The sequence below is a fragment of the Dendropsophus ebraccatus genome, chromosome 8, assembly GCF_027789765.1.
Source record: "Dendropsophus ebraccatus isolate aDenEbr1 chromosome 8, aDenEbr1.pat, whole genome shotgun sequence".
In the NCBI taxonomy this organism is placed as follows: Eukaryota; Metazoa; Chordata; class Amphibia; order Anura; family Hylidae; genus Dendropsophus; species Dendropsophus ebraccatus.
Genome location: NC_091461.1, coordinates 89,189,912 through 89,334,090, shown reverse-complemented (window position 1 = coordinate 89,334,090; position 144,179 = coordinate 89,189,912). Strand labels below are relative to the sequence as shown.

The following is a 144,179-nucleotide window of genomic DNA, read 5'->3' as shown; positions in this document are numbered from 1 at the left end:
ATCCTTGAAACAAAATGGAAAGCCTAAAGAATTTGCAGTATGGTTTGCTGTATATGGATTTTACCTTAATGCAAGAATACCCTACCTTGCCTTGGATAGTAATCCCAGTAGATGAAGGAGGTACAGGAGTTTAGAGGGGTTATACCTAGGTTACAACTTACCACTAGAGATGAGCAAACCGGGTTCGGGTTCGAGTCGATCCGAACCCGATTGTTCGGCATTTGATTAGCGGGGGCTGCTGAACTTGGATAAAGCTCTAAGGTTGTCTGGAAAACATGGATACAGCCAATGACTATATCCATGATTTCCACATAGCCTTAGGGCTTTATCCAAGTTCAGCAGCCACCGCTAATCAAATGCCGAAAGTTTGGGTTCGGATCGACTCGAGCATGCTTGAGGTTGGCTCATCTCTACTTACCACCTATCCACAGGATAAGTGTCCAATCACGGAGACCCTCACAATTACGAGAATGGGGTTCATGAATGCCCATGTTGGAACAGAGTGTTCAAATATGTGCACTGTGGCTCCATTCAAGAACTACTACTGAAAGTATCCATGTGCAGTCCTCAGCTGTGTTCGAATCCATAGAAGTTGAATAGAGGCGCTGTGCATATATTCGACCTCCTCTCTGGGATCCTAATTTTTTCATAAGTCAAGGAACTAGCTTAACACAATGTCTATGAGCAGCATTTACTTTATAGAAAAGCTCACTTTCATTGAACTAATAATATCTCTATGCCATGGCCCGGGGTGATAGAATGTTATATGGGCTCTGGTGTTTGTACTGGAACACTTGTCACGGTGGCTAGAAGAGATGTTACCCACCCCCGGGCACACGGGCACTGGCACTTGTAAGGGTAGCACAAGGCCACACCTTGCAGGTGCAGATGCAGCAACAAAACAGCAGCATCCAGCACTTATCCAAAGATGACTTTTAACGAAAAACTTTAGTGCAATACAATTGAATAAACTCAGAACTTGACAGGTGCAGGTGACAGTGTGTGAGGTAGTGACTGAAAAAATGTGATGTTAGGGTTGACTTTAGAGAAGGTATAGGGAAGGTTTTAGGGCCTAGTCCAAGGTAGAACTGTACTCCAGGATTAGTGTAGAGAATAGTAGTGAAGAAGAAGAATATTCTTACTCATCTATATACAGGTGTATGACCACCTTCTGCCCAACCAGTTCAGAGAGAGCCAGGTTAGGTAGTATGAGCCCTAGGCCTTTATGATTGGGCGTAGCAGACTCCCCAGGATGGCTGTGCGAAATCCAGTAAAATACTTCGACTTTCTGCTTTGTCTTACTGTGGATGAGTTCCTTGACTTTGGTAACTGTCCAGAGAATTTTGGGTGTTCCCTAGAGGATGGTTACCCCTCCTGAGAGATAAGCACTGCATCTCTAGGGTATCGTTTTCATAAAAAGAATCTGTGGCTTTTCTGTAGACCCTGACAAGGGCACTGTCCCCCCTGGCCCAGGTATCACTGCAGTACGGACTCTCTGACTAGCTTAGTCTGTATCTCATAGACTAGGCAAAAGACTACCCACTGGGAACTAACTGGACTTTTATAGAGGTCTAGGGGACTGGGTCTAACCTCCTATTGGTGGGGCTTTGTAAGAGAGTAGAGAAGGAAGAAGTGTAGTTGTCTGAGGGCTGTATGTGGTACCTGCATCTGTGATTGGTCAGAACTAAGAACATACCATACAGAAGTTAACCCTTCACCTTCAGCTGTACCAATACAAACAGTTTAGGGGAGAGTGAGACACCTAGTGGCGAAAGTACAAACAGCAGCTTCATCTGTTTTGTGTGACACCTGACAGAGTTACCTTTACCTAGGTGACATAATACTGAGGGGACCACTTGTACGGGGAAACTACATCTGTGTACATAGACCTTTATACATATCAACACAGATTGAAGTATATGGACTTATATCTTTAGACTAGCAGAAGACTACATGAGCCATGATTCAGTTCTCATTATTAGGCTATGCTCCCACTACGTACTGATAAGCTCAAACAACAGCTGGATATAATTATCAAGATCATTAATTCCTGCCATAGCTAGTGTTGAACAACGTCCGTTCACCCAGAACGGCTGTTGTTTATACAGAGTGGGAACATAGCCTGTGGCTATGTTCACACTACGTATATTTGAGGCTGTATGTTTGAGGCTGTATAGCAACCAAAACAAGGAGTGGATTGAAAACACAGAAAGGCTCTGTTCACATAATGTTGTAATTGAGTGGATGGCCGTCATTTAATGGCAAATATGTGCTGTTATTTTAAAACAACGGCTGTTGTATTGAAATAATGGAAGTTATTTACCGTTATATGGTGGCCATCCACTCAATTTCAACATTGTGTGGACAGATCCTTTCTGTGTTTTCAATCAACTCCTGGTTTTGGTTGCTATGAGGACCTGACATGAGGACCAAATACAGCCGAAAATATACATAGTGTGAACCCAGCCTATTATAGTGTAACTAGGCCTGGATATCCACTATATAACCATTTCTGAAGAAAGGGTATAGATTCTGGAACCTAAAGAGTTACTCCTTTAGCGGAATAATATTCTATCTGCCAACAACAACATTGTGTTGGACACAAGATTTGCTGCAGTAAGTATCAATCTTTCTATGAATTCTATTTCACTAGCTCTGTTATGAATGGCTGTTACATTCAGCAGGTTAAATATTGGTCTGTGTCCGGGGGCAGCTTCTTGCCCAGTTGTGGATGTTTACCCCATCCCCAATGGGACTACTGTAGTTCATTGATCACAAACTGCCCATACATAACCTTGTACAATCATAGGTCTGTACTCTCCAGGAGGCTCCTTGTAAGTAGGTATCCTTTTCTTGGTTCTTTTTCCAAACATGCACATCACTTTACGGTATGTAACATTTAGGTAAGCATAAGAATTTTATACAACGGTTTAGGCCTAGCATCAGTTAAATATAACATTCTGTAAAATATACTAGCTACTTGGGTCTATACTTTTCTTAAACAATGCAGCATGTTTACCATAGTAGACACATTAACCCATGCCATGCCAAATAAGCTTAAATATATGGTTTAATATATTATGTGATGTGGGGACAGGGATGTATATTCCTGTATTAAAGATTAGGTATACAGGGATGGTACACACAGTCCAATGGAACATGCAATAATTTTTTTTTTACATTGGATTCATAAAAAAACTTAGCTACAGACAGACAGATTAAGTTAACAGAAAGGCTTACCTTCTTTTTGCTTAGATGGATTGAACATTTTAGTCCTTATAAAATCACAAAACTTAGAGAAAGGAATCTTCTAAAATAGTCACAGTTCAAACATAAACTCTCCAGCATTTGCTTAGCTACAGTCTTACAGATTCTTTCCAGACTTCTGAACAAATATTAATTTTACAGTTGAAAGATGTCGTGGCAGTATCAGTGTTTTTGATCTTGAAACTTTCGTTGAACAAAATATTATATTCAAAAATTTTAACTAAATATAGTAGTCGCCAATTGGATAAATAATTAAGAAACTTATCTAAAGGACAATCAGCATTTAGTAGAAGTAAAACAAATCAAAAGAAATGGAAAGAAGCATTTATTACATTGAGAATAAATATGTAATAAGACTAATAAACATGAATTCACATTTGTAATACAATACCGTATTGATTTAAATGGTTACAGTCTTTTAAACAACTTCCTTCCATTTCATAGCCTATGTGATTTCTAATACTGTTCATCACTTAATTAGTCAAAAATGACCCCTTGCCACTGTCATCACTAGGTGTGTAAATTGTCTGTAATCTACTGTCCACTGACTGTAGTCAGGGAAGATTTGTCTCTGGTAACAGCTATATCAGGACAGCCTCTGCATGCTAACCCTTAGTTTGGGGTCTCAGCTCTGCCCGTGATTTCTGCCCCTAATTTCTGCTTGTGGTTCCTGCCCGTTACTGCTGTCGATGACTACTGCCCTGTTTCCAGCCGTGACTCCTGCTGCAGTACTGTCTGCCTTCCTGCCTACATGTCTCCAGCTTCACCTCACCCGTCACCGCTAGCAAGCCAAGCCAAGGTGAGCGACCTGGGGCCACCTGCTGCAGCAAGTCCAACCCACCTTGCAGTGGGCTCTGGAGAAAATCAGTTGCCCCTTAGACTACGCTCCCTGGTGCGGCAGTCGCCATCACTAGCAATGCCCCGGCAGTCTTTCAGGAATTTTTTAATGACATATTCCGAGACCTTCTTTACTCTTGTGTCATCACATATCTGGATAACATCCAAGTATTGAGGTGCCTAAGAGCCAATCGCCTCTACGCCAAGCTGGAGAAGTGTATGTTTCTGCAATCCAGCCTTCCTTTTTGTGGTACATCATTTCCCCCGTGGTCTGCAGATGGATCCAACAAAGCCATTGGTGGTTCTTAAGTGGCCACACCCCATTGGACTTTGAGCGGTACAATGGTTCCTGGGGTTCGCTAACTATTATCTGCAATTCCTTCCCCACATTTCCACTTTGGTCGCGCCGATTGTGGCCCTGACCAAGAAGAACAATAATCCCAAGCCATGGCCAGACGGAGCTGACCAAGCATTTTCTGGGTTAAAACCTGCCTTCGTCTCTGCACCAATATTGTCACGTCCAGACCCTGCCAGGTCCTTCTTCTTGGAGATGGATGCTTCCTCGGTAGGCGCCAGGGCAATGCTCACCCAGAAGGATTTCTCGGGAAAGACTAGCTTTTTCTCCAAAACCTTCTCTCCTTCTGAGCAGAGCTACACCATTGGGGATTGAGAGCTTTTGGCCATCAAATTGTATCTGGAGGAATGGCGCCATCTCTTGGAAGGGGCAAATCATCTGATCACCATCAAAGCCGATCACAAGAACCTCCGCCATCTTCAGACAGTTTAGCATCTCAATCCCATAGAAGCTAGGTGGTCGCTCTTCTTCTCCAGGTTCAACTCTGTCATTCACCTCCATCCGGCAGAGAACATAAAAGCTGATGCTCGCTCACGGACATCTGATGTCCTGGCAAGAAGACGATCCTTGTCACATCATCCTTCCTGAGCGCCTGGTACTGGTGGCTGCCTCAATTCTGCAAAGTGTCCCTCCTGGCAAGACTTATGTGTGCCCAATGCTCAGGAGATCCGGGCATCCTGGAGCCCACAAGAGCAGGCAGCTGATTTCTCGTCACTATTGGTGGCCAGGTCTATCCCAGGACATCAAGGAGTACGTGGCACCTTGTACCACCTGTGCCCAAAAGAAGACCTCCCATCTGAGACCAGCCTGTCTGCTTCAGCCTTTGCCCATTCCAGATCACCTGTGGACATAATTTGCTATGGACTTTTACTGACATTCCTCCTACTGCAGGCAACACCGTCATGTGTGTGGTTACAGACTGGTTTTCCAAGATGTCCCATTTTGTGCCTCTCCCTGGTATACCCTCCGCTCCTCATCTAGCCTTTTTCTCCAACACATCTTCCAGTTGCATGGGTTGCCACAATATATCGTTTGGGATAGAGGACCTCAATTTTTTTTCCAGGTTTTGGCTTGCCCTCTGTTTCCAAATCCAGGTGAAGCTAGACTTTTCTATGACCTATCACTCTAAGACCAACAGGCAAATCAAAAGAATTGTCTCTGCCCACCAAATTGTCTCTGCTTCTGTAGATGGAGTTTTCCAATAACCATCTGGACTCACGTTTCACAGGCACATCTCCATTCTTTATAGTCTACAGGTGACATCCTCGTCCTCCATTACCTCTGTCTACTTCTTCTCAGGTACCTGCCGTGGAAATATTGGTGATTGGAGATTTTGCATCCCTCCTGATGCATGCAACCCATCGGATGAATCACGTGGCAAGAGGAGACCTGCCATAATCTTTGCTACCAGTGACAAAGTTTGGTTGTCTGCCAGGTATGTGCAGCAGAAGATCCTATGGTTCCTTGGACCACTTATGGCACATCAATCTAGTTGCCTGTAAACTCCATCTGCATCCCACCATGCGGATCCCAAACTCCTTCCACATCTCCATCCTGAATCCGGTGGTCCTCAACCATTTTTCCAGGAAGCCTATCTCTCCTCCTCCGCTGTCTCCTCTGACATCAATGCTGTCAAGGACATCCGAGCTATGAAGACGGTTAGAGGGACACGGTTTTTTCTGGTTAATTGGAAGTTTTGGTCTGGAAGAGATGTCCTGGGAGCCTGAAGCCAACATCCTGCATTGGGAGCTCATCAAGAAATTCTTATAGGCAAGAAGAAGGAGGAGGCCAAAGTGGAGGGTACTGTCACAGCTGCGGCAATGCTCTGGGCTGCTGCCGCACCCGCTCCCCAGGCTCCTTCAAGAAAAAAATTACTTTTTTCCTATTCACAGTATAGGAAAAAAGTAAGGGATTGCAGGGGTCCGACCTCCGTACCCCCCACCGATCTCCTTATCGGCCCCATATTCTTTGGTATAAATAGAGACGCAGGTACGGCACGTGACCTGCCGCTCTATTGATTACTATGGAGCTGCCGGAAACAGCTGAGTAAACCGGAAGAGTTTTGCACTCAGTTCCCTCTGGCACTTCCATAGGAATGAACAGGTCACATACTTTCTAGTAACAGTTGATTTAAAAAATATATATATTTTATTGGATAGCCCTGCAGTTCCCAACATAAACATTGGTGGCAGCAGAGAGACCTGTGTCACCCCTTACCACTCATTGTATAACAGTATATAACTTAAAAAATATATCATTATTTTAAATATAATTATGCTACAAAGTGATATAACTTTATTACTGTAATATAAAAATGTTATTCTACAAATTGTTACTCTCCAAAGAACTCCCTTAAGGGGGAGCGGTCTTTATAAGGAAAATTTATTGGTTATTCATATTTTCTTTTTGGTTTATGAGCCATCCAAGTAGGGAGGAGTTCTTTTGGGAGATTGGGGAGTATATTTGGCAGCAAAAATTTTTCAAATTGTTTGCATTTTTTTTTACATTGAAGTCACACCACATGTGTGAAATGACCCAGGGGTATATTTTGTAAGTTGTAATTTTTTTTTTACTGTATGCACAACTAGCTGTGCATTTTTACTTTCAGAATTAGAAAAACCATTCTATATAGGATATTCCTTGGATACAGTTTATTGCATATTTATGATTTTGTTTCTTTTAACTGTTCCATTTCATATTCCATTTATATCACTGTTGGATTATATGGGCAGTATGTTTTTATTTGGTATATATCTAATAAATCAGCTGTTCAATACCCTACTGAGATCGCCAGAAACTTATACAGATTTGTAAATTTCTTCTACTTTAAAGAAAACTACAGCCTTCCAGTATTTATCAGCTGCTGTTTGTCCTGCAGGAAGTGGTGCATTCTTTCCAGTCTCAGCTGCTCAGCCGCGATTGGCTGAGCATAACTGTGGTCGTTCAGACCGCTGTGAGTATGTAGTGAAAGGGACCTGCCAGGACCTGACAGACTCGCAGCGAGATTTACGCTGCGAGTCTGTACATGTGGACAGATATTAGGAAGAGCCCGGCACTCACCAAGTAGATTATGCTTCTTTATTGTAGTGTAGCAAACATATGGTACAAGGACGCGTTTTGGCCAAGCATGGCCTTCATCAGCTTAGGGGTGTACATGTGGACAGACCCTTTAAGTAAAGTATTTAACCTGCTGCTATATGCCTATAGCGCACTGGATTCTTAGGATTGAGGTAAGTTTCTTACTTTGTTGTTGGTGCCATTCTCGGAATATTAGCAGTTTATTAAATATGCTAATGAGGTGTTTTGGTGCACTGGAGTGGGGCTACCTCCCTCAGTGCACTGATCCGCCCTGTTAGGTGGGGCGGGGTAGCCGTTGTAGATTGGTGCACTGAGAGTGGTTGTGTACCAAAAGAAAAAAATCCCCTATCCACTTTAAAGGGGATAAAAAGCTGATCAGTGGGGTCAAGGATCAGCAGCTCCATAGAGAATGAACATTGCATTGACTGTGCATGTGCAGTGCACACAATTTGTTCCAGGAACAATTTTGTTATTCTTGTGATCAGTGCAGTACACAGTAGTGGACCCCCGCTCATCAGCTTGTTCAGATGGAATACTCCTTTAGGCTATGTTCACACTACGTATATGTCCGGCCGCATATTTTCGCGTCCGGACATATACGTGTTAAACTCCGGCCGGGAATTTATGCAAATTGCGGCCGGCTAGGTACGGACCGCGAACTTACGTCCGTAGTCTACTTACGCTTCCCGAGCGCCCTACGTAGCGATCTGACAGCGATCTTTTACTTGGAAATCTTCGCCTAGCCCCGGACACCCCACAGAACCTTTTGGATCGGCACAAAAAGCTTGCAAAATGAAGAAATCACCACTACGTACGGGACCACATGTTACGCAACGGGCGTAAGTTACGGCATGTTCGACCTCAAACAATGGTCTGGTTCATTTTTTACGGCGCCGCGTACGATCCGGGCATAAGTTCGTACGTAGTTTGAACTGTGCAGCTGTACATCGTATACTTTCCATTGTACGCAAACTATGTAAGTCTCCGGCCGCTTATTCACGGAACGCGCTACGTCCGGAGACTTACGTAGTGTGAACATAGCCTTAAGTATACTGTCTGAAGAACGTAAAGCCCTACCTCATAGTCTGAAGTTATGAATGCAATAGTTTTTGTTCTGCATAAATTGTCTGGAAATTAAAAATGTCTGAATATCATTTTTTTTCTACAGAAACCTTAATCCAAGTGGAGACTTTATTCACTGTAAAAATAATAGCTGAAAGTGAGCAAAGTCTGATTATACCATAGAGGTCTACATGTACATCATTTCTGATTATGTTAATGATATTCACTGGGTCACTGACTTGTACATCTGGAACTTTGTCATGTCAGAAATAAACCACAATGAGGATGTGCAAGGAGCCTAGGTGCAACTTATATGCTGGTGTACATGTCTATGAAGTAACTATTGGGCCCCATTACAAGCTTAGAAATGCAATATTACTCCACAATGTCCACCTTTAGCAAAAAGGAACGTAGAAAGCTTATGATTATTTAGTTTTTCTAATGTACAAATAATATCACTGTAATGGGATAACATACAAAGTAATATCACAGTACAAGTATAATGCACAAATAATGTCACAGTAATGGGATAACATACAAAGTAATATTCCAGAACAAGTATTATGCACAGAGCAATGTCACTGTACAAGTATAATGCACAGAGTAATGTCACAGTACAAGTATAATGCACAGAGCAATGTCACTGTACAAGTATAATGCACAGAGCAATGTCACAGTACAAGTACAATGCACAGAGTAATGTCACAGTACAAGTATAGTGCACAAATAATGTCACAGTACAAGTATAATGCACAGAGTAATGTCACAGTACAAGTATAATGCACAGAGTAATGTCACAATACAAGAATAATGCACAGAGCAATGTCACTGTACAAGTATAATGCACAGAGTAATGTCACAGTACAAGTATAATGCATAGATTAATGTTACACTACAAGTATAATGCACAGAGTAATGTCACAGTACAAGTATAATGCACAGAGTAATGTCACAGTACAAGTATAATGCACAGAGTAATGTCACAGTACAAGTATAGTGCACAAATAATGTCACTGTACAAGTATAATGCACAGAGTAATGTCACAGTACAAGTATAATGCACAGAGTAATGTCACAGTACAAGTATAGTGCACAAATAATGTCACAGTAATGGGATAACATACAAAATAATATCACAGTACAAGTATAATGCACAGAGTAATGTCACAGCCAAACTGTGTGATATATAGCACAGGGATGCCACAGTACTAGCATTAGTACATAGTACAGGTTTCATTATTTATAGCTCTGCACCTTCTGTCTAACTTTAGATTGACCCTTTTAGCTTTGGGCCCCATAGCACCAGCTTTTCCTGCTACCCTAGTATTTATGCCCAAGTGCCTATACCTAAACCGGATCTATAACCATTAACAAAGACCTTTGTGTGAAACCAGTTGGAAATAGTTTTTCTTGCCAACATCAGTGGGTGAAAATATAAATTATCTGTCAGAAATCTCTACCAGTGAAATCAGTGGAACATTTTTCTCCAGCCACGACCTTTATTGCTTGCTGTACAGTATGTAAGAGGCACTGTAAACAGCCAGTGATACTCTCATCTTTGGCTATTTGCCATTGCTGTTGGCATGTAAGTATTATGACCCCGGTAGTTAGAAGGTTACCCAGACACAGCTGAGGCTTACATATTTTCTTGTACCAGTATTACATATATTTATTTTTTCATATGTATAAAAATTCTGTTCTTGATTAAACAAAAATTGTATCCAAATGAACTGGTGCCAGAGAGTTATACAGATTTGTAAATTACTAAGATTTAATTCCAGTCTTCCAGTACTTATCAGCTGCAGTATGCTCTGCAGGAAGTGGCCTATCACCATGACCCCTATCACTACAACCCTATAACAGAGTGCAGTTACATCCAGTGACTCACAGGGGACGTCTTCTCCTATCAGAGTCTGTCACCGTTTCTTTTTCTCTCCATTCCGCGTAGGCTACCTTGAAGTCTTCTCCTGGCTGTGAATCCTCTCTCCAGAATCTGCCAGACAAATATTTAAGGCTCCAACACATCCAGTAGTTACACCCCCCTGTACCCCTAAATAGTAGTTACACCTTTCTGTACCCCTATATAGTAGTTACACCCCTCTGTACTCCTATACAGTAGTTACACCTCTCTGTACCCCTATATAGTAGTTACACCCCTCTGTGCCCCCATAGTTTAAGGGTGTCCCTGTGCTATATAGACCCCTGTGTGCTCCCCCAGTTATATACAGCCCTCCTGTGCGTTCCCCCAGTAGTATATAGACCCCCCGTGTGCTCCTCCAGTAGTATATAGCCTCCCTGTGCACTCTCCCCAGTAGTATATAGACCCCTGTGCGCTCCCCCAGTAGTATATAGCCCCCCTGTGCGCTCTCCCCAGTAGTATATAGCCCCTCTGTATGCTCCACCAGTAGTATATAGCCCCCCTCTGCGCTCTCCCCAGTAGTATATTGCCCCTGTGCGCTCCCCAGTAGTATATAGCCCCCCTGTGCACTCTCCCCCAATAGTATATAGCCCCCCTGTGTGCTCTCCCCCAGTAGTGTATATAGCCCCCTGTGCGCTCCGTAGTAGTATATAGCCCCCTGTGAGCTCCCCCAGTAGTATATAGCCCCCTGTGCGCTCCCCCAATAGTATATAGCCCCCCTGTGTGCTCCACCAGAAGTATATAGACCCCCTGTGCTCCCCCAATAGTATATAGCCCCCTGTGCGCTCCCCCAATAGTATATAGCGTCCCCTCCCATATAACATTAAAAAACAAACACTTATACTTACCTGGGTCCACGCGTTCCTCTTCTCTTCACAAGAGTGTGGCCTCTTGTGACCGCAGGAATGGGGGCTACAAGAGTGACTGACAGGGAGGGAGCCAATGGCTCTCTCTCTGTCAGTGCTGCTGCTGAAGGTAGCTATGAGCGCTTGTTACGAGCGCTCATAGCTACAATGTACAGAGCAGCAGCGGGCGGCGGGGGGGGGGGGGCTGCAGGGGGTGCCATGGATGGGTAAGTAGATTACCCATCCATGGCGCTCCCCCCTGACAGGCTGGTGGCTGGAGCCCTGTGCGACCGCAGTGGTCTCACATAGCAAAGGCCGGCCTGCGCGGGGGCCCTTTAACCAGTGGGCCCGGTTCACATACACCTTTTGCCCTCTGGTTAAAGTTGCCCTGATGGGAATGCCCCTTTTAACACAGTCACATGTTATTTTAGTCCTCATTTTGAACCCCAATTTGTTCAGCATTTTTTTTTCTTTTTTTTTACAGAAACTAGGAGAGGAACCAACAAAGAGAAAAGCTATAATAGAAAGTTTGTCACCTTTTCTATGTTTTGGACTACTCCTGGTCCTGGTCCAAATACTGACAGAAATCCTGTATGTGCACATAACCCTAGCAGAGTAGTTTCTATCTTAGCCAGTAGACAAGAATGTGTGTTAAGAACATCTAACCTATTTCTTTATTCCAGGTGCTTTGCAGTCAAGTAGTGGAATATGTTAATATCTCTAATGTGGAGAAAGGGTTACTGCAGAAAGCTGTTGAAATTTTTACTTTTTGAATCCTCCCCAGTGTAAAATTTTTGTTTTTATTGCGCTCTTGCCAATTTCCCCAAGCGGCAGTACCGTGTATTATTTTACTGTTGCTAAGACAGTAAAGAATTCCAGGATAATGGATCCCAGGGGCTGCTGATGAGGTCAGCTCACCATTCTTGGAACTATGGATTAATGTTACTGCACTCTTAAGGGTGAACAGTTTGCTGCTGTGCCGAACTGAGCAGATGTGCAGCTGTTTTGTATATAAGGTGATAAGAAATTAATTTAAAGGGGAATTATGGTTTTAGCAAATAAAGGTTACTCATTGTGTGATAAAAAGCTATGCAATATTCCAATACACTTTCTCTAACAGTTCTTCAAGGTTTTCAAGACCTACTATATGCTTGTTGTCATTCAATAGGAGTATTCATGATTTGCTTCTAGTGGGAAGGAAATCTGCCCTGGTCATATGACAGGCACACAGGTGCAGGGCTTCTTACCGTTACGGAATAGTTATCAAAACTTGTTAATGCAACGAGCTGGGCACCTGTGTGATCATCACATGACCATGACCAATTTACATTATCCTCTGCAATAAGAGCAAAGGAAAGTTGTCTCAGTCATTATTCGTACAGTGGTTCCTCAACATACGATATTAATTGGTTTCAGGACGACAATTGTATGTTGAAAATATTGTATGTTGAGACAAAAATGTAATGATAATTGGTTCTGAATCCCCTAAAATGTCACCCCAAAATGAGAGAAAAATAAGATTTAAAGAAATATAAGCAAATAGTTTGTATGGATAAAGCAAGTTCTTACAGTCAGAAGGAGATAATGGGGACTGTAAACAACTTTCTAAGTAGAAGATGGGAGTGTCTTCAGGGTCCTGTAGAGATCACACAGGGTCCCAGAAATATAAAATGAAGCCTCCCCCAGCTGGTACACAAAAGAATCAGCTCATCCTGGCACAGGTAAAGAACCAGGGGCGGTCTTGGCATTTCTGGGGCCCCAAGCGAAGTTATGTCTGGGGCCCCTTCCCCTCGACACGTGTTCCAAAACAATTGACCACTGTATGTTGCCCCCAGTAGTATATACCCCTTGTGTGCTACTGCCAGTAATATATACCCCTGTGTTTTCCCCCAGTTATATATAGCCCCCCGTGTGCTCCCCCAGAAGTATAAAGACCTCATGTGTGCTGCCCCAGTTGTATATAGACCCCCTGTGTGCTGCCCCCAGTAGTATATACCCCCTTTGTGCTCCCCCACTAGTATATAGGCCCCCCTGTGTGCTCCCTCAGGGGTATTTAGCCCCCCCTGTGTGCTCCCCCACTTGGATATAGACCTCCTGTGTGCTCCCCCACTTGGATATAGACCCCTGTGTGCTCCTCCAGTAGGATATAAACCCCCTGTGTGGTTCTCCCAGTAGTATATAGACCCTCTGTGCGCCCCACCAGTATTATATAGACCCCTTGTGTGCTGCCCCAGTAGTATACAGACCCCTGTGTGCTCCCCCAGTTATATATAGACCACCTGTGTGCCTCACAAGTAGTATATAGACCCCTGTGTGCTCCCCCAGTAGTATATAGCCCCCCTGTGGGCTCCCCCACTTGGATATAGACCTCCTGTGTGCTCTCCAAGTTGGATATAGACCCCATTCTGCTGCCCCAAGTAGTATATAGACCCCCTGTGTGCTGCCCCCAGTAGTATATAGACCCCTCAGTGAAGCCCCAGTAGTCTATAGCCCCCCTGTGTGCTCCCCCTGTTATATAGCCCCCCTGTGTGCTCCCCCCATTCATATAGACCCCCGATGTGTGCTCCCCCAGTTAAACAGACCCCTGTGTGCTCCCCCTCCCATATAGTATATAACACAATAAAACAAACACTTATACTCACCTGGGTCCGGGCGTCTCCTCTTCTCTTCACTCTTGTGGCCGCAAGGAAGGGTTTTCCCTGCAATCACAAGAGGCCGCACTCCCCTTGTCCTGGCGCCGATGCTCCAGTGATGTCACTGGAGCGCCGGCACCACAAGGACAAAGCTGCCACTTGTGACCGCAGGGAAAACCCTTCCTGCGGCCACAAGAGTGACTGACAGGAAGGGAGCCAATGTCTCCCGCCCTGTCAGTGCTGCTGCATGTAACTATGAGCGCTCATTACGAGTGCTCATAGTTACAGTTCAGATGGCAGCAGCGAGCGGGGCAGCGGCCCTGTCCAGCGGTGTTGAGCACAAGAGCGGGGCGTGGGGGCCCCCCTGGATGTTGGGGGCCCCAAGCGATCGCTTGGGGTGCTTGGTGCCAAAGACCGCCACTGTAAAGAACAGTACAGGACATGTAGTATCACACTATACTGTAGAGAGGAGATACTAGACACACACAGCAGTACAGGACATGTAGTATCAAAATATACTGTAGAGAGGAGATACTAGACACACACAGCAGTACAGGACATGTAGTATCACACTATACTGTAGAGAGGAGATACTAGACACAGCAGTACAGGACATGTAGTATCACACTATACTGTAGAGAGGAGATACTAGGCCAGTGATGGGCAACCTTTTGAGCTTGGTGTGCCAGCATTCGGCAAAAAAACTTGTATAACTCGGATGTTGTGTCGCTTCGGGAAAAAACTCCATAATTTTGCGCTATTTATAGTTTAAATAACAAAAATATGTAATTGTAATTTGTAATTGTACTTAATAAACCCAAAAATATTGTCTAAACTAAAAACCACAAACACATACTACCCCACCTGACCCCCATCCCTCCCCATACACCACCCTTAACTGACCCCCATCCCTCCCCATACACTACCCCACCTGACCCCCATCCCTCCCCATACACTACCCTACCTGACCCTCATCCCTCCCCATACACTACCCTACCTGACCCTCATCCCTCCCCATACACTACCCTACCTGACCCCCATCCCTCCCCATACACAACCCCACCTGACCCTCATCCCCACATACACTACCCCACCTGACCTCCTTACCCACATACACTACCCTACCTGACCCCATCCCTCCCTTCACACACACACACACGCACAGACAATACCCCACCTGGCCCATACCCTGACCCCAATCCCCCGACTCCCATCCCTCCCCACACACACTTACAATTCTGCTGCTGTCCAGGATGCGGGCTGTGGCACCAGGAGACGACGCTGGAGGCAGTAGCAAGACAAGGCTGGAGCGCTGCATCGCTGTGGCTGGCCGGACGCAGCTACTGTGCCGGATGACGTCACAGTAGCTGCGTTCGGGCGGTACGTGGGGCGGGGAATACGTGGGATCAGGCCGCACTGTAAGGCCGCCGGGCTGTCCTGGAGTTTGCATGCGGCCGCATACCTTTCTGTATGCGGCCGCATGGCGACGCGTGTGCAGTACACAGCAATACAGGACATGTAGTATCACACTATACTCTAGAGAATCACTATTAGACAGCCAACCAGTGCATGCATTTCACTAATACTGGGAGTTTACCAGTAAAATGGACAGTTTCATTGGTTGATCATCTAGTTTTCTTTTTACATGTGCCACAGATCCTGACTGTCTGTAGCATTGTATGTTGAGTCTGGTCTCAAGTTACGATGGTCCAGAAAGGAACATTGTATGTTGAAAATATTGTATCTTGAGGCCATTATAAGTTGTGGGACCACTGTATACTGTTTCAGGCAGAAATTCAAGACAATGTTTCAATGAAAAATATATACATATTATCAGTTTGTTTAGGTGTTTACTATAAAACCACTTAAATAACTTGGTCAAAAGAGTTTTCTTTTAATTCTATGAAGATAAAAACGGAGAGACTTTGCTGCGCATCCACACACTATACACTGATCCACTGCATCTCAGCATCATAGCAATAATGGCTGCCACACAGCACCACATCCATACCATGGTATGGTTATTGAAAGAAAATGGTGTTCAGGTTTTGGTAACCATTTCAAAATATTTTGTTCTTGAAAACTATTTTAAAAGTCTATCCCCCGCCCGCCTACCATACGCCACCAGAAAGGCACAGATTTTTGCGCCAACTGGGTGGTTTGCTCTATGGCGTACGCCAGGGGCACATTGAAGAGGAATCCTTACTCCTTTAAATTTGAATGGCCAGGCTGGAGGACACATGAGAGTAACATAGGAATTTTACAAAGAAGGCAACATAATATGAAGCAGAAGGTTGAGGAAGGCAGACTTCTTCACAAATGTCTAACGCATTTCCCCGAAAATAAAACAACCTCCTAAAATAAGACACCCCAACTACCCTACCAATTAGCCTAAAGTACGGCATCCCACCTCCCCGAAACTAAGGCACCTCCTAAACTAAACTAGGGCACCCCTCGAAAGTAAAGAAAGTAAAGTGCCCCTCAAAGGTAAGGCCACCCGACGCCACCAAGGACTCACCTAATCCCCCTCATGGACCTTCACAGCCGAATAAACTGGTCCATAGCCCCCATGTCCTCCGCACGTCCCAACGCACACCGCTGTACACTGCCGCTCGACCCACCAGCACGTCCCCCGCTGCTGATGTGCTCCTGCAAGAAAGTATTCCGGGGGGATGTCTTATTTCTCTCCCTCCGGCTGGGGGGAGAGAAATTAGACAAAGACCGAAAATAAGATATAGAGGGACATTTACTAAGGACATTTAACAAGAGGGAGATTTAAAAAGTGGGCGCTAATCCTGGATTATGCGAACTTTTGGGTGAATACTTAAAACAGGCAGATTAAAAAAAAGCTGCATCTAAAAATATTCACCTGTCGAATACTGGTTCATAAATAGAACTTAGACCAAAAATGGGTGAAAAATGCAATTATTTACCAAAAATTAGGCGCAAACCCCTTGATAAATGTCCCCTATAGTTTTTAGGCATAAATTAATATAAGACACGTTCTTATTTTCAGGGAAACATCACACTTTTCCCTTTGGAATTTGGTAGGAAGGTTTTTTCTAGTTGAGCATGACTCCAGAGGTACTTTTGTAGAACAAAGCAGAACCAAATTAGCCATTTCCTTCCTTTAGAATTTTGGTGGTACATGCCACACAATCTATTGGGAGCCATATGAATCCATATCCAGTCCTTCCGCAAAATTTAAATAACTAGGAGTTATTGGATTATTCCAAAGAAAAATATTTTCAAATCGCTTGGTGCCATAAAGTTACATAGATTTGTAATTTACCTCTATTTTGAAAATCAAGCATTCCAGTACTTATCATCTGCTGTACAACCCAGAGAAAGTTGTGTAGTTCTTTCCTAAACAATACGGTGCTGTCTGCTGCCCCCTCTGTCCATGTAAGGAAAGTCCAGACCAGGAGAAGGATTTGCATCCTGACATGGACAGAGGTGACAGCAGAGAGCACTGTGTTGTTTTGGAAAGAACAACATTACTTAGGGCCCTATTACATGGGACGATTATCGTGGGAAAAATCGTTATATTGTTCGAATTAAAACGATGATCATTCTGTGTAATTGCAGGCAACGATCGAAAAATCGTTCGTATGTCGTTGATCATTGATTTAGATCTGAACCTAAAATTATTGTTAATCGTTCGCTAATAGTTCGCTGTAATTCCAAATTTGTTCGCTTAAGTTCCGCATTTTTTTCATTAATCGTTCAGTGTAATTGCACATTGTCCATTGTTTTGCTGGGATCAGAAGCCATAAACGGTCATAGTAACGATCGCAATAACGATTGTAGTAACGATCGTATCTAACGGTTATCGTTCTGTGTTATATGGTGAACGATTTCAGGTTACCAATAAACAATCTTGTTTGCGATCGTTTATTGTTAGTCATTAATTGTTAAAAATCGCTCCGTGTAATAGGACCCTCACTCTAGGGTGTTATGATTGCAGCTGCCCAGCTGTTCCAGAACTATAATGTCCATCATGCCTGGGCAGCCAAAGCTTTGGCCTTTTAGGCATGATGTGAATTGTAGTTTTGCGACAGCTGTGGGGCAAGCCTGACACCTGTCCTCCAGGGCATACAGCAGCTGGAGGGCTAGAATTTTTTAAACAGTAATTAACAAATCTGTAAAACATTCTGGCACCAGGTGCTTTGAAAACAGTTTTTCTTTCTGTGGAATATCCCTTTAAGTCTATAGCCAGCAAGAACAAGCAATGAACTTAAAGCTTCTTTGGCTCTATGATCTTCAGTCAACATCTTGGTCATTGGTTTGATATTGCTACAAATGCTGTGCGCTGTTTTAGTGCATCCAACAACTGGCCTATGCTGCAGATAATCATGTTTTTTTTTTTAAAGAGATACAAACAAGAGAGCCTTGTGCAGAAGTTTTGCTAATTTTTTCCCCACTTTTTTCCACTTTCTAATTCTTTGAAAGTGCCAGAGTACCCCTTTAATAGTTTTTTTTAAAATCAATTAACATAATGCAAGGTAAATGAACAGAAAATATTCTAAATCACAAAAGTATTTGGTGTGACTACACTTTGCTTTCAGAACAGCATCGGTTCTTCTAGATATACTCGCATACAGTTTTTGAAGGATCTCGCCAGGGAGATCGTTCCATATAATCTGGGAGAACTAACCCCAGATCTTCTGTGGATGTCGCTGCTCATATTCTTCTGTCTCATTATGTAATACCCGACAGACTGGATGATGTTGGGGGCCATATCATCACTTCAATGACATTGTGTTCTTCTTTAAAGATAATTCCGGCTAAATGTTTGGGGTCGTTGTCCTGCTGCAGAATAAAAATGTAGAGCCAATCAGATTTCTCCCTGACGAAAGGAATCCTACTTTGCAGCATTTTGCACACCTGCCTAAAACTTTTGCACAAGTACAGTATATAAGGAAACTAAATGATTTTATTTTCTACAGCTAAGAAAAACAATAAAAAGTAGACAACTCTCTTTAATTCCACTTGTACCAAGGTGTCTCCTCTGTGAAGAGGAACAGCCGGAACTGACATTGACTCCTCTGCCTTCCATGGGAAACACATGGTCCTAGTTCACACCTAGGCAAATCCTTGATGAGGACAAATGAAAAGGCAGTCCCCATCTGTAAACATCTCATCCATGTGTAACTTTCCCATCATTCTCTAAATTAAATAAATAGTATGTTCTGCCAGGTGGTAAGGTCACAGCCAGAAGCTGAGAATGGTCAGTCCTGCGTAACAAACCCACTCGGGAAGATTGCTGTCTTTCATTTTCAGCATATTTACCATGGTTCATAACTATGACGTTAAAGGGGTAGTCCACCAAAAAAAAATTTCTTTCAAATCAACTGGTGCCATAAAGTGCCAGAGATTTGTAATTCACTTCTATTAAAAAATCTTAAGTCTTCCAGTACTTATCAGCTGCTGTGTGTCCAGCAGGAAGTGGTGTATTCTCTCCAGTCTGACACAGCGCTCTCTGTTGCCTCCTCTGTCCATGTCAGGAACTGTCCAAAGCAGGAGCAAATCCCCATAGAAAACCTCTCCTGCTCTCCAGACTGGAAATAATACAACTTCCTGTTGGGCATACAGCAGCTGATAAGTACTGGAAGGCTTGAGATTTTTTAATAGAAGTAAATTACAAATCTCTGGCACTTCATGGTAGCAGTTGATTTGAAAGAAAAAATTTTTGGGTGGACTACCCCTTTAAGACCTAGTGACTATAAGCACCATAACAGCCCCATGTTTATAGGTCAGCATCACAACCTTAGGGAGTTCGGGGAAAATTCATCACGCCTGTCTTAAAAAAGTCTTTGCTGCCCACACACCAATCATCGTGCAGCTTCTATTTCACCAGATCAGTAGGAAAAAATTAAAGCTGAACTTTCACCTAGATAGTGTGCCCTACAGTTTACGTACAGGTTTACGGGGCAAAAAAAAAAAAAAAAGACCAGAAAAGCACATTCTTTTGAAATTTACATTAGAATGCATAGGCGTTTTTTAAGAGTTTTTTTTTTTTTTTTTGCTTTGTAGGTGTTTTGTTACGTGAATTTAGAAAAATTTTTTGGCTTTTTTTTTTCTATGTCCAGAGAACCCATAAAAGCTTCCTATGTTTTTTACATGGCAAGCAAGGGATGTTTTTCCTATTATTATGCACACTTAGGCTGCATTCACACATCTTGTAAAATTGGCCGCAACCCTCACTTAAAAAAAAAAGACATGTCCTAGTGCAGAATGCGGCACAGGTCCCCCCCCCAGCAGAGATCACAGGAGCACATAATGTGCTCTCCTGTCAGCGCATCTGACTACTCACCTACTTCCCCAAGCTGGCCGGCTTACATGTTCAACAGAAGTGGTGTGGACTATGCTGCCTTCTTCTCCCGGCAGAGTGGTCCGTGAATGTAAGCCAGCCGGGGGGGGGGGGGGCAGTAGGTGAGTAGTCAGATGCGATGACAAGAGTGCACATTGGGGGGGGGGGGGCTGCACAGATAGGGGATCCATTCCGACATCCTCCTCCGGATCATGGCACGGATCGTGTGAATAGGGCCTTACTGTTTGTATGAGCTGTTGTTGCAGAACTATAATTCCGGTCATGATGGGAATTGTAGCTATGCAACAGCTGGAGGGCCGAAGGTTCCTCCATCCCTGCACTATAGGGACATCTTTCTTTCTTTTTGGAGGGAAGCCAATCTACATACACTAAGAAGGCATCATCTCCTTAATGGAAAAAAAATGAGGTTTTCCAATGGACTTTTTCATTGTAGGTGAGGATGTAATAGAAATTCCAGTCATTTCCTCTACTATTTACAAAGTTAACTGAGGGCTATGTACATTAGAGGAAGGAGATGCAAGGGAAATATGCCTCTGCTTCCATTCCGCGGTGTCCAGTTGAATCTAGCAGCTGGGCCTCTACCCTGAGAATTTAATAGTTTGGGCAATTCTGCACAAAGCAATACAAAATATGTTTACTATTTTTTATTTGAGAAATTGGAAAGTGGGGGGGGGGGGTTAACTTTTATTATTTGATAGGATTGTTTCATATTTTTAAAAAATTACATTTATTTGCAGTCCTACATGGAAATTTTATGAATAATACCATGATTGCTCATAGAAATCAATGCAGTACATAGGTACTGCATTGATCGATCCCATCTACAATTGATTGCTACATGCTGATGCACCCTATACAGAAGACACAGAAGAGGAAAATGTAGACGCCCTTTAAATGCTGCTGTCAATTTTGACAACAGCATTTAATTGGTTAATTGAGGGCCATAGTCCTTGTCTGCAATCACATGTGAGCCCTCTCTGTTCCTCCTTAGGGACACCATGATGTACCAGGTACATCATGAGCTCTTAAGGGGTTAAAGGAGACATACATGAAAGTGTTTGTCCAAAATGTAATGTAATAAAAAACAGCCAAATAGTTAACGACTCTAGTGTAAAATAGTGGAAAAGTTATCATTAACCCCTTAAGGACAGCGGGCGTACATTTACACCACCGCTGCCTGGGCCTTAGGGCAGGAGGGCTGCCGCGGTCCAGGGCTATAGAGCGGGCTCACAAGCTGAGCTCGCTCCATAGCCAGTGAGGACCGTCTGCTATCTGCAGCCAGGCCCTCACCCTAAATGGCGGGCGTTTAAGTGTAAGTGACCGAAGCATCTCCGGTCACTTACCAATCGGGATCCCCACAGCGTGTTTGTGGGGGTCCCGATCGCACTGCCTGACTGCTGGAGGTCTGCTGCTCACCTCCGTGCAGTCCGATCTTCTGGTAGAGTCTGCCACAGGCCACAGACAGGCTCTATCAGAAGATCGCAGATTACACTTGCAGTGATTAGTGTATTTAATCTAATGTATGTAAGTAAAAGTCCCCTAATGGGACTATAAGGCTGGGTTCACACTATGTATATTTGAGGCTGTATTTGTGAGGCTGTATAGCAACCAAAACCAGGAGTGGATTGAAAACACAGAAAGGCTATGTTCACATAATGTTGTAATTGAGTGGATGGCCGTCATTTAATGGCAAATTTTTGCTGTTATTTTAAAACAACGGCTGTTATATTGAAATGATGGCAGTTATTTACCGTTATATGACGGCCATCCACTCAATTTCAACATTGTGTGAACAGAGCCTTTCTGTGTTTTCAATCCACTCCTGGTTTTGGTTGCTATGAGGACCTGACTTGAGGACCAAATACTGCCTGAAGTATACAGTGTGTGAACCCAGCCTGAAAGTGTAAAAAAAAATCTATAAAAGTTTTAAAAAAAGGTCCTAAAGCCCCTCCCTCAATAAAATTAAAAATCACCCCCCTTCCCATTTTATACATAAAACACATAAAATAATAAACTTAAATGGGTTGGCCACTTTATAGTAAAATAGGTCAGTACAAAGTATTAGTAAGTGTGCTCACTGTATATACTGACAGCAGCTCCCTGTGTACCTCATAGAGCTAAAATCAGACCCTCTCCTCCAGGCTGGGCTGCTCTGCTCTGTTTTGTTTTTGTCCATAAAATGGCTGACATGGAGGAGCATGTGACCAGGCACTGTCCACTGTGTCCTCCATAGACATATACAGGCTCAGTGGTGGACACTGGGGGGCGGGGCCTGGTCACATGCTTCTCCATGTCAGCAATCTTATGGACTAAAACACCACAGAGCAGGGCAGCCCAGCCTGGAGGAGGGGAGTCTGATATTAGCTCTATGAGGTACACAGGGAGCCGCTGTCAGTATATACAGTGAGTACACTTACTAATACTGTACACTGAGCAATTTTACTATTGCTGCCAACCCCTTTATGGCAAACCCCTTTAATTAACATGTAATATACTATAGCATGCGTAATTGTCCGATCTATTAAAATAAAACAATGTTATTCCTGCACGGTGAGTGGCGTGAACAAAAAGCGTTAAAAAAACTAAGAGAATACTTTTTTTAAATTACTTTTTATGTATAAAAAAATCATTAAAAAGTGATCAATACGTCTGATCTAGAAAAAAAATGTTACTAATAAAAACTAGAGATCTTGGAGCAAAAAATTATCCGCCATAGGTGAAAAAAAGTGCTTTAAGGGTCACAATAGGGCCATTTTAAATAAACCTATTTGCAAAAAAAAGTCTTACTGCAAATAAAAATAGTACAACGTTAGAAAACCTAGAAAACATGCATATCGCTGTGTTCAGACCGACCTATAGAATAAAGAAAAAAAATGCCAATTTTACTGTAAAGTGGATTACGTAAACATGGAACCCCCCTAAAATTTGCGGAATCAAATTTTTTGACCCAAATTCACCCCATAAATGATATTTTGGGGGTTCCGTCATTAATTTTATGGCAGATTGAAAGATACCATTACAACGTACACCTGTTCCTGAAAAAACAAGCCCTCACATGGCCCTGTAGGTGGAAAAATAAAAGTGTTATGGGTTTTAGAAGGCGAGGAGGAAAAAACTAAAACGCAAAAGTGACAATTGGCCCGGTCCTTAAAGAGTCACTGTCGTATTTTTTTTTTTTTCAGAAATCAATAGTCCAGGCGATTTGAAGAAACTTTGTAATTGGGTTTATTAGCCAAATCTGCCATTATCTGCATGTAAAAAGCCTTTTCCCAGGTCCCCCCCTCCTTCCTCTTTTTCATCCACTCTGAAAAATCTGAAAATTGTGACTTGTTGCAGGAGACGTCCCCTGTCTGTTCTAGGGAGAGGGGAGGGGGGAGGAGGAAGGAGGGAGTTAGCCGGCAGCAGAAAGCAGATAACAGAGGATTACCTTTCCCTGGTGTCTAGTGGGGGAGATCGCTCCTCCGGGACGTTGTCGCCGTCCCTGGCTCCGCACTCGTTTACTTTCGGCTGCAGCAGACGGAAGTAAACGAGTGCCTATCTCATTGATCTTTGCTGTATATCTATACAGCAAAGATCTCAATGAGAGATCAAAGTATATATACTAGAAGTCCCCTAGGGGGGCTTCTAGTATAAGTGTAAAAAAAAAAAAAAAGTGTTGTTTATAGTAAAAATCCCCCTCCCCTAATAAAAGTCTGAATCACCCTCCTTTTCCCAGGTTTTAAATAAAAGTAAACAAATAAATAAATAAACATGTTTGGTATCGCCGCGTGCGTAATCCCCCGAACTATTAATTAATCACATTCCTGATCTCGCACGGTAAACGGCGTCAGTGCAAAAAAATCCCAAAGTGCAAAATTGCGCATTTTTGGTTGCATCAAATCCCGAAAAAATGTAATAAAAAGCGATCAAAAAGTCGTATATGCGCAATCAAGGTACCGATAGAAAGAACACATCATGGCGCAAAAAATGACACCTGACACAGCCCCATAGACCCAAGAATAAAAGCGTTATAAGCCTAGGAATGGAGCGATTTTAAGGAACATATATTTGTTAACAATGGTTTGAATTTTTTATAGGCCATCAGATACAATATAAGTTATACATGTTGTATATCGTTTTAATCGTAACGACGTGAGGAACATGCATAACAAGTCAGTTTTACCCCAGGTTTTTTTTTTCAATTTCACCACACTTTGAATTTTTTTCTGGTTTCGTAGTGTACCAAATGCAAAAATTCAGCCTGTCATTGCAAAGTACAATTAGTGACGCAAAAAATAAGGGCTCATGTGGGTTTCTAGGTGGAAAAATGCAAGTGCTATGGCCTTTTAAACACAAGAAGGAAAAACCGAAAACGCAAAAACGAAAATGAGCCCCGTCCTTAAGGGGTTAAGGTCATGTCAGGCCCGGTCCTTAAGGGGTTAAAGAGGTTATCCTGCACTACAAAAACACGGCCACTTTTTTCCAGAGACAGCCCCACTCTTGTCTCCAGTTCAGGTGTGAATTGTAATTAAAGGACAACTCCGGCGGGACCCCCCCAAAAAAAAAAAACACAGACACACACAGACACCATACTCTCCATCCCTCCGGTGACGATCGCCACTCCATTCGCCCGCCGTCCGCCTCACCGTCACCTGCGTCCGCCGTCCAGCGATGTCTCCTTCTTCCGGGTCCATGAGAGAGAAAAGGCTGCCAGCGCGCTTGCGCACCGGCAGCCTTTTCATTGGCTGGAGCGCATCACATGGCTTCCAGCAAGCTCAGCCAATCAGGGCTGAGCAAGCTGGAAGCCATGTGATGCGCTCCAGCCAATGAAAAGGCTTCTGGTGCGCATGTGCACCAGCAGCCTTTTCTCTCCCATTCACTCTCAATGAAGACGCCGAGGAGGAAGAAGACCTGGACCGCCCCCCGGCTCTGACATCACCCGACACCAGAGAAGAGGACCGTGACGACCGTAATAGGTAATGTATATATTCTTTAACTTCCGGGGTGGGGGGTCGGGGGTCGGAAAGTGGGGGAAGGGGGCCAGACCGGGTATTTAACCACATTACAAAGTTATATAACTTTGTAATGTGTGTTAAATAAGCCCAAAAATTTTTTCGCCGGAGTTGTCCTTTAAGCTCCATTCACTTTAATGGAACTGAGTTACAAATCCCCACCCCAAACTGGAGACAAGAGGGGTGCTGTCTCTGGAAGAAAGAGGCCATGTTTTTGTAGTGCTGGATAACCCCTTTAATATCTTTAAAGTCTAGAGTAGTTAATGTATTGATGGCAACAACCCTTATGATTTAGAACAGTGCTTCCCAACCTTTTTCACCTTGGGGCACCCCTTAGAAAAAAAATGTAGTTTGGGGCACCCCTACCAAATAATGTTCTACACAATATAAAAACCGCCATTCAGGGACTCACAGGTGACGTCTTCTTTGATCCGAGATGTTACTCTCCATTTTCTCTCCATCTGGTCCAGACCTCCGTGACGACTTCTTGCAGCTACGTTTCATCTCTTCAGAACCTGCCAGACAAACATATTAGGTTCTGCACATTTCTAGCAACTTGCTTCCCTTTCTCCCTCCTATAGGCTCCCAAACTGCCCATGCTGTGCCCTCAATATAGCATTCATGCCTCCTGCTGTACCCCCCATATAGTAATAATGCCCATGCTTTGCCCTCAATATAGTAATAATGCCCATGCTGTGCCCCTCAGTATAGTAATAATGCCTCCTGCTGTATTCCCCATATAGTAATAATGCCCATGCTTTGCCCTCAATATAGTAATAATGCCCATGCTGTGCCCCTCAGTATAGTAATAATGCTTCCTGCTGTATTACCCATATAGTAATAATGCCCATGCTGTGCCCCCAATATAGTAATAATACCCATGCTGTGCACCCCCATATAGTAATAATACCCATGCTGTACCCCCCATATACTGTAGTAATAATACCTATGCTGTACCCCCCATATAGTAATAATGCTCATGCTGTACCCCCATATAGTAATAATGCCCATGCTGTACCCCCATATAATAATAATGCCCATGCTGTGCCCTCTCCCTGCTCTGCCTCTCCCCCATGCTGCCCCCTCAGTATAAATGGCCCCTGCATGCTGTGCCCCCACCTATACATAAAAAAACAAACATCCTGCTCACCTAATCCGGGCTGTGTGGCTGCTGTTCTTCTCTTCGGGCTCCATCTTGTGAGCTGTGGGGACGGGACCTCCGGCAGATGTGATGACGTCACATCACGACGCCTGCCGCAGAGGTCACGTCCCGGAGTCCCATAAGCTGCTGGCATGAAGTGCCGGCGGCCTATGGGAGTGAATGTTGGAGCAGGACGCTGACAGGTCCTGCTCCTACATTCTGCTCAATTGAATGTTCTGCCTGCTCACTGTGTGAGCGGGCGGAACATCAAACCGATCGGTATATCCCTAGAAGCTGCGCGGCCGCAGCTTCTAGGGATATTAAAGGGACAGTGTCGCATTTCTACCGGGATCCCGCGGCACCCCTGGCGGGTTCTCCTGCACCCCAGTGTGCCGCGGCACCCCGGTTGGGAACCGCTGATTTAGAATATTAGACTTGGTTCACAGACAGAGTAAGGCTATGTTCACACAATGTATTTTTTCGTATTTCTACGCCCGTTATTGCCGATTGCAACAACGACTGTAGTTAATACGAGAAAATACGCTGGCCGGGTGTCTATGGGATCCCGGCTGAAGCGTATACACATAGTATACGCTCCGGCCAGGACCCCTAGCGGCACCGCAAACAACTGACAGCTGTAGAAAACCATGTCAGTGCACACTACGAAGTGAGCGGCTCCGGCCGCACAGATAGATCATCCGGCCGGTACTGCAGTACAGAAGTATTTTGCTAATATTTTAGGCCATGTTCACATGGCGTAAGAGACCAGCCTGTCTCTGAAAGGATCATCCCGTCTGGTCTCTTACGCCATGTGAACATGGCCTAAAATATTAGCAAAATACTTCTGTAATTTTGAGTGAATATAAAACAATGTGTGAACAAATAATAAAATTATCATTTCATACTTACCATCCTCTGTTTGAATTTCCCGCTGGCCGCAATCGCCGTCAGCTCTGGTCTTTGGCTCTCCCTCACTTCCTCGTTCCAGTGTAATGAATTGGAGAGAAAAGGCTACTGGTGCGCATGTGCACATGTGGTAGGGCTGCTGCTGCTGCTAAATCAACTGTAGATGGGAAATTATTAAGTTTGCAATTTACATTTATTGTTTTGTTTTGTTATCATGGAAACCACTTCCTATGTTTTGACTATTTTTTTCAGACTTAACACAGCAAGTCCAGTGTTTTCCAGATCAACTGCACACTCAAATAAGGCAGTCATGTGATTGATGGACACATTGAGCTGTGACTCTCTGTACTGGCCGGGACTTCATGTGTTTAGTCTCTTTTTTTCAACCAGCACAAGACTAATAGCTTTGTTTTACAGCATGATAGCAAAAAAAAATAAAAATGTATATGGCGAAAAATGAATGTATATGGCAAACTTGCTTTAAATGAAATATATTGTTGATATACACTTTATGGCTATGTTCACACTGCGTACAATTCCGTCCGCAGTTCTTACGCCGCCGTGCGTGTGCGGCTGAAAGTATGGGCGGGGGAAAAATCGACATGTGGCCGGATGCGTACGCACCGCGAACATACGCCCGTAGTACAGTTCTGCTTCCCTAGCTTGTTTCGAAGCGATCTGAGGCAGGTCATTTACTTTGAAATCTTCGCCCAGCCCAGTAAACCACACAGAACCTTTTGGATCGAAAAATCAAGTTCAATTTGGCTGAAATAAGTACTTCGTACGGGACCGCATGGAATCCACGGCCGTGAGTTTCAACATTTCCATCCTCAAACAATGGTCTTGTTCATTTTTCACAGCGCCGTATACGATCAGGCCGTAAGCTCATACGTAGTGTGCACTGTGCAGGCGTATATTGTATACTTTCAAGCGAACGCATCAACTTTAAAACTACGTGCGTATATTTGCGGTTCGCACTACGGACAGATTCATACGCAGTGTGAACATAGCCTAAGGCAACGTTCACACTACATATATTTCAGTCAGTATATTTCAGACAGTATTGCAACCAAAACCAGGAGTAGATTAACCCCTTAAAGACAGCCAATTTCGATTTTTGCGTTTTCGTTTTTTCCTCCTTGTGCTTTAAAGGCCATAGCACTTGCATTTTTCCACCTAGAGACCCACATGAGCCCTTATTTTTTGCGTCACTAATTGTACTTTGCAATGACAGGCTGAATTTTTGCATAAAGTACACTGCGAAACCAGGAAAAAAATAAATGTGTGGTGAAATTGAAAAAAAAAAACGCATTTTGTTTATTTGGGGGAAATGTGTTTTTACGCCATTCGCCCTGGGGTAAAACTGACTTGTTATGCACGTTCCTCAAGTTGTTACAATTACAACGATATATAACATGTATAACTTATATTGTATCTGATGGCCTGTAAAAAATTCAAACCATTGTCAACAAATATATGTCACTTAAAACCGCTCCATTCCCAGGCTTATAACGCTTTTATCCCTTGGTCTATGGGGCTGTGTGAGGTGTCATTTTTTGCGCCATGATGTGTTCTTTCTATCGGTACCTTCATTGCGCATATACGACTTTTTGATCGCTTTTTATTACAATTTTTCTGGATTTGATGCAACCAAAAATGCGCAATTTTGCATTTTGGTTTTTCTTTGCGCTGACGCCGTTTACCGTGCGAGATCAGGAATGTGATTAATTAATAGTTCGGGCGATTACGCACGCGGCGATAGCAAACATGTTTGTTTATTTATTTACTTTTATTTATAACCTGGGAAAAGGGGGGTGATTCAGACTTTTATTAGGGGAGGGGGATTTTTACTAATAATAACACTTTTTTATTACTTTTACACTTATACTAGAAGCCGCCCTGGGGGACTTCTAGTATAAGTGCACTGATCTCTCATAGAGATCTCTGCAGCATAGAAATGCTGCAGAGATCCATGAGATAGGCACTCATTTACTTCCAGCTGCTGCAGCCGGAAGTAAACGAGTGCCGAGCCGGGGACGGCGCCATCTTGGAGTGGTCCCCGGCCGGCTTCAGAAACGGAGATCGCTCCTCCAGAATAACGTCCCGGGGGAGCGATCTCCGCCACTAGACACCAGGGATAAGCTGAATCCGGTAATCGGATGCAGCTGCCATGTTTGACAGCTGCATCTGATTACTGTATTAGCGGGCACGGCGATCAGACCGCGCCCGCTAATACCTGCGGTCCCGGGCTACAAGCGGCACCCGGTGGTCGCCGGTGGTCGCCGCGCGGCCCTGCTCTGAACTCCCTTACCGGCAATAGGGCGTAAATATACGCCCTATGTCGTTAAGGGGTTAAAAACACAGAAAGGATCTGTTCACACAATGTTGAAATTGAGTGGATGGCCGCCATATAACAGTAAATAACTGTCATTATTTCAATATAACAGCCGTTGTTCTACAATAACAGCAAATATTTGCCATTATATGGCGGCCATCCACTCAATTTCAACATTGTGTGAACAGTGCCTTTCTGTGTTTTTAATCCACTCCTGGTTTTGGTTGCAATACTGACTGAAATATACGTAGTGTGAACGCAGCCTGAGACTATGTTCACACTACGTAAGTCTCTGGACGTAGCGCGTTCCGTGAATAAGCGGCTGGAGACTTACGTAGTTTGCGTACAATGGAAAGTATACGATGTACAGCTGCACAGTTCACACTACGTACGAACTTACGCCCGGATCGTACGCGGCGCCATAAAAAATGAAGCAGACCATCGGTAGTGTAACATGCGGTCCCATACGGAGTGGTGATTTCTTCATTTTGCAAGTTTTTTCTGCCGATCCAAAAGGTTCTGTGGGGTGTCCGGGGCTAGGCGAAGATTTCCAAGTAAAAGACCGCTGTCAGATCGCTACGTAGGGCGCTCGGGAAGCGTAAGTAGACTACGGGCGTAAGTTCGCAGTCCGTACGTAGCCGGACGCAACTTGCGTAAATTCCCGGCCGGAGTTTAACACGTATATGTCCGGCCGCGAAAATATGTGGCCGGACATATGCGTAGTGTGAACATAGCCTGAAAGTTATAATCCAGTACATTTTAAAGCCATGGTGTGACTCGTGCTGGATGATCTTAATTTCTGCACCCGTGTGCTTCCGCATCTAAATTCACTGCTGCACATTGTGTGAACTGACAGGTTCTCTGCGGCCGCTATTCAATGAATAGCGGCCGCAGAAAAGTGATGTGCCGGTTTTTTTGTGTGGCCGCTAGCGATTCCGGCCAGAGTGTAAACTATTCCCTCCAGCTGCAGCACAATGTAAGTTAAGTATTAATCAAGGCTGTTGTTGCAATTTGGCAACAACGGCCATAATTAATACTTACAGTAACTTACATTGTGTGAACATGGCCTAAAGATATTTAACATAAACCAGACAGCAAGTATTCACATACTGATTGTTTTCTGACCACATAAGATCTTCCAGAACTACGACATGGAGAGAAAGGAGCTGTTGCACATCACACCTATGGCTGACACTAATGCCACTCGGCTATATTTAAAAACCAACGCCAGGATGTTGGTATATAATTTGATCAAACCATATTGCCCCATGTACCACGTGCCGGTTTCGTGGTTCACATGGGTCCCTACACTATCTCCACACTGTGTCGGTCAGCAAGTGAGTGTAGGGACCCATGTGAACCAGGGGACCTGCACGTGGTACATTAGTCAATATGGTTTGATCAAATTATATACCAACATCCTGGCATTGGTTTTTAAATATAGCCGAGAGGTATTAGTGTCAGCCATAGGTGTGATGTGCAACAGCTCCTTTCTCTCCATGTCGTATCTTTCAGAACTACACTTGTCTATATCAAGAGATTGTGTGTCAGTATACAGATGTAGGATGCTAGCCCTTTCTTCTGGGTGCTTCGCTTAGTCTGGCCTTTCCCCACTGACCTATCTGGCACCGGAGCCCTTCCAGCTTAGCTCATTGGATCACCAAGGCACGCAAGCTCCCTCCCCACGTCAAGGTGAAGGCACCAAGAGGGAGCCTCTACACCCTTACCCTGATTTCCCGTCCCTTAATTTACCTTTCCTTCACTAAAACTCACCTAGAACTCCTTAAACTGTGAGCTCTGCACCCTTCCCAGGCCTACTCCAGCCCCCTAATGCGGACACTCCCTGCACCCTCCCCAGCCCAGGATTGCTCCACCCCCTAATGCAGACCCTCCTGGTGCCCTTCCCAGTACAGGCTAGCCCCAACCCCCCAATGCAGACCCTCCCAACACCCTTCCAAGCCCATGCCCACCTCAGGCCCCTAACTTGAACCCACCCAGTGCTCTTTCCAGCCCAGGCCTGCCCCAGCCACCTAAAATGGACCTGCCTGGTGCCTTTCCCAGACCAGGGCTGCACCAACTCCCTAATCCCAGACTATCCCGGCATCCTTCACAGCCCAGGCCCATCCAGCCACCTAGCATAGATCCTTCTGGTGCCCTTCCTATCCCAGGCCCGCCCCATCCCTGTAATGTGGACACTGTCTGTGCCCTTAGGCTTCAGGGACCTCCCCAGCCCACTTATGTGGATTTGTCCAGTGCCCTCACCCAGTTCAGGCTTGCCCCAGGCCCTTAACGCTGATCCTTCCAGCACTCTTCTAAGCCCCAAGTCAGCACCAGATCTTCCATACTATACACTCATTCCCCAGTATGGCTACATAGGCCTGAGGAAGGTCGGAAGCACGACCGAAACGTTGCCCGTAGCATTACTTTTCTACTCTAATTCGTACTACTTGATCTGGTTGGATTGTGGTATATGATTTTCTTCTGAATAAAATTTCACCAGCATACAATCTTCTGGGAGTGCAGTGCTTCTGTTCATAAGCACCCTAACATGGACACACCCGGGGCCCCTCCATGCCCAACCCAGCCCACTAACATAGACCCTCCCAGCATCTGTACCAGCCCAGGTGGAGCCCAAACTGCCTCAGCATCACAGGGGTGCCCATTCTAATGGAGACAATGTCCTCCATCCGTTTTCAGAACATTGAGGGGCCACTCAAAGGAAAGGGGCAGTCGAGGGGAGTCTCTTTAAATATAATAAGAGAGATTATAATACTGGCCCTGTTGCCCATAGTAACTGATCACCACCCAGTTTTCATTTTTGGGGAGCTCAGTACAAGTGCTGGGATTGGTTGCTATTGGAAACAAGGAGGGTTCTTGTATTTATACCAACCTTAAATAAATTAAGTCAGATTGATTAAACCGCTGCTTGTTGCCCATAGCAACCAATCACTATGCAGCTTTCTTTTTGTATTTTGTTCTTCATAAATAAGAGCTGTAGTTGGTTGCTATGGGCAACAAGGAGAGTTTTGCTTGTAAACAGTCTTATAAATGTATATTTATTAGTATAAGATGCTAAGGAGACATATTGTGCTGTCATGTGGAGGAGATCAGTAATGGATGGAGGATGTGTGGATCTCTATATAAACTCAAAAGACTTAATTATGTCAACCAAAAGGAGTACAGAGACCGGGGCAATATGGGCAGAGAGCCCGGAGTCGGTATTATGTCTGTGGCCCGTGTGTCGGTGCTGCTCCTCCTGGTTCCCGTAGTGTTGTGCGAGCCTCTGGTATACAAGGACTGTGGCTATGTTTGAGGGAAGCTGATCAGTGTGGACGTGTCTCCGTGCCCTTAACAGCCATGCCCCCTGGGCAGCACCTACACCATAAATGTCACCTTCACCAGTGGTGAGGTCACCCTGAACTCATAAAGTGTGGCCTCCAAAAAAAAAAAAATAATAATAAAAAAACATACCTCCCAAGTGTCCCTCTTTTGGAGGGACAGTCCCTACTTTTAACCCACGTCCCTCTGTCCCTCTTTGCCCCTTACATGTCCCTCTTTTTGATCTAGAAATGAGATTTGCATTAATAAACTTTTTATGTTGCTCTAGAAAGTATCTGGTTTCTTACTGTATAATAGACCCAAACTTGCATATTATTCTATCAAGTTGGATCCTAAAAATTATTATATTTAGATGAATCATGTGACATTATGTCCCCTTTCACTCATTTCACACATGCAGTACTAATAGCCACATACACACATCTGTAGGTGTTACGGATCAGATTTGGGGACATGATCTGAGCTGCAGAAAAAAATTCAAGCCATTGTGTGTCCATGTCACCTATCTGACTGTGGGTCCCTGAAAATGCAGACAGTTACGGAAACACATTTGTATTCTTGTCCGCCATTGTGGGTCCACAGTTACAGACAGGGTTACTGATGTGTGAATGGGACCTAAGGATCCAGTCACACATACAGGATCTGCAGTAGCGGATCATACTAGGTCCGTTTCAGGCGGTAGCCTGGGGCCCTGATCTCTTGGGGGGCCCATGGCCACCCAAAAAGACATACTTTGAGTGAAGGATAGTTTCCTGGCTACAGTTCTGCCATGATTTGCACTAAAAAATGTATTTTTACAGCAATTTTGCACAAATCAGGGCATCATGACATTATCCATCCTGTACTATAAACACTACACTAGTGCTACCAGAGGTGGGGGGCCCAGGCTTGGTGAACAGCCCTGGGCCTATGGTAACGTTAATCCACCCCTGAGGATTAACAGCCTATTGTTTTCAACACACAAACGATGCATTGCGCAGCAGCACCAGCTAAGAAGCAGGAAACAATAAATTGTTAAAAATTCAATACATAGCATTGCAGTACAACACAGGGATCTCTACACTATCATCAAACCATGTTATATAGTTACCAAGATTTTTTTTCCCAGGGACACTTTGGCTTTGACAATGAGGGGTGCAGCTTGTGTGATGTGTGTAGAGGTGCGGCTTGTGTGATGTGTGTAGAGGTGCGGCTTGTGTGATGTGTGTAAAGGTGCGGCTTGTGTGATGTGTGTAGAGGTGCGGCTTGTGTGATGTGTGTAGAGGTGCGGCTTGTGTGATGTGTGTAGAGGTGCGGCTTGTGTGATGTGTGTAGAGGTGCGGCTTGTGTGATGTGTGTAGAGGTGCGGCTTGTGTGATGTGTGTAGAGGTGCGGCTTGTGTGATGTGTGTAGAGGTGCGGCTTGTGTGATGTGTGTAGAGGTGGGGCTTGTGTGATGTGTGTAGAGGTGTGGCTTGTGTGATGTGTGTAGAGGTGCGGCTTGTGTGATGTGTGTAAAGGTGCGGCTTGTGTGATGTGTGTAGAGGTGTGGCTTGTGTGATGTGTGTAGAGGTGGGGCTTGTGTGATGTGTGTAGAGGTGGGGCTTGTGTGATGTGTGTAGAGGTGCGGCTTGTGTGATGTGTGTAGAGGTGGGGCTTGTGTGATGTGTGTAGAGGTGCGGCTTGTGTGTAGAGGTGCGGCTTGTGTGATGTGTGTAGAGGTGCGGCTTGTGTGTAGAGGTGCGGCTTGTGTGATGTGTGTAGAGGTGCGGCTTGAGTGATGTGTGTATGGGTTTCGCTTGTTTACATGTTTTATTCTTTTCTAATTTTTTTTGCTATAAATTGTGTATATTATACAGTTAGGACAACACAAGGGAAGCGGGTTTGTACAGCATAACAGACATAAGGGCTACTGGTGTTCTATTCTGGGGTCTGTAATATGCTGGGGGCCTGATACTGGGATCTATAATATATTTTGAGCCTGATTTTGGGACCAAAATTCTGGGGTCTGCATTATGCTGCTTTGGTGTAGATTAAGATGGTCTTCTCAGCTGTACACATCTCCCCCGCTCTGTAGTGTCCTTTTTTTTTTTTACTGCAGCATGCTATAGGTATGGTATATTGTAGGTGTTTAAAGGAAACCACTCAGCACAAATTAGGCTAATATGGTTCCCTGCAGCACAGTACAGATCTATTGTGCAGCTCATGGAGCACACCAGCCGCAGGCACGAAGCAGTAGCTTTACATAGGGGAAAAAGATGTCTTCTTATACCAATTAAAGTAAGTAGAGGGGCGACAAGTTGTCATCTAGTCACGGCTCTCTGCCTGTCAGCACGCCGTGTGGGGATGATTGACAGGCAGAGAGGCCACTAACATAAACCAGACAGCAAGTGGGCCCCTGTGCTCTGCAATGCTAGGGATGAATTTTAGTCCCAGTCCAGCCCTGGAAGCTGCCATTCCAACAGCTCCTGGTTCCTGTTCATTACTGCTTTTTCCTGGTTTCTGCAATGCCTCATCCTTACAGGAACTGCCCTGCTCAGCCACCGACCACAAGAGTTTCTCACCTCAGTAATATACATACACACCAGATACCTTCATATTTTGCTTCAGCTTTGGCTGTCCAGGCATGATGGGAGTTGTAGTTTTCCAACAGCTGGAGGACCAAGATTCTCTACCCCTGGTATAGGGGATAATTGTCAGATCACAGGGGGTTCCAGAATGAGGTCCCAAGTCTTTGTTATGAATACTGCTGCATTTATTATAAACTCTAGGTCCTGTTCTAAAGATTGCAGGATCCCTGCAGTCAGACTCCCTTATCCACAGGATAGGTAACTTTAACTCGGAATATCACTTTAAGGTGCCCACACATAAGATAATGGTTGGCCAAAAGCACCAATTTTGGCTGTTCATTGTCTATAAATTTTACATGAACAATCATTTGTGTTGTGATAGGCTAGCATGTGCTCTATACCTGTACTGTAAACAAACAAACAAACATTGATCTTAGTCTAGCATGATCATTCATAAGAATAATCCTATAGGACATTAATTGGCCACATTATGGCTGATCATAGTCCCATAGTATGGCTTTAGAGTGTGTTTACTCAGAATCGCAGCAAATCTGCAGCAGATTTGATGCTGTGTTCAGTTACTTAGTTACATTGATATCAAATCTGCTGCGGATCTGCACCCTCAAATCTGCTGCGGATCACATATTTGTGAACGCACCTGTTGGCTAAGTTCACACAACTTAAATTATCAATTAATCACAGCTGTTGTTGCAATTTACACTTAGTATACGCTCTGACCGGCATTGCAAGTGGCCGCAACAAAACCTGACATGTCAGTTTTGTGCGGCCACTATTCTATGAATAGTGGCCGCACAGAACTGAAAGTTCAAGCAATGGAGAGTGCTGCTCTGGCTGCACTTTCCATTGTGTGCAATAGTGAATTGTGTTGCGGGCGCACATGGATGTGCCCGCATCCCAATTCAATAGAAATGAAGTTTATCTGGCCGGTGCTGCAGTACGGTGTGCGGTCGGGCTGGGATAAACTTCACTGATACCGGCCATTTTGAGACACGGCCGGGTCACAGAATGGCCAGTATCTTGCGCTGGGTGAACCCGGTCTTAGGGTGGGTTCACACTGAGGAATCTGCACCTGAGCGCATCTCCGTCTGTCCCATAGACTCCATTCTATGGTCCTGCGAATTCCACCCTCTGCCGAGAGAATTGACTGTGGGGCAGAGCAGGGGGCATTACTATGGGGGCAGAGCAAGGGTCATTACTATGGGGCAGAGCAGGGGCATTACTATGGGGGCAGAGCAGGGGCATTACTATGGGGGCAGAGCAGGGGGCATTACTATGGGGGAATGGCAGAGGGGATTACTATGGGACAGATGGCATTTTTATCAAATGGAGGGCACAGCATGGGGACTCACTGAGGAATCTGCGCCCAAGCACATTTCCGCCTGTCCCATAGACTTCATTCTATGGTCGGGCGAATTCCACCATCTGCCGAAAGACATGTCAATTCTTTCGGCGGACGGTGGAATCTGCCTGTGAAAAGAATGGAGTCTATGGTACAAATGGGAAATGCGCACAGGCGCAAGCGGGGGCGAACGATGGAATCCACGGGAACTTTTCCGCGCAGTTTCCTCAGTGTAAACCCACCCTTAGGGTGCGTTCACACCTACAGGATCTGCAGCTGATTTTCTGCAGCATATTTCATTTAAATAACTGAACACAGCATCAAATCTGCTGCAGATCTGCTGCAGATCCTGTAGGTGTGAACACACCCTTAGGGAACGTTCACACTTACGAGAACCGCAGCGTATTTTCTGCTGCGGATCCGCAGCAGATTTCATTTAAATAACTGAACACAGCATCAAATCTGCACCATCAAATCTGCTGCGGATCCTGTAGGTGTGAACGCACCCTTACAGTGCATTTACCAACCACATCTGCTGGAAGTTTGTTCCAAGTGTCTACCACTAAGTAAAATAACATGTGGAATGGCAAGATCCCTAGACAACATAAAGTGACTACTGGGCTGCTGGAAGTAGTTAGGTTGTCCTGAATAAAGTTTGGGACTTTTATTAAAAGAAGTGTGAGATCCCCCAGGAGCTGATGTCCCCTATCTCATGCAGTTTATATGGAGAGGAAGCTGCTCCTCAGATAAGAGCCCTGTGTGGCTGCAGCCTGGTTACTCATTGAGAGGAGAATTCCTAGAAGAGTGGGCTGAGACTACAGGAAGAGCTGGCTGTCCTGGCTGTCTATGCAGATGAGCTGCCGGCTCTGACCAATCACAGCAGGGTGTGGGCGGGGCAGCCAAGTCACATAGCGGATTGCAAAGAATAAGGGAAAACTTTAGCAGAAAGAAGTTTGCAGCAATGCCCTTACTGAGCTCCCTGCCAGATCCCTATAGGAAGGAAAGATAGGGGGGCAGGAAGAAGGGAAGGAGAGGAGGAAGAGGGAGAAGAGTGCTGCACAGAAGCACAGGAGGGGGCTGGAGGCTGCAGGGGATCCCTCCTGGAACTGGGGGACAAGATGAGCCTGTTGTCAGCCATAGACACAACTGCTTCTGTATACCAGCCTGCTCAGCTCCTCAATTGGGTCTACCTATCCCTGCAGGACACACACCAGCCAAGTGCCTTTGATGCCTTCAGACCAGAGTCCACTGCTGCCTCCCATCATGATCTCAACAACTACTCCAAGAGCCCTTCAGAGCTGAACTCCTCCATCCACTCCAGCTATCTCAGCAGCTTCCTGCAGCTCCAAAGGACTGAGGTGTGTCCCTCACTTCCCCAAATCCCCCTCTTCCTTCTGTCTGTCACAGTCCTCTGTGCTCTCTAATGCTTTCCTGCCTGCACACACTCCATGTACAAGCTTTTATTTCTATCCCATCCCCATCATCCATGTCTATCAGGAATCCCTGTCCTCAGTCTCCAGCTGTTTATAGTACATTATAGGACATAGTTGTTATATTTGTTTGTTTAGATGGAGTCTTTGTATTTCTCAGATCACAACTTTGTTACTTTGTCCAAGTTTAACCCTTCAGGTTCAGGCTTGTATTGTAAACTGTATTTTGTTTAGATGCTAATAATATATACTGTAGATCCATAAATAATTGTATACTTGTATACTTGCTTACCCTGTATTCAAAGTGTAAAGAAAAAAAGCCCCGTCACGTATTATGACACAGCAACAAACGCATTGTCTTTCTTTTATACTTTGGTGGTTACATAAAACCCTTATTTCTTCCCATAAAACCATTAAAAAAGAGAGAAAAGTCTTTCTGCCTTGTCTAGCAAGTTTCATTTCAGGGCATCTGGCATTGCTCTGTGCAGAAAATTCCTTTATTTGCTTTAGATCTGCCTGAGTCCAGGGAAGTGTAAGGATAATATTGTTGACAGTGTGATTAACCCAGTCAGTGCCTAGTGACTTGTCTCCATCCGACCAACCACTGCCCCCGACAGCAGCTGCCGCTGCAGACAAATGGTTACACAAATTTGCCTTTGAGTGATCCCAGACTGTAATATGTATCCAGGCCCTGTAACAAAAAAAAAGGGAAGAAAATTCCGTAAGCTGTATCCAAGTGCGCTATAAAAGTTTTAATAACAATTTCAGAATACATATTTGTCTCAGCGCACTTCAAAGTATCCCTGGAAAAAAATCTTCCAAGCCACTAAATGTTATCCAAAATATATTCGGAACATTGAAAATGTAGGGCAGCGGTGCATGTAGAGGTCAGCTGGGCCTCTCATGGCAGACCTGCCTCCTATATTATAAGGGATTTCCTATAACTTATCATTAGAAATCCAGAATAAATTAGAAAGTTGGATCTTGGACATTGTCCCAAATATAGTATACATATTTGTCTGCTTTTTAATAATGAAATTAGGCTTACTATGTTACAGCACTACCAATTTTATGGGTACAGGAAGCAATCCAAACATCTATGTACTTATTACTATGAGTAAAGGACGTTCATCCAGCTTAAGGCATGAGGCCTTCACATCAGGAGTAAGAGAATACATCATTCATCTAATGTAGTGTGGACAAACTACAATGTCCAGCATGTCCTGATAGCGGCAGGCCAATGAGGCAGGCAAGAATTTGTTTTGTACAAGCTGAAGAGCCACAGGTTGGAGATCACTGCTATAGTGTATTATAGATGTAGTATATTGTAGGCATTCTAGTACTATTATATAAAGTAAGGTTTAAACATATAGTTTACTTTTTACTTTTTTTAATCCCTCAAACCACATCTCTCAGCATGTCGTGACAGCGGCCTGCTGGGTCTTGTAGTCACTATATGCAATACATTTGCATATGCCATTTGGCAGGATGATAGTGTGTTTGTGTGTTCAGTTAAAGTATAAAAGCCTTCTGTGCTATATTCATTGGATGGAATTTGATAATTATACCATAAACAATCCTGACAAAGTGCCAATTCTCTATTTTACGTATCCTAGAAATGCCCCATCTGCTAAATCCTACAGGCAGCCCAGTATTCTAGACTTTACTTTTACTGTAGATAATATTTCAAATAGCTCAAATGTTGCTTGCAACTAGGGTCTACAACGTCCACAACTGCAAACCACCCATATCAGGTTTGTTGCGGAAACAGCAGAGCTGACTTTGTGGTTTGAAGCCTTTTGGGCTGCATTGTTCTTTGGGAATTTTTGCTTCGCATGATGGAAACTCTCCTGAATTATGAGGATTCGGTTTGGTTATCTGCAGTCCTATGTATGTGCCAAGTGACAAACTTTGCTTTGCTACATCTATCTAGTTTGGAACCAGTTGTTTTAGCTTTATAGCACATTACCCAATACAACACTGTGTAATCTTGTATCTTCCATTCATTCACACACAGACACTTCTCTCAAAGCTGATACTGTCCTCCTATCCAAATAATGGCTGCTATACATGAAGCGGCTATTAGAAATGTAGGGTTAAATTCAGTTCTTTGTCTATAATCAATAGCAAAGCAGCACCCGCTGGATTTGGGGCTGAATTTCACGAAAATCTAAATGAGAGTGAATAGAGCATACACATTGATAACTCCTCTTTAACACAACTCATGATGCTGTCAGAATACAAATGGCCCTTAACAGTTAAACTATTCAGTATTCCTAGTGTGCTGGAGAGTGGGGAGTGCACAGAGCTGCCCCTAATGATACCGAGGGGGGATGGTTGGCATTTTATGTGCTGGGGGACTTTTGTACATGGTTTAATGTGGCCTGAACGAATAAATCTCATTCCTCCCACTTTAACGCCTTCGATACTTGAGCTTTTGAGGTTAGTTGTGCAGCTGACTCTAGCTAGCAGGTATTTGTGAAGCCCTGTAAATGATAATGGACTCATGAAGTGTCACCTCGACTAACATAAAGAGGTCAATTGAAGTGTTTGTCCAAAGGGAACTGAACATGGTAACAGAGCAATAGTCCTGTCTCTGAAGGTATTTGGGCCGTATGTGTATGGGCCGTAAAGGATTGTTGACAGTGTTACTAGCCCTAGATGGATCCTCATGTATCAATAAAGGAGAGACTACGACCATAGATTGTCCACCATAATACTAAATCTCGTGGAGGATTAATATAATTCTGTTTTGTTACTAGAGGGCTTGTTGACGTCTGTGCCTTTTCTTTTTCTGGATTGTGGGGGTGTGGGGGACTGTATAATCAGAGATAATGTTCTTCTTCACAGGAAGTTGGTTTATAGCTGAGCCCTTGGTCTTATATATATTGTGATATATTATTATCGAGGACTGTTGTTTCCATGGGGTTCTCTAATGTTCCCTTTATAAGCAAGGCAGAGCTTTGTCAACTGTGAGATCTCGTAGCAGCTGGAGAGATCAGGGTCTCGTTGCGACGTTGGGCCGACGTTACTCTCCTCTTTGTGAGCAGTTGGTTAGGAATCTTTGAGATTTTGTATATTGGTGACCCAAATACACAGAACACCGTCGGCAGTGGTGGCATCTTCATGCTGAATGAACAGGCCGGTGGCAGAATACCAGGGGCCTGGTGGCCAATGTTCAAAAATCTGTCACTGGTGCTTCACTTTTTAGGTTCTTTTCTATTGACGACTATAAAAGTTCTTGTTCCTGGCCACTAACAAAAAATCAGCTTGGCTCCAGGAGTGAGTTGTTTCCTCCAGTGCAGCTTCTATTTGGGTCTTGTAAAGAACTATATACCACCCGAAGGGTCAGGCAGAAAGCTTTTATGAATAGTTTTTTCTAGATAATAATTTGTGAAACACTAACACATCATACAACAAATCATATTTCACATCCTAGTCGTTCGTGTTACTCTTTTAAGCGCTGGACTCAACAGCAGAGCCATGTGCAAGAGGTTTACAAGAGTACACAGAGTCCCCATGGCTCTGTAATACAACATGTGCTGCCATATGATGGGTTTACCATGCGGTGCCATGTGTCAGAAATGTCTAGAAGGAACGTTACTAGGGGGAATAACCCCTCCTCTATACAGCAACATCTGATGAAGGACACTATTGTATTTACCATTGTATTTTATATAAGTAGCCATAGGGGTGTTTATAGATGCCTATAGTATAACCAGCTATTGATCACTACCTCTAATAATTGTGCAACCATAACTGACTTCTCAGGCCTCATAACTGTGTATGGGGTTGTGACAATGACAGACACCCAGCTGACAGTGTTAAATTAAGAGGTGACCTCGCATCGACCAAAATAGAAACAGATTAATAACTGATTGCGTTGCAGGCTTCAAAAATACTCCAGGCTTTGGATGGGGAGTGTTCATATCCCATACAGTGAAGCCTTCATTATTCACATTCCAGCTAGGGAAACTTATGTGAGCATACGCGACAGGATTACAGATTTTCTTTAACTATATTTTGGGCGTTGAACTTTTTTGGGTATAAATTCCATGCTGATTTTTTTTAAATAAATATAAAAATTTATATGAACATTTAACTCTTACCTGGCAGATACCTAAAAAAAAACATGATCATTAGGTGCAGTTTTTTTCAGGAACAAGGCAGAATAGTCCATGCGAAAACAAATTTGGAATTCCACAAGCAGTTTTTTCTGGGGTTGTTTTTCCTCATTGGAATCGGTGGAGGAAATATGCAATAAAAGTGCTAAGAATAGGCCATGATGCAGCATAAAAAAGCAGAGGAAGAAATCCATAAGTATAGTCTATCAAGTCTTATGTCCTAAAATCACAATGTTTTAGCAGTGAAAAAAAAGGGGAGGGGATTTCCAGGGAAAACCCATTGATGGTCTATCCAGAGGACAGGCCACCAGTAGCTGATCATTGGCTGATGACACCCAGCTGATCAGCTGTTCTGCACAACCATGGGGCCTAGATGTAAACAATGTACAGACATGTGATACATACATGTGTAGTGGTCATGCCTCTTACTGCAGCTCAGCTCCCACTAAAGGGAATCCAGCATTACCATTACTTCTTGTACGCAGCCAAGGCTTCTGCTCTGTGCATGGCTTACATCCAGGTGGCTGTGCATCGCAGTGAGGGTTCTGGGGATCGGCTGTAGATAGGCCATCAATTATTTTTCCATTGAAAACCACTTTATATAGTAATTTTGTCGTCTGTTTTTTTTTTTTTAAACAACATTTTTATGAAACCAGCAACACAAATTATGGATAGGAAATATATTTTCTTACCACCTCTTTACAGCCAGCAGTCTTATTCTTGAGGTGACGGTGAGGTCACATGTAATCATACTTTGCAATTTGAAGGAAATATATTCTTTCCCTGTTTCTTCTCTAGTTCTGACCATTCTATCATGTAGGTTAGTATTAGACTACAGCTAAAAATCCTGGTACGACTATGGGCCCAGTGACCCAAACTGAAACACATCATTGATCCCTATGATGCTGTTAGTTCAGGCCTATAGATAAGTGGTTAGGCCAGGACTTACCATAGTTGGTGGCCATAATAAGGGATGCAAACGTGGCTGTATTACACTCATCTGAAAAGAGCTTCATCTATCTTTCCAAGTATATCTTAAAGTCTCGTGTTTTTTTTCTTTTAAACTCTCTGTGTTTAAAGTTATTACCCGCGTATGAGTACAAGAAGCCACATGCTGGTTAAAGAATGCCCCCACAGAATGACTTAAATAATACATGGGTCTCTGGTTCATAGTTTACACAATTTTGAGAAATCTTATTGACCTATATGCAGCAGCCCTGGAGAAAGAAAACATGTGTAACACAATGCAATATGGGTAAGGCCCCTAAAGGATAGTGGTGTATATTAATACATCAAGCTGCGGGAATATCCTCATAATAGCTGTCAGGAGAAACGTTCACATTTCTTACAACTACCCTGCTATCTACTATACTTACTGATGTCTTACTCGGGTGCTCAGTAATATCTCTAAAAATTACAGGGCCTTTTCATTGCATAAGGCTTAACACAACATCCCTGTCTTTGAGTTTTATATGTGTGTCCCTTTAAATAGGTGTGGACATTTTCATTAGTCATTTGGTTGCGATTGAAGGACGAGCATTCTGTTTGTATTATATCACCTTTATATATTTTTTTTTTCATTTATGTAATTTAATTCGACAAATGTCTGCACATTCTTAGTTCATGGACATGTACCTGGGTCTGCACGCTTTTGACTGATGTAACATTGATATGCTACCTATGACTTTTACTGGGCAACTGGCACACTGGGTATCACGTACCTTTTACTGGGCAACTGGCACACTGGGTATCACGTACCTTTTACTGGGTAACTGGCACACTAGTGGGTATCACGTGCCTTTTACTGGGTAACTGGAACACTAGTGGGTATCACGTGCCTTTTACTGGGTAACTGGAACACTAGGTATCACGTGCCTTTAACTGGGTAACTGGCACAATAGGTATAATGTTAACGTGCCCTTAGTGGGCTAAACCAGGGACACTATAAGTCAATTGTACACACAGAGTACTAGAATGAATACAGCTGATGCTGCTGCTGTTAAATCATCTATGTCTTAGCACTGAGAAGTGCTTTGGATGCAGAGATGACTTTTTCACTCGATATTAGCCCTGAAAAGGACTTTTGGGTTCAGTAGTAATCCTGCCTAACCAAAATGCTATTAAAACCTCTCTCTCCCTGCTCAAGGAACTCTCCCTGATTAGGTGGAAATCACATCTGCGGTCAAGAGGCAGGAGGCTTGTATTTAAGACTCGAGGTCATGTGGCTCAGCCATCCAATGAGGGTAACGCCGTTTTGCGCTGCGTGCCTACTCTCAGGGTCCCTCCCGGCCTCCCTGCATGGTGATTGGATTAAAAAAAGCGCCAAGTGCGATGGGAGGGCTTTCGAATGTTTCCCGCGTATTCGACACACTACTCGATTGTATTCGAATCTTCCGAATACCGCAATATTCTATTGAATACCTACTCGAACGAATCGTATTCGCTCATCTCAATTAATTACATTATAATTATTTTTATGCCAAAAGTGCTTATGGTGAAGAGCAGAAACAAAAAATAATTGTACTCACCTGCCTCCAATTCCAAGAGCAAGTCCCCAATGTCAAGCACTTTCTGTTCTCTATCCCAACATGTAGGAAATGCCTATCTGATCACTAAGGACTTTTAAATGTAAAATAATAAAAACAATAAAAAAATATCCAGACTACCCAGATGGCCTCTAAATGAAACAATGTATAGAATCTACTCAGAGCCACTGCTATATTTATTAATCTTAACCGCTTGCTTGTTATAGCACCGCAAGTGAGCAGGGAACGAGGGCTCCGCTACATCGCCCAGTGTAATAGGGGCTTAAGGGGTACTACAGAGAAAATAAATTGTTTTTAAAAAAACTGTTTTCAGAAAGTTATACGGAGTTGTTAGTGACTTCTGTTAAAAAAATTCAAGTCTTCCAGTACTTATCAGCTGCTGTATGTCCTGCAGATAGTGGCGTATTCTTTCTAGCCTGACACAGTGTTCTCTGCTGCCACCTCTGTACGTGTGAGGAACTATCCAGAGGAGTAAGGCTGGGTTCACACTGTGTTTTTGAAATCCGTTTTTTTTCATCCGTTTTTTGCAAAAAACGGATGAAAAAAATGGATGCATTTGTGTGCATCCGTTTTGATCGGTTTTTCCATTGACTTCCATTGTAAAAAAAAACGGATCCGTTTTTTTTTTTGACGGACACAAAAACATAGCTGACACTATTTTTGTGTCCGTTAAAAAAACGGATCCGTTTTTTTTCATCTGTTTTTTGCAAAAATGGATGAAAAAAACGGATTGCAAAAACACAGTGTGAACCCAGCCTAACAGACCACCATAGAAAACCTCTTCTGCTCAATTCTTGACACGGACAGAGGTGGCAGCAGAGAACACTGTGTCAGGCTGGAAAGAATACACCACTTCCTGCAGGACATATAGCAGCTGATAAGTACTGAAAGACTTGAATTTTTTAAGCAGAAGTCATTTACAAATCTGTGTAACTTTTCGGGCCTTATGCCTAAGAAAATAATGTAAGATAGGTTATTACATACTTTTGGATTTTTTGCTTTACAGTTAATAAAGCCACACCTAATGTCTTGACATCATTGCTAATGTTACAAGTTTCTAAAAAGCAATGTGTTCCATTAGTCGTCTGACCTTTTCATTTTGTCATGTACAAATTTGAGTCTTTCTGTATATCCTTTAGGAATATAGCTATGCTATGACTCACCAAAGTGCAGTGACAGTATATGGTGATGTCACTTCCAATATTTGTCAGGCAGTTTAGTTCCAATAATGTCTTTAGAGAAGTGCACACCTCCGGTTCAACACAGATATAAAGCAAAAAAAAAAAAGAAACAAAAGTCTGTCGATAGTTTTGATTGCAGCAGGTTCTACATATAATTAGATGTGGCTTCCCCTTTAAGGCTATGTTAACATAACTTTTTTCCTATCTGTTTATTGACTTGTTTTGGACACCTATCATTGGTACATTTTGGGTTACTAATTGGCCTTTAGGTGTGTCTTTAATTTAAAGTTCATTGAATTTAATAGTAAAGACAGTGAAAAGACAGTAAAAAAGAAAAACTGTGTCCGAACAACTAAAAAATAATGTCCGTTATTTGCAAAAGACATCTGAAAATAATTGACATGATTTTTATTTTGATGTCCCAGCAAACAATGTCCGTTATTTAATACACTGGGGAGATTTATCAAACTGGTGTAAAGTGAAACTGGCTCAGTTGCCCCTAGCAACCAATCAGATTCCACCTTTCATTTTCCTAAGTCTGTGAGGAATGCAAAATCTTATTGGTTGCTAGGGGCAACTGAGCCAGTTTCATTTTACACCATGTTTGATAAATCTCCCCCTATGTTTGATAAATCTCCCCCACTGGTGCATCATTCCAATTATTTTAATGCATTCCATTCCTGAGGTCAATTAAAATGCGTCATTTTAAAAAAGAAAAAGTGGACACCTTTTCTATTTTTATTTTTACTCAGTGTGAGCATAGCTTATAAATCATCGCAGAACATAAAAGTTTAATTTATTTTCTCAGCAGTGGCACAAACACTTGATGGTTATGAACATGAGGTTTGGCACACTACACATGGCAGTTGTAGGTCCCATTTGGTACTCTCCTGCAGAGTTAAAATTTGATGTTCTTTCCTGAGTGTCCGCTTACCAGGGCATAAGGACTGTGTGATGTTTCATGGGTTCACCAAGATTCAGGTTGCACACAGAATGGCTTCCAGCTCCTGCCCATCTTACAGTTGTTATTGGTTTCTGGGGATCTAACCTTTGGCATTCTCTCATACCCGCTGGTCTCAAACATTCGTACTCCCTGCTGCCACCTCTGTCCATGACATGAACTTTCCAGAGCAAATCCCCATAGCAAACCTCTCCTGCTTTGGACAGTTTCTGATATGGACAGAGGTGGCAGCAGAGAGCACCCTGTGAGACTGGAGAGAATACACAACTTCCTGTAGGACATACAGCAGCTAGAAGTACTGGAAGACTTAATATTTTTAAAAAGAAGTCATTTACAAATCTGTATAACTTTCTGTAATCAGCAAGCTCAATGATGCTTTGCAATAAGATAGTGGGACCCAAGTGGAATAAGAAGGCAGCTGGGGGGCTAACAAAGGTCTACAGACAAACTATGCCATACTTTGAGGCAGGATTGCTATGGAATAATATGTATTTCAAATCATTAAAGATGTGATCAGGTAATTGCTGCCTGAAGTCCCCTAGAGAAATTAAATAATATTTTTTACAGTTTTAGGTAATAATAATAATAATAATTTTTATTTGTATAGCGCCAACAGATTCCGCAGCACTTTACAATTCTGGGGGTACATAAATGCGTAGGCGTCTGTTGTAAGGAATGTCATGCACATGTTCATGCTCATGGTTTTAAAATGCAGAGTTAACTGGTATGCAACCACAAACGTTGCTGGACCCGTTCGCTTGACCCCAAAAAAGGCGCCAATAACAATAGAAAACTGAATAAAATCAATTACAAAATTTATGTTCTTTTTCCATTATTTTTTAATTGTCCCTAAAGAAATTTTAAAAGCTATAAGCAGTTAATAAATTGTGCTCTACAAAAAAAACAATCTTTCATATGTGTACATCAGCATAAAAGTAAAAAAAGATAAAAGTATAAAAGTAAAAAGTAAAGATGAAAAAAAAAAAAAAATAATAATAATATATATAAAATATAAAGGGATAAGGCGGCACTCCAGGAATAGTGAATAATAAAGTGAATTTATTCACCCATAATGTGCAATACAATATTGTATTGCACATTATGGGTGAATAAATTCACTTTATTATTCACTATTCCTGGAGTGCCGCCTTATCGCTTTATATTTTGGATCTTTGTGGAGCCTGGGTCGGAAGGCTGCGCACCCACTAGAGCTTATTGCCGCACAGTGCCGTCTACACTTACCTTATTATATATATATATATATATATATTTGGTACTAAAGGGCTAACTATGACAGTGCGATCGGCAGCCTATGCATTCAAACTGGCAGCAGGTCTGTCACCTGTGACCAGGACAGTAGCACTATAAGTCTACTGGACTTCCATAGACCACTTTTGACCTTTCATGCAAATACTGAAACATGTTATTTTCTTCAATTCTGTTTCTGTTCTCTGTAATTTTTTGTACGTTATTAGGAGGGCAGCCATATTGCCCGTTCTTGTGCTCTGCTCTTGAAATAGCATTGAGAGACTTAGGGTCCTATTCCACGGGCCGAGGAGGGCCCGATCAACGATGTAAACGAGTGGCGATCTGCTAGATCGCCGCTCGTTTACTGGGCCTATTCCACGGCCCGATGATCGTTGAGCGAGGGCTGCAAGACATCGTTACCGATGTCCTTGCAGCCCTTGCAGCAGCATACATTACCTGCAGGGCTTCTTCTCTGCGCTGTCTTCATCCCCGGGTCCCGCACGCTCTATCTTCTGAATGGCCGGTCAGCTGACAGGCCACACTCAGCCAATCACAGGCCGCGGCGGTCCCGGTCTGTGATTGGCTGAGCGCTCCGTCAGCTGACCGGCCATTCAGAAGATAGAGCGCGCGGGACCCGGGGATGAAGACAGCGCCGAGAAGACCTGACAGGTAATGTATGATGATGCTGCTGCTGTCAAATCGTCGGTCGCCCGCCGTGCACCGCTATTCAACCGTAGCGATGCGCGGTGGGGGAACGATGATTTTAGGTCTGGCCCTAAATGATCGATCAACCGATGACACGATCATCGGCTGATCGTTCTCTCTATTTCACCGAACGATAATCGTCCGAATCGGGCCAAATGGGGCCGATCCGGCCGATTATCGTTACTGTGGAAAATAGGGCCCTTATTGACTTCTATGGAAAGTTTTCTATGCATGGTCTGTGACCTGTGCAGAGGTCAGTGTGTAGGAAGGGGGAGGAGGTGAAGGTGTGATCATCACTACCACTCGCGAATGACTATTGTCAATGGAGCCTATCTCCTGAAGCGAGACCGAGATCACAGCGGGCTGGGGAGAGAAGCATTCAGCCACTTGTTCTAAGGATAGGTGGTGGGGGGGGGGGGGGGCTGAACACCCGGACTCCAACTGATCAAAACTTTTCACATCTCTGTGATATGTCAAATGTTTTTTTCAATGAGAAGGACATTTTGAAGGGGTTAAGGAAACAAACATTGGATACTAGAACATTCCCAACCCTGTTAGATTGAGAGACACACTTAAATATTTGTAGGGTTGTTTTACAGCTCTGTTATTGTTCTCTGTTGGTGCCCCATTAGATCTATTAGGATCTCTCGCGATGACCCAGAATTTAAAAACAAAAACAAAGCACTATATGAAATGGTTCTTGTCTGTTATCAGTATCACTGATGTGATATATTTTATTGTATCTGGTAATGCAAACAACAGAGGTGGTTGTCCTCGAATAACTCCCCGGATGCTGTAGCAACAAATAGTCACTGCTGTTTTAACAGCTTCCATCTAATTTATAGTCTATGGAGTTACTAATCTCTTTGTAAATCGCTTCACCGAAATTACACCTTACCCCAGCTTTAAAACCTTGGCCACTAGGTGTCTCCCTTCTGTGCGGTTGGTTGCCCACTGTCTGTTGTAAGGGGAAATTCATCTCTAGTGCAAGCCTCAACAAGACAGAAACTGGAGGATTTCAGGGTTCTCTGCAGTCTCACAGCTATGCCCTATCCCGTGGATACTGTGGATTGGGCATAACTTGTCCAAAGGTATGACTTGTCAATAGTATTTTTTTTTATGATAGCTCACGTGAGATATTACAGCAGTATGTTCAACAGTATTTATTTTTTAGAAGTTGCACATCAACCATCAGGGTTACTGGAACAATTGTCAATAGAATCAAGAAAGTCATCATGTGATGAGAGATGGCATAAAAAGCCCCTAACCTGCTGGTAGTTTCCCTTTAAAAACTCTAGGCCAGTGTTTCTCAACTCCAGTCCTCAAGACCCACCAACAGGTCATGTTTTGAGGATTTCAAATTATAATTATAGTCAGTGCACCAGTAACTGCCACAGCTGTTCGTTGTATGGGATATCCGCAAAACATGACCTGTTGGTGGGTCTTGAGGACTGGAGTTGAGAAACATGGCTCTAGGCCATGTTCACACAGCATATGACACCGGCCTGTTTCACAGAACGGTTGGTGTCAGTGAAGATCATCCTAGCCGGTACTGCAGTACCGGCCGAATGATCTTCATTTTTGTTGAATTGGGATGTTGGTGCATCCCTGTGCGCCCACATCCCAACTCACCATTGGATACAATGGAGAGTGCGGCCAGAGCCGCACTCTTCATTGTGTGAGCTGTGAGGGTTGTGCAGCTGCTATTCAATCAATAGCGGCCGCACAAAACTGACATGTCAGTTTACCGAATGGTCGCTAGGGATCCCGGCCTAAGCGTATACACTCCGGCCAGGATTCCCTCTGACTAGCACGATGTGAGTTTAGTATTAATCACAACCATTGTTGCAAATAGCCAACAACGGCCGGGATTAATACTAAGCTAACCTTGTGTGAACATGGCCTTAAAGTGTACCTGTCGTTATAACTTTTAAAGTCTAAATGAACAGTAGATGTGATATAAAGCAAGTTTGCAATATACATTCATTATTTGTTTTTTTTTTGCTATCATGCTGTAAAACAAAGCGGAACTTTACCTGAATCCAGGTCCAGTCTCCTGAAGGCAGATTTTTAGTCTTGTGCTGGTTGAAAAAAAACAGATTAAACACACAGAGTCCTGGCCAGTACCGAGTGTCATAGCTAAATGTGTCTATCAATCACATGACTGCCTTCTCTGTGAGCACTCAGATGGCATATGAAAAATTGGACTTCATGTTTTTAGACTCTTTGGGGGGGGGGGGGGGGGGGGGAGTCAGAACACAGGAAGTGCCGTGTTTTCCATGATAACTAAAAGAAAAAAAATGAAGGTAAATTGCAAACTTACTCCATTTCACATCTACTGCTTATTTAGTTTAGTTCAAAGGTTTTAAAGGGAAACTACCAGCAGGTTAGGAGCATCTAACCTAGTGATATGTCTATTGATGATGGAGGCATTTTTACAGTGATTCTCAAAACAGTTTTCAGGATATTAGTTGATAATTTTATATGCTAATAAGGCATTGTATCTACTAGTATCCCGAACAGAGCGCGGAGGATCACCCTCAGTGCCCCCTGTGCCGTATAGCTTCTATAGTATGTACTGTATGATTAATATGTATTAGGGATTACCTCTGGAGTGAACATTACACCATCAGTTTAGAGTGGTGCAATGGGTAAAGTTCACAGAATGTGTGATATTCACCTAGAATTAGAAACATAGAAGATTGTCGGCAGAAAAAGACCACCTGGTCTATCTAGTCTGCCCTTTTAGTATTTGCTTTCTTGTTATCTTAGGATAGATACATATGTATTTGGTTTATCCCAGGCAGGTTTACATTCAGATATTGTAGATTTACTTACCACATCTGTTCCAAGCATCTACTACTCTTTCAGTACAGTAATATTTTCTCATTTTGCTTCTCATCTTCCCCACAACTGACCTCTCACTGTGTCCTCTTGTTCTTGAGTTCAGTTTTTTTCCTAAAAACACTTCCCTCCTGGACCTTATTTAGTCCTGTAGCATACTTAAAGAGGTTACCCAGCGCTACAAAACCATGGCCACTTTTCCCCTTACTGTCTCTAGTTCAGGTGCGGTTTGCAATTAAGCTCCATTTACTTCAATGGAACTGAGTTTCAAAACCCCACCCAAACTGGAGACAACAGTAGGGGGAAAGTGGCCATGTTTTTGTAGCACTGGATAACCCCTTTAAAGATTTCGGTCATGTCTCCCCTCTCCCTTCTCCAGACTATCCAGTTTCAAATCCTAAAGAGAACCAATCACTCAGATTTTGCGGGTAAGGTTACTAGCAACGCCCGGAAGACATGCTAAAATGCTGCTAGTTCTGTGTCTTCTGTAGAAACTTTAGCTACTGAAAAAAAGTATTTTAATCCGGAGTGCAAGACAGGCAGGGAGCTGAGAACTAGTCATCCTATCAGTCTTTCCTGATAGGTTTTATGCCTTACACCCTCCACCATTTTTTGTAACCTGTCTTTGCATTCATTCAGTTTTATCAATATCTTGATGTAGGTGAGGTCTACAGAACTGGATACAGTATTCCAGATGTGGTTTCACCAGAGCGCTATACAGCGGGATCACAATCTCCCTCTTCCTACTAGTTATACCTCTAGTTATACAGCCCAGCATACGATTAGCTTTCCCATACGCCTGGTTGCACTAAGGGCTCATTTTAGTGGGACACCTGAAGCCCCCCAGCTAGCATATAGAATACAATAAACATTACAGCATTGCAGATTACAGCGTGCAGCCATAGTGAATGGACAAGTTGCGCTGAACTATTTTCGCATGACTACTGCTTCTGTTGGAGGGGATTCCATCAACAACAATATGCCTGCTCAGCAACCTATTAGTTTATGGCAAGAACATTACTGCCAGAGGTCCTGTTTAATAACATGGCTGGTTCTGAAAATAACCAACTTTATCGGTTTTGATGAGAATGTTGTTGGTTTGGATCTGAGAGTCGGAAGCGGATGAGGAGGATGCATCTTATAAGAGAAGAATGGGAAGATTTTTTAGGGAATGAAAAATGGTAATGAGAGGAATGGAGGGAGAGGAAAGAGGGAAATGAAAAGCAGGCATAATATAAGAGTCCAGAAGTGAGCAGAAAAAGGCTGCGAGCTGCCGGCCTCCTTCCTGTACAATGAGAGCCTTTTGGAAAAGTACGAAACAGAAAACAGCTGTTTGTGTAGGCCAGCTGTTTCCCTGTGCAAACTCCCTTTGTGCCCTGAAACATGTTAGAATACAAGCCTCATCTGTAAGGGAACAAAGGCACAGAGTGTGTCCAGTGTCAGCTCAGGAGAACTCGGAGCTCCGAACAATTTGTTCTTGCAAGTTGGGGTTTAACCATTTCACTCCACCTATTTAGAGATTCATTGACAAGTAGTTAAGAGTCAAGTGTCGCAACAATATGGTCACAGTATGTACCCATATGGTGATCATTGTTATATGACACCGTTTGGAGGTGTTAGGAATACACTTGCCTACATCAAGACGTGTTTTCAGTTTGGCAAATAACACCTCATAGGGGCTGGTCTTAGCGAATCTTAGCATTGAATTCAACATTGGCTTTTCACCAGCATTTAGTGTGGTTTTGCTCTATTTGACTAGTACGGTATGTCCTATTGGCTACTCAAAACCATCACAGCCAAAACCTGACTTCTTCTACAGCAGAAGGTCCTCAACACCTGCACACCTACAGAGGAGAGGGAGATTCTGTTGAAAAATAAACTTTGAGGGTTTTTTTTTGCTCTTAATTGTGTTTGTCTGGTGACTAGTATATAGTGGATTCAGCAATATCTTTTTTTAAGGTTTCCAAGCACTGGTCATTTTATGTAGAGACATAAGTGATAGGCCAGCATCCAGAGTAGAATAAAAATCTTCAAGCTTTTATTGCGTGTTCAACTACAAAATTGAAAGCAATGTTTCTACCATCAAGATCTTTGTAAAGCAAAACTTTGATGGTTGAAATGTTGCTGTCAATTTTTAAAGTTTTTATTTCTTTTTTTTTTTTTTAAAGGCAGGGCGAAACATGAAAAACAATTTTAACTCCACTTTCCCCGTGCCTCTCCAGGTATGGATCACTGCTCCAGGACCCCCGCTAGGCTCTGGGATCTTCTTTCAGCCAATGTCACAACCCAGTTGCTTGACTGCCCGCTCAGCCAATCATTGACTGGAGCGGGACGCCGTTGCAGTCTCTGATTGGCTAAGTGTACAATCCATCAGTCGGGAAGGCATTTTCCCCCATCGTCTTGACATATTAAGGGTGGCTGAATGCCTCCCGGCTGGGGCCCCGAGGCCAGTGGAGAGGTAAGTTTGGGATTCAGTATTAAAGCGACTCTGTACCCACAATCTGACCCCCTCCAAACCACTTGTACCTTCAGATAGCGGCTTTTAATCCAAGATCTGTCCTGGGGTCCATTCAGCAGGGGATGCAGTTATTGTCATAAAAACAACTTTTAATTCGGCAGCGCTGTGTCTAACGGCCGGGGCTTACATTTGCATATGCATTAGGCTGGCACACCCTCTCTGTCCTTCCTCCCCACCCTCCTTATCATTAGGAATGCTCTAGGCAGATTGCTTCCTATTCCCCACCTGTGTGCATAATGAACATGGGCTGGATCATTAATACACCTGTGCAAAGCTCAAACAGCAGTAAATGTTCCTGGATCATTCCTAATGATGAGGAGGGTGGGGAGGAAAGACGGAGATGTGGTGCCAGCCTAATGCATATACAAATGTAAGCCCCGGCCGTTAGACACAGCGCTGCAGGATTAAAAGTTGTTTTTAGGACAATAACTGCATCCCCTGCCGAACGGACCCCAGGACAGATTTTGGATTAAAAGCAGCTATCCGAAGGTACAAGCGGTTTGTGGGGAACAGATTGTGGGTACAGAGTCACTTTAAGGGTTCCCCTGCCCTTGCCGGCTGCTACTTAAAAATAAATGGCCGGACTTCTCTTTTAATGAAGATATGCAATAAAACTTTGAAGATTTCTATTCTACTCGGGATGCTGTTTGACTATTACTTCCAGGTCAGCATATATGAAAGTCTGACCGATTGCTAGAATGACCAGAGAAAGAAGTGCACAGCTGATCGCTTCTTTCCTTGCTTTGTGTGCACAGGTGAGACTGTTCTATAGGCTTACAATGGGAGTCTGCCTCAGACATGAACCAGGGCTTTTGTGAACCAGGGCTGAGAGAATACACATAGCATACTCTGCTCCTGGCTCATCCTAGTGAGCGGTCAGAGTCTGAGCACCCAGAGGAGCAGAGATGCTGCTGTGCAAGCTCTATGTGTATTATATTGATTCAGTTAATAAATCAGGACAGATTGCAATCAGATTATTAAAAAATGTAGAGATTCTATAAGCTTCTTAAGTGTGAGCTTAAATTATACATGACGTACAGACAGACAGCAGTTTTTAGTTTACATATGTGTATGAGGAGGGCCTGACAGTCCCTGTCAGCAGAGGAAAGACAGATTGTGCATGTTGGATAGCAACAGGCCCAGACCGTTCATTTCTATTGAAATAGATGTGCACACTCGGCTGCTCCAGGAGTGCATGTTGCCATTGTCCAGAGCTATAGTCATCATTTTTGTAGGCATCTAAGCTTGTCCAATATTTCCTGTTGGCTTAAAGTCTGCATAGACTTTCCTTAGATGATGATGTTGTTGATGATGTTCTGGGAAGGTTAGAATTTACAACAGACACTGGTGCGGATTTACTGTAAACTGTCTAGTGTAAACTTGGACTAGACAGTCTAAGAATGTGCCAGATTTATCACAGTGACTCCGGTTGTTTGATAATTGTGGCGCATCTTTAGATGTTGCTGTCTAACTTTAGACTCACTATTAACTTATTTTACACCAGTCTTGTGTGCCAAACCTTTGTGTGATTTTTGCCACCGTGACCCATATTTCTCACTACAACCCTCTTTCTAAGCCACGCTCTCACCATGCCGTCACAAACAGTGTCCAAAACACATGAAACACAAATGTTGCCACCAACATGTGTGTTGTAGAGGATCGCCATGTACAAGTGTTGAAGCAGGTTCAGCTATCCCCTTCTTTAGCTCTGCTACCTTAAGATCTACTGCTTCATGGCAGCTATATATCAGGATCACTGTGGACAGGATCGCTGTTTGTAACAATGGAATTGGCATATAGCAAAGCGTAACAATAACAGTAAACTTGTTTTAGGAGATTCTCGAGCAGTAAGTCCTGATCTGTCCAGGGGGGGCAGCAGAGGGACCGTGTTGGGGCTCCTGCACTACATACACTAAACACTGCCATATCGGCTGCAGGAACATTATCTTTTTTTCCATTTGGATTGCGGGTACATTAGGGTTCATATGTACAAGATCTGCAGCAGATTTGAAGCTGCAAATAAGCTTTGAATCTACGACTTCAAATCTGCGCCATCAAATGTGCTGCAGATCTGCAGCAGATCCTGTACATGTGAATGCACCCTCAAGGCCCTATTCCACAGAAAGATTATCAGCCGTTATGGCCGATAATCGTCCTGTGGAATAGAAGGCAACGATCAGCCAACATCGTTCATGCCGGCTGAACGTTGCAGTCGTTTGTTTTTCAATATGTTGAAAAACAAGCGACTGATTCGTTGAGTAGCGGCCGCACAGACATGTCAGTTTACACAATGGAGAGTGCAGCTCCGACGCACACTCCATTGTATTCAATGGTGAATTCAACAGAAATGAAGATCTCTGCAGTACCGGCCAGGATGATCTTCAGTAACACCGGCCAGGTCACAGACTGGTCAGTGTTATACGCCGTGTGAACATGGCCTTAGAGTGCTTTCACACGTACAGGATCTGCAGCAGATTTGATGGTGCAGATTTGAAGTCGCAGATTCAAAGCAAATCCAATCTGGGCCATCAAATCTGCTGCAGATCTGCACGTGTGAACGCACCCTTAACACCTTCCCCCTGGGGCTAATTTTCATTTTTGCCTTTTTATTTTTTTCCTTCTCAGATTTTAAAGACCATAGCGCTTGTAGTTTTGTCACCTACAGACCCACATGAGCCCTTATTTTTTGTGACACAAATCATACTTTGCAATGACAGACTTAATTTTTCAATAAAATATACTGTGAAACCCAAAAAAAATTAATTTGTTTTCATTTTGGGGGGTTTCGTGTTTACACCGTTTGCCCTTCGGTAAAACTTACATCTTATCTATGCAACTTATATAACTTTTATTTTATCTAACTGCTTTTAAAAAAATTAAAACCTTTAAAAAAAAAACTAAATGTGTTTAATATTTCTCTATAACCGTCCTTATAATGGGGGGGGGGTAAAAAACTTGTAACTCAGGAATGGCAGCAGCTAGAAAGACGCGAGATGGCTCAGAATACTCAGGACTTGATGCGTAAGACCAGCTAGGTTTGGGAGCATTTCATTTTTAGTTTTGGGGGGAATACCCCTTTAAATTCCATGTCTATTAATGTACTGCACCTGTGGCAAAAGGAAGTTATTTACAATCACATCATATTATTAAATAATAGTTACTTACAGTATATCGCTTCCTAAGATGTAAAGTATATTATATAAGAAGCACAATTCTGTGGGACATTACTGGGATTGTTGCATTAGAATAAGCTTAGGGCTATGTTCACCCATTTTTTGGTTTGGCAAAAATTTTGAGGCTGAATAATGGCTGTTAATTTACAATGACACCTGTGAAAATAATGACCGTCATTATAAAAAAATTGGCCGATATCTGGCCTCAAAATAAGGGCCATCCTAAAAGACAACCGTTAAACAGCCACCTTCAGACAGTGTGTGAACATAGCCTAAAAAACAACAAAAACATCATATAAAAACCAATCTTTTTTTTACAGTTTTGTTATTTTCCCCCTATAACTTCATATTAATAGTCATGCCACTATTTAGAAGACGGACATTATATTAGTTTTACACTTCCAGCTGTGACAAATCATGACTATTTTGCAATCTTGGTTATGACATGGAAATATTTTTATAAAACCTCAAAAATTGTTGGATTCAGCATTACAACTAACAAAAACTGGAATAAATTAAGGGACATTTGTTAGTGTTTCTCCACAGTACTTTTCTCATGATTCTATAGTTTTACCCCCAATATACCAAATCACCCCAGATTACTACTGCTCGACATTTAGTATTGCTGCTTAGAGGACTTGTAACCAGTTCTGGTTCTGGTTGCAGTCAAAGGCTATGTTCCTACTTCTGGAACATATCAAGGAGGGTGTCCGTCTCGTAACATAGATGACCGCTAATAATGACTATTACTAGCAGCCGTCTATTTAACGAGATGGCCATGTTTGCCAGATATGTCCCTGAAGTGAGAACATAGTCAAAAGGTGCAGCAAGCCAGGGAGTGAAGAACTCAGCTGCACGCTTCTCACAGGGTATTCTCATCTCAACTATTTTAGTTAATTTTTTAAGACTTGTCAAGTTACACTACCGTTCAAAAGTTTGGGATCACCCAAACAATTTTGTGTTTTCCATGAAAAGTCACACCTATTCACCACTATACGTTGTGAAATGAATAGAACATAGAGTCAAGACATTGACAAGGTTAGAAATAATGATTTGTATTTGAAATAACATTGTTTTTACATCAAACTTTGCACTTCTGGCGTACCATACAGTCAAGCTGCTCCCACAACAGCTCAATGGGGTTCAGATCTGGTGACTGCGCTGGCCACTCCATTACCGATAGAATACCAGCTGCTGCTTCTGCTGTAAATAGTTCTTGCACAATTTGGAGGTGTGTTTAGGGTCATTGTCCTGTTGTAGGATGAAATTGGCTCCAATCAAGCGCTGTCCACTGGGTATGGCATGGCGTTGTGAAATTGAGTGATAGCCTTCCTTATTCAGAATCCCTTTTACCCTGTACAAATCTCCCACCTTACCAGCACCAAAGCAACCCCAGACCATCACATTACCTCCACCATGCTTAACAGATGGCGTCAGGCATTCTTCCAGCATCTTTTCATTTGTTCTGCGTCTCACAAATGTTCTTCTTTGTGATCCAAACACCTCAAACTTGGATTCATCCGTCCACAACACTTTTTTCCAGTCTTCCTCTGTCCAATGTCTGTGTTCTTTTGCCCATCTTAATCTTTTTCTTTTATTAGCCAGTCTCAGATATGGCTTTTTCTTTGCCACTCTGCCCTGAAGCCCAAAATCCCGCAGCCGCCTCTTCACGGTAAATGTTGACACTGGTGTTTTGCGGCTACTGTTTAATGAAGATGCCTGTGAGGCGTCTGTTTCTCAAACTAGAGACTCTAATGTGCTTATCTTCTTGCTTAGTTGTGCAACGCGGCCTCCCACTTCTTTTTCTACTCTGGTTAGAGCCTGTTTGTGCTGTCCTCTGAAGGGAGTAGTACACACAGTTGTAGGAAATCTTCAATTTCTTAGCAATTTCTCACATGGAATAGCTTTAATTTCTAAGAACAAGAATAGACTGTCGAGTTTCAGATGAAAGTTTTCTTTTTCTGGCCATTTTGAGTGTTTAATTGACCCCACAAATGTGATGCTCCAGAAACACAATCTGCTCAAAGGAAGGTCAGTTTTGTAGCTTCTGTAACGAGCTAGACTGTTTTCAGATGTGTGAACATGATTGCACAAGGGTTTTCTAATCATCAATTAGCCTTCTGAGCCAATGAGCAAACACATTGTACCATTAGAACACTGGAGTGATAGTTGCTGGAAATGGGCCTCTATACACCTATGTAGATATTGCACCAAAAACCAGACATTTACAGCTAGAATAATCATTTACCACATTAGCAATGTATAGAGTGTATTTGTTTAAAGTTAGGACTAGTTTAAAGTTATTTTCATTGAAAAGTACAGTGCTTTTCCTTAAAAAATAAGGACATTTCAATGTGACCCCAAACTTTTGAACGGTAGTGTATATTTTTACTATATGGTTATGTATATATGTACCAGCCAGACTACTGTCCATTTATTGGCAAATAACGACCGTTATTTCAAAACAACGGCCGTTGCTTTTAAAAACACAGCAATTATTTGCCAGTAAATGGCGGCCATCCACTCAATTTCAACAGTGTAGGAACATAGCCTTTCCGTGTTTTCAATCCACTTCTGGTTTTAGTTGCAAAATACTGAGCAAAAATACTTTGTGTGTACATAGCCTTAGAATGTACCATAACTTGTCAGCCTATTGTACCTGCTGTATGAACTATAATCATGAAGCTTTTTTTTCTAGCAATCTAGTCTATGACCAATCTAGTCTAAAAGACCAATCCCCTGGCTACCTCTTATGTGCCACAACATTTCTTCTTGTTAGCAATAGCATCAGAACTCTGGAGAAATGTTTCTGCAGGAAGTGTAAATAAACCTTAGGTCATGGGTTAGCGAACCCTAGGTGGTGGGGTAGAGAACCTTGGGTAATTGAGTAGAGAATCCTAGGTGGTGGGGTAGAGAACTCTAGGTGGTGAGGTAGAGAACCCTAGGTGGAGGGGTAGAGAACCCTAGGTGGTGGGGTAGAGAACCTTGGGTACTCAGGTTGAGAACCCTAGATGGTGGGGTAGAGAACCTTAGGTAATCAAGTAGAGAACCCTAGGTGGTGAGGTAGAGAACCCTAGGTGGTGGGATAGAGAACCTTAGGTAATGAGGTTGGGAACCCTAGGTGGTGGGGTAGAGAACCTTAGGTAATCAAGTAGAGAACCCTTGGTGGTGGGGTAGAGAACCCTAGGTGATGGGGTAGAGAACTCTAGGTGGTGGGGTAGAGAACCCTAGGTGGTGGGGTAGAAAACCTTAGGTAATCGAGTAGAGTACCCTAGTTGGTGGGGTAGATAACCCTAGGTGATGGGATAGAGAACCCTAGGTGGTAGGGTAGAGAACCTTAGGTAATCAGGTTGAGAACCCTAGGTGGTGGGGAAGAGAACCTTAAGTAATCAAGTAGAGAACCTTAGGCGGTGGGGTAGAGAACCCTAGGCGGTGGGGTAGAGAACCCTAGGTGGTGGGGTAGAGAACTCTAGGTGGTGGGGTAGAGAACCCTAGGTGGTGGGGTAGAGAACCTTAGGTGGTGAAGTGTAGAGGTAGAGAACCCTAGGTGGTTGAGGTACCAGGACAATTACCCGTATTACGCTCCTGCTGATTCCACCCTGGATAGCTCCAACTGCAGAGTTTATAATTTTATTCCCTAATGGTACTTGTATTAAACTCATAACAAGGCATCTTGTATCATTAAATGAAATATTTTCCATCATTGGAATAGGAAGAGAATCACTTATAATCGCCCCCTAACCAATTTGTGGTCCCCTTAAATATAAAAATGTTTCCTTGAGGTTATAGCGAGAGGCCACACTAGTCTGCTTGTCTGTGCCGAGCTGTGAATGGGAAAAGTGGAATCTCGAAACGTGCTTAAAATAGATGCACATGAATTCTGCATCCTAGTCTATTTCAGAACTAGCCAAACCCTCCGTATGAACGCACTGCAAAAGATAGCTACGCAGAGTGTTATTTCAAGGCACTGTCATGAAGCTTAGCATCTGCTCATTTTTTTCCTGCTTTCCTTACATGAGGGGAACATATTGAGTAGCCCCTTAACATGTTTCTGGCTTGGGATCTCTCAATGTTCATAAAAAATTTGTATAAGAGACGGAGAACAGAGACAGCGCTGGCGCAATCCAAATGTGTTCTAAAGTAACCTGTAAAAGACCTTTGAATATTGTCAAATCCAGTTACTTTCAAGTAGTCTATTGTTTACAGTGCTTGGAGATACTGTATACCGGATTGGATGGCCTAATCCGTGATATCTCGGGCCATAAACCTGAAAACATACAGAAAACCCCAGCAAACTCCACATCACTGTTGTCTTGCACTTTGTATTTCAGGGCAGTGAAATCATTTTGCGATGTCCTGCCAATTGTTTGGTCCTGTTTAATTTTTCTAGCCCCCTTAATCTGCTTTATTTGCCAAACACAGGGCGGGTTCATCAAAAGTCCTCGAAACATTTTCCGCCATGGAAAACTTTAGCTCGACTTTGTGCTCACTATTTATTCCCAGGGCTTCACTAGATAATGTTAATGATGTACAGAGTGACTTTATGTAATTTTATTATCAGCTACAATAGGAATGTAATCTAGAAAGAGAGGCAACAGCGCTGGGGTAATGTTTGTGTTACAGGGAGGAGACACTTTTACAAATGATGAAAATTGGAGCGTGGAGTAACCTCTCATAATCTCCTAGGACGTTTTTTCCCTTGCTCCAAAGGTCATATGTCGCTCTTTGAAGCACAGGCATGGTTAGTGTAATCGGGTCAGTTTAGGTGATGATATAAATGAGGCTAAGGGTACTATTACACGGAAAAGAAAAATACATACCGATCCAGGCTGCAGGGCTCCTCTTCCTCTGTGCTTCTCCCCGGGTCCGTGCGCTCCAGCTTCACAGCAGCTTGTGTCAGCTGACAGGCCGCTCGGCCAATCACAGGCCGGGACCACCGCGGTCAGTGATTGGCTGAGCGGCCTGACATCAGAGTCAAGTCCCTGCAGCCCTTTAACGATTATCGGAACGTGTAAAAGGCCCAGTAAACGAGTGCCGATCTAGCAGATCGGCGCTCGTTTACAGGTATTATCGGGCCCATATCGGCCCGTGTAATACCACCCTAAGAGAAGCTGTAGAATTAGTACATGTAGGCAGACATGTTTCTTCCAGAGTGTATAACGCTGTCTTGTATGTCCCAAACAGGCACTGGGCAGCAGCCTTTATAAAAACGCATCTCCATATGGATCCTTGAACAACATAGTGGATGGGCTGAGCTCACTCACCGAGCACTTCTCAGAAATCTCCCTCACCTCGGAGAACAGGAAACCCAGCAAGAGGCCCCCTCCAAACTACTTGTGTCACCTCTGCTTCAACAAAGGTCACTATATAAAGGACTGTCCACAGGTAAGGCAGATTTTTTTGTACGTTGCTATACCTAAATATCAGGGTGAATTTTACATATCAATGTTCAAGAATGGTTGGCAAAAGATTTCATGTTCTAATGTGGACCCATTAACGCTAGAACAAACCCTGCATTAAAGGGGTATTCCCTCCCAAAATAATTTTTGCATTAATACGTTGCCCACCCGTAGCTTTCCATCTTTCCAATATAAAGTTATTATGGATTCTGCACAGTTTTGCTGTTACCTAGAAGCATTCACCCCCACCGAATGCATAGAATCATCAGATCTCAGTCCAACCCGACACGCTCCCTGCTCCTGGCCCGCACCCTCCGAGACGGCATCACGTGTCCTCCCTCTCTTCAATAGGCCGGGTTACCGCTTCTAACCCAGCACACTGAAGCGAGGGAGGACACTGAGACAGTGACAGCAGCTGCTGCTGATCACTGTCTCCCTCTCTGACAGCAGCCCCGCATCCCCTGCATCTCACCACCCGGTGGTTGTCTGACCTGATTTTACCTCCCGCGGACCCCCCCCCCCCCACGCTGCATCTCATCCCCCCCGGTGGCCGGCTGTGGCAACGTCCACACACACCCCGCTTCTCACCTCCCAGTGCCGGCCGCGGACCGTCCACCATCCCCTCCCCCCCACATCTCATCTCCCGGCAACGTCACCTTCCGGCATCTCACCTCCTGGTGCCGGCCGCATCTCACCTCCCGGCATCTCACCTCCTGATGCCGGCCGCATCTCACCTCCCGGCCGCGGCAGCGTCCACCATCCCCTCCCCCCCGCATCTCATCTCCCGGTGCTGGCCACAGCAACATCCAACCCCCCCCCCCAATCTCACCTCCCGGGGGCCGGCCGCATCTCACCTCCCGGCTGCGGCAACATCCACTAACCCCTCCCCACCCCTGCATCTAATCTCATCTCCCGGTGCCAGCCGCGGCAACGTCCAACCATCCCCTGCATCTCATCTCCCGGCAGTAGCGGATTACAATAGCGGCGTTCCGGGCGGCAGCCCGGGGCCCTGAGCTCCTGAGGGGCCCATGACCACCCAAAAAGACTTATACTTTCAGTGGTGTACTGTCTCCTGGCTACACTTCCGCCATGATTTGCAAAAAATCACAGTTTTTTTATGACAATTTTGCACAAATCAGGACATCATGACATTATCTATACTGTACTATGAACGCCAGGCTACTGCTGCCATAGTTACAGTGGCGTGGGGGGGCCCAGGCTAGGTGAACAGCCCGGGGCCTATGGTAAAGTTAATCCGCCCCTGTCTCCCGGTGCAGGCTGCGGCAACGTCCAAACCCCCCAGCCCCCCCCCCCCCCCCCCCGCATCTTACCTCCCGGTGCCGGCTGCATCTCACCTCCCGGCCGCGGCAACCTCTACCATCCCCTCCCCCCCATCTCATCTCATCTCCCGGTGGGCAACGTCAACCCCCCCAACATCTGACCTTCCGGTGGCCGCCTCTCAACAACCCCCCTGCAGGCGACAACCAGGAGGTGAGATACAGCATGGGGACATCCCATAAGTGTCTTCCACTCTGCAATATCTGTTGCATTATCCCCAGTAATCTAGGACAGAGGGGAAGACACTTATGGGATGGCCGGGAGCAGTAGTTTAACAGACTGGCATCACACTAACATGGTGGCCCCCGCCGTATATCACCTCCTGCTGGGATTTTGGGGGGGGCGGGGGTGGACGTGCCGCGGGAGGTGAGATGCGGGTGGGGGTCATGTTAGTGTGATGCCAGTCTGTGGAACTACTGCTCCCAGCCATCCCATAAGTGTCTTCCACTCTGCCATATCTTTTGCATCATTCCCCGTAATCTAGGACAGAATGAAAGACACTTATGGGATGGCTGGGAGCAGGGCCGCCATCAGGAATTTCGGGGCCCCATACAACCAAAGTGTCTGGGCCCCCCACATTAATAAAAAAAAAAAAAATTGTGTGTTCGACCCACGCCTTGCTGGGGGGTATAATTTGGTTCAGATCAATTCTAGAGAACTGGCTCATATACCCCATTTTCCCCAGTGGCTTAAAATGTAACCTCTGTTATACAGTTATAAAATTATAGAAATTAAATGTGAACAAGGTGCAATTCAAATAGACACTTACTTGTATAGCTGTCTCTTGTGCTCTGTATGCAGTGCATTATATTCACCCTTGCAACGTACAATTTATAGCGTGTCTACAAGCCCAGCGGGGCTCATTATGATGGAGACTAAAACTTATACAAGAGTGGGGTAGGGGTTCCCCTGTATTCAGAATGCTGTTGAGTACTAGGCAATGCCCCGTTTGGGGTTATTGAATTTCGAGGGTCTGGGGGGGGCTGTTTGATTTGTATATGTTCACCAATATCCCCCCCCCCCCCCCCCCCCCGGTATGCTCACTAACATAGAATATGTTGATAAGGCTAATATAATGAGGCTGTTCCATGTTAGTGAGCATATACAAATCATCCCCCCCCCCAGGCAGACTAGTTTAGCTCACCCAAGCCAGTGATAGCGAATACATGGCGGTGAGAACGCTTTCTAGAAGATCCTGTTTGTGCAGCAGAGGTGCCTTTATCCTGCTCTGCATAGACCCTCGAAAATTCAATAATCCCAGATGGGGCATTGCCGAGCACTCAACAGCATTCTGAATACAGGGGAACCCCTACCCCACTATTGTATAAGTTTTAGTCTCCATCATAATGAGCCCCACTGGGCTTGTAGACACGCTATAAATTGTACGTTGCAGGGGTGAATATAATGCACTGCATACAGAGCACAAGAGACAGCTATACAAGTAAGTGTCTATTTGAATTGCACCTTGTTCACATTTAGCTTCTACAATTCTATAACTGTATAACAGAGGTTACATTTTAAGCCACTGGGGAAAATGGGGTATATGAGCCAGTTCTCTAGAATTGATCTCACACACAGACACCAGCACACATGTATACAGACACCAGCACACATGTATACAGACATACAGACACCAGCACACCAGGGCACGATGAAGTTTGAACTTCTGCAACCTGGAGAAATCACCTGATATCACCTGCAGTCCTATGTAACACCACATAACACAGTGGTATCTCTGAGTACAGATAATGTAGTAGATTTCACCTCCAGTCCTATGTAACAGCACAGATAACACAGTGATATCTCTGAGTATAGATCATGTAGTAGATGTCACCTGCAGTCCTATGTAACAGCACAGATAACACAGTGATATCTCTGAGTACATATAATGTAGATGTCACCTGCAGTCCTATGTAACAGCACAGATAACACAGTGATATCTCTGAGTACAGATAATGTAGTAGTCACCTGCAGTCCTATGTAACACCACAGATAACACAGTGATATCTCTGAGTACAGATAATGTAGTAGTCACCTGCAGTCCTATGTAACACCACAGATAACACAGTGATATCTCTGAGTACAGATAATGTAGTAGTCACCTGCAGTCCTATGTAACACAACAGATAACACAGTGATATCTCTGAGTACAGATAATGTAGTAGCTGTCACCTCGGGGCGCCCCTACTAAATGATGTTCTACAAAATAAGAAAAGTGTCATACAGGGACTCACAGGTGACGTCTTCTTTGATCTGAGGCGTTACTTTCCCTTTTCCTCTCCATCCGGCCCAGACCTCCATGATGATTCCTTCCAGATATGTTTCATCCCCTTAGAACCTGCGAGACAAACAATTTAGGCTCCGCACATTTCTAGCAACTTCCTTTCCTTTCTCCCCCCTGTAGGCTCCCATAGTAACTGCGCTGTGTGGGATGTCCCCTGTATGTAGGATTCCCTGCTGTGCCCCCTGTATGTAGGATCCCCTGCTGTGCCCCCTGTATGTAGGATCCCCTGCTGTGCCCCCTGTATGTAGGATTCCCAGCTGTGCCCCCATGAACTAATAATGCCCCCAGAGGTACCCCCATGCACTAATAATGCCCCCAGAGATGCCCCCATGAGTTAATAATGCCCCCAGAGGTGCCCCCATGAACTAATAATGCCCCCAGAGGTGCCCCCATATACTAATAATGCCCCCAGAGGTGCCCCCATATACTAATAATGCCCCCAGAGGTGCCCCCATGAGCTAATAATGCCCCCAGAGGTGCCCCCATATACTAATAATGCCCCCAGAGGTGCCCCCATATACTAATAATGCCCCCAGAGGTGCCCCCATACACTAATAATGCCCCCAGAGGTGCCCCCATATACTAATAATGCCCCCAGAGGTGCCCCCATATACTAATAATGCCCCCAGAGGTGCCCCCATATACTAATAATGCCCCCAGAGGTGCCCCATATACTAATAATGCCCCCAGAGGTGCCCCCATATACTAATAATGCCCCCAGAGGTGCCCCCATATACTTATAATGCCCCTAGAGGTGCCCCCATATACTAATAATGCCCCCAGAGGTGGCCCCCATATACTAATAATGCCCCCAGAGGTGCCCCCATATACTAATAATGCCCCCAGAGGTGCCCCCATATACTAATAATGCCCCCAGAGGTGCCCCCATATACTAATAATGCCCCCAGAGGTGCCCCCATATACTAATAATGCCCCCAGAGGTGCCCCCATATACTAATAATGCCCCCAGAGGTGCCCCCATATACTAATAATGCCCCCAGAGGTGCCCCCATACACTAATTATGTCCCCAGAGGTGGCCCCATACACTAATAATGCCCCCAGAGGTGCCCCCATACACTAATAATGCCCCCAGAGGTGCCCCCATACACTAATTATGTCCCCAGAGGTGCCCCCATATACTAATAATGCCCCCAGAGGTGCCCCCATACACTAATAATGCTCCCAGAGGTGCCCCCATATACTAATAATGCCCCCAGAGGTGCCCCCATACACTAATAATGCCCCCAGAGGTGCCCCCATACACTAATAATGCCCCCAGAGGTGCCCCCATACACTAATTATGTCCCCAGAGGTGCCCCCATACACTAATAATGCCCCCAGAGGTGCCCCCATATACTAATAATGCCCCCAGAGGTGCCCCCATACACTAATAATGCCCCCAGAGGTGCCCCATACACTAATAATGCCCCCAGAGGTGCCCCCATATACTAATAATGCCCCCAGAGGTGCCCCCCATACACTAATAATGCCCCAGAGGTGCCCCCATATACTAATAACGCCCCCAGAGGTGCCCCCATATACTAATAACGCCCCCAGAGGTGCCCCTAAAAAAAACAAACATCCTACTCACCTAATCCGCGCTGTGCAGGCAGCAACTCTTCCTCCTCCTCTTCGGGCTCCATCTTGCGAGCCGCAGGGACGGGACTTCCGGCAGACGTGATGACGTCACATCATCACGCCTGCCGGAGGGGCACATGATCACGGCCCGGCCTCCCATAGGCTGCTGGTATGAAGTGCCGGCAGCCTATGGGAGAGAATACAGGAGGAGGACGCTGACAGGTCCTTCTCCTGTATTCTGATCGCTTTAATGTTCCGCCCGCTGTGCGGGCGGAACATTAAAGCGATCAGTGCATCCCGAGAAGCTGCGCGGCCGCAGCTTTTCGGGATGCTCAAAAACAGGTGGCAAGGGGGGCCGTGCGGACCCCCCTAGCGACCACTTGTACTGCCCTATCGGCGGCCCTGGCTGGGAGCAGTAGTTCCACAGACTGTCATCAGGATCATCAGGCAGAAGCAATGCATGATGGGAAATGTAGTTTCCTATCTTGGTTATAGTTCGGCTATTATAAAAACTTGTAACTCAGGAAGGGCAGCAGCTAGAAAGACGGGAGACGGCTCAAAATACTCAGGGGGGCTTGGTGAGTAAGGCCAACTAGGTTTGGGAGCATTACATTTTTTTAGCTCTTGGGGGGAATACCCCTTTAATACTAAGTGTGATCTGCCATAACTTTAAAACTAGGGATGGTCCGAACCAAGTTCGGTTCGGGCTTGTACGAACCCGAACTCTCTGTAATGATTCCCGCTGTTTGCCCGCTCTGTGCAGCGGGCGGATCCAGCGGGAGGACCGCCTGGAAAACTGGGATACAGCCATAGCCATAGGCTGTATCCCAGTTTTCCAGGCGGTCCTCCCGCTATATCCACCCTCTCCACAGAGCGGGCAGACAGCGGGAATCTGATGCCGAGCGTTCGGGTTCATACGAACCCGAACCTCGGAGGGTTCGGACCATCCGTATTTAAAACTACTGGCAGGTGATTATCTTCTTGCAATGGCATCTATTAGGCAGGGGATGAACAGTCAGGCCTTTAAAGGGAACCCGTCACCAAGACAATGCTATCTTATCTATCACCATCATGTTATAGAGCGGGAAGAACTGAGCAGATTATTGATATATATCTTGGTGGAGAAAGATTTAGTATAACTTGTAATTTGTTGATTGAAATCCCTGCTCATTCTGTGGTAAGGAGTCCAGTGGGCGGGGTCACTCAATGGACTGGACTCTTTAGCAAGAAAGCATCCGAGATTTCAATCAATAAAGTCTAAGTTATACTGAATCTTTTTTTCGAGATATATATATTAATCCCTAGACACCTGTCACCAGACGACCCAGGATGTAGCCATACGCCCTAAATCGTTGATGTGTTATGAAGCGCACTCAGGAGTGGAGAGTACTTAATAGTAGGTTAATGACAGGCTGCACTGATCGCTCTGCACCTTGTCATTAACCCCTTTAACGCTGCTGTGTTTAAGTGTAAGTGGCAGGAGCAGCTCCTGTCACTTACTAATCGGGGGCCCCACAGTGTGACTGCAGGGGTCCGGATTGCTGTGCCGGACCATCAGAGGTCTCTTACCTTCCTCCATGCGGTCCGATAACAATGATCAATGCTATGCCTATGGCATAGCAAAAATCAGAGTATGCAATCTATTGATTGCATGTAAAAGTCCTCCAAGGGGACTTAAAAAAATAAAAAAAAAATGTTTTTAAGAATATCCCAAAGCCCCTCTACCAATAAAATTTTAAAATCACCTACCAATCCTATTATATAAATAAAACTATATAAGTAAATAAACAAATGAACATATTATATACAGTGGTATGCATAATTGTCCATTCTATCAAAATATAACAATTGTCATCCTGTACGGTGTACGGCATTAACAAAGAGAGGAGAAAAAGTGACAGAATTGCAAATTTTTTGTTACTATATATATATATATATATATATATATATATATATATATATCTTAGAAAAATTATAAAAAGTGATCAAAATGTCCAATCCACACAAATATGGTATTAATAAAAACTAGAGATGCGCAAAAAAATGATGTATCATATAGGCCCATAAGTGCAAAAATAAAACCCTTATAAGAGTCACAATCGGGCCATTTTATTAATAATTAATTGCATAAAAAAGGATTTCTTTACAACAAAAAAAATAAAACATTAGAAAATCTGTGTAAACCTGCATATGGCTGTGTTCGGACTGACCTATAGAATAATAGTATCTTGTCACTTTTACCGTATAGTGCATTAGGTAGACACAGGAACCCCCCAAAAGTTACCATATTGCATTCTTTTTTGCAGTTTCACCAATTTTTATTTTCATAAATGTTATGGTAGAATATAAGGCACGATTACAAAGTATACTCGTTCCTGTAAAAAACAAGCCCTTCAAAGGCAGGCCTTGAAGAGTGTTCCCTGTATGCAGTGCATAGTACCTATATAATGGGGGTCTACGAAGTGACAGGTGGTATAGTATGACTGGGGGTGTCACTTACCTGGGGAAGAGATAGAGTCCTGCCATTATTGTAGGTATCGCTTGTTCCACCTACCCAAGCATTGTTGCAGACCTTCATGTCAGTAGTATTATTTACTGTTTATAGGGCCTTATGGAGTTACCCAGGTCCAGAAAGAGCATGTTATCTGATAAAGGGCGGGCTTATAATTAGAACAAATGCAATTCATTAGTTTGGTGGAGACTTGCAGTAAAAGCAAACAGAAAATGACATGTACGTTAAACATCTCAGTGTAAACACTATGGTCAGATGACTGCCATGGGTACTAAATAAAGAACTTTTTAGACTGTGACCAAGTAACCAAAAAAAAAAGTAAAAAAAAATCAATAAAAGTATATAGTGCAAACATATTCTGGCAACTTTTTACATGTGGAGAAGTAACACACAATGACAGTTAATGAAAATAAATCAGGATAAACATCAACAAACAAAGAGGGAAAAAGAAGGAGGACCTTGCCTGCAAGAGCGAGATATGTAGGGTTTATTCGTTTACTAATTGACCCCAGTAACGCAAGTGAATAGCGAAAAATGGACATCCAGCCGAGACAGTGTCTTATACCCTACGCTCAACTATAAGTACTGCTAGCCCCATATTGATCCTGTCCCTCCTATCTGCTACTTGCTTAGGGCATCCGTTCTGTTAACCCCTTTATATCTAAACAATCTGCACAGTTCAGCAGTTTCTCTTGTAAAAATAATTCAGCATTCAGCTTTAAAGATACTTCAAATAAAATCCATATGTTTCTACAACCCCCTCTTTACCTTCCTAAAATAATAGTTCCCCCCTTCCTTGTATCAGCTGGATTGGGTTACCAAAGTGAAATCAAGAGGAATTCCGGGAACAGCTGTAACCCTACCCTCCCGTGTGTACATACTCAGAAACTAGCTGCATGCCTGATAGCTTCAGGAGTTTTTCATTTGTGGAGAGCTCACATGACAAATTTGCAAGAAAGTCTCTTTGCTGTAATCTGCATTGGCAAAGAAACTCGCCATGCTACATCATCTTCAGCTTTCAGGGTTACTTACTGTAACAGAAAGGCTTGAAATATACATAATGGCTGAGCTGATCTGTGGCCAACTGTAGCTTGTAGAGCAGGGCTGTGCTAGTCTTCCCATAGCCCAAGGCAAAGTATGGTGCCCAGAAATAAGCATAGGCAATTGCAATAGAGCCCTCTAATGACACTCACGTGGTTCTCAGGTTTGTGTTTAAAAAGAAGATCCCACCGTAGCAGCCACTTATAGATACATGATATTAACAAAACTGATTAAATAGGTAGAGATGAGCAGATCTCGAACACGTTTGGGTCTGTCTGAACCCGAGCGTGCGGCATATGATTACTGATGGCTGCAGAAGCTGGTTGCAGCCCTAAGGCTGCCTGGGAAACGTGGACACATGCATGGACTGTATCCATGTTTTCCAGAACTACTAGGGCTGCAACCAACTTTTGCAGCCACTGGTAATTAAATGCGGCATGCTCAGGTTGGGACAGACTGAAACATGCTCGAGATCCGCTCATCTCTAATAGCTATATATTTTCTCTTGAGCATTGCGAGCATTTGATAAAAAATGCCAGAGCCATGGAGAGTTTCATATTTCCCACTATTGTTTAATATTTGAAAAATGTAGTGATCCTTACATTCAGAAATGGGGTGAATTACTGTTCGTTACCAATTAGAATATGTAGAAACTGAAATCGGAAATTGTATCTTTAAAGGGGAACAATTTTTCAAATTAACTGGTAATAGGAAGTTATGTAGATTTTTAAATTACTTCTGTTTAAAAATCTCCAGTCTTCCAGTACTTACCAGCTGCTGTATGTCCTTCAGGAAGTGGTGTATTCTTAACAGGCTGAAACAGTGCTCTCTGCTGCCACCTCTGTCCATGACCGCTACTCTCCAGAGCAGTTGCAAATCCATTAAGAGAACCTGTACTGCTCTGGACAGTTCCTGTCACGGACAGAGGTGGCAGCAGAGAGCACTGTTTCAGACTGGAAAGAATACACCACTTTCTGTAGAAAATACAGCTGCTGATAAGTGCTGGAAGGCTTGAGATTTTTAAATAGAAGTAATTTACAAAAAAAATGGGGTCCCCCTTTAATTGGTTTTATTTGTAATAGACCACCAAGCCTCTGACACAGGGTTAGAATTAAATTTTTTAACAGTTCCCTTTAATGTCTCACGGTGGCCGTCAGCCAGACAGGAGAAACTCTGAGAAGGAGGAGATGTTATCATTCTGACTCCTCCCATTAATGAATGAGCAAATTAGCAGCAATCCCCTAATGGTTTGTCTTTCATTTTAAGACTAGCAATAAACAGGAATGACTAAATACTTTGTTTTAAAGTCTTACAGCGATCCAAGTTGAATATATGGAACATCTGGAGGGGAGTAGCTTCAGGTCACCGATACAGTCGTGTTCCACAGGGCCCTCCCCCAAAGCCCCCCCCCCCCCTTCCCCCCAGATTATTATAAGACTTTATAGTATAAGAATATATTGTTGAATCATTTCTTTTTTCTTCTTTGTCTCTTGTTGCATTTGCACTTGGTTTTACCACATAAGCAAACTATATCAATCCACTTACCCATAGTGTGTAGACCTGTTTATTCTGACAGTCTGAAGGCCACTTTACAACGCTCATCAGCCCAATAACGGCCATCAACTGACAAGCCAGAAAGTGCTCGCTCATCAGCTGATCTTATCTTTTGTGTGGCTGTAAAAATCATTGTTATTGCCCGCACATCTCCCTGTCTAAACAGGAGATGTGCGGCCAATAACAATTTATTTGAATGGCTGCATGAGCGAAATAGTGATCGTTCGTGTGGCCCAGCAGTGTGATTGATCCTATTTTGCATAGGCACCACCAGCCTTTTTGCCACCGTACATGGCCAAATATTTAGAAGTATAGGAGGACCTTTAGACTTCACTGTTAGGGTATGTTCAAATAGTTAAAAACCACATGTTTAAACTGACTCAAAAACACATTTTAAAAAAGAAAATTGTCGTGGTTTTGAAGGTACAAGTGTTTTAGATTTTTTTAGTTTATTTTTTTCCCAGCTCTCATTGATGTCAGTTTTTACATACCCTAAAACAGTGTCAGAAGTGGGATTGGGGGAGTGGGGGGATATACCAAGCCACTCAATGAGGCAAAGTGTTTAGTTACTCACTTTTCAGCATTGTGAAAAAACAGCAGCTTTCAGACCCTTCACGTTCAGCCATTTATATTGGTTTATTCTAAAGCTGTGACAGGTAAAGTGGACATTTCTAAACTGGTGTTTTTGTCTGACAATTGGTAAAAGTTGTTAGATCAGGTGAGTAACAGTTCGTTCGTTCATTGTCAGGTCGCATAGTACAGATTGCATATTTTCTTGACTACATTAGCTTAGTGCTCAAGAAATAAATGGCGGCTTGTATGTGTTATGGTGTCATGTATGCCGTGAAACCCAGTTTTAGGGGCCTATTCCACGGCGATAACAGGGGCGGATTAACTACCATAGGCCCCGAGCACCAATCCCGGGCCCCCCTACCCTACTGTACATATGGCAGCACTAGCGTGGTGTTTATAGTACAGGATAGATAATGTCATGATGCCCTGATCTGTGCAAAATTGTGGTAAAAAAGCAGCAATTTTTTTTGCTAATCATGGCAAAACTGTATCCAGGGACAATACTCGACTGAAAGTATGTCTGTTTGGGCAACCATGGGCCCCGGAGGAGCTCAGGGCCCCAAGCTACCGCCCAAAAAGGACCTATTATGATCCGCTACTGAGCAATAAGCACCATACATTTGAGAAGCACCATACATTACCTAACAGGCCTTCTCCTCCACTCCGTCTTCCTTCCCGGGTCCCGCGGCACAGCATCAGCTTCGGTGCAGCCTGACTGAGCTGTCAGACCGCTCAGCCAATCAATGGGCGGACCGCGCAACGAATGTTTACACAGAACGATCGGCGATTTTTTTTTGCGAACGACGATTTGATAACATGTTGAAAGATCAAAATGAACGATTTCTCGTTCGTCGTTTGATCGTTCGCTGCGTTTAAACGTACAATTATCGTTCAAATTTGATCGTTATTGCGCAAATTCGCACGATAATCGTTACGTGTAAACGCACCTTTATGCTATATTCACACAACCTTTTTTCAGCTACGTTTAAAATGACGGCCATTATTTTGAGTGTAAAATAACGGACGTCATTTAGCTGTCTGGCCTCTCCTTAGTGCAATGACAGCTGTTGGTACATTATACTAATTTGGGTTACTAATTGGCCTTTGGGTGCGGCTTAATTGAAAAGTCCATAGAATTTAATAGTAAAAAAGAAGAAAGAACAGTGTAATAAAGAAAAACTGTGTGTGAACTACTAATTAAAAACGTCCGCTGTTTGCAAAAGATGTCCGAAAATAATGATCATGTTAATCAATTTGACACCCGCAGCAAAAACGTCCATTATGCAATACACTGTGTGCATTGGACGTCAGTCTTCCCATTGACTTCAATGCATTGTCATTGCAGTCAGTTAAATCTCAGCAAAAACTGACATTTTTTTTTGTGCTTGCTTATTGTTCATTGTTACTCTTTCTCTCACTCTCTCTCTCTGAATTTCTGTTGCATGATATTATCCCTGTTCTTCACTAGAAAAAGCAGGGTGGTGGGGGGGCAGGTCCAGTAAACACCAGTTAGGCTAGGTTCACACTGCGTTTTTGCAATCCGTTTTTTTCATCGTTTTTTTTTTGCAAAATAACGGGATGGAAAAAACGAATGCATTAGTGTGCATCCGTTTTTTCATTGACTTCCATTGTAAAAAAAAAATGGATCAAAACGGATCCGTTTTTTTTTTAACAGACACAAAAGTAGTGTCAACTACTTTTTTGCGTCCGTCAAAAAAATGGATCCATTTTGATCCGTTTTTCTTACAATGGAAGTCAATGGAAAAACAGATCAAAGCGGATGGACACAAAAACGGATTGCAAAAACGCAGTGTGAACCCAGCCTTATAGTTTTCTGCTTTGGTATGAAGCCCAGGGAACATAGGCACTATCAGCATAACTGGCTTATTATAGTATAGCCTGTGGTTTTTATGGAGCAACAAGAACCCACTGAAATAGTTTAGTCAGAGCCACCTTTCAGGTAGATTTTCCTGGAAGATTTGAGAAGACATTAGGGTGTATATAAGAGATACAGATGCTATCATATAAGGGGTCATATGGAACATGGCTACAAGTAACCTCACGCCACTTTTGCCTCCGGGTGTTGGAGTTTTTTTTCAATATGGGGTCCCCCTGGCCTGTTGTAAGACTTTATATTTAATTACTTTTTGTTGATTCATGATAATAGCATTCAATAAAGCTTATAGCGTCCATTTCCTGGTGATAAGTAGAATTTGTGATCAGCATCCATAATATGACGGCCAGAGGCTATGGCCGTGCTGAGTAATACATTCAGCTATTTGTCATTCATTGTGGTCTAGTGACCGGCTGCTCCCTAGTGATCCGGTGACCACTATGATCAATGTCATATGTGGTCAGGCTTTGTTCCTGTAGTTACAGCTTGGCTTAAATGAGTGTCACTTGTATTTAGTGTCAAACAACGGCCATTGTTACATTTTAAAAAATTGCATTGAAATCAATGCACAAAGGACGGAAATAATTGACATAGCCTAAGGCTTTATTAAAAGAACGGCCATTGTTTCACACAATGTAGTGAACAACGGCCGTTGTTTGGCTATAGCTGTCAAAATTATGTTCATGTCTTTTATTTACAGCTGTTGCAACTGAGTGCCAAATATTGAGCAGAACATAGCCTTAGGCTAGATTCACACACACCGGATCTGCAGCAGATTTCACACTGCGAATTTGGCAACGAAATCCGCTGCGGATCCCTTGCCTGTGATTTTCAATGAGAATACACACTAGCGGTATTGACAGCTATTTAATACAGCCCAAAGCATGGGCAACATGGTTAAAATTCGGTAATAGAGAAGACTACAGGAATAAGTTAACTAGTCACGAGGGACGGTCCCCAGCAGGTGAAAAAATAGATAAGATTGTGACAATGATTCTGCAAAAAATTAAAACTAACAAGGTAAAAAATAATAAATGCTTACTATGGTTCTGTTCATTGTCAGGGGTTTCCAGTATTTTTAATGACTCGACTATTGTAGTTCACAGACCTGTTATTGTCTTTCAGTGGAGTCTGTGTGGAATCATTGATATCTGCAGACTGAACCATGTTAGCTGCCATGACTTCAGGAGTTTACCAGTGGTATAGATACCTACACTTGTCTGCAATTGCACGTCTGCAATTATGAACAAATTTCAAACCAGGTTTAAGTTTCTAGGTGCCTGTTCACACATCTGCAGTTTTTACGGACCTGTGAATACGTAGTAATCCATGTCACAAAAAAAAATGGGACATGTTGTAGTGCGGATCCGCAATTGCAGCACAGGTCCCTGTCTAGAATGTAGTGTAATGAATTGCAGACTACTACAGAGGCAGAAAGCGCTGTCTGCAATTGCGGCAACACTTGCAGACATGTGAATGTAGCCTTAGGGTGTGTTTATCAATTTCCTATTGACTTCAATAGAGTACATTATAACATTAAAATGCAACCGTATCCGAATGCGGTTGAAGCCATGCCCCTATTTTGCCTCAATAGCCATGGGATCTTGCCAGGATTACCAGTGACACCCCGCAGCTATTAGTTAAGAAATATGATCTTGACTGCATTCAGAATGCAGTCTGAACATGAGTGTGGAAATACAGCTTCTAAGGGGTATTTCGATTAAATTAAACTTCTAAAGGAGTACACCAAAAATATTTATTTCAAATCAACTGGTGCAAGAAAGTGTCAAAGATTTGTAATTCATTTCTATTAAAAAATCTCAAGCCTTCAAGTACTTATCAGCTGCTGTATGTCCTGCAGGAATTGATGTATTCTCTCCATTCGAAGGTTATGTGCACACTGAGGAAAAGGCGAGGAATTCAGCTTGAAATTCAGCTTGAAATTCCTCCTGTAAAATATGTACAGAGCAAAGTCCCATTGTGTTCAATGGGTTTTCTGCTCTGTTGTTCACACTGCAGAATTTCCGAGCAGAATTTTCTGCTGTAAATCTGCTAGAGGAATCCTATAGAAGTCAATGGGGGGCTTAAATTCTGCTTGAATTCTGCCTGAAAACTTTCTGCTTCAATTCCTCGACAATTCCTCAGTGTGCACATAGCCTGACACACTGTTCTCTGCTGCCACCTCTGTCCATGTCAGGAACTGTCCAGAGCAGTAGCAAATCTCCATACAAAAACCTCTCCTGCTCTTCAGACTGGAAAGAATACAACTTCCTGCAGAACATACAGCAGCTGACTTGAATTTTTTTTAATATAAGTAAGTTACAAATCTCTGGCACTTTCTGGCTCCAGTTGTTTTAGTAGAATTTTTTTTGTTGCTAAACTAACCCATTTATTTGTTGCTGTTCCTGGGGAGAACATAACAAACAGCCCATTCTTACCTCTCTGTGCTCCCCTGGTGTCCTCCCACATCATCTTCGGGTCCCCTGCTGAATGATCCCGCTTCCACTTCAGAGCCGGATTCGTCTGGCAGTGACTGCTTGCTCAGCCAATCACTGACTGAGATGGGACAGCACCACGACCAGTGAATAGCTGAGCAGGCTGTCACTGCCAAGACGAGTTGGTCTTAGAAGCAGTGGTGGGATCGTTCACTGGGGAACCTGAAGATGGCACAAAAGGAGAAAGGTAAGAACAGGCTGTTTTTTACATTTTTACATTCTTCCCAACAACATATTAAAAGTTTAATTTTAGAGGAATACCACTTTAAGGGCATGGTCACACTAGTGAAGTGCTACAAATTTATCCCGGTTTTGGTGCAAATGAACTTCAATAGGGAATTAAAAATTTACAACAAATCTGCAGCATTTCAGTCCCATGTGAACATACTCCGAAGCCAACCTTAGTCATTATAAGAGATGAGGGAACCTGGAGCATGCTCGAGTCGATCCGAACCCAAACTTTCAGCTTTTTATTAGCGGTGGCTGCTGAACTTGGATAAAGCCCTAAGGCTATGTGGAAATCATGGATATAGTCATTGGCTGTATCCATGTTTTCCAGACAACCTTAGAGCTTTATCCAAGTTCAGCAGCCCCAGCTAATCAAATGCCGAACTTATGGGTTTTGATGGACTTGAACCCGAACCTGGTTCGCTCATCTTTAATCATTATGAATGTGCCATTGACTATCCTGCAGTATAATCCACATGTAATACAAGCCAAGGCCTATGCCTTATTCTGTATAAAAGTAATGTGCTCACAGTCCCCCCCCTTTCATATCATACTGGATCATTATAACCAGTAGTATACTAGTATATGTATTAAGTCCAGGAGCTGACCATGCACAGTAAGATGTCTATACATACGGACGTAAGGTAGCTCCTTGTTCTCTGTGCTGACACCATCTCTGTAAGGGATTTCAGAAGTGCCATAATTTTTTTTTTTTCACATTGGAGATCTTCTCACCGTTATGGTTATATCCTGACATCCGGCACATACTATGTACTGAAAGACTTTAGCTAGACAGCCATGACTTTACAGACTCTCAAAGAAGACAGCTGTAACCGAATTGCATTTTCAGCATAGGACTCAAAGAAGTCAGTGTTATGATTTACAGTGGCTGGGAAGGCCCCTGCCTGACCCCTGCCTTAGATTGCCATTTTCTATATCCAGATATAGTATTTGATACATCTTTCCCAGCACCCTGAGCAGTGTAGGTCCTGGTGGATGGAGCTGTATCCCACAAGGGCTTATTGTCTAATGTGTGACTGATTAGCCCTGCTGTTTGCTATGGAATGTGAGCCACAAAGAAGCTTCTTCATGGGACAGGACTGCACTTCTTCCTAGCCCCAGCTTGCTTTCTTCTGCAAGCACAGAGGCTGTTTGTGTGCACGCTCCATGTCTTCCCAGCACAACTCATGTGTCGCTGCTATGTCCAAAGCCAATAAACTCGACTTGTTGAAGATCGGTTTAGGTGTACTAGTCATATTTATTACAAACTGGCGGGAATATTATCAGTTTCATCTGGAACATCCATAAATATTTATACACAAAACTTTTTTTTTTGTTGCTTTTCCCATAAAAAAAATTAATCCAGGAGGGTTACAGTATTTAAAAACCAAAGTACACACAATTATTCCAACTTGTTTAGCTCTTCAGATTTTTTAGAACAAATTACCTGTAGTGTTAGAAAATATCTAAGGCTATGTTCACACAACGTCAAAAAAAGAGAAAAGGCGGACGCTTTTTCCATAAAAAAAAAAAAAAAAGAAAAGACGGCCGTTATTGCAGTTCAACGCATTGAAGTCAATGGGATGACAGACTTTCAATGCGCACAATGTATAAAACAACAGACGCTGTCTGCGTAGACGTCAAAATAATGATCATGTCAGTAATTTTCAAACGTCTGTTACTAACAGCAGATGTTTTTTTGTTGTTGTTGTTCACACACAGTTTTTACTTTTTCACTGTCCTTTCACTGTTTTTACTATTAAAGGGGTTGTCCAGCGAAAATATTTTTCTTTCAAATCAACTGGTGTCAGGAAGTTAAATAGATTTGTAATTCACTTCTATTAAAAAATCTCAAGTCTTCCCATACTTATCAGCTGCTGCATGTCATGCATGAAATGTTTTTTTTATTTTCAGTCTGACACAGTGCTCTCTGCTGACATCTCTGGCCGTAACAGGAGCTGTCCAGAGCAGGAGAGGTTTTCTATGAGGATTCATAGAAAACCATGACAGAGTTCCTGTCTCGGCCAGAGATGTCAGCAGAGAGCAGTATCAGACTAAAACTAAAACAACACTTCCTGCAGGACATACAGCAGCTAATAAGTATGGGAAGACGAGATTTTTAATAAAAGTAAATTACGAATCTATAAAACTTTCTGATATCAGTTGATTTAAAAGAAAAAAAGATTTTCGCTGGACAACCCCTTTAAATTCAATAGACTTTTCAATTATAGACACACCCAAAGGCCAATCAGTAACCCAAACTAGAATAATGTACCAGCAGCCATCATTGCACTGATGGGCAGCCAGACAGCTGGCCGCCCATAGACTCAAAATGGTGGACGTCATTTTAAACGGGGCTAAAAAACGTTGTGTAAACATAGCCTAATACAGCATGTCATAATGATGTCATTTTCTGTTACCACACTTTGGCTATGTTCACACACAATGAAATAAAAGCAAAATATAACCATAGTATTAAAAGTAAATAATACTGTGTATTTTTGTATTTTGCAAAAGCCTATAATAAATAATGAGCATGTTCATCATTTAATTAACTTGTTATTTATTATGAGCTATACGGTGTGTGCACTTGCAGCAATTTTCCATTGACTTTAATGGAGCTCATTATTTTATTAATTAATATGGTTGTACTTTGCCCCTTTTTTTACAGTGAGCTGACCTTTAAATGTGTACTCTGCTGAAAAAATATCTTTACAAATCAACTGACAGAAAGTTAGAGATACTTGTATATTATGTCTATTTAAAAATCTCAAGCCTTCCAGTACTTATCAGCTGCTGGATGTCCTGCCAGAAGTGGTGTGTCCTTTCCATTCTAACAGGCTGCTCTCTGCTGCCACCTGCGTCCGTGACAAGAACTTTCCAGAGCAGGAGAGGTTTTCTGTGGGGATTTGGCACTGTGTCAGACTGGAAAGAATACACCACTTCCTGCAGTACATGCAGCAGTTGATAAGAACTGGAAGACTTGAGATTTTTAAATAGAAGTAATTTACATATCTTTATAACTTTCTGACACCATTTGATTTGAAAACATTTGTTTTTCCCCTGAGAGCTCTCTGCAGGGAGGGGGGTCTGAGCTTGAGCTATTGTGAATTGTGTCTTATCTTTATGTTAGTCTCCACCTTTCACTGTCATCCTGTATGTGATGATAAGGAGGGCACTGCTGGACTGTGATCTGTACAGAACAGGAAGTGTCAGCTTAATGTTAGGCCTGGTGGTCAGATTGAAAACAGCAAGACTATTAGGACTATTTTATGAAATACATAGATTTTATGATATACATAGATTTTTTTTTTAATCGCCAAAAATTCTTAAAGTGTACTGTTATACCTTTTAAAATTAAAATTTTCTGTTGTTGTTATCATGTTGTAAAAGAAAGCTGAACTTACCAGAAATCCAGGTCCAGTCTCTTTCTGGATGAAAAAAAACAGACTAAACACAGGAATCCCAGGCAGCACAGAGAGTCACGGCTCAATATGTCTGTATGGGTGCGTTCACATCTACAGGATACGCAGCAGATCTGCAGCAGATCCGCAGCAGATTTGATGGTGCAGATTTGTTGCTGTGTTCAGTTATTTAAATGAAATCTGCTGCGGATCTGCTGCGGAAAATACGCTGTGTGAACATACCCTTAGTCACAATCACAAGTTTGCAATTTAGTTATCATGGAAAACATTACATACAACTATTTAGATACAACATTACATACAACTATTTAGATTTAAAAAGTTTTAACAACAGGTACACTTTAAAGAGTCACTGTCGTATTTTTTTGTTTTGCAGAAATCAATAGTCCAGACGATTTTAAGAAACTTTGTAATTGGGTTTATTAGCCAAATCTGCCATTATCTGCATGTAAAAAGCCTTTTCCCAGGTCCCCCCCTCCTTCCTCTTTTTCATCCACTCTGAAAAATCTGAAAATTGTGACTTGTTGCAGGAGACGTCCCCTGTCTGCTCTAGGGAGAGGGGAGGGGGGAGGAGGAAGGAGGGAGTTAGCCGGCAGCAGAAAGCAGATAACAGAGGATTACAGGCACGGAGCTGGGTGACAGCTGTAATCTGAGCTCAGACAGGTCACTGGTGACTGTCACAGGAGATATCCCGTGAGGGATTTGTAGATTAACTCTTTGTTGTCCTGTTTTGGTCTTTTCTTTAGCTCTCTCCATAGGAGAACAATGAAGACAGGGGGGAGAGCTTCAAACTGCTTTTTCATGATAAAAATGCATTTTTCGGATAATAAACCCAATTACAAAGTTTCTTAAAATCGCCTGGACTATTGATTTCTGCAAAAAAAAATTTCACGACAGTGACACTTTAAGGCTAGACACAGGACGGATCTGTAGCGGATTTCAAGCTGTGAGTTCCCAGCAAAATCCGCTGCGGATCCCAAACTGTCATTTTTAATGAGATTACATTGTCATCCCGCTGCGAGTATGTAAATTCCAGCCCCCTTAACCCCCTGCCGCCCAGAGCATTCATGACCTGCTTCATGCACCGGCTGCATCTGAGGCTCTTCCTTTAAGTGTGTGTTCACCTTTGTGTACACTACAGCTTTTATGCTGTTTAAATCAATGTAAATAAATAGTTGAAAAAATGAACATAAAATTTGCAGCATCTACAGTGTATACATTACATGTGAATATATCATCATATTTTTAGTATATACCTCTTATATTATAAGAGGATATGCACGTTTAAACTTGTTTTTATACTCTCATGTATGTATATATATATATATATATATATATATAGACGTTGGCCTCCCTCAGGCATGGTTTTTGCTGATTCTGCAGCTAATATACTCCAAGCAGAGGAGGACTGCGGCTCAGCTGCAGCTCTTTTCACACCTCGCTTGTGGTATCCATTTGCCATATGCTTTGGGAAATCTCCTGGCACATATGGTAAACATATCCATAGACCCCAGTCACCTAGTGGAGGCCAGAAAAGTGTCACTTTGGCCTCTATTTCAGTGGTTTCCTTTGGGATTTGTGTTTTTCTCTGCTGGATAGGATAGTGTAGAACTCAGCACTTTCTTATACAGCTTTATCTTGTAAAAAATGTATAGTTTGCCAAAGTTTATGTATGATGAATGCTACAAAGTGGTATCCATCATAGCTATATTGCAGGGGTACCTGTTGTGGAATCCCCGACACATACCCTCACCAGACACCGCAAGAACATGGTGCGACTGACTCGTCCTGCTTCCTAGTGGGATTGAGCACCACGAGTTGTTGGTTTTTTATTCATTTAAAATGAAGATGAATGTTTTGAGTAGCAGAGGGTAGAGTGCCTCTAAACTCTATGGTAACCTGATGAAGGGCTTTGCCTGTCCATGTGACCACACTCTAGGGCCGTGTTCCCATAATGAGTCCAAATAACAGCTGTTATTTTTTTTACATTAATGGCCGTTATTATTAAATAATGGACGTTACTTGGACTAAAATGACCAAAACAGACATTGTGGGTGAATGGCTTAGCAGTGTGCATGTGATTTTGTGACAGCTGAGCGAGCTTGATAGCAGCTGCCGGCTTGGCACAAGTGTGGGGAATACTATGGTGTTTCCTTTTCCATTCTTAGACAAGACGGGTAGACAAATGAAATGTAAGTGCCAGTTTTATTATGGTTATACTTTTGGTTTTTATAAAGGACTTGATGTAAAACCTTTTACCGTATATGAATGTATTGTGTGACACCGCCCCTTCTGCGGACATTGCCTATGATACAGGTTTGCCTACCATACAGATGTCTTTGTGAGACCTTAAAAAGCGTTGTTTGTATTGGAGTAAGCTCGAATGTGCCATGTTCTCCTCTCCTCTTTTTGATGCAAGATGCCGGTACTTCAGACATAGAGACACTACCACATTTACTTCCTTCCATTTCCCCTTTAATACTTGGCGACATGCATTAGGTAGGTTAGCAAAGGGAAGGGTATAGAAGTAAGGAACTAGAGAAAGAGGAGTGGCTGCACCTCACACCCATGGTTTACATTAGTGCCTCTTGGCTATATTAAAAAAACAAAGCCAGAATGTTGGTATAATATTTAATCAAACCCTATTGCCTCATGTACCGCGTCCTGTTGGCGCTTGCTTTGTGGGGTTTGTGGGCACTGACCGATACAGTGTTGTTTTAGAGTAGGGACTCGTGTACCAGAAGACCTGCACAGTTGCTTTATTATTTATTCAGGAGCAATAGAACTGTCTGCAGGTGTGTATGTACTTTTAGGAAAACAGCTATTTGTTAAGCAATTACGAGCGCCGCATGTAGCATTAGTCACGAGACATGAAATAAGTGTGTGCCTTCCAACATCATAGCGATGACATCATGGGACTAGCGTCAGCTCTACCTGGATAAATATAGCATGGCAACAAACCGAGGAAATAAATGGGCCACTGCAGCAGCTCACATCCAAGCCAATAGGAAGACATAATACTACAAGAAGCAATGCTACATCGCAGTAACCTGAATATTATACATGAAAGCAAAATGCACAATGAGCTCATGCGGCTTTTTAATGTAATTCTAATTTCTAATAAGAAAACTCAGTTCTGTTAGACATATGCACCATACATCTGGGGCTTTATATGGCTGTGTACAACTAATGGCTTAAAGGACAACTCTGGCATTTCAGAAAAAGAGGAAAAAAAACACAAAACAGACACACATGCATTTTATAATGACTATCCAACCGGTGATGATCACCGTTTGAATTTCCTGCCGGCTGTGGTTCCCGTCAGCTCCGGTCAGCGTCTTCAGTTCTCTCTCACTTCCGGGTTCCATTGAAGTGAATGGAAGAGAAAAGGCTACTGGTAAAAGGAGGTCATCAGAATGATAGTACACTGTAATACATAAGTATTGCAGTGTACTGTGTAATTGTTAAGTGGCCGTATGTGGAAGTCTTCTAAGTGTACTAAAGTTATCATAAGAAAAAAGTAGAGGAAAAAAATTTACTTTTTCACCCTCCTTTTTTTTCTTTTATTTGAAGTAACTTTGTGTACAATAGGTTATACAACAACAAGCACTAATACGGCTCCGTAGACTGAAAAAGAAAAGAGTTATGGCTCATGGTAGTCAAGGGAGGAAAATATGAATTGTCTTGGTCCCTAACTGGTTAAGCTGAATAAACATGTATATGATCAATTTTAAAGAGACATCCTAACATACTACACACATGGTGACTGCTCTGATAAAGCTCTGATGTTCATACAGTATAGAACATAATCATAATATCGGTTGCTCCTTTAAAATATATACCTGGGGATGGCAGCCCATTAGAGCCAGGCATAGTATGGAAGGAGCTTGTCTATCATTTTTGGTAGTCTGAAACTCTGCACCAACTGCAGCTGTACAGATCATTATACTGTATACCAGAATGTGATGGGGGGGGGAAGGGATAAATAACACGGCCACTTTGATTCTCACACCCCTCACCACAAACACTGCAGCCGACCAATGTAAAATTCTGCAGTGAAGTTTAAAACTACTATAAAAGTTATCTATGGGTATAAATCTAGCTAGTAACACCTATAGGGGTCACAAATAGGTACAAATGCATGTCTTATCTGCTATTATACATTTCTGGGCATTGCTGTCATTGAAAATAAAGTTGATTTAACCTTGTATTCTTAGAGCCTGTTTATTGTACATACTAATAACTTTGTGGGTGTATTGGGTTCTTAGGTACTCCGGAGGGAAAAAAAATTTTCAGATCAACTCCTTTCACAAAGGTATACAGATTTGTAATTTACTTCTATGAAAAAATCTCAAGCCTTCCAGTACTTATTAGCTGCTGTTTGTCCTGCAGGAAGTGGTGTGTTCTTACCAGTCTGAAACAGTGCTCTCTGCTGCCATCTCTGTCCATGTTAGGAACTGTCCAGAGCAGTAGCAACCTCTTCTGCTCTGGACTCCCTGAGAATAAATCCTATAAGTAGGTATACATGCAAACCAGGTTCTAGAGCTACCTATTCTGCAGAACTCTAACCACTGATGTCTGAATGCCTGTGCTCTCATGGTGTGTTCTCTACGTTCAAGCTTTTCATTTATTAGCCGGTTATAAGCAGATATTGAAACCTGAACCTATGTATACACCATCAGAGTAAGGCTATGTTCCCACAATGTTTTTTCTTGTCCGTTTATAATTTTTGAAATTAGTCCAAAATGACGTCCATTATTTTGGGGATTGGCCGCCTGTCTATGCAATAACAGCTGTTGGTACATTATTCTAGTTTGGTTACTAATTTGGGTGTATCTTTCATTGAAAAGTCCGTTGAATTAAATAGTAAAAACGCTGAAAGGCCGCTGAAAAAAGAACTGTGTGTGAACAACAAAAAATAACATTCGGTGTTTGCCATAAGAGAAACAGATCGCTGATCTCAGGGAGACCAGCCAAACGACAACACTGCCGGCTGCTAGTAAAAGCGCTCAATGCAGTGAATTCCTAGGTGCATTGCCCCCTGGGAAACATGAATATGCAAAAGAAGAGCCTATGGACCTTATTGAAGAGTCTCAAAACACAGGACTAGCCAGATATCCCTCCGGGAAAGACCCGGCCAAGGGTAGGCTCCTGTAAGGAAACAACCAAAACCACCATATTAAGTGGCCCTATAAGTCAATGTAATGACAAGGGAAGAACCAAGGCCAGGTAACCATCCACATACAACTGTTTCGGGGTGTTGCCCCTCATCAGTGTGGAGCAGGATTCTGGCTAGTTGGGAGCAATGCCTAGTAGATCCATAAGAGAAACAGATCACTGATCTCAGGGAGACCAGCCAAATGACAAAACACTGCTGGCTGCTAGTGAAAGCGCTTAATGCAGTGAAGTCCTAGGTGCATTGGGAAACATGAATATGCAAAAGAAGAGCCTGTGGAGCCTCATCAAAGAGTCTCAAAACACAGGACTAGCCAGATATCCCTCCGAGAAGGACACAGCCTTGCATATTCTTGTTTCTCAGAGGGCAATGCACCTAGGATTTCACTGCATTGAGCGCTTTCGCTAGCAGCCGGCAGTGTTGTCGTTTGGCTGGTCTCCCTGAGATCAGCAAACTGTTTCTCTTATGGCTCTACTAGGCATTGCTCCCATCTAGCCAGAATCCTGCTCCACACTGATGAGGGGCAACACCCCGAAACAGCTGTATGTGGATTGTTACCTTGCCTTGGTTTTTCCCTTGTCATTACATTGACTTATAGGGCCACTTGATATGGTGGTTTTGGTGGTTTCCTTACAGAAGCCACCCCTTGGCTGGGTCCTTCCCGGAGGGATATCTGGCTAGTCCTGTGTTTTGAGACTCTTTGATGAGGCTCCACGGGCTATTCTTTTGCATGTTCGGTGTTTGCAAAAGACGTCCGAAAATAATTATCTTGATCATTATTTTGACGTCCGCACAGATAACGTCTGTCATTTTATACACTGTGTACACTGGACGTCCGTCATTCCATTGACTTCAGTGCATTGCGTTGTAGTCAGTTAAATCTCTGCAATAACGGACGTCTTTTTAAATAGAAAAAGTGTCCACCTTCTCTCTTTTTTTTTTTGACGTTGTGTGAACTTGGCCTAAGGCAGTGTTCACAGTGTGTTTTGGCCATAATTTTGTAATAATGCAAATGCAAAAATGCATTGTTTGCACTGTGATTTGTATAATCCGGGCAAAATATTGCCTTTTTTTTTTATGTCTCACAATTTGCAGCAAAACTGCACTGTGTGAACACTAACACTGTGCGAGCCTAATACTCTACAGCAGAGCCAGTCTATATAATATATTGGACAACTGCATAAATAACACCCCTCTGATATACGGTATCTGAATAGCCTTCTTTTAGTCCTGGTCATTTTCCAATAATAACCCGCAGGGATTTCATGCAAAGTAGTGTATGAAATAGCCTTCTATTCCTAGCATTCTATTCATGAACTAGGAAGATTAGGATGAACAATTCTATAAGTCAGAGCATGTTGGAATGTTTCTTACTTTATGGAGGACCCGACATATCCTGGCATTCCGCAGGCAGCCTGAATACATAGTGAAATGTGTAAAGCTTAGTGTCCCCTGTGGGGGCGCTGCAGGTTAATTGAAGACTTGTTTCCTCCTATAGTTTACAGCCTATCACTGGGGATTCCAGCAGATGTTTGGAAAAAGAATTGTCTAAAGTGTTCTCACTTCTTATACCCACCATCTAGTCCTAGTGATTTTTCTGATGCTGTGTATTACTGCTATATTGTTTCTCCTGTACATGCATTAGTGTGAGAACAGTGAAGCAGCTATCTCTTGGAGTGTATTCCTGTCTTCTATCATGCCTCACTTGTCTCCCTTTATCTGATCCCCATCTGACCGCCCCGTCGTCTTCTCCCTGTATTTGGGGTTGGCATTAGAATGCTCACACTGGAACAAGGAAATCAGCCAGCGCCTCCAGCCCCATGAATACTGAACACTGAAGTGCACTGAAGGTTTACAAGGTTTTGTTTCTTTTTTTTTTGGTCAGAGCCAATAAGAGATTCCTATTGAGCTTTTCAAAAGAAAATCCTGTCTATAAACCAATACAAATGAATGCATTTGGCCTTTGATTCCAACTATCATGTGACCATCCTTGTGCCAACAGCACAGAGGGGTACCATGACCATGGCTGGATGTCTGGGACCAAACTGGGCACAGATCCAGAGTCGAGTCAGACAGGATGCCTAGTTCTTCCATTTGTAGCCAGCTTACGACCTTTTGGCAACTGTGCCATTAATGAGGGAAACATGGTAGAGAGAGTTCTGTGATGCCAACATGTTTAATAGCCTGGGTACAGTAAGGTGGGCAGGGACTCTGTTGCTTTATTCTTGACAGATTGCATTGAAATATAAAATCTATCACACAGAGGTCACATACAAATATGATGACGTATTCCCATCTTGGACATGTATAGCATATCCCGCTTTTGGGGGATTTACGGCTTCACAGCCCACAGCCTGGTTGTGGCTGTCAGAGGTGGTTGGGAAGCCAGAAACAGACAAGGCAATGGTTTTATTTCTGGAGTTACATAGACATCATAGATCACAGTGCCAAGCTGTTTGAGCAACACTAAATTAAAGTCGATGGGGGTTATATAAATTATCCTATGCTTTATATAATGTATAAGGAGTGGCTGCTGAGGCCAGTGATTGGCTGAAGTGTTACATGAATTTTCAATGCTACAGGCCGGGCAGAGAACGCCAGAGCGGCCAGGGCTGTATGCCCACCTAAATCATGTTTTCCTTCCAAGCTCAAATGCCACAGAGGAAGTGCAGAGCTGCAGCATGTGTGCCTTGTCCCTCCCCCACCCTCTCTGCTTTGCATGATGTACAAGGCTCACTGCTGGAAGCCAAGCAAGGTAGGTGGGGGAGGAAGGAGTCGTGCATGCTGCAGCTCAGCACTTCCTCTTATTGATTTTATAAATTTGCAAACAGCTATCAACAGAGAGACAGGTATCATCTGTCCATGTCTGCGGCTCTATGCATGATCTGTCCATGTCTGCAGCTCTATGCATGATCTGTCCATGTCTGCAGTTCTGTGCATGATCTGTCCATGTCTGCAGTTCTGTGCATGATCTGTCCATATCTGTAGTTCTGTGTATGATCTGTCCATGTCTGCGGCTCTATGCATGATCTGTCCATGTCTGCGGCTCTATGCATGATCTGTCCATGTCTGCGGCTCTATGCATGATCTGTCCATGTCTGCGGCTCTATGCATGATCTGTCCATGTCTGTAGCTCTGTGTATGATCTGTCCATGTCTGTAGCTCTGTGTATGATCTGTCCATGTCTGCAGCTCTATGTATGATCTGTCCATGTCTGCAGCTCTATGTATGATCTGTCCATGTCTGCAGCTCTGTGTATGATCTGTCCATATCTGCAGCTCTATGTATGATCTGTCCATGTCTGCGGCTCTATGTATGATCTGTCCATGTCTGCGGCTCTATGTATGATCTGTCCATGTCTGCAGCTCTATGCATGATCTGTCCATGTCTGCAGCTCTATGTATGATCTGTCCATGTCTGCAGCTCTATGCATTTTACAAAGCAGACAGATTTTGGGGTGGTTGTTATAATATTCCTATACAAAGAATGGCAGATGACCAGGCTGCTTATCTGCTGTGTCAGGGTAACAGATTGTTCATCCCTCTGTCTTCTTGTTGTTCTCTCAGTCTTGGTAAACGCCTATAAACTTTCTCGAAGGTCATTGGGGAATTGTACATTTCCTGAACAGGATTTATATCAACTTGGACTTCTACCAAGAAATAAGCATAGACATAATGCATGAACTGTAACAGTGATATTCAACCCCCTTGTGTCTCTGTTTTAAGGCCAACATATATACAAATGTATATGATCTCCTCATATAGCTCATTTACAGCTGTTTCTGGCTTGCTATTCCCTATTAGTACATAATACAGAAACCATAGCTGTATGGAGGAAGGCCAGACCTGACAAAGTAATAAGTAGGAGTTATGGGCACTCCAGCTGGCTATCCTCTTCAGTGTAGGAGTATAGTTGTCAGAACTCTCCCATCTCATTCTTATGGCGGAGTGCTGCTGTGATCTTAGGTATAATTTTAGTATATCCCTTATAAACAGATCCTCAACCTAAAATCTCATATCTACATTTGCTGAGGATCTGTAGCCAGACACTACCAGGGTATAGCTTAGGGTACCCTGATCACACACCTTTTACAGTTCTCCCCCAGTCTGGAGGTATGTATCTCGGCAGATACAGCTTAAAGTTATGATACTCGGTACACCAATATTGGGAATTTCTCCCATTCAGGTCTCTCTTTGTTCGGTTTACAGTCAGGCCGCTGTATAAGACATTTACAGATTTGTCCTGAAGCCATTCCTGCATTGTCTTGGCTGTGCATATAGGATAGAAAGCTTTTCCTCAGTCCCTTCAAGACATGACACTTGGCACTCAGGTCAAAGAGTTCTAAATGGCTTATTGTGTCTTTTACTGACTTTTCCCTAATGTGTTGGGGGCCTTTACTTACTGGGTGTAGATCTGGGGGGCAGGTGAACATGCTGGGTCAGATGCTAGCCCTAAGACATGTTCTATGCAAATGGGACAAAGCTCAAAAGTGGCAACATAATAAGGTAATATAAATAAAATCCCCCCCCCCCCCCATAAAAATCTATGGGCCGAAAAAGCCACTATTTCTTTGCAAAAAAAAAAGAAAAAAGAATTGCCCACCCTGATAGGACTTTGTAAAACAGCCATCCAGTCTGACACAGTGCTCTCTGCTGCCACCTCTGTCCATGTTTGGAACTGTCCAGAGTAGTAATAAATCCCCATAGAAAACCTCTCCTGCTCTGAACAGTTTCTGTCTTGGACAGAAGTGGCTGCAGAGAAAACCCGCCCTCCACAAATCTGTATAACTTTTTGAACAGTTCATTTAAAAAGAATTTTTCTCTCGAGATTACCCCTTTAAATAATGAGCATGTTCATTATTTTGACAGTTATAACCAATTAAAGTTGTTATTCCATATAGTGCGTGCACTGACTGCCAGTTTCCTATTGACTTTGATGGAGCGCATCATTATATTGAAAAATACTTCTTTTACTTGTGTGCGAGCATAGCCTTACAATTATTGTCACAGCTTTACATGTTCTGTACATCTAATGTGTAGTAGTCAGCAAAGTTTTATGCTAGCATTAGTGATGTTACTTTATCTAGGTTTTTAACAACTGCCCATAGCTTCTCTATATGTAACTAGAATCGGGAGTCCAGTCATAAAGATGTAGCTAAAAGAACTTAGTCCAGTGTTATCTCAAGTCTTTGGCAAAACCTCAGGGGTCTTGGCTCTCACTGTCTCGAGCATCTGGAAACAATCAGTATAAACAATGGACACCACCCCCTCCCCAAACCAACTCTAGTGAGACAGTACAGGCAGAACATGAGAACCCTTAGCCTCCCGTGGACACCATGTGGTCTATCCCTTCAAACTAACAGACCTATGTGCCTTCCTCTGTCTGCTGTTTTACTTGGCACATAGATACCCCTTTCCACAATAGAATCCAGCTGTCCTTACATTAGGCCTTAAGCTCCTCTCTGCCCTTGAATAGCGGTGCCTCATGCTTATGAATAATATATATATATATATATATATATATATATATATATATATATATATATATATATGTATTACTGCTCCTCTTCCACTCTGCCACTTATAGCATAGAAAACTCCATTTGAGGTCAGTAACACCAAATCCCGATTTTAGAATGAAGAATAGAAACATAAAAAACTGTTGACAGATGGACCACCTGATCCATCCAGTTATATTATTCCATTTATTATTACCTTAGGATAAGATGTATGTTTATCCCAGTATTACATTCAGTTATTATAGGTTTACCAACCACATTTGCTGGAAGTTTGTTCCAATATCTACTACTCTTTCAGTAAAGAAATCTTTTTTCACATTGTTCTGATCTTTCCACAACTAACAGCACATTTTGCACCCTTGTTCTTGTGTTTAGTATTTTAATAAAAACACTTCTCTCCTGAACCTTATTTCAGCTTTCCCTTCTTTCCTTCAGTTTATAAAGATGTAGATACCTAATGAGAACCTTAACTGCCCCAATTATAAAAGTTTTTCTCTCCCTAAGTCTATTCATGAAGATACTGACTGCAGTCTGTATCTTATACTTTACCTAATCCTGTGTAGCGGTGTAGTATGGCCGGGCGCCGCCATCTTGATGACGTCACTTGCGTTCCAGCGGTGCATTTCAGCAGTGTGTTACAGCGCTGGAATGCAAGTGACATCATCAAGATGGCGCCCGGTCTTACTGCATCAGTACAGAGGAGTAGGTAAAGTATAAGATACAGACTGCAAAGGCAGCCTGTATCTCCATGAAGTCTTTTTATGAAGACTGCCTTTGCATCTTGATGACGTCACTTGCTTTCTGATGCTGGAACGCACCGCTAGAACGCAAGTGACATAATCAAGATGGCAGTGCCCGGCCATACTACACCGTTATACAGGATTAGGAAAAGTATAAGATACAGGCTATGTTCACACAACGTTTATTCAGCTCCATTTAAAATGACATCCGTCATAGAGAGTCTAAAACAAGGGTCTCAAACTCGAGGCCCGCGGGCCAACTGCGGCCCTCGGGACACTAGTTTGCGGCCCCCACCTCACACAGTGTCCCGCATTATATGTGGCCCGACCTAGTGACGTCCCTAGGCATTAAGATTCGGGGCCAGAAAAGTCACTGCCCCGAATCTTTTGCCTACCGACGTCAAACTACAGGTAGCAGTGTCGGCGCCCGACAGCGATCGCCCCCAGAACATCCCCCCCACCCCGGGACTCACTGCGTCAGCACTGCCCTCTCTCCCCCTCTCTCCCCTGAGGACGCGCTGCTCAGTGACGTCATCCGGCCCCTCATTCATTGGATAGAGGGCCGCGGTGGCTCCACGCTCCTGCGGCGCCTCTCTCCTGCCTCTAGTCTACACGGGCTGGAATGACGTCACCCGGCAGTTGTGCCCCACAACCGGCGATAGCGGATCCAAGCTGGTGAGTATTCTATTGTAACCCAGGGGATGGCGGCCGGGGGGTGGAAAGGCTGGGGGGTTGGCAGTGTGTGTGTGTGTGTGTGTGGGGATGGTGGCCAGGTGAGATAGTGTGTGTAAGGGGGTCATGTGGGGTAGTGTGTGGGGGGTCAGGTGGGATAGTGTGGGCACTATATGGGGCATTGGATACTATGTGGGCACTATATGGGGGCATTGCATACTATGTGGGCACTATATGGGGCATTGGATACTATGTGGGCACTATATGGGGGCATTGGATATTATATAGGGCACTGTATGGGGGATTGGCTACTATGTGGGGCACTAAATGGGGGGATTGGTTACTATGTGGGGCACTATATGGGGGATTGGCTGCTATGTGGGGCACTATATGGGGCATTGGCTACTATGTGGGGCACTATATGGGGGGATTGGCTACTATGTGGGGCACTATATGGGGGGATTGGCTACTATGTGGGGCACTATATGTGGGGATTGGCTACTATGTGGGGCACTATATGGGGGCATTGGCTACTATGTGGGGCACTATATGGGGGGATTGGATACTATGTGGGGCACTATATGGGGGGATTGGATAATATATAGGGCACTATAATTGGGATTGGATACTATATGGGGTACTATTCAGTCAGCAGCATGTGGTGACTGTAGGGGAGTGACTATGGAGGGTTGCTATCTTGTTTTTCTTGTGGAAACCCTGATGCGGCCCAGCCTCACACAGACTCTACCTCCAGCGGCCCCCGGGTCTAAAATAATGGACGTTATTTAGCTGTCTAGCTTTTCCTTAGTGCAATGACGGCTGTTGGTACATTATTTAGTTTGGGTTACTAATTGGACTTTGGGTGCGGCTTAATTAAAAAGTCCATTGAATTTAATAGTAAAAATGGAGAAAGAATGGTGGAAAAAGAAAAACTGTGTGTGAACAACTAATAAAAACGTCCGCTGTTTGCAAAAGACGTCCGAAAATAATGATCATGTTCATTATTTTGATGTCCGTGGTAAAAACATCCATTATTTAATGCATTGTGTGCATTGGACATCCATCTTCACATTGACTTCAATGCATTTCCATTGCAGTCAGTTAAATCGCGGCAAAAACAGATGTTATTTTAAATATAAAAATCGGACCCCTTTTTTTGACGTTGTGTAAACATAGCCACAGACTGCAAAGGCAGTCTGTTTTCATGAATAGACTAATAGGGTCAATTAGGACAGACATACACAGCGATCTTGCTGCGAGATCACTGTGTATTGACAGAGCAGCAAACAAAGGCTCATAGGAGCCCTTCCTGACACTCTGCATGCCGATAGCTTCCTGTCATGTGCCGACTCTTTTGAAAAGAGAAAAATTTAAATAAATGAAAAATGCAGCCAGAAAATTAATTAATTTTATTTAAAAATTGTAATTAAAAAAGGTAATTTAAACTTAATTAAGGAATTAAAAAAAAATTGTCCGTGATTGGTTCTCTTTAAGTCTTTCCTGATTTTATGCTTCAGACCCTACACCATTTTGTAGTCCGTCCGACTCTGAGGTCCGTCCATAGCTGAGGTCTCCAGAACTACACACAGTATTCCAGATGTGATGTCACTAGAGCTTTATACAGCGGGATCACAATCTCCCTCTTCCTACTGGTTATACCACTAGCTATACAGCCCAGCAAATGATTTGCTTTCCCTACCGCCTGGTTGCACTGGTGACTTATTTTAAAGCTGTCAGAAATCACTACCACTAAATCCTTCTCTTCTTAAGTTTTCACTAACACAGGACTGCCAATATGGTGAGGATTCCCAGAACTTCCAGAGCTGTGCGGGCTGTGGCTGCTGGAAAGGGTGATGGCAGGGGGACACTGAGGGACACAGGGCACTGGAGGGACACTGAGCATCCCCCTGCCATCATCCTCTCCAGCAGCCACAGCCCGCACACCTCTGGAAGTCGGGTCGTGACATCACCATGTTATCCAGAAAGTGAAGCCTTGATGCAGTAGTAAGTGCAGGGAAAAAAGCACTTTATAAGCATTTCCCGTTATAAGTGTATATTGATGATTTGTATAACTTTTAGGGGGCAATACAATACTTTAATAAAAAATTTTGCCGGATTTCTCCTTTAAGGGTCTCTTTACTACATGCAGAAATCTATAACAGTTCTCAATAATTTACACCAAATTTCTGACATGAGTTAATAAATCTTCTGGGTCTGCCTTTCCCAGTAAGCCCCAGCCATTTTTCTCAGTGACATACTGTAAGTTCCATTTTTTTGTGAAAAATGGGTGTAATGCGAAAGTTAGCAATTTTGGATGCCAGAAAATAAGTGTACCAAATTGGTCCCGTCAAAGTATCCATAGGAATTGAACAGTTGCTGGAAGGTACATGTGAAGGTGACCTTCAAGGATGGTCTCAAGCACCTTTTTTGCTTATTTTTGGTTATTATCGGTTCAGTTTTAAATGTTTACCTTTAATGTACAGAAAAACGTGGTTAGCCACGTTTTTTGTTCAGGTCATTTTTTTTTTAATCTGTTTTGATCCTTTTTTTTTCTTTTTTTTTTTAATAATGAGAATCAATGGAAAACAGATCCTGATGGATGGCATACAACGGCATCTGTTTTTGCCATCCGTTTTTGCATGAAATTTTTCGATAAAATTGATACATTAAAGGGACAGCAAAAACGCAGTGTTATTGCAGCCTATCATGACTTCTGTAGAAAGTGCTCATAATAATCTGACTTATCCAGCACTACAAAAACATGGCCACTTTTCCCCTACTCTTGTCTCCAGTTCAGGTGCGGTTTGCAATTAAGCTCCATTTACCTCAATGGAACTGAGTTTCAAAACCTACGCCCAAACTGGAGACAAGAGTGGTGCAAAAGTGGCCATGTTTTTGTAGTGCTGGATAACCCCTTTAAAACCAGTGAAGCCCTTTAAGTGATAGTGCCTTGTTAATCAGATGAAATAAACAATTTCTAGTGAATCTTCGTGATCGGACAAGTTAGGCCACATAAATAATTTAGCAAACTCCAGCCAGCACAGGCTGCCAAGAAATGAGCCCTAGGAGACTCTGCTCAACCTACACTTGTCCCTGCCGGTCTTAGGACACTTCCTCCCTAACCTTTGCTGTGTCTCCCTGAAGGCTCCACAGGCTGTGTGTGGGATGAGATGGTTTATTTAGTTTTTTGGCTATAATGTGCACAGTAGAGGAAGATCATCGTATCATCTGACTCAGAACACTTTGTTTATTTGAAAGGAATTGTGATAATAGGATGAGTGTAGCACAGGAGGTGAATAGCGGAGATATTGCAATATTGAACAATGGAGGAAGGAATAATATTAGTTTTCACTTTGGAATTCACAGACAACCATAAGTTTGCATGATAATGATGTGCAGTATGCAGTCTGTCATGGGCACATACCCACAGGACCCCTGTACAGTAAGAATGTACAATATGGGACCCTTGTTTTCCATCTGACAATTTGGTGCTAGCAGAGCTCTAGCTATTCACGGTTCTCCAACAAATCTCTCATCATTGTGCCAATCCACCAAGAAAAGAAATGCAGTAGTGGCCCCTGTACACAGGAAAGAAGTCAGTCGAGCCTGATGATTTTGTTAAAACTGGAGAAGTGTCGCTTGTTAATGGGGACCCTGAGTCATCCCCGAAACGTGATGTCATAAAGATAAAGATCAGATTTTGGATTTCAACAGCTCAGCTGTTTGTTAATGGAGAGATACGTTGGAGTCTGCGGCTAAAGCCCCTATTCCACGTTCCCCACTTGCTGCCGCCGCTATTACATGTGTTGGCTGCGAGTGGGAGAGTGCGGGAGGGGCCGCGGGAAGCTGTGGGGGGGCTGCCTGGGTGATCGCTAGATTGTCCAGGCAGCCCATAGGGGATAGCGGCGGTCTGCTGCCATCGCTCCTATTCCACGGAGCAACGGCAGCAGGTCGCTGCTATCATAGTCGCTTGTATTTCAACATGTTTGAAAAACAAGTGACGCAACTATCAGCCAACATGAATGATGTTGGATGATGGTTGCCCTCTATTCTACGGGACGAGTATCATCCGTAACGGCCGAAATCAGCTGAATACGGCCGATAATTGTTCCGTGGAATAGAGCCTTAAGGCTGGGTTCACACTGCATTTTGGCAATACGTTTTTTTTTTAATCCTTCCCTCCCCCACACCCCCGCACCCCCCCCCCCCCCCCAAAAGAAAAAACAGATGGAAAAAAAAGGATGCATTTTTCTAACTGACACAAAATGACGTCAACTACGTTTTTTCGTATGTAAAAAAAAGTATCTGTTTTGATCTGTTTTTTTTTTGTTTTGTTTTTTTTATATGGAAGTCAATAGAAAAACGAAACAAAATGGATGCACACAAATGCATTGTTTCTTTTCAATGGATTGCAAAAATGAACTGCAAAAACGTAGTGTGAATCCAACCCAACCTTGTGTGAGGAACAGGTCTGGGGCACAGAGTACACAGACTAGGTGAAGCCCTGCTCCCACCATCTGTCTCTACCTTTTGGGGATCCCGACTCCTTAACAGGCTGACCCCAACCTTAAGACTGCAACTGCTCTGAATACAGTGCAAACACAAGACACAGACAAGACAAAGGAGACACACAATAATAGAGAGGTCAGCAAGCCTGGTCAATAACAATCGGGCAAAGTCAGTGGTCAGAGGATAGTCAGGAAAATAAGAGTCAAGGTCTAGTAACAAGTTATCAGGCAAAGAAAATATTCACTCCAAACGGAGGCTATAGCAGTTGTGGGGGTAGTACTTACATAGGGGTGGAAGTCTTCTCCCCAGAACAAGATTGGAGCAGGGACTCCAGCCTCTCCTCCAGAACCTGCTCTGACTGGTAGGAAAAAACCTGTCAGTCAAGAATCAAGTGCAAGGTGACCAATGGCTCAGGACGAGCGATGCAGCTGCCGCCGGCTCCTGACTTCCTGCCTCTGTGCACTCTGTGGAAAGTGTTCATGTGTATAGGGAGAACAGGACAGATGGCACTGACATGACCTTAAAGTGTAACTTTAATAACGTAGAAACATTTTTAAAATAAGGCAATCTCAGCAATCCACAGCTGCTGGCCAATACGCATTTATCTTTAGTGGGCCAACTAACATCCCTTCCTGCATTTTGTCTTTTTTTTTTTTTTTTTTTTTTTTTTGCCGGTACCAATTGGCCTTAGTGATGGAGTCTTGACTACAGTATTGCAAATGAGACACCTAGTGGCTGAATGCCTAGCAATCTATTTCATATAGTAAACAGTCAACAACAAAAAAAAGTAAATTAAACTAGAAGTAAATTGAGAAGATGTAGTATATCACCTCCTCTGCTGATTAAACATTATTCATTTGTAACAGAATTGTAGCTACTGAAACTTTAAAACTAAAAAGAGAAAATGCCTTATGAATGACAGCAAGAAAAGAATTTTGAAAACTGCAAAAAATATATATATACAGTGTATATGCATATACACTGTATATATACACAGTGGTACCTTGGTTTAAGAGTAACTTGGTTTAAGAGCGTTTTGGTTTAAGAACTCACAGTTTTCCAAAATTGTGACTTGGTTTAAGAGCATCGCTTTGGTTTAAGAGCTCCCTGTACTGGGTGGGAGCGTGAGTTAGGGAAGGGCATGGTCTGTATAGCGGGGTCTACAGCTCTGTACTCTGACCTAGGAAGTCTCCCTCACCTTCCAAATCATAGCAGATCCACTTCAGGCTGGGGCTTGCATCCGGGGACAGGACTGTGGAGGTAATCTCTTCATAGCTGTAACCCCTGTCTCCTCGGACAGAGAGTTCTGCTATACTGTGCCCACATATTCCCATGCTGAACAAACACCCCTTCCCCATTGCTGTCATGTGACCTCTGACAGCTTTCCTGCTTCTCTATTCTAGCCTGTTGTACTACGCTACTGCATTATGGGGATCTGCAGTTCCACCCTGTATCTACAAACTGCTGCTGTGTTATCAGGGTTATGAAGTTACTATACATTATACATCACATGCTGATTGTTATCCTATACAGTAACTTATAATATCACATATTCTGCTGTTTCTGAATGTTTGTTTCATCTGTTTTACATGTTATTCAGAATAATAAATCATTATTTTTGGGGTGTGGAACCAATTATCTGCATTTCAATGATTTCTTATGGGAAAATGTGCTTTGGTTTAAGAGTGGATTTGGATTACAAGCACGGTCCCAGAACCAATTATGCTCGTAATCCAAGGCACCACTATATATATATATATATATATATATATATATATATATATATATATATATATACATGCAGAGATACTAATACCCCCTTTAATTGTTTATTCTGACCTGTCATCTCCTATAACAATAAGTTTTTTAAAATATGACAACTAGTATTAGAAATAGCTGTATTTTTCACTGCCAGCTGTATGCTTTTCACTGTACTGCCAAGTTTACATACTGTAGTGCTGTAATATCCCTGCTGTTACTTGGGCCAAGAGTCACATGTGACTTTCTATTACGATATGTATTTTGCTTTAGTTTTACATATTGAATACAACAAAATGAACCAGATGAAACTTGAAAGTTTTACGCTAGCAGTTGCCTTCCCCTGAAAACTGAGGAGCAGGTCGCCCTGAATCTGGAAAATGATGACTCCAACATAATGGTATTTCAGCCTGAGCCGTCAGCCTTGGGTTGCTGTTGCACGCTGTGGGCCTCTGTTGTCATTCCCTCGGGAGTGTGGCTGGCTTTTATTTGCTGTGCTCTATGGCTTGCGTGTGCGTGTGCATTACAAGCTGTGATTCCAGAGTTCCCCACCCTAGACTCTTTTACCACTTCATACGTCAGTATTGTTTTTGTTTAGTTAAATAGAAAGAGATGCGTATGTCTGATTGTTAACTAGATAAACCTTATTTTTCATCTATTCCCTTCTTGTAAAGAATCATCTTATGGGCCATGTTCACACAGCGTATGTTTTCTGTAAATCACGGCCGTTGTTGCAATTACAAACAAGCTGTAACAGCTGTACTCTTCCACTTACCCTTGGCAGCACCGTTCAGATCCTGCTCCTGTCTGCTCCTCTGTTCTGATTCCTGGGCCTGTTCGTCCTCGTGTCTTTTATCATCTTTTTCCTCCTCCTGGTCTCTACTGCAATGACCACTGGCCTCTGAAGGTGTGTATGTGGTCACATGTTTAGAAGGTAGCTTGTCTGCGCCTGCTTTTACCTTCTGCCAATCCAGAACCACCTGCATTTATTTAAACTAGCTTCACTAGCTCTTCCCTGTCTGAGCGTTGTTGCATATTTGCATTGTAAGTGTAGGTGCATTTCCGTGATCCTCTCCGATTACAATACCCTTAACCTCTCTGATTACAATACCTGTCTCATCCCAGGTACTGTGCTGACTGGGTTTACTCGATCTGCTCCTCAGTGCCTTGCACCGACTGTTTGTTTTTTGGGAACCAGCTGCTGTTCACTCCGGGACCACACTTGTGGAGTGACCTGGTGTCCTCTGGCCTCATAAGTCCAACTCCCACATCCTGGTGTGGCCCAAAGCCAAACCGGTGGAGTAGCACAGCGGGTCCACACTCGCTGTATGTTACAAAAGCTTAGATTATGGTTGGGAATTGAACAGGGTTAACTCTTTCCTAACTGGAGTACCCGTTTAATTGCAGAAAGCTTCTAACTAAACCGTAATAAAATGATCTTTAGGGTAAGGTGGGAGTATTGACCTTGATAAATACATTGTACTACAGCATAATAAGAATACTGAAAAAATATCTACTGTAGAACACTATAGATGGCTTGTGGGTGAAGAAGGGGTTATTGATGCACTGGTTTTGCAAGGTGCTGTATAAACATAAATAAAAGAAATAGCAGCAGCACAGCAAAAAATGGGTTATACTAAGCACTTAACTGCAGATGATGATGACAAGTTAAAGGAACTAGTCAGCAGCACAGAAATATAGTAGATAGGTAAAAGCATGCCTCATTAGGCTGGACCTCCGATCCATGTAAAGTAATCCAAAGTACGAGGCAGCACTTGTCATGTTCTGTTGTTAATAATCAAAAAATGTCAAGATAAAAGTACTTTATTATAACAGGTACAATATTGGGAAGATATTTTTGATCCTATAGATTAAAAACAATTAAAAATGACAAGCATGGGGGTACCCGGTATGGTACCACCCAAAATGACACCCCAATGTGGGTATGTCACTCACCCTGTATAAATAACATGCTAATGCAATATGTAAATGACCAAAGAAGAGGAGAACTGTGTCACTCAAAAAAACAATATCAACATAAGATATACAAATACCACAACCAAAAAAGTACAATGTTGTAGTATACTACAATGTTGTAGTATTTGTATATCTTATGTTGATATTGTTTATTTGAGTGACACAGTTCTCCTCTTCTTTGGTCATTTACATATTGCATTAGCATGTTATTTATACAGGGTGAGTGACATACCCACATTGGGGTGTCATTTTGGGTGGTACCATACCGGGTACCCCCATGCTTGTCATTTTTAATTGTTTTTAATCTATGGGATCAAAAATATCTTCCCAATATTGTACCTGTTATAATAAAGTACTTTTATCTTGAAATTTTTTGGTGTGCTTTGGTATTTTGTTGGCATAGCTCTTTCTTGTTGGTTTGATTATATTGGTTTTTATGCCTATTCCTTAGCACCCTACATTATTATTGAGCTGTGCATGTCCAGTACATCTATTGGTCACCTGTTGTTAATAATCGTCACAATAACGTCAAGCTATCTTGTATTTTGGATTAAACTAAAGGAAGGGGAAGAGGAGATTACATTCAGGAGAAAGCACTGTGTACTAGTAGTAGTAGTAGTAGTAGAAGTAGTAGTAGTAGTAGTAGTAGTAGTAGTAAGAACACAAAGGACAAAAGCTTTCCACAATTTTATGGGTGGTCAGAAATAAAAGGGAAACTGCGATTTTAGTTTTGGGGAAAGCATGAAACTTCTGCAGAAGGAAGAGTGACTCAGTTTGCATTTAAACATGATTGTTTATTCTCTTCTGCATAAATCACTAGCTAAGCCCCACCCCACTTTCTGTGATCCATCCTGGACTCCCTGCTTCTAGAGATGGCATTCCTCTAAAAACCTGCAGGTAACAGCACTTTGCAGGGAGATGAGACAACTAGTGGACACCGAGTGAACAACAAGAATGAAGATAGTTTTCTTACCTTAATCTTCAGCGCTGCTGTTGTTAAATCCTCCAGTTTGTTAATATGTAAATTAGGTGGTTTGGTGCACTGGAGGTGGGACAACTGCCCTCAGTTCACCGATCTGCCCGTCCGCCTGCCCTCCTTATTAATAAAATGGAGGATTTCACTACCTAAAATTACCTTCATTCTCAGCATCCCATCTTCCTTTAAAGGGAACCTGTCTCCAGGGACGCGGGCACAGAGCCCGCCCGCCCCCCCGGTGCAGCCTCCGGATACTTACCCTTTTTGACGAGTTCCGTTCCTGGAGCCGGTCTCGGGACGAAGATACCAGCGCCCGAAGCTGTGCGCGAGCGCCGCTGAGATGAGTCAGACGCCCATAGAGAATGACGGCTCCATTCATTCTCCATGGGCGTTGGGCTCATCTCAGCGACGAGCGCACACGGCTTCGGGCGCTGATGTCTTCGTCCCGGGACCGGCTCCAGGAACGGGACTCGTCGGAAAGGGTAAGTATCCGCGGCTGCACCGGGGGGTCGGGCAAGCTCTGTGCCCGCTCCCCAGTGACAAGTTTCCTTTAAAGACAAAGTTCTCCTTTAGAACCATTATTTTGTATTGTTCCATCACAGGAACAATGAACACATGACGGACACCGATGGTGCCTGGTGAACCCTGTTGACTTTAAGCAATTTTATCCTGTATTTTTACAGAATCTGTGACAAATGTTGCTGACTGAACTTTCAGTGCAGTGAGAATTGGAACGAATATCGCTCTGTGTAATAGGGCCCTTTACTTTTCGGGTTTGCCATTTTACTATAGCTTGAGTCATGGCTCCTGGGATTTTTTTTTTTATTTTTTAAAATCACTGCCAGACCCCTTTCTTCTTAGAGGGATAGGCTGCCAGAGCAGTCTGACTGCAGCTTACTCCTCCGCTCCTCATAAAGTTCATGTGTATGGGGAAGACGGGAGGGATAACTGTCTGTTGTCTGTTACTGAAGTTGTATAGCCATCCCTAAAGTCTGGGCTTGCTGAGGAGTTTGAGTTGATCGAGAAGAAACATTTGGCTAAGGAAACCATAAGTTTTCAAAAGTTATAAAACTTTTTGGAAGACCTTGAGAGAGAGCAGCAAGTACTTTATTTTTCACATAGTAATCCAGCCTCGGGTGGACTTGTAAGACGTTTATGGTATCTTGTTTCCATGGTTTTTGTAGTTCTTGTTTTGCAGCAACAAAGTCATTAATTAGTTAAATCTTTTGTTCACAATCCAGAATCTGAGAACCATAGGGCACTCTCATCAAGTGTGCTATTCGCTTCCCAGGTCTGTGTAGCCTATAAAGCATTCTTAGGAATATCCAGTATATAGTCTTAAAGGGGCACTCTAGAGTAATTATTTTTTTAATTATTTATTTTTGTTAATGCATTGCTTTGAAAAAGGTATATTACTCTTCGTTACTGTAACTTCATGAATGTAAATGTATGTTTTTTCTTTATATAGCAACTTCTGTTGAGTGGCAGCAGTAGGGTGCAACATGGGCTCCTCCGCTGCCACCAGGGTTCGTGTTTGATACAGAGCAGGGTGTCCCCCAATTGTAAATTCTTGTCACTATCCCTGAGCGTGGCAACCTCTATACGGCAAGTAGTATTTAAAAAGTTCTAATGGTAGATTATAGCGTTCTTGAAGGATTGAAAAAGGGGTCATAGCATTGATGGTGGTGTACTGATGTAAGGCCCCTAGGAATTGTTGAAGTCAGTGGGTGAGTCCTGCATTGGTTGAAAAAGGGTGAAAGATGGGGAGAAGAGGTAGGTGATATAATAAGAGGCTGGCAGGACATTTTATATTGTGCAATTATCATAAAGAATGTTTTATAATAGATTTGCAAGTAGGACATCTGGAAGTGGGAGGTGTCAATATCAATGCTTGTAAAATAGATGGATGCTTCTAGAGTTAGCCATAAGCGACCTTTGGGAAGTATGGTATTTAAGAAGAAGGGCTAGTTGTGCTACATAGTGATATTTAGTTATGTTGGGTACTTCTAAGCCTCCCTTTACTTTCTTTCGGTCGATATATAAGTGAGTGAGAGATTCAAGGTTGTGTAACACTCCAAATAAAGCAAATAATCATTCATTACATACTTTAAAGAAATAATTGTGGGACAGGGACTTTCCAAAAAATTCATCCAAAAAAAGACATTTAAATAGCATGAATCCGGCCGAACCAAAAAATGTGGTATTTGCTCCACTCTTCAAGAAGGCCTCTAAGCTGGGTGAGAAGAGGGAGATAGTCTGCAGTGTAAAAAGTGTCAGAAGAGGAGGTTAATCTAATCCCTAGAAAGGTCATAAAAGTGTATGATCAGGATGTTAAACTTAGGTTTAAGGGTCCTATTAGACGGCCCGATCATAAACTGTAAATGAGCGCTGATCTGCTAGATCGTCGTTCGTTTACTGAGCAATTACACGTGCCAACTATTGGGCAGCATGGGCTTCACAGACATCATTAGTGATGTCCGTGCAGCCCTTGCCTTTAGTGTAAAATAATAAAGTATTAACTCACCTTACCACATTCCCTGGTGTCCTCAGGCCTTCCCCGGTGTCCTCGGAGGCCTTCCTCTGCAGCTCTGCAACCTTCTGTTCCAGTCTTATACTACAATCATCAGCCGAATCGGCCTAATTCGGCCGATCACCGCTATGTGTAATAGGGCCCTAAAACCCAAAGTGAGTTTTTAAGTCCACTTAATTCAGCAAACAATTTGTGAACCTTACTGTGTGCACAGGGTCATTACCATGTTGAGTCAAATTGTAGCCATAATATAATAGAGAAGCATCTGGCACTAGCACACAGGTATCATCCGCGTACAATAGCAGTCCAACACATAGGCTAATATGGAAACACGATCCAGAGGATATCGGCAATATGCCAAACAGCTAGGGGGTGCTTCACCGATCATACACAGTCCAAATCATAAATCTGAAGATAAAAGTGGTGTGCACTCACCCATAATTGCTACATCAATGTGGAGTTTATTTTACATATAACAATGCAAGGGAGGGAGGAGTGATCAGCGCAGGTGCACACCTTCACTGCCAAGCAATACATCATGACTCTAAACGTTTGCTGTGACTAGAATATTATGGGCAGAGCCTAGTATATCAAATATTGGGAAATATTGAGAAATATTACTATTTTAATCTAAGCTTCCGACACAAGTGCATATGTACATGTTGGTACACAATCCAGTCTGAACAAAATAAAAAAGATAAAAGATCATATGATAAAAGGGGTTGTAGTATGAAAATATAAAGATAGTCCCTGTTCTTTTTCCCTTTAGGGGGTTGTGCACATCATAGAGACTGATGATCATGTGATCGCCCTGGCAGACACATTTTGGAGGAAGTCCCTTTAATGCTGAGACTCTTTGAGATAGTTTTCAGAGATTATTTGGCACCACTTCATCACTGTACACATGCCATACACACTTCACTCACACACTGGACACATGCCCAGTCACGGAGCGAACACATGGCACGCACACTTCACTCACACATAGGACATATGCTACAAATGCCTCACTCACTGGATATAAGCTTTACCTGCACCACTCACAGACTGGATACAAACTATTCAGACATGAGACAGACGCCAACACACGCCATTGGCACACTGACAAATTAGATACAAACTGCTTACATTTACAAGACTTTTGCCAAGTTGACTTCTGATAAAATTCTAGCAGACAGGAGAGAGACATGTATACCCCCCCCCACTATCACAGACACTGTATATGCACCATTCACACATTGTACATATACACGTGTCCTTTCTTCAATGGAAACCATCATAATAGCAAAAGCAAAGGATCCAGACAGCTAAATATGGTTTCTTTTTTTTCTTCTTTTTTTACATAGCCCTTAGACTCATTTTTAAATATTTTCATGACTGGAATAACCCTTTAGGTCGTTTTTACACAGCGTATGACACTGGCCGTTCTGTGACCCAGCCATGCCAGTAAACTTCTTTTCTGGTGAATTGGGATGTCGGCGCACCCGTGTTCACCATAGCACACAATGGAGAGTGCGGCCGAAGCCGTACTTTCTATTGTGTGAAGTGACAGTTTTTTAGTCAGTTTTTCTTGCAGCTGCTAGGGATCTATTGATGTCAGCGCAATGCATATTTTGAATTAAGCATGGCTGCAAATCTCAACAACAGCCGTAACTAATTCAAAATATACGTGGTGTGAACGTAGCCTTAACTTTTTTGTGTGTTAAAGGAGAAGTCCGGTGAAATTTTTTATTAAAGTATTGTATTTCCCCCCCCCCAAAAGTTATACAAATTACCAATATACACTTATTACGGGAAATGCTTATAAAGTGTTTTTTCCCTGCACTTACCACTGCATCAAGGCTTCACTTCCTGGATAACATGGTGATGTCACGACCCGACTTCCAGAGCTGTGCGGGCTGTGGCTGCTGGAGAGGATGATGGCAGGGGGATGCTCAGTGTCCCTCCAGTGCCCTGTGTCCCTCAGTGTCCCCCTGCCATCATCCTCTCCAGCAGCCACAGCCCGCACAGCTCTGGGAGTCGGGTCGTGACATCACCATGTTATCCGGGAAGTGAAGCCTTGATGCAATAGTAAGTGCAGAGAAAAAAGCAATTTATAAGCATTTCCCGTAATAAGTGTATTTTGGGGATTTGTATAACTTTTGGGGGGAAATACAAAATAAACATAGAAGCCTATAGTAATAGAGATGGATAATTAAATTTTTAGGCAAACACAAAGCTAAAAACCTGCTGTAAGCACTGTATGGATAATTCTGTAATGCATATACCTCTACTTAATGTCATATCTTTCAGGGGAAAAAACACAGTCACAGTCAGAAGTCAGTAGACTGTTATGTACTAAATACCAATGCATCATGCTAGAAATGCTGATGATCCGGGGGGGGGGGGGGGGGGTATATTAAATCCAGATTGGGTTAAAAGAGCTGATATTATGTAACCACATTGCTGTCCACACCAGAGGTGCTATTACTATACATATGATACAATACTATACATTGTTGCTTTCAGCATGCAGTATCCCCCACTCTTCATCTACCAGACTTTAAACAATGTTGAAAGACATTTAATTGTAGCAAATAAAAGTCGGGAGGAGCGGATCCGTCTAGGTATTGTCATTCTGCTCGCTTCCCTCTCTGTAGTTTGGCCTCAGGCTTTGTTTCAGAACTGCACTGGAAGGAATCTCTGTAAACCAGAACGGAAATAATGTGGTCTGTGTATAGAACAGAATTTTTCCTGGAGATTTACATTCATCTAAGCTTTTAATATGTTTAACCTCTTCAGAAGGTATGAAAAGACAGCACTGTATTCTTATAGGAAGATGATTCCACCAAAGAATAAGCCCACAGAGGATATGGATATGAAAGTATATGCAGTACCTTTACCAAACTCTTCTGCCTGATTATATAGCAATGAGGCAAAACAGGGCCGTAACTACCACTGTAGCAGCCACTGCATCAGGGGGCCCATTGGCCCACTCCTTCAATACACTGGGCCCCCTGAGTGATCATTTGCAGCACCAGGTGGCCAAGTGGGCCTCCTGTGCTTTGCAAATGTCCCTTTAACTGCAAGCATTCCTGATGAGCACTAGCAGTTATGACTAGACTTGATGGCTTAGTGGTCAGTCAGGAAGGAAGGGGGGCCCCAATCAAAAGTTTGCTATGGGGCCCAGCCATTTTAGTTAGGTCCTTGAGGTAGGATGAGTTTATTGCTAATGAAGCAGTGTTGCAGAGTCTCTTAAAGGCGCCATGTTTTATAGAGTGGCAATAAATGATACTGTCGGCTACACACCACTGACGTCATTGACCCCATGACCTGCAAATGATAGCTGGACACCTGACGTAGAATGCAAGAAAGTCAGGACTGGAAACACTTTACAGATATTGTTATATACTCCAGGGATCACTACATTACAAGTGATCACTACCACTTTAAATGGAGCACAAGGTGTAATATTAGTACGACCAAGAATAAGATCACCGTGAGCAGTCACAGGGCATTGACTAATAAAAGGTGCTTTTATTCGTCGAGAAGCAATGTCTATTTTTTTTTTATTTACAAATGTACTTCCATAGACTGTCAGCAATAAGGGGTGACAAGGTCCCTCTGCTGCCACCAATGTTTGTATGTTTGTGTTGGGAATTGCAGTTCTCAGTCCCGTGCTCAGCTCAGGCGCTGTTGCACAATGCTATACAGAGCAGGGTCCTATCCCCCCTGTGTACTATATGTTCTTATATACACTACCTGGGAGTGGGGTGGAGTGGGGGGAGCTGTATAAGGTCCAATTCGCAACACATTTCAGGGCTCCATCAACTAGAAGAGGCATGTCAAACTCTGACCCATGGGCAAAATCTGACCTGCAGAGCAGTGATTTTTGGCCTGCCGAGGAAATGTTAGAATTTCCTACAGCTGGACCTCTGATGATCTTTATTGGCTTGCCATTGTAAACAGCAGTCTATTGGCCGGCCACCCAGCCTGACTGTGCCTTCTAGGCCTCCCATGACTGCCTGCCTCCAGCAGGCTATAACAATAGAGTATGAAGATAATAGATCAATGCAGTACTGCATTGATCGCTATGAGCAATTAGGCTATTGCTTAAAAAAGTCTCCTATACACATAAATCCGTAGAAATGAATGGGTCTGTAATCTGCCAATAATTGCAGCCAGAAAATACGGACAAGAGTGGTGCTGTCTCTTGAAGAAAGTGGCCTTGTTTTTCTAAGCCTGGATAACCCTATCAGAAGGTTAGACAAATCTAACCTGCTGATAGGTCCCTATTGTGCACAGGCCGTTCCTGTGCAGTTGTCAATGCAATTCTAGTAAGGCCATTAGGAACCCTGCCCAGCCCCCAACTGACCCGCCCCTTCTAAAGATTATCAAAGGAGTGGGCCAGCCGGAGCCAGGCAAGATCGGTGCTCTGGGGGCGATTAGGAACCCCTCCCCCAAGGGCTTCTAACGGCCTTACAAGAGACACGATTACGTTAACAACTGTACGAGAATATCGCCGAAGATGAAGGTAAGAGACATATGTTCACCAGCGCCCTGTGCGCTATAGGGAGCTATCAGCAGGTTAGATTAGTCTAAACTACTGATAGTTCACCTTTAACATCAACTTAAGATGGCCACACCTATAATCATGTACAGAAAATTAAAATAATATATATTTGAAACAAAAAAAATCTATGTCTGATTTTAATTAATCTCAGAAAATATAGGTGATGCATATCCTACTACGTAAACACCAGAATGGTGCCCTGGCTTATCTAAAGGATACCACAGCCAAAATCTATTATTTTACGTTACTGAATATCATCCAGTTTTGGACCGTGCCCAAACCCTCAAATATTTGGCCCATTGCTGACTGTTATACCGTAAATGAGCCACAAAGAGCAGTGAATAAAAATTGTATTCTGTTGCGCTTGTTCCCAGTTATTAACTCCTTGTATGTTAGAGGCATTGAAAGCTGGAGAATGCTAATGTTCAGACTTTGTAAGACACCGGTGTCAGAGAAGATCATCCCGGCCGGTACTGCAGTACTGCAGATGATCTTCACTGCAGTTGAATTCGGATGTGGGCGCATCCGTGCGTGTCTGCATCCGAATTTGCCGCTTCACTCAATGGAGCGTGCGGCCGGTGCACTGACAGGTTTTCTGCAGCCAATATTCATTGAATAGCGTCCTGCAGAAAACTGACACGTCAGTTTTTTGCGCCGCCGCTAGGGGTCTCGGCAGTAGTGTATACCATGTAGTGTATACCATGGCTGGGATTCCCTTGCCTGCAGCACAATGTGGGTAAAGGATTTATCAAAGCATTGTTGTAAATTAGCAACAACGGCCGTGATTAATAATTTACTTACGTTGTGTGAACATGGCCTTAAAGGGGTATTCTGGTACAAAAAACTGAACTTTTATGGAAAGTATGTGGTACAAAGTAACAATCGTCTGTATATAGTGATACAATGTTTTCAGTTGTTGACCACATTGTCACTTTCTTCTCACTGGCTGACACAGTGCTCTCTGCTGCCACCTCTGTCCATGTCAGGAACTGTCCAGAGCAGTAGTAAATTCCCACAGAAAACCTATCCTGCTCTCCACACAGGGAAGAATACTCCCTTTCCTGCAGGATATACAGCAGCTAATAAGTACTGGAAGACTGGGGATTTTTAAATAGAAGTAAATGACAAATCTCTAGCACTTTCTGGCACCAGTTGATTTGAAAGAAAATAAGATTTAGCTGGAGTAGCACTTTAAGATTTTTAAATAGAAGTAAGTTACAAATCTATATAACTTTCCGACACCAGTTGATCTGAAAGAAAAACATTTTTGCCAGAGTACCCCTTTAAAGGAGGCCTATAAAACCTGTGGAGAATTGCTTCTGAGCAGCCACAGGAAAACAGCCTGCAGTAGATTCAGCTTTGCATGATGGGAACTGTTGTCTCCTACAGTGACATCTCTTCACACAGTGTCGGACTGGGATATGTGGGGCCCACCAATGAAGAACCAGTGAGAAACAACTTGTCAGTCAGTGTTTGTGCAGGTTCTAAAGCTGGGGGTCCTCTGGTGGGCCAGTCCGACACTGGAAGTACTAAGTGCTGTGTAGGGAATATCAAAGAGTCATACGAAAGAGTTATTGCTCATAGTGTTGTCACAATGTAAGAATATTATTTAGATAATTGATAAATAGATAATTGTGATGTCACAACAAAGGTTTGTGCCCACCTAGATATCACAGCATGGACAGTGATGTCACCGTGGTATGCTGGGCAGGCACTTTATGAAGACACATTGGAAACATATTCTAAATCTTTTTAGAATGTCATTTGCCAACCTGCCATGGAGTCATGTGTCACTGTCATTATAACTTTCAACATCTAAATCAACAGTAGATGTGATATAAATAACTTTGCAATTTACATTCATTATTTTTTTGTTATCATGCTGTAAGACAAAGCTGTACTTACCAGAAATCCACGTCCAGTCTCCTGAAGGAAGATTTTCTGACTTGTGCTGGTTGAAAAAAAAAGAAACTAAACACAGGAATTCCGGCCAGCACAGAGAGTCACGGCTCAACATGTCTGTCAATCACATGACTGCCTTCTCTCTGTGAGCGCTCAGATGGCCTGGGATTCACAGGACTTCCTGTTTTCTGACTGTTTCCTGTTTTTTGAGAAACAAAGAGTCAGAAAACAGGAAGTGCCGTGTTTTCCATGATAACTGAAAATAAATAATGAATGTAAATTGCAAACTTGCTTTATATCACATCTACTGTTGATTTAGATTTTGAAATTTATAATGACAGTGACAGTTTAATTCCCCACAAGACATACAATGGATAGTTTGATTGTAAAATATATCAAGACAAGAATAAGCACAGGGCTGTATGCTGCAAAGAGAGTCTCAGTATCTGAAGTGACCATTCATTTCCTTCTGGTTTTGCAATTCTCATATTCTCTACCAGACTAATCTCAAAAACAGCCCCACCAGCTGGGCATTTATGGCCGGGTAAGCTAATAATCCACAATAATGACATTTAAAAAAGTTACTTACTGTGCAGCTAAGATCAAACAATACACCCAATAAATCACAGAAGCTATAACTCAAGCCGTATGGCTGCTGATATTCCCTGATATTATCTATGAGATAAAACTACAACTACAATCATAAAGCGGCCCAGGGTTGGTTGGGGGGGGGGGGGTGGGGTGGAATAAGTTACTTTATGCTTTTAAGTTAAGTTTATTTTAAGGCACTTAAAGGAAATGTATTTGATTTTAGGAGGTCTGTAGAAGAAATATATTTTTATATTGTGCCTATTTATGATTTAAAGCAGGGGTCTCAAACTCGCGGCGCTCCAGCTGTTGCAAAACTACAATTCCCATCATGTCTGCGACAGTCAAAGCTTGCTTGCAACAGCTGGAGGGCCGCGAGTTTGAGACCTAGGATTTAAAGTGTACCTATCGTTTTCAAAGTTTTGTCATGTCAAAAGTTTTGATCTTTCCAGGTCTGAGTGATCAGACCCGCACCAATCGAGAGAATGAGTCAGAAAAATAGAGTTGGGCTCCATAGACTTACATTATGAGCATGCAGCTGCAGCGCGTCCTCTCCCACTCATTCTCCAGACCGGTACGAGTCTGAACACTCAGACTCGGATCTATCAAAACTTTTGACATGTCTCTATGGCATGTCAAAGGTTTTTTCAAACCACAGCGACACTTTAAAGTGACACTGTCACCCCCTTTCTGTATGAGGACTTCTCTACACAGCTGTAAAGCCTAAATTCTGCAGTATTCATACCTTACTTTATACAGATTTCTTGGTGCGTGGTCCAGTAAAAAATATTTGACGCCTTGATGCTGATGATGTCACAGAGGGGCGAGGCCTACTGTGCCTATGTGGGCGGGGCTAATTGCTGCTGCTGCTAAGTCCACATGCATTCTTTCCTGGCTCGGAATTCACCTTTCTTGTTCTCCTGACATGTCAAAAGGGCACTGTCACTTTTGTTGTAAAGACTGTTGTCAAATACTGTGATCAGTCGAGGTCTGGGTGTTCAGTACCCAACTGGTCCCTAGAACGAGAAGTGAGAAATGCTTGCTAAGCGCTTTCTCTTCACAGCTCTATGCATGTGACAGAGACATGACAGAAAATGTTTAAAGTAACACCTGGACATTTATTTTGATATATAACATGACTTTATTTTGAAAGAACTGGCAACTTAGATAAGAGCTTATTCCATATCCCCAAATAACAACCAGATCTTCACATGTAGATGGAACAAAAACTTTATTCTGCATTCCTATGCCAGATTCGGGTCTTTATCAGATATAAAGTATGGATGACCTGTATATTTATAAATGGTAGCAATCATAAGAAGTCTTGTTTGTTAAGGCTATTCTGCAGGGTCTGTAATGTACTGTCGTCTGTTTAATGGGAATTTCAGAAAGGATATCAGAACAACCTCCATATTTTAAATGTAATCAAGTGTCTTGAGAAACTCTGTTTTAAGATCCATTTTATTTTTCGGACTGCCTAATAAATGTGAACCTAGTCTTACAGCTGGGTTCACATATACCAGTCGGACCAACTCCCTCGTATTACCAGAAACTGATGATGACTGATGGTAATAGTGTATCAATTGTGATTAGTTGTTGCACCGGACGGACAAAGGATCACTGCAAGATCCATTACCCCATCAAGCTTATCCAGCGGCCAAATTCAAGTGCAGGACATTTTGAACTATACAATTCAAATGAATGGGATCAGTTCACACATCAGTGTCCCTCCGGCGCCAGAGGGAAACCACGCCGCACCACACTATAAATGTGAAGGGGGTCTAAGACACTCATGCTGGTACCGCTCCTATTCCATGGAGTGACGGCAGCAGATCGCTGCTATATGAGTCGTTTGTCTTTCAACATGTTAAAAGACAAATGACTACAACGATCAGCCGACATCAGTAGCGTAATTTGGTGGGAGCAGAGGGGGCGGCCGCTCCCAGGCCCACACAAGCAGGGGGCCCACTGAAGATTTGGCCAGTTAATGTCCTCCGCAAAAGCTATTCCTTTTGCAGACGGACTTAAAAAATTGGCTGTAGGTGGCCCCTGTCCAGGTACCAGTGCTCCTGGGGGGCCCACACGGCTACCAAATGTTGTGTCTGACCATTTAGCTCTATGCGAGGAGAACATATAGTTGAATGCAGCTGGGTGATTGACAAGGCGAGGAGAGCATTTGCTCTCCTCCCTGCCAATTACTGTTGTGACCACAAGAGGGCGTTCCCTCCCTTAGAGCTGTGGAACATAAGTGATGTCACTTGTGCGCTCACAGAGCAGGGAGAGAGTTGACATGAGAAGACTACAGTACTGCAACTGCACAGCAGGTAAGTATAGCTTTTCCTTAGCTTTTTCCTTATTTAGGAGGAGACCTATGTGGGTTGGGGGGGGGGCTAACTCCTGGGAAGGATGTTATCTATGGGGTATGGTATGTGCTGGCTAACTGAAAAGGGGGTACCTAATGTGGAGGTAAAGTGCAGTCTATTCACAGTGGTGGTGGTGGTGTCTAACCACCAGGAGAATTACCAGAGAGATTACTGCTGGGGAAATGGCTGCATACCAGGGGGATTACCACCATAAGATCGTGCTGGAGGGGATGCCTACATGGAGGATACTACCGTTTTGTTTTTGTTTGTTTTTTTTTTGGGGGGGTGCCTGCATAGAGAGGTCTAAATACTCAATACATGCCCAGGGGGGAGTCTAACTTTTATATGAGGGCACAGAGGGCCCTAACTACTACTACATGAAAACTAACTATATTGGGACACAGGGGGCCTAACTGCTATATGGATGCACAGAGAAGCTTAATTTCAACAAGAAGGTACAGAGGGGCCTGACTACTATATGGGGGTGCACAGGGAGGGGCTATCTTCTATATGGAGGAACAAGGGGGGATAATCTATGTTAGGGTATAGATGGTGGCCTTTTTTACTATATGAGAGCATAGAGGGACCCTGAGAACTATATGAGGGCTAAAATTGGATCTAAATACTACATGGAGGCATACATTGGCTGCTCTCATATACCCTGTACACCATAATTATCAGGGCTGATTTTTCCTACATTTTTTATGTCCAGTTTTGGAACCCGATTCATTAAAAAGGATGTTCTAGAGCTGGAGAGGGTACAAAGACGGGCAACTAAACTAATAAGGGAAATAGAGCATCTTAGTTATGAGGAGAGAATAAAAGAATTACATTTGTTTAGTCTGGAGAAGAGACGTTTAAGGGGAGATATGATTAATTTATTTAAATATATAAATGGCCCTTACAAGAAATATGGGGAAAAGATGTTCCAGGTAAAACCCCCTCAAAGGATAAGGGGGCACTGCCTCCGCCTGGAGAGACAAGGGGGTGCTGCCTCCGCCTCGAGAAAAAAAGGTTCAATCTCCGGAGGCGACAAGCCTTCTTTACCATGAGAACTGTGAATCTGTGGAACAGTCTACCACAGGATCTGGTCACAGCAAAAACAGTAGAGGGCTTCAAAACAGACCAAGTTCTTACACCAAAATAATATAAATGCATATGTATAGAACCTATCACCCCTCCCCCTTCCCTGTATTCATCCCCTCCTTGGTTGAACTTGATGGACATGTGTCTTTTTTCAACCGTATTAACTATGTAACTATGTAACTATGTATTGTCATGTATTGTTTCTATGAATTATTAAAGCAGTTATTCCATTTAGTCTGGCTTTTTTGTATATAGGTTATTTAGTATAGTTGCCTTGAACTGCATGGGACTATTTATTGTTATTACCCTGCATTTGCACTATACAGTTACTCTATTAGTATTGCGGGTATCTCCTTCAGGTGTTGCTAATTTGGTCACTGACTATAAGCTATGGTGTAGTCCTCATGCTGCCCAATAGATATTAGACAGATAGATAGGAGATAAAGAGATAGAAGAATGGATGGATGGATGGATGGATGGCTAATTAGAAAACAGATGCAGCGCCATAGCTTCCTCTATGTTGTTTGTGGTATTACAACTTGGTTCCATTCTCTTTTAGTGGAACTGAGCTGCACTACCACATAAAAGCTTTGGAGGAGAGTGGCGCTGTTTCTGGAAAAAGGCAGCTATGTTTTTGCAATGCTGGATAACCCCTTTAATTATTACAAGGTTATATACAGTATGTGAAATGTAGAAAGTCTTTTCCACTGTTCTCAGGCCCTGTTTACTATGAATAATGTAGTAGAATATTCCCTTTATTATTCAGAAAGCATTGTCATCTACTGATGTTCCCTATGGGTAACATAATCGGTTGGGGGCCCACTGAGACTCACTTGCCCCCCCCTAGGCTGAACCCCTAGCTACGCATTGTTCATGTCGGCTGGTCGTTGTGTTCTATTACACGGGACGATAATTGTCCGTAACGGCCGAATATGGACGTTAATCGCTCCGTGTAATAGGGCCTTTAGGAATCATTTGAAATTCATCCAAAGAATCTATGTTCAGAGTTTTGTAGTAATTCTAAGAGCCCTATTACATGGAGTGATTATTATGTCATGGTGATGAGTGGGCGATGGCTGGTGACTGTGTAAAAAAAAAATTAAGTTTATACATACCTGTCCATGCTCCCCAGTGTTCTCCTCACTGGCCTGCAGCCACCGCTGGAACATCTGAGCTGACCTCTGAAGTAACAAGCCTCTCAGCTAATCACTGGCCGGGATGGGACTGCAAGCGGGTACGTGCAGGGGAGGCCGCAGGGAGGTATCGGGAGGTAGGTGCCCCGGTGATCGCTAGATTGTCCGGGCAGCCCATAAAGGATAGCGGAGGTCTGCTGCTGCCACTCCTGTTCGGCGGAGCGACGGCAGCAGATCATTGCTATCACAGTCGTTTGTCTTTCAACACGTTAAAAGACAAACGACAGCAAGGATCAGCCGACATCGTTCATGTCGGTTGATCGTTGCCTTCTATTACACGGGACGATTATCGTCCATAACGGCCGATATCGGACGTTAATTGTTTCATGTAATAGGGCCGTAAGTGAGCACCAATCTAGTAGATCCGTGCTAATTTACATTAGTGATCAGGCCGTTTGATATGGCCCGAATCAGAATGTTCGAAGCTTCTGCAAGGTAAGAATCACAATCATGGATCATGGTGCCCCTCTCTTGCCTACAGCCCTTATCACAATGTTAGTAAGGAGTTTCAAGCTTTGACGTGCCCCTTTTGGACAGATTACTAGGATAATTGGATCTGAGGTTAATTCATTTAAAATTCTGTGTGACAAGTGCGGAAAGCTTTTTCAGGTAATGATCCATATGATATTTGTGGTAAAACTGGATTTCATTTTTACATCCTAGCGGACACAGACATCAGAGGCTGAAAAGAATACAGTACCTTGTGCTCTTTCGCTTGCATTAAGGAACATGCTCCTGTAAAGTTAATTTCCTGACAACGGCATTCAGATTCAGGAAAAGTCAGAAATCATCTGTTTCTTGAGTTTGGCTAAAGTATAGCCAGACTGATTTCATTTATTTGCAGTACATAGCTGGATAAATTGAAAATTTTATTTACGGTAATCTGTTTTTAGGCTTTTTCTCTTCCTCTTTCCTCCCTTTTTTTCTTTTCATACTTCATAGGCTGTTTTGTTAGATGAGAAAATGTTGGGTGTAGGGTCTTGTGGAGGTATTTTCTGATGATCTCCCAGGGGCCTATGGCCAAAAGTGGTGCTATTTGAATTGTAGCGCTGTACTCCTTTAACCCTGGACCCTGGACAATCTGTGTGGGGTTTGTATCTTCTTCCTCTGTTTGGGTGGACTTTGTAATAGACACTTTGAATTTCATCCACACTCCAAAAATATATATTGCTTCCCAAGTAAATTAACCTAAATAAGTGCTGTAGTCTAGATATAATAGCATTATTATCAATAACGTGCCACACGATAGTAGTTGTTGTATCATATCTAGTAAGCATTGCAATATACACTATGGGTGAGATTTATCAAACTGGTGTAAAGTAGAATTGTCTCAGTAACCCCTAGCAACCAATCAGATTCCACTTTTCATTTTTCAAAGAATCTGTGAAAAATGAAAGGTGAAATATGATTGGTTGCTAGCCCCTGGTAGAATTGTCTTAGTTGGGGTAATTCTACTTTACACCAGTCTGATAAACATCCCCCTATGTATTTATAAGTATTGGGGATATTTATTTTCATTATTGAATCCAGTTGTTTCATTCAGTCCCATTGCCACAGGTAAAATCGAGCACAATGGAAAGTGCAGCTCCGGAATGGAGATCATGTGGCTCCTAGAATGGAAATTGTGAGCCAGCCCTTCTCGTCTAAAATAGCTTTTTGACTTTAGAAATACTCTTTTGAATGAATGGTGAAATATTCCCACAGATAAATTCAGAAACCCTAGATCAGTAAAGTCGAGATTTTTTTTAACTGCCCATTTTGTTTTCCAAATTCTGCAAGATCTTTGAATGCAATTCCTGGGTAAAGCCCTCAGAGTATCACGTTCATACAACATATATTTTCATTAAACAACGGCCGTTGTTGCAGGTTTGCAATAACGGCTGTTATTTAATGACAGCGGCCGATTGCATTGAACTCTATAGAATCCCGGACGGAATGAATACACACTGTATACGCTCTGGCCTGGATTCTATGCAGCCGCACAAAAAACTGACATGTCAATTTTGTGTGGCCGCTATTCATTGAACAGCGGCCGCGTGAAATAAACTGTGCAGACAATGTAAAGTACGGCTCCAGGGGTTGACTGGGGAGCAGAAAATGTCTTACCTGTTCTGCCCCCCTGCATTCGCTTTCACCCTCTTCACATGTTGAAAGTATACCTTCCAAGATGACAGGTGGTGGTTGCCAGTCACGATCAGTGGGTATGAACAAAACCATGCCAGAACATGATGCCCAATAGCTGCAGGATGTCACCGTAACATTGGCAATTAGAATCTAAAAGAATTATCCATAATAAGTGTGGGGCATTACTAATCTCGGAGAGTGTAGGGAAGAGCACTGTTTTTATAACGTTTATTGATTGTTTCTGAGAAGGTGGATCTCATAACTAATCAGTTTAACAAGACATTACTAAGACATAGTAGTGGTAAATGGATTGGTGACAGGTGGGCATCTAAATGTGCGGAGTCCCAGGTTGTCAGAGACAAACTCCATTCATTGGGTAGTGTGGTGCCAAACAGTTGATTAGCGTGGGTGCTGGGTATCGGTACCCTTACGATCAGTGAGTTATTCTACAGAGAGCTTATCAATCTGTTTTGTCCAGAAAAAGGACTAAAGTTGTGAAATAGGATGTCCTGAATTTAGAATTTTTTAATTTTCCTTGACATTTTTAGGTGTAATATATCCAGAATATATGTTATTTTCTTTTCGGACAAATCCTGAAATTTGAGAAATAAAGCTGATATAGTCTTAGTATATTTATGGCAGCCCTAGCTACACGAACAAACAGCTTTGATGATCTGAAAGGGAAGAACCAGCAGCTTCATTCTTTGAAGGATGCCGACAGATGCCCGTAACAACTTAGAAAACACAGTGTGAACCTCCAAGTTTCTGACCTAGTGTGATCTTTATGTCCATTGTGAAGTGACACAGTCCACACATGCATTAATGTCACTATATTGATTACTGCACATGTTGTTGTGCTGATTATATATATATATACACTATTCAGTAATGTGTTTATGTTTTAAAACAAAGACATTCTTGTTTTAATTTCTTTCTCCAGGCTCGTCCAAAAGGTGAAGGTCTGACCCCCTATCAAGGCAAGAAAAGATGTTTTGGAGAATATAAATGTCCAAAGTGCAAAAGAAAATGGATGAGTGGGAACTCTTGGGCTAATATGGGTCAAGAGTGTATAAAGTGCCACATCAACGTCTACCCTCACAAGCAGGTTGGTCACCAGGTTATGTGTCACATGGGAATTCTTTCTCTCTTCATACTCTCAAGTCGATTAAGGTGAAAGTGTCACCTACATTTTTGTTTACCTGAAACATTTGATTTTTTGATTGTATTTATTCTTTTTATTTTATTTTTTTAATTATTATGGGTCTCTCATCTGAGCTGTTTTTAACAGCATTTAAGGATACACACCTGTTGTTTTTGCCTGTGATATTGTAGCTCGGCTCCATTGAAATGAAGGGAACTGAGTTGTAATACCACACAGAGACTGGAGACAGGGGTGTTGCTGTTTTTTTTTCTAAAACTGGATAACCCCTTTTAGCCCTATCACAAGAAATACGAATTGGGCTATGTTCCCACCAAATGATTAATGATTAATTCTGATTAATGAGGGTCCTTTAAGACAGGCCAACTGCTGCCATAATAGGAGCCTTGTAGATTGGTCCTTTTCACTGCACGATTATTGTGCATCCTTTTACTTCCATCATTTGCCGGATGCACATCCCCTATAAACACAGAGGTGCAACCAGCGCACAACAATTTTTTCATTTGCTTCTTCAGTGGCCGACCCCAGGCTTATTATGTATTTATTGTCTACTTCAGCCAATGTTCACCCCATGTAATAGGATCACTCCAAAGAACTTTTCTAATACTACAATAAGAGAATTTGCAACTTACCCCCCATCTCAGGCTGTCTCGTTGGCCCTTCATGTGATTCCCTGCGATAAAACCATGGTTAGTTGCTACAGGTTTCTAAAAATTACATCATCATTGAAAAATGTGAGCACAAGAATGAGTTACCCAATGTAAGAAGAGACATGACAGCTGGTTTCCATTTCCAGTCTTGTGCACTCAGATCCTCTGGAGATGACTAATTGAAAGGAAAAACATTATTTATGAGTGAACCTTGAATCCCAAACTGACCACTAATCCAAATCTTGTGTTCTGGAAAATAAGATACGCAGAATCTTATATAGTACATTGTAATAATGTGGAGGAGCTCATAACAGCGTATAGCACCAACATACATACTATGTGCATAGTTATCATCTTTTCATATAGGTAGGATAGAAATAGAGAGTAATATAAAAACAGAGGTGAATTTATATATTAGTCCTCTTACCTCACTGTTTTCCAGATTTTTTTTTGCAGTCATACAGTAGGAGTATACATTGTTTACTCCTAGTTGTTAAAGATCATGAGATGGACTCATGGATTGCACGGTTCATTAAAGGACATGGCTCCCATAACTGTACTGGGACTGGATCTTTACTTGACCATGACTGCTCTCTGTCTAGTAGAAGTAAACAATGAAGATTATTCTTGTGTGACTGGAAACAGAGTATTGATACAAAAAGTGTATAGAAAAGAAGGTAGAACTGTTCATCATACAAAGAAAAAGTGTTCAAAGGAGGAGTCTGGCGAAAATTTTTATTAAAGTATTGTATTGCCCCCCCCCCCCCCAAAAAAAAAAAAACTTATACAATTCACTAATATACACTTATTGCAGGAAATGCTTATAAAGTGTTTTTTCCCTGCACTTACTACTGCATCAAGGCTTCACTTCCTGGATAACATGGCGATGTCACAACCTGACTCCCAGAGCTGTGTGGACTTCTCCTTTAATAAACTGTTCTACCCCATTAGAACAACTGTGGTCTTATCTTACCAAAGAATAATATTTCTCCTTACTTCCAAAGGGCAACAACCCCAAAACAGCTCTCTACATATGGGCCACTTTTCCTTTTGGGAGAGCTTCTGGTTTCATTTTTCAAATCTTCAGTCATGTTCTAAGGCATCCTAGGAAGCAAAACATGGCATTAGAGCTAATTTACATATCCTTCTCTTCAGAATTCCCAGTGGAGCATGAACGGCCTATAACGCTCCACGGGTTATTTTGGCACTTTTCTGAAGGAGAAACATTATCCGTTTGGTAGCTGAGCCTGTAACATATATGTACAATATATAGAGCTGTGATTTCCCGACCTGTGGTGCTCTAGATGGCCACCTATTACTTATCCCAACCCTGCTCTTACAGCTGCTGTGTTTTTAACGTTTATGAACATGAGAACTGTCATGGTAGGAGGGCACCCTAATGCCCAGGGAGAGGGTGGAGGGCACTGTGAGTGGAAGCTTTATTCTTACGCTAATCATAGATTAGATTAACGTTGGCTGAACTAATTTCCCCAGGACTGGATCATCATGTTTTTGGGAGAGAAAAGGTTAGGGCATCTGGATTTCAACTTGAGCAATCAATGTGTATGGAGAGGTCAGGAGAGATGGCAGTGTATGGCTAATAAAGTAGCTTCTTACAACATAAATTTAAAGGGAACCTGTCAGCCGGGATGCTGTGGTGAAGCCCGCCCTACCCCCCCGGTGGAGCCCAGCATTACTTAACCCTCCCTGGAACTCCTGCTCCTGGAGCAGTCATTTTCTATGGATGTCGGACTCATCTCTACTGCGTTGCATAACGTGCACGCTCAGCTTCGGGACGTGATTTCTCCGCCCAGGGACCGGGTCCAGGAGCGGGACTTCCAGGGAGGGTTAAGTATGCCGGGCTCCACCGGGGAGTCGGGTCGGCTCCACCACGGCATCCCGGCTGATAGGTCCCCTTTTAGGGGTTGGAGGGTGAGAATTCGGCTAGCATCATGTCTCCATTCCATTAGTTGATGGACAAAATAGCACAGCATGCAGCACTATTCTGTTTGGCAAATAGGATGGTTGTTTTAAGTAATGTCCACCATCCTGGCCATTCTGACCAAGTTGTTAGAAGGTGTTGGAAGCAGTGCAGCCACCATAGCCTTTGTTTTGGGTGAGAGAAATCTGGACTGCTCTGGACTAGAACTGTATTGTGTTTAGCGACAAATCCAGGTTGTGTTTGGGATCTAGTGATGTCAGGATGAAGTATGGAGGCCTTGTGGTGGACGCTTTAATCCTGTTTTTATGAATTGGGGAACCATCACATTTGACAGCCAGTCACTCCTAGTAGTGACACAAGGGACACTAACAGGTCAGTGCTATGTGCAGCACATCCTATAGCCACATATGTGGCCTCCCAAGGCAGGGCTTGCAGCTGGCATAGTTCAGCAGGATAATTTTCACCCTCACATAGCAAAGGTTTCCCAGGAATGTCTGTGCCAGATTACAAAACTTTCTTGGCCTGTCCAGTCACCAGATTTTTGAACATTTATGAGACCATCTGGGATGCCAGTTTCAGGAACCTATGAGTGTACAGGATCTACAGACCCAACTGCAACATATGTGGACTGATTCAGATCTATAGAAATAGAGGGCAATATGAGAGCTCTGTTACAGTCTTAGGACTTATTAAGAACTTGTCTCAACACGGTGAAAATACTATATATAGTATACATAATTATAGTATATATAATTCTTATATTACACCTTAAGGCTATGTTCACACAACGTATGTTTTGTATAAATCACAGCCGTTGTTGCAATTTTCACATAGTCAATGGTCCGGCCGGGATTCCATCCGGCCACACGAAAAACTGACATGTCAGTTTTTTTGCGGCCGCTATTAATTGAAAAGCGGCCGCACAAGACATGTCAGTTCACACATTGTGTGCAGCAGTGAATTGGAATGCCCCGCATCCGAATTCACCAGCAATGAGGATGATCCTGCAGTACCGGCCGGGATGATCTCCAGTAACACCAGCCGTGTTATATGTAGTGTGAAGCCAGCCTAAGGCTATGTTCACACATAGTATTTCTGTCAGTCTTTTTTTTTTTTTTTTTTTTTCAGTCAGTATTTTTTCCACCAAAATAAGGAATGGAACTGACAGGGGAAAATTATAATGGGAATATTTGCAGTTTCTGTGTTTTCAACCCACTCCTGGTTTTCTTTGAAAAAATACTGAACATACCCTAAAAGGTTTTTTTCAGACTTCTGATGAAAAACTTAATATCAGACACAAAGTAGCAATGGAAGATTGATCCTAAGCATGTATTGTAGATAAAATATACAAAAGAAAAGAGATATAGCAGATCTCCCCCACACTAAAACACATATGCGTTATTCTATGAGTGGAGGATGTAGTATTGGAATAGTGTCAATGGGTTCTAGTTATAAATAATATACCTATACGAAAACAACTGAACCTCCATAAATAGTTAACATACAAAGATTCTTTATTTCATAAAAAACATACATTTAGAAAAAGTCATGATAAACAGTGAACTGCGACTGAGAAAATACATTAAAACCAACAGAATACATACAAATGAGGGGTGCTACTGTCAGGCAATGTGTAGAGAAATGGTAAGGGAAAAGGAATACAAATCGATGGTATAATACCATAAACAGAACCCTAAACCAACTCTTTCAAAGGATGACTATATAGATAATTATACTTTACCCAAGTGGATACGATATACCAGCCGGACAGCTGCCCCCACCCCAACGCACGTTTCGGTAAACAACCTTTTTCAAGGGGTCGTATCCACTTGGGTAAAGTATAATTATCTATATAGTCATCCTTTGATAGAGTTGGTTTAGGGTTCTGTTTATGGTATTATACCATCGATTTGTATTCCTTTTCCCTTACCATTTCTCTACACATTGCCTGACAGTAGCACCCCTCATTTGTATGTATTCTGTTGGTTTTAATGTATTTTCTCAGTCGCAGTTCACTGTTTATCATGACTTTTTCTAAATGTATGTTTTTTATGAAATAAAGAATCTTTGTATGTTAACTATTTATGGAGGTTCAGTTGTTTTCGTATAGGTATATATTGTAGATAAAAGGATACATGCGTGGTCAGCGCTCAGTCAATATATTCATGCTTCTTGGTACATTAACAAGTATGTTGAGCACGTAGGTAAAGCCCCTGGATTCGGGGGTATTCATAGAGAAGAAAAGACAAGATCCGTTCAGCTCTCATTAAAATGTATTCTTTTATTGTTGCAAATCTTTAAAAGCAACCGGCACGTTTCACACCTGTCCGGTTCTTATTCATGGTATCTGTGCAACATCCATCCATAAACGAAGTCATATGGATATATGTTGCACTGATACCATGAATAAGAACCAGACAGGTTCAAGATGCGTTGGTTGTTTTTAAAGATTTGCAACTATAAAAGAATTAATTTTAGAGAAAGCTGAAGGGATCTTGTCTTTTCTTCTGTACTGTATCATTACCCTTTCTGTCACATTGTTGCTCCCTATGTACTACTTCTCAGTAGGGACTGCCCATGTGAGTAGCAGACTACAGTTCTCACCATGCAATGCCGTTATCCATTCCAGACTGTACTCTCCCTGCCCCCCTCTCCCCCATCTTTACCCTTTTGTACCTTCATATTTGACTCCCCCTCATATTAATACCTAGTTCCCATCCTGTGCTATTTCATACACAAATCACCCTGCTATAACTTCTACTGCAACAACTGAGCGACCAGCAATATAAAGCAGCACCACAGGTCATATCTGTAGGCAACAAGCTATAAACACATTTTGGACCAGTAAAGATTTCATTACTGTATATTGAAGATTTTTACTTTGTACCACATACAAGTAAATTTGGCATAGCGGAATACCCCTTTAATGTTCTTCAAAGGTAAAAAAAAAAATGTCTCCAAAGCTAAAGAAAAGAAAAAGAAAAAAACTATCTGGCTTCTATCAGTAAACATGATAAACACGAACAGCAGATCTGTGGTTTGGAGCCTGTGTATGGGCTGATTTCAGCCAGCTGTATGACTCCCTGCATTAACCCTGTGATTCCCACTAACAATGCCAAGTGTATAAAAAGGGGGGACTCTATAGAGCTAGGTAAATTATATGGTAGGCAAACAGTTTAGGGGCTATAGTCACTACTTTGGGTTAACAGGAGGCAAAGCTGTAAGGGCCCTATTATTTGGGGTGATTATCAGCCAATAGAAAGATATTACCTTTTGTAATAGACCCCCTAGCTTAGCCAACCTTACCCAATCTTCAGCCGTCAGCAGACGCAAACGAGCCACAAACAGCAAGATAAGCACTCGTTTGCAATGATAAATAGTTGCCATGATGCCATAGACCAGCACCGTGGGTATTTTTACAAGAGAATAGTGCAGTCTGGACTGTGGAGCTTCATACAGTTATTGTCTCTACCAATTTTTACAACAAATCGCGTGGCCAGGCTGCACAATCACTGCAAAGCTTGTGCTGCCGTTAACATTCAGTGTTATCAGCCATACATCTCCTGTCTACACAGAGAGGTGTACGGCCAGTAACAATACATTTTTGCGCCACAGAAAAGCTGCGATTAGCGGCTCATCGCTGGAACTTTTACACAGGCGGATTATTGGCTGAATGAGCAATTCTAGGAACGCTCGTTGCCGATAATCATGTAAAAGAGGTATAAGTGATCTTTCGTTGGCTGATCATATCTTTTGAGGAGGATTAAAAACCATTGTCAGATACTCATGTAATAGGGGAAGTGCTACCAACATTGATGCGGGTAGGGGGATAATGATCCAGAGGTTGCTCATTTGAGCCTTGTAACAGTCTTCCTTAGTAAGTGCTGATCAGTAGGGCCTACTCAGTAACTGAAAACCCTTCCCAGGGAGGCTGTCAGTCGCTCAATTACATTGCCAACTTGCTTCATATCCTGTGAATGCCATAAACACTTCAAGAGACTCTGTCAGTAGGTATCTAAGGGTAGCATAAACTAAGGACAGAAAAGCTTAACAGAATCATGTATCACATTGTTCTGCACAGCTGATTCAGAGATATTCTGCTGAATATGTGCTGGAGCCCAGTAGTCCTTGATATTCGTGAGAAGCAGAAAACTCCACTCACCAGCTGCTGATTGGCAGTTATCTATCCATGCTGTGTATAGTCAGTCAATCAGCAACTGGAGGGCGGAGGGAGTGGTGGAGCAGGAATCCCATTCTCCTGCATATTAGGAGAACGGCTGAACAGAATGATGGAAGTAATACATTTTTCCATTCAGCAATTCTGTCACTAGTCTATGTTCCCCTCATTTAAGGCAGCATATACCTTCTGACAGATTCCCTTTGAGCTAGGTATACCCCCAGAAGTACATGACACCATTCTATGTCAAAGGTATAGCCCCCACCATATCATGCTTCAAAAATATTTTATTGTAGAAAAATCATCAGAGTACATATGATGGGACGTTTCGGCATCAAGCCTTCCTGGACTGTCTAATACATCATGTTACTAAACTCCCTTATATACAAAGAACACAGGTGTTACAATCTACGACATCTTCACACGGAGACGGTGACCCAACAAGCACCACCCTTGACACAGACGTGCCACCTAAAAAAACTGTTTTTTAAAGGTATAGCCCCAGCATTACATGACATCACTCTGTGCCATAAGTATACTTCAGGCAATACATGACACCACTCTATGTCATAGCTACACCACAGGCAATACATAACACCACCCTATGTGGGTGATGAGACTGACATGATATTAGGGATACAGGTCTGGAGAATTTGGGGAGTTTAGAAACTAATCCAAAAATAAATCATTTTTTTCAACGTTATATCCAGACAGGTGACAGATAGTAAAGTTGACGAAGGAGTCTATGTCCATCATCCCATTGACATTTATGTTTTTATCCACATCAAACCACATAACGTCAGTGTACACCAATCCACTAGGTATATAAATGGGGGGGAAAACTAGTTAATTTTTGTAGGGATCTTATAAAATATTAAAGTTGTTAGTCTGAATATATCTTTGAAAGTCATTCCATCTCTCTCCGTGCAGGAAGCTGCCATGTTTCTTCAGTTATTTTCCAGCTACACCCAACAACCTCACATCTGGTTTGTTAAGCTGCCAGAAACATTATTGGTATGTCATGGCATATTTTAAAGGCCAAAAACATGATGTCACACACAAGGAGCACTGAAGAGATCTAGGGATACTTTATAGGATTTGGGCTTTAGCACAAGTTTCTGCTTGGTGTGTATACAAGCGGAGCATCACTTACATCACCTGCAATGGCTTTTAACATAGTCTCACATGCTGCAGATCATCACACTGCATGAATACAGTAGGCTGAAGTCTATTGCTAAGGAAGAATTGGGAAAATCATGCTATTGACATCATTGGCGTGGAAAACAGTGTGTGGAATATAAGAAAGTAGGAGACTGGTAAAATAGATGTTCATGTTTACTAATGGGTGAATCCATATTTCTGACAATACCTTTGACTTAATAGCAGTTGGCATTTCTAATTTATTTCTTGAGATGGATACAGTCTGTCCATTGTCTTTGATAGTTCAGACCTGCAATTGCAGACAGCACTCTGGATCCATTCATTTGAATGGCTCTGATTACACATCCGCAATTGGCACACTATTCTTTTTATAAATAGGTCTATGCATTGCGGACAACTACAGATGCAATGGTGGACTGCACTACGGACGTGTCAGTGAGGCCCTACGGTGCTGTTTGTCTGACAGCTAGTTCTGTCGAACCCCTCATACACATTATGGTTATGTTCACATGACATACATTTTAGTAAAAATACGTCCGTTGTTGCCATTGGTCAATACGAAAATATACGTTACTTTGACTTCTATGGAATCCCGGCCGAAGCAAAGCATACATAGTATACGTTCCGCCTGGGATCCCTAGCGGCGCCGTTGAAAACTGACAGTCAATGTCAGTTTTCTGTGGTCGCTATTCAGTGAATAGCGGGCGCAGAAAACCCTGTCAGTGCACACTATGCAGCGAGTGGCTCCAGCCGCACGCTCCATAGTGTGCAGTGGTGAATTATGATGCAGCCGCGCACAGATGCACCTGCATCAGAACTCTGCGGTGCTAGAGATCATCGGCTGGGATGATCTTTAATGAGACTCTCTAAAATGGAAGGACTTTGCCCCTCACTCCTCATATATGGATAATTATATATATATCTTTGTAATGTCTGATTTATGTCTAAGTATGTACGCCCAGAATTGTAAAGTGCTGCGCAATCTGTTGGCGCTATTTACATAAAAATTATTATTATTATTATTATTATTATTATTATGGTTTTGGCATATCTCCCGAAAAACAAAAGGGTTGGGTGGTTACAATCCAACATGATCGACAGGCCGTTCTCTCCCTTACATCATCTGTTGGGGAGTCGGAAGTAGTGATGCCGAACAAACCCAAATTTTTGTCGTTTGAATCCCAGGGGCAGGACAAGTTGGAGGCAGCCCTAGGGAGTCATGGAAAACATTGATACAGCCATAATGTTTTGTTTTGTTTTGTTGGCTGCCCTATGGCTGCATTTAACTTCTCTAGCCACTAGAAGTCAAATGCCAAGCATTTAGGTTTGTATAAGTTTGTATAAGTTTGTAAGTTTGTTCATCACTAGTCGGGAGACCTCCATACATGTTTGGCTAGGTATGCCACGTATGCCATCAGAGTGTATATCACTAGGGGTAGCATAGTGGCCATGATGTGATCACTGGTGGTAGGGGACTGCGCAGACCACATTGGTGTGAGGAGCCTGTTATGACTAGTGTGTTGGAGTGCTGCTGGAAAAGCTGAGAGTGTGGGGTCTTATTGTGATTACAGTCTGTGTGTGTGTGTGGGGGGGGAGGGTCTGCCGTGTCCATGGTAGAAATAAATAGAGGGAATTCCAGGACTACAGATTTGGTGGAGGAGACTGTATTAGCTACAGGGGAAGTAGGGAAGGCTGCTCTGATGACTCAGGAAATAGGGAAGAAAGTGGAGAACTAAAACCTCAAGTGACTTGTAAGGCTCGGTTCACAGCGCGCTCTGAACTTATTTTTTCATCTTTTTTAATAAATGTGCAGCAATCAATCCTCTATCAGGTCGTGGACCCAGCCCCACAACATGTCATTGCTGGCTCATAACTCGTGGAACTGGTTCCAAGACCTGGCTGAGATTTGTTCAGGCCTGGATTAACGCTAAGCGCTAAGATACATTTTTTAAGATGTATTTGAAATCCAGATGGTGATTTATGGTATGGGACTTAAGTTCACATTCTATACTATGCAGCCTTTTTGTTAACTAGAAATACAAATGTTTGACACTCATATAGTATGCAGAATTATTACTGTATTTGAGGAGGTGAGGGCTGAGAGAAATGCTCTAGAAAGCTCGGCTGTCAGCGGCTAAGGACAGGGTTGAAGTTCGCCAGCAGCTGCTGACTGACTGCAGCATCTACACTCGGTTTAAGGTTACAGACACATTAATTAATCCTTTGTTCCTTTCTCTCCCATTAACAGCGACCTTTAGAGAAACCCGATGGTCTGGACGTATCGGATCAAAGCAAGGAGCACCCCCAACATCTGTGTGAGAAGTGCAAGGTTCTTGGCTATTACTGCCGTCGTGTCCAGTAAACAGCACACAGATCCTTGGCTGGAGAGCTGAGGCATGACAAGGGAATGACAGCGACGACACAGTGACTAGCGTATACACTAATAATATGCCTTATGAGTATTAGAATGTAACATTCTTCCTGTGTATGTGTACTATTTCTATTTATGAAGTATTAGGGCTGTGTAACTGTTAACACAGTTGTCATTTGCCTCCAGATTTTCCCCATTTTTCTGGGGTTTAAAAACTTGGGAACTGGATATTTTATGATGCAGTCATTAATAATTGTTCTCTAGAATGTGACGTATATAGAGGTCTGCAAAAGGTCCACATTAGTGGATACAAAAGAGATGAGAAGTATCAGTCCTTACTTTATTCTTTTCCTTCTTTCTGTATCGTCTATTGGCTTTGGCAAAAAATAAAATCCAACCTAAAAGAACCAATATGGAGACTTCGCAGTCTCTCTGCAGCTTAACAGCTTTACCATACCAATCATTAGACCTATTGGTCAGCAAATTAGATTCTTTTCGGATTATAAAAAAGATTGGCTAATGTAAAGGGCCACCATGGCCACCATTTTCATCTAAAGTCTTCGATGCTGTGGGTTCAGGTCATCGGACCGGCAGCCAAGACATATGGTCATAATACAGGCTCAAAAATGGCCGTACATGTTTCATCTCCAAGATTGGTTACTTTAGGATGATAGTGTGAACGTTTCTCTTCTCATTCCCTTTCTTTTTGAAGACTATTTTTGTTTTTTTGAATTTACTGCAAATAAAAAAAAAAAATCTGGATGCAGACGGCAACATGAAGTTACCAATAATAAAATACCTGCTCCTATTTGGGGGACTTTTGTTTACATGTACTTTAGCCTTTTTGCTACTGGAAATAAATTCAAGATGTTCACAGCAGCAAAATGGGGTAGAATAAGAAAAAAAAAACTGGCCTAGACACAGAAAAGAAGGTCATAAAACAACAAACAATAATATTGTGCCAGACGGAAGCAGTGTTACTTGTTGTGTCTTCACCTTCTTCTTCTGTAGGCCAAAAGCACACGTAAAATGATAACTGTGAATAGGGGGGGGTGTCCATGGAGGAAAATTGTCTCATATCCCTGAGCTAATGATTTACAACAAAAACTATTTATAATTTGTTCTTTTTAAGCCACTTTGTAGATTTTGTTTGTGTGTCTGTTTGTGTATTTTTATTGTGGTGTACTGGATTCCTCTTATTTACCACACCGGAGCCCCCATCGGGGAAAGCTTACGCAATAACATCCCTGTTTTTTTGAACAGCTCCAGTTAGTCAATATTTCATTGCACATTGATACTTTTATCTATTTCTATTTTTTTCCCTGTACAGTGTTCTCTGGCCCTCCATAAGAAAGCAGCATTGCACACATCTCAGTATAACATAGTGTAGGATTCTATGCATGGAAGGATGTAATAAGCTTTGGAATTCTGCACTGTTAGAGACAGTGCTGCACAATACATAATGTACAGTGTGAAGGGCTTGAGATGTTCACCTTATGTAACATTCTGCACTGAATGCTCTGGAACCTACCCCAGCGGTAGCGGAAGACTTTAGGATTGCCCATCCACATAGTTCAGATTCACCATCAACTGGGTAGATTGGAGTTTTTGAGTGTTGACTGCAGAAGTGTCCTGTGGTCTTGTAAAAGTCAAACATTTGGATTTCGTTAAACAATTCTGACTTCTTATCTCAGAATTCTAAATGCTCACCTAAGGGTCCTATTCCACCAGAGAAGCAAGACACGGAAATGCTCACCTAAGGGTCCTATTTCACCGGATGAGCAGGACACAATCAACGACGTAAAGGAGCGCCGATCTTCTAGATCGGCGCTCGTTTACTGGGCCTATTCCACGGCCCCGATGATCCTGAAACAAGGGCTGCAGGGACATTGTTACCGATGTCCTTGCAGCCCTTGTTTCATGCATTACCTGTCAGGCCCGCGGCAAGTGATTGGCTGAGTGGTCTGTCAGTTCAGACAGCCCCGCTCCGAAGCCGATGCTGCCGCCCGGGACCGGGAGAAGAAGACCTGCGGCCCAGACAGGTAATGTATGGTGCTGCTGAAATCGTTGGTTGCCGCCGTGCACCGCTATTCAACCGTAGCGATGCGCTGGTGGCGAACGACGATTTTAGGTCTCAACCTAAATGAATGATCAGCCAATGAAACGATCATCGGCTGATCGTTCTCTCTATTCCACCGAGCGAAAATCGGACGAATCGGGCCGAATGGGGCCGATTCAGCCAATTATCGCTCCTGTGGAATAGGCCACTAAGACTTGTAATATTTTGTTCTTTTATCAAGACACCAGGGCTCTTCCGTATTGGACAACTCCCACATATTATAAATGTAGAACCAGGAATATTTTGTGCACAGATTACAAGTATTATTTCTTCATCAATCTCACTAGCTACAAACCCAAACAATGTAGATGAAAAAAAAGACAGTAACCATGAGATCCACCAGGTCACCACTTTTCTGCAGCTTTTTTTTGCAACATTATAATGGTACGGTACATGTTTAGGGGCAGTTTACTTGATGCATGTTCATTGCTTCTAGATTTATGGTAAATTGCTAAGACTAACTTTATTACAATTGAGGGAAGGTGCTGGAGATGTGCAAGTGCAGGTAGTGATGTTGGCCAATGATATGTGGTCATCACAATTGCCTATATTCTGATTTGGCAGAAGAATGTTATTATATGAGAGGGTTATTATGCGAGTTGAACCAATAGAGACAAATGTTGGGTCAGGAAAGCCTTGTTTTAGAGCAAAATATTAGTCCAGTCTTACTCTTAACATTTAACATAAGTCATGGCTAACAAATCAATTATTTAAACAGTATAGATTTTTTATTGGTGGTTTTTGTGTGTGTTTTTTTCTCTAGACAAGTCTTGCAAATTTACCAATAGACAGATATATTTTTTTGGAGGTAAAGCTAGCTTGTGTTTTTAGTGGTTTAGTTTTTCAGTGTTGTTCAGCCTCTGATATTTATCATGAGCCATCACCATCATTTGTTGATGAAGAATTGATTGGAAATCTGACAATGATATTCTTCCTTTATAAGAAACCATTCATCACCAAATAATCATCACCAGCACATTGTTCCATTTGCATTTGATCTATATTACTCACTTCATAGGTTTTATTCCCTAATGGTTAAAATCAGTTTTAGGCTATGTTCACACAACGTATCTTTTGTACTAATCACGGCCATTGTTGCCAATTTGCAACAACGGCCGTGATTAATACAAAAGATTCATTGCTTACAAGTCAGAGGAATCCCGGCCGGAGTGTATACACTGATGCGCCGCATCCCATTCAATAGAGTTACCTGGCAGTACCGGCCAGGATGATCTTCGCAGACACCGGCCGTTTTGTGACACGGCCCGGTCACAGAACGGCTGGTGTCTTGCGTAGTGTGAACCCGGCCTAAAGCATGAAATTTAACTCATTTGGCCAAATTGGTTTATTCTACAGAACATTAACTGTTAATTGCATCTCAGATTTCTCTTTCAATAAAATAAAACTACAGAGCCAAAAGGGTTATATAAATAATGTTGTGGTGTTAAATCCTTTCTTCTCATTATAGTACCATGGGCCGAACAACAGAAAAGATAAAAGCCCACAAGTTATTTAGCTTTGGTGTTTCTCGGTATTATTGGGAAAGATATGGACTAGAGCATCTAGCACTTCTAAAACAGGTCAGGTGTAGAGATCTAGTAATTCTCTATGGATGAGTCATAGACCGAAAGACTTTGTAAATAGTTGACGATATGTGAATGTTTGCTACATACCTCATTCTGGTTGATTGTTCGGTGTTGTTAGAGAATCAGAGGGCTAGGGCATGTTATGCTAGGGTATGAGGATCAGGTCCGAGGTTTACAGCTACAAGATGAATAAGTATGCTACATACCTGTATAGTAAGAACTCTCTGGATTTATGACTGATCTGGCTACTCTCTAAGAAAGATACTGGCAAGTATTGTACATGTGGTTGGGATCTGAAAAGAATAAGTTTGAGATTATTAGCTGGTGTTTAATGCTGTGCATAATTTAGCTTAGCTTCAATATAAAACTATACTCTACAATAGTGTATTTCTTGATTATTTGTGTACTTTAGTGGTAGCATAATTTTTGATGCAAAAAGAAACTAAAACATGAAAATGGTTAACCATAGGGACTTGTGTGTTTGCAAGGTCCATGTTTCTTGGTCATTCGAGAAGTAGCCAGTCAACTCAGTTTGAAGCTGGCGCCTAGGGGGAGACTTATCAAACTGGTGTAAAATAGAATTGTCTTAGTTGCCCCTAGCAACCAATCAGATTCCACCTTTCATTTTTCAAAGAATCTGTGAGGAATGAAAAGTGGAATCTTATTGGTTGCTAGGGACAACTAAGACAATTCTTCTTTACACCAATTTGATAAATCTCCCCCAGAGTGTTTCCCGGAGAGACAATCAGGCAGAGAATTGTCCTATCTGTAGTAGGCTATCAAGCACTTCTGAAGATATTAGTGCTCCATATGGCAAAGGTTATTTCTGGGCGTTTTCCCTCTTCTCTAAGATTATGTGAATCAAACATCTCATTGATGAAGTGACGGTGAGACAGCTCATATGGCCAGCTTAATTGTGCAAAAAAACTCTGGATCATTTTGTCAGTTGAATATTTCTTACATTCTATTAACAGTGTTGTCCGACCTCTTGAAGTAAAAAAAAAACAAAACTAAAAACAGCTCGGCAAGTTATAAAAGAAGTACTTACCTTGCTGCTCCCATTTCAACACCTCCTAGTGATTGGCTGCAGCAGTCACATGACCATGCGAGCGCCAGATCGGGAGCGGTGTGGGAATGAGTAACAAAGTATTACTTCTTGCTGTGACTTCATTTTTTTTATGTAAATGGGTTAAAGTCTCTGTTTCTTAAAGAAATCTATATATGGATGTCTTGTAGAAAGAGGTCATCTACTCTGTGAGAACAGCTCCTGCTCTTCCAGTCTCGAAACTTTCAGCCATTCATTTGAATAGATGTCATGTAATACCAAAGCTGTTTACTAGAGGTGCCAGGGCTGAAAGATCCTAAGTCTTGTTTTGGGACATAACTGTACAGATACACAGATAGTATTCTCAAGTCCTTGATCTTTTAAAACCAGTGCTATTAAAGACATTTGGAAGTTTGTTGGCCCATTTGTAGATTCCGCTTGGATGCCCAGGAGCCTTACCATATGCTGCTGCTCATAGTTATGTCCCTGACTGTTATTTGTTAGTCAATAACCATGGTCAGGGGACAGTTAATGAAATGAACATATTGATTAATATATGGTGTATTAAAGGGAATCCATCATCACTTTTATGCTTCCTGAAGTCGTCATGGTGGACCCTGGTGTCTTCTCCCTGCCATACCAGCCTTGATTTATAATTCTCTCCTTATACACAAACAGGGTGAGATCTATCAGTCAAGGCTGGTGTGGCAGGGAGAAACTGATCTAGACGGGAAGGTGGGGATGGGGAAAGTCCTAATGCTTAGTGGTTCGGGCAGCATAAAAGTGATGACAGGTTCTCTATTGCTGCCAATCATCACAACAGCGTCATACTTCACATACTATAAGAATATAAGACATGAGACAAGAATATAATATGAGACATCTGAATATGCATGACCCTTATAGTCTTCTTTATATTTGCCAGATACCCAGCTTTAGAGATGATGTATCTCAGTGTCATATTATGTCTGTTTATTATATTACATGAATAACCCACTGTGATATTTGACTAGTCTGTTGGGGAAAACTCCACTCCCCTGAGTGGTACTCTCTTTCTTTACATAAGTGCAGGGATGGATTACCAAATGGGTGAAGGCAGTATACAATGTATATATATCTATGTATTATTATCTCATGTGCGCTTCTTCCTTTCCAATTTCAGTGTGCTTGCATATATTTTACTATATGGTATCTATGAGAGCTGCTGGAGGGCAACAAACCAATCCTGGTTTGCTGCAAGGTTTTGTCCGAACCATTGATCCTTCCTCTTGTATTAAGTATTTGAAAAGACATATCCCATTATTCAGATTTATTTGTCTTTGTGTGTATCTTGTAAAATATTACAAAAGGGACAATCGTATTTTTCTGTTGTTTAACCAGATTTTCAACAATTTTGCTTGCGGATACCTATTTATAACCAGTATTACTTGACATAGCATATCTGTTATCATTTTTTTTTATTATTATTATATTATTATTATTTTAATACTATGTGTGTATTTTGAAGAACAAAAAAAAAACAACTTTGTAGATGTTAAATTTTATTTGGAACTAGCTACAATTAATGATCCGATAAAGGAACAGTTTGCAACAATGTTTTATTTTGTGTATATTTTGGGGCCTATCAGTTTACTAGAACATTTTCAAGTGTTTTTTTTTTTTTTCTTATTTTTCTTAAAACGTGTTGAAACTTTTTAAAGGGCCTTTTTTTTCACTATTTGAACACTAATGAAGAAGAAGTCTTTTCGTACCTATTTTACGAGTTAAGGATTTATCCTATAGGAAATATTTATGGAAGAATTTGTTTTTTTTGTTTGTTATTATTTTCATGTCTGTATAAAGTATGTAACCAAACGTCATCGAGATGAACATATTATCTGCAGTAAAGTATTATATTAAAGTTGGTACATAATTTCTAAAGAAAGACCTTTTACCTTTATGTAAGCGATATGTTATTGTTTTAATGCCTATTTTCCTTAATTCTAATGAATGAACATATTATCAGAGCAGGCCGAGCGCCTGCTGACTTTGTTGCCTTTATGCATTGAATTTTATTTACTATGGAAGCTTTTGAAGATTTAGGTTTTTATTAATGCAAAAAAAAAAATAGCTCTTAAAAGGGAATTTTTGCTTTGTGTTGTTTGCAATGTAAGATATTTTTTAATATAGGCCATAGGAAAGCATTATATGAGTATTAAACCATCAGTGATTTGTCTGACATTCCATAGTCAGTCCAGCTCAAAACATTATGGATTCAGAGGGTTTCGGAAACATCAACTTTTCAAATTTACTTTAATTTAAAACTATGTAACATGGAGCATTGGTGTTAGCAGCTAGTGGGGTAAAGGACTTCATACACCTTCAATAATGGACAGCCATACAATCATTCAGCCCTCAGTTATCTCTCCTGTCCGATCCCATCCTCCCCATACTTCCAGCAAGGCTGCGACTTATCTTTTCCAGAGCAAAGGGGTGGGGGCTGTGATTTTCCATCACATCGGAGGCAGGTACAGCTGCCAAAAGTATAAGGCGTATGGGGACCTTAAGGGTGTACATAGAGCCACAGGGGCCCATAACAGAAAAGACACAACATGACAAATGCTGGTACTGGTTTATGCAGCTATACCCTTCCTTAGGAATGGAGGGCTTACAGCTTTTTGGCCTGTTCCACCTTTCTCATTCTTAAAAATAAAAAATGGACAGAATTTTCTTCCTCACTTATTTGCCAACTTATTACCATGATACAAGAAGCTCTGTGTAGGTTTCCTCAGATAAGCAAAACTTGATCAGTGGGGTCTGTTCAGCCGGCCCTTCTGTAGTGGCTTTCTATGGCTTTTACTGTATGCTCGTAGAGATGCCATGTAATCCACACTCACAACACCAGTCCAGTACATGCATTCTTGTTTAGACAGGAGACTAGTTTCTCTGCTTTGACTGAGGGGCACCACCCTTGACCTTCAATCTCTACCCCCTTTGTCCTCATTTCTGCAGAGATATAATAGAGGAGATCCCATAGTAATTATCTCCAGAGTTATACAACTCCCCTGACCCACACTCTCTGTCTCTGCTATCTCCTGTACGCGGAATCTCCAGTATAATCCTGAGAGATGTAGTTTCATATTACTGCACACCTCCAGCTTGTAAGAGCTGTCAGGGAGAAACCTATCACAAGGAGATAGACTGAAGCTGCATCTCATAGGAATGCACTGAGACTCTGCAGTATGGGTTTTGGGACGGTCATGTGCTGCATTTAGATAGGGCTAAGGAGAATGCTGATGTAATGGAAATAGACTCCATCCCATCTGTCTCTACAAAGCCAGAGGTATTATGGGAAGTGTAGGCTGCATTAAAAGAGCCATATCAGATGGAAAAGATGAATCAGGATGCCAGACAATCCATACATCAACTACATAGTATACATAAGAGCCTCTGCATTATTCTCTAACTATAGCCTATGCTGCACTATATATTTAAAAGAAATAAATTGTCTCTATATAGCACTGTCTTTTGGTAATATTAGAGAATAGATTAGCTCTATCATAGATAGAGCTTGCTAGTATTTTTACAGTGGGCATCATATGAGTACCCTACTACAGCTCTATAGAATGTAAAGAGTATGGAGTCATTATATATATATATATATATATATATATATATATATATATATATATATGCACATGGTCATGGAAAATATATCAAACAACACTAAATAAAGTAAATAAACTTGAACTATTCCCTCTGTAATTTTTTTTTATAATGAAGTTGTCTGCGGCACTTACTATAAAATCTCCATGTTACGTAGTTTTAATCATATCTTCATCATGTTCCTGAAGTGCCAAGTTTTTACGGTAAACACTAATAAGAGAAATCGGGCAGACGTGCCAGGTTCTTGCCAGGGTTTATACAAGACAATTAAGAACTGCCGCTATTTTCTTTTTCAGCAATAATGCAAGCACTAATGTAAAAGTATATTTTAGTATGTATAACCGAGAATGTAGACAGTAGGACATTTCTCATATATATTATGACTTTGTGATTGTACTGTTGGGTATAATGTATAGATTGAGGAAACTGTTACTGGGTAACCATGTGTAGCGCTAAAAAGGATGGGCAGAGCTCAAGATCCAGTAGCCACAAAGTGACAATATCTGGATTTGGCTCTGTTCCCATATTGGCATTCCGACTTGTGCCTTAAATGCTTTGCCTTCTTTGTAGTGCTCTAGTATTTTAACTAATTATTAAATTTTTTCAAAATAAACTGAGTCTTCTGTGTTTCTTTTTGACTTTGTATTAGAGCTGTTGAGTTCTAAAAGAAAATGCAAAAGTGCATCTCCTTGCTGCTGCTATAGTGGGGCAAAAAAGCCAAAAAGGGTGTTTCCCATGGAAAACTGCAAGTGGTAGCACATGTAAAAGCTACATACTTCTGAGGAAAACAGTGCAGGGAAGCCACCACAGAAATGCTGGGAATGTTAACAAAAATGCATAGTATACTACCAGATTGTGTGATCCTAGACGCATAGGTCCCTATTTTTTTTACAGGGAATAGCTGGCTGGTGTGCTCTTCATGTATAACTACCAATGCCCTGCGAGAGTCCAGATTGTTTTAATCAAGTTTTTATGTTAAACATATGGATAACCCCTTAAAGTCCTATAGACTGTGTGGCCTCCATGGATCTGACATAGTTTTCCAGCACATCTGGGGAATTTAGAGGCCAAGTTAATACCTTGAATACCACTTTTGGTAGGTACTGACCAGGAACACCCCACAGGACCTGCCATTTGGAGATGCATTGACCCTAGCTATAGTTTCACTCCCATTGTTTTACTTGCAGCACATAAACATGAAGAACTGACTGGTCACTTGAATTTACTGCCCATAATTGGTGCTGATCAATGATATAGCAATTTGATTGGTGTTGGCCAATCAGTGATTATGAGGAGGATTGGTATTAATGGTCATTAGTGTGAACGTTCATACAGGCCGCATTATGGTTGGAAGCACATCCTCTGTTCACACAAGGGGAAGAGCATATAGATGCGATTGTCAAGAAGCATTGTACCTTTTGTAGGTTGATCAGTGGAAATGTTTACACTGGGCAATGATCAGGAACAAGCACCAAATGAACAATAATTTGGTCGTTCATCAGTATCTGTAAAAATACCATTATAGGCCATGTTCACATGGCATACGACACCGGCCGTTCTGTGACCTGGCCGGGTCACGGAACAGCCAGTGTCAGAGAAGATCATCCCGGCCGCTACCGCAGTACTGGCCTGATGATTTTCCCTGCTGCTTAATTTGGATGTGGGCGCATTAGTGTGCGCCCGCATGCGAATTCCCCACTGCACACAATGGAGCGTGCGCCTAGAGCTGCGCGCTCCATTGTGTGCACTGACAGCTTCTTGGCGGCCGCTATTCAGTGAATAGCGGCCACAGAAAACTGACATACTATGGGGGACATGTATCAAGTGGCGCACAGGCCATTTTCTGGCACAGAGAGCCCACTTGTGCATAAATTTAGTCGCAAATGCTTGTTTTGCGAATAATTTATTTGCAAGTGGGCTCTCTGCGCCACTTGCACCATTGGGGCAGGGAGGGGCATTCCAGGGGGTCCGACAGCACACAGAGGGGGCACTGCCTCTCTGTGCGCCATATTTTTTAGGCGTAAAAATTATAGTGAACCCTACGCCAGCTCTGAGGGGGCGTAGGTTTGACTTTGTTCGTACAGATGGGCTCCATGCGCATGAGATTTATGTAAAGGCAGTGCGCCTCTACATAAATCCTCAGAGATCCAGAGCTGCTGAGACATTTGTAAGCCCGGTGTCCCCCTATGTGTATACACTCCGGCCAGGATACCATAGATGGCAGCACTATGTAAGTTCCGTAGTAATCACGGCCGTTGTTGCAAATCGGCAACAATGGCTGTGATTATTACAGAGCTTACGTAGTGTGAACATAGCCTAATACTGTATGACAAGCCTAAGATAATTCACTTCACCTGTCATTGGTTTCAATGTAATGTTTGACAGGTGTATATATATATATATATATATATATATATATATATATATATACAACAAAGACCTTTCTAATAATAAATCACTTCTGATCCTGTCCTTCGCTATCATTGAGGGTGTGTGTGTAGTTTGTGTATGTTAGATGCTAGCATTGCAGTTTCCCTATGATGAGCTCTCAGGAAACGGATTGGAGTGGACTTCCTGCAGTGTTCTGAAGTGATACATGAAAACTATATAAATAGATGGGAAGCTTTACCCATGTAACACGTTCAATTCTTATAATACTATTAACAATGAGTGTAACATAAACTAGAAAAAAAAACTGTTAACAACTATGAAGATATGTTCTTCTTTCATGTGAAAGGCTCCGTATAGCGAAACATGCAGTGGCGAGGTTGGCTTATATATGGCTAGAAGGCAGTGTGCTGCAGAACCACCCCCACCCTATACCACTCACAAAGGAGATGCAGGTTGGGTCTCATAATTTTTTGTGGCACGGACCATGGCCCCAAAACAGATCTGTAACACCTACAGATGTGTGTATAGGGCCATATGTGTGAAATGATGTGTGATAGGGATCATAATGTCCCATGATTCATCTGACTATAACAATTTTTTAGGATCCAACTTGCACCACATGATAAAACAATATGCAAGGTCTATTATAAAGTAAGAAACCAGACACTTTCTAGAGCAACATAGAAAGTTTATTAATGCAAATCTAATTCTTAGGTCAAAAAGAGGGACATGTAAGGGGCAAAGGGACGTGGGTTAAAAGTAGGGACTGTCCCTCCAAAAGAGGTATGGGCAACAGCACAGTGTTAGGCAAGAAAGAATACACCACTTTCTGTAGGGCAAATAAGTACTGGAAGACTTGAGATTTTTAAATAGAAGTAATTTACAAATATATATAACTTTATGGCACCAGCTGATTTGAAAGAAGGGGGTGAGACGCTCTGCAGCAAATAGAAGGGGGTGAGATGCTCTGCAGCAGATAGAAGGGGGTGAGACGCTCTGCAGCAAATAGAAGGGGGTGAGACACTCTGCAGCAGATAGAAGGGGGTGAGATGCTCTCCAGCAGATAGAAGGGGGTGAGATGCTCTGCAGCAGATAGAAGGGGGTGAGACACTCTGCAGCAGATAGAAGGGGGTGAGACACTCTGCAGCAGATAGAAGGGTGTGAGATGCTCTGCAGCAGATAGAAGGGGGTGAGACACTGCAGCAGATAGAAGGGGGTGAGACACTCTGCAGCAGATAGAAGGGGGTGAGACACTGCAGCAGATAGAAGGGGGTGAGACACTCTGCAGCAGATAGAAGGGGGTGAGACACTCTGCAGCAGATAGAATAGCCCTCTCAGTGTATAGCCTCCTGGCTGCCCTCCCCCCTCCCCATAATGTACAGTCTCCACACACCCCTATAGCCCCCACAGTGTACATACATTATGTGGTGGCATCCATACACCCCCATACATAGTATAGCCAGTGGCGGTCTTTGGCACCAAGCACCCCAAGCGATCGCTTGGGGCCCCCAACATCCAGGGGGGCCCCCACGCCCCGCTCTTGTGCTCAAGACCGCTGGACAGGGCCGCTGCACCTGCTCACTGATGCCATCTGAACTGTAACTATGAGCACTCGTAATGAGCGCTTATAGTTACATGCAGCAGCACTGACAGGGCGGGAGACATTGGCTCCCTTCCTGTCAGTCACTCTTGTGGCCGCAGGAAGGGTTTTCCCTGCGGTCACAAGTGGCAGCTTTGTCCTTGTGGTGCTGGCGCTCCAGTGACATCACTGGAGCATCAGCACCAGGACAAGGGGAGTGCGGCCTCTTGTGATCGCAGGGAAAACCCTTCCTGTGGCCACAAGAGTGAAGAGAAGAGGAGACGTCCGGACCCAGGTGAGTATAACTGTTTGTTTTATTGTGTTATATACTATATGGGAGGGAGAGCACACAGGGGCCTGTGTAACTGGGGGAGCGCACAGCGGGGGTCTATATAAATGGGGGGAGCACACAGGGGGGCTATATAACAGGGGGAGCACACAGGGGGGCTATAGACTACTGGGGCTTCACAGAGGGGTCTATATACTACTGGGGGCAGCACACAGGGGGTATATATACTACTTGGGGCAGCAGAATGGGGTCTATATACAACTTGGAGAGCACACAGGAGGTCTATATCCAAGTGGGGGAGCACACAGGGGGGCTATATACTACTGCGGGAGCACACAGGGGTCTATATACTACTGGTGGGGCACACAGGGGGTCTATATACTACTGGAGGAACATACAGG

General features: G+C 42.7%; 1 protein-coding gene and 1 long non-coding RNA gene across 2 annotated transcripts; one reads left to right on the top strand and one right to left on the bottom strand.

Moving 5' to 3' along the window:
* Positions 1-18,447: 18,447 nt before the first annotated feature.
* Positions 18,448-22,510, bottom strand: LOC138798716 (uncharacterized). The gene is made up of 2 exons (XR_011364144.1): positions 22,438-22,510; positions 18,448-18,807 (listed from the first exon to the last, which is right to left on the bottom strand). It is a non-coding gene; the product is annotated as an uncharacterized lncRNA (long non-coding RNA).
* A 15,381-nt stretch (positions 22,511-37,891) lies between these two features.
* Positions 37,892-135,395, top strand: ZCCHC24 (zinc finger CCHC-type containing 24). Its single transcript, XM_069980896.1, has 4 exons — positions 37,892-38,307; positions 62,864-63,064; positions 120,605-120,769; positions 131,002-135,395. The coding sequence occupies exons 1-4, from the start codon at positions 38,068-38,070 to the stop codon at positions 131,113-131,115; spliced, it is 720 nt and encodes a 239-aa protein (XP_069836997.1). The 5' UTR covers positions 37,892-38,067; the 3' UTR covers positions 131,116-135,395.
* Positions 135,396-144,179: the final 8,784 nt, after the last annotated feature.

What these genes read in the sequence shown, in the direction of transcription:
- ZCCHC24 (XM_069980896.1), top strand. Translation starts at nt 38,068, where the DNA reads ATGAGCCTGTTGTCAGCCATAGACACAACTGCTTCTGTATACCAGCCT. An exon ending in TGCAGCTCCAAAGGACTGAG is followed by an intron (nt 38,308 to 62,863) that starts GTGTGTCCCTCA and finishes TGTCCCAAACAG; the next exon opens with GCACTGGGCAGCAGCCTTTA. An exon ending in ATATAAAGGACTGTCCACAG is followed by an intron (nt 63,065 to 120,604) that starts GTAAGGCAGATT and finishes TTCTTTCTCCAG; the next exon opens with GCTCGTCCAAAAGGTGAAGG.